General features: G+C 42.4%; 1 protein-coding gene and 1 pseudogene across 4 annotated transcripts; both read right to left on the bottom strand.

Moving 5' to 3' along the window:
* Positions 1-1,200: 1,200 nt before the first annotated feature.
* On the bottom strand, positions 1,201-61,433 carry LOC105495572 (LSM14A mRNA processing body assembly factor). Of its 4 annotated transcripts, XM_011765296.3 has the most exons (11): positions 61,164-61,433; positions 35,409-35,572; positions 33,033-33,162; positions 20,563-20,685; positions 13,763-13,939; positions 13,402-13,467; positions 9,812-9,994; positions 9,504-9,675; positions 7,662-7,893; positions 2,948-3,004; positions 1,201-2,050 (listed from the first exon to the last, which is right to left on the bottom strand). In XM_011765296.3, the coding sequence occupies exons 1-10, from the start codon at positions 61,282-61,284 to the stop codon at positions 2,981-2,983; spliced, it is 1,392 nt and encodes a 463-aa protein (XP_011763598.1). In that variant the 5' UTR covers positions 61,285-61,433; the 3' UTR covers positions 1,201-2,050; positions 2,948-2,980. The 4 variants fall into 4 exon arrangements, with proteins under 4 accessions (XP_011763598.1, XP_070942322.1, XP_011763597.1 ...); XM_071086221.1 differs by lacking the exon at positions 9,812-9,994; XM_011765295.3 differs by lacking the exon at positions 2,948-3,004 and having other exon boundaries at positions 61,164-61,432.
* Positions 61,434-108,500: 47,067 nt separating this feature from the next.
* Positions 108,501-108,945, bottom strand: LOC105495573 (coiled-coil-helix-coiled-coil-helix domain-containing protein 2 pseudogene; annotated as a pseudogene).
* Positions 108,946-121,896: the final 12,951 nt, after the last annotated feature.

The raw sequence follows: 121,896 nt of genomic DNA, 5'->3' as shown, positions 1-121,896 counted from the left end.
AACTCAATCTTAGAAATAAAGTAACTGATTTATAGTTATTACAGGGAATACAAACATCATAATTCCGCTCTTCCATTTACAAGATGCCTTTCGTTATGTTCCTACTGAAACAGAGTGTTACTAAAGAGAAAGAACTTTGACGAGCATTTTTTATTGAACAGTTTTATTCTGTTTTCGAATAAAAACTTTGCTTTAATATTGTAAGGTGTGCTGCAGGTATGCCATGCTGCCAGTTTTTGTTGGGGCACAAAACGCCCCAGTCAGTGATTCAGAGGGCTGGGAAAACGCATGAACTCATACTTTCGGAGCAAGTAGAACTAGTATTTACAGTTTTCTTTCTTGAAATTGGCCTGGGACATCTCAAACAGTCTACACATGTATTGCCATGGTACTTGCTTTGATGCTCTGAATGCCTCAGTAATGTGTTCAATATCATGATTTGTGGGTCCTCTAAAAGGTTTTGTTGTTAACATGCAAACAAACAGCACTAAACAATATTATCTAAACTATGGCTGCCAAGTACTGGATCTTAATAATGAAACCAAATTACAAAACACTGCCTTGTAGAGCTATACAAAAGATATAAAATTAAAATAAAAAATATCAACCAGCCTTAAATATTCCAATTCTCCTACAGTGCAGTTTCTGTATCTTTATCACTACTGAATGTTTTAAGGAGAAAGTTAATAAAACAATCAAAATATTAGATAAAAATATTTAAATCTTTGGATCCTTTTATTCCATGGCCTTCATAAAAACACGAAAGTGGCCAGATTTTTCCCACTAGAGCTTAAAATATCAAAAAGATTCACTAGTAATTTATAATTAGCAACGAACTCTATACTGAGTCATCTGTGGGTCACAGGCCCAAGGACCAGTGTTGCCGTGTGTTACAGGCTGCCAAAGTAATTTCAAGGACTCTGAATCCTCTTGAAATATGATAGAATGAGTCAAGGTATCATGACTAAATTCCAGGCATAATAGTAAAAACAGATTCATTGATGCCTAGTTTTAAAGTCCTAAAAAAGGTGGGGAGGATTACTGATTTGAAAATACAGCTAAGTACATTCTCATCTATGATTATTTACATTTGTATATTGAAAATATCGATTATCTGGACAGATCCTGTGATATGCCATTTGCTACAAAATGAAGTTCTTACAATGAGCATGAATAATCAATCCTTTTTAGATAACGAAAGAATGTATCAAATCTTCATTTATGTTCCAAACATTAAAAAACAAAATCAAAAATGTTAAGCCTGGAAAACTAAGAAAAAAAGACCCACCCATAATGCTGCTGCTCAGCACATCAACTTCTGCAAGGACACAGTATGTTTGCTGACTTTAAAATGTTTATTCTTTAAAAAATTAGTCGCTTTTTATACAGCTATACAAAGTTCTTAATGTTTCTTTGGCAATGGAATATAATGGAATTTTACAACTATATAAAAAAGTTACCTTTGCCTAAGAAACAGTATTTACTGTGTGTACATAGTTGACTGACAAAATTCTCTACCATCCAGCACCCTAATTAATTGACGAAATAAGCTACCTCATATTACAGGATTCCCCAAAAGAAAGGAGGAAAGAGATACACGCGCGCGCACACACACACGCACACACATTACCTTCTGTGGCTCAAAACACAGTATCACGGCCCTATCTGCAGGCAACTTGCAATTGCCAAATACAATTTAGTGATTAAAAAAAAACCTTTCAGTGATGAAAAAATACTTGTAAGTCCCACTGAAGTACTGCTTTAGTTTAACTATACATAAGAAATTACTTAACCTTCTGCTATTCCAAATAGATTTAATGCTCATGTTTTAAGATGAGCCTTCCACCCCCAAAAGTAACTGCATTTTATCTTTGAAATTAAGCGGAGAAACAAACAAAAAACAAAAACCCAGTGCTGGTGACAAATGTACAGCGAATTCACTTCTTCATTCTTCGCAAAGACTGAATCAATTTTCAGGACCATGAAGAGCTAGAAATTCACCTATTTTCAGAGACTTGTTTGTAGACTATGCAGCAACTTTGTTGTCTTTCTAAAAAAGAAAAAAAAATTTAGCTCATGTTCCAAATTATTGGCGTATTTCTTTTTACTTTGCTCAAGTTTATTTGAAATTATCTTTAAATATACCCCCCTTTTACTTTCATAGAAAAATCTCTCACTGATTTCCACGAAAGTCTTTTTATAACTTCCATACTCAGTAGTACCTCATTGTTGACTGCATCTTCCAGTCAGTAGAGGTTAAAGTAACGGTGAACCCCAGCCCAAAATACAGGTGTACTGCCTCATCTTTGGTTGTTCTCCCTAATAATTTTTTAAAAGCCGTGATAGAACTTAAACCCTCAACTCAGTAGTCAAATTCATCAAATACAACTGTCAACATACTTTGAAACAAGTTTCATAAAATCCCCAAGTCTTTGATGTCTTTACTAGGCAATAAAATACCCAGACAGTATAACATTTCTCTCCAAAATTTCATGCCAGGAGGAAGCAATGGTTTAAAAATCAATTTTAAAGGGATAACCTTTAAATCTAAAATAAGTTCTGAAAAGCGGAAAGCTGACTGGGGAATTTTAAAAAAGTAACCAGTGAGAAAGCAATAAAAATCTCAAGATTTCCAGTGAGACTGACCCTAAACTAAAGGCGTGTACAAAGGGTGGGAGCCAAGGGCTTTTATTTTCCTCTAGACCAGTTGCTACTATATACCTGATTTTTACTGCTGATTCTCACTCCAACTGTTAGAAACAGACATTTCCTAGGTGAGACTTAACTTCATCTGTGTATATCACACTAAAACATTTGCACAATGTTATTAAATTGAAATACATACGGTATGGCATAAGTTGACAGCAATGAGCTAAAAGATGAACCTGCTGTCCCCCACAAAGCCAACCTTCACACCTCCCAAGGTATTTGTTTTTTTTTTTTTTACCTTTCAGAAAGCAGTACGATCAGTCCAGACCTTTTAGGGTCCAAAAGCTGTGGTTTTCTGAAAGGTAAAAAAAAAAAAAAAAGAAAGAGACGGGGACAGGAGAGAGAGAAAGGAGAAAATGAAAGGGGGAGAGGAGAGAGAACATTATGCTGAGTCATTCAGACACTTTGTTGTCTCTGGACCCCATCTGAAGAAACATAGATGCAATCTTTATCACCCACCATGGTGGCTTAACCTCCCTGACAGCAGCATATAAAACAGGAGCTAGTTACATTATTAATCCTAGTCCTGATCTCCATTCCCACCTCAAAAAAGAAACTGGGGGGCGGGGGACGGGAAAGGGATGGGACACACCATAAAACCAAACTTACCGTAAGTTTGTCTTTCTTTTTTTTTTTTTTTTTTTGAGACCGGTCTTGCTCTGTCACCCAGGCTGGAGTGCAGTGGTGCAATCATGGCTCGTTGCAGCCTTGACCTCCCAGGTTCAAGTGATCCTCCCGCCTTAGCCTCCTGAGTAGCTGGGACTACAGGCATGTGCCACCACTCCAGCTAATTTTTAAACTTTTTTATAGAGATAGGGACTCCTTATGTTGCCCATGCTGACCTTGAATTCCTGGGCTTAAGCAATCCTCCTGCCCTGGCCTCCCAAAGTGCTGGTATTACACGTGTAAACCATTGCACTGGCCTACATTTCCAACATTACCCTTAAGGAAAATCAGGCCAGAAGTCAAGAGAGTGAGTTTTGGCTTTGTTAGCTTGTACCTCAATCACACAATTAACTTCTTGGGGTCCTTAGTCTCCTAATCATCTAATGTGAGTGTGGTAGTGCAGAGATTCTAGTTTGGCTGATTCTTTTAACGATTCTAAAACTTTATGCTTTTATCTTTACCCATGTTTTCATTAAACAACCAATCTCGTTTATGCTTACCCCCAAACTACAATGACTTATGCTAATATAGCACAAAAAATTAAGCCAACTCATTTCATGAAAGCTGCAGAAAATGTCATCCATGTCCATCTCTGGGAGGAAGTGTTAGATGTTTCAGATATGAGTTTAATCTTCAGTGGTAAATTTCCTTTATGTACAGTGATCACTCACCATTTTCTACCTTTACAGGTGCAAGGTGAAATGATTTCATAATTTAGGAGGTGTAGGGCTGCTGGGGTCGGGGCTCTAGTGGCAGATGAAAGGGTTATGCAACTCTGGAATGAACAATCAAGGGCTAGCCACACTGACAGACCTTTGGCTTCACTGAAGGCTGGAGTGGCAAATTCCTAATCAACATGATAAGCAATTACTTCAAGCCCACTATGGCTCCATTGTTGAGCTGAGTGTTGTGGTGGAAAGAAAAGTAGAATACATATTCACTAAAGCCAAGAGGTTCTCATCTGCTTGAATCAGATAGGTTAAAGGGTAAAGGTTAAAGGGTAATGAGGAATGAGGCCAAATACATCAAGTGGGATCCTCACATGATTAAGAAGAGCAGGGACTGCAATGTCACAACTGAGCCTCCTAAACACTGGGCCATGCCTGAGGGTTCGCTGAGTCCATCACTCCTGGCAACACCTAAGCAGAGGCTGGACTATCTGTCAAGTATTACAGGAGCGTAGACAAAGATGCATGCAGATAACTACGACAATGCATTTCCAATTCTGCAATATATGTGATAGGAGTTTTACAAAAGGCTCAAAATGATAAACAGTGTGACATGATGTCAAAAAACCGTTTGTATTAGTAAGTACATGGAGCACACACAGTTACTACATGGAAGGTTTGTTTTTTCTTTTTTTTGAGATGGAGCCTTGCTCTGCTGCCCAGGCTGGAGTGCGGTGGCGTGACCTCGGCTCACTGCAACCTCTGCCTCCCAGATTCAGCGATTCTCCTGCCTCAGCCTCCTGAGTAGCTGGGACTACAGGCGTGTGCCACCACGCCTGGCTAATTTTTTTTATATTTTTGGTAGAGGCGGGGTTTCACCATGTTAGTCAGGCTGGTCTCGAACTCCTGACCTCAGGTGATCTGCCCACCTTGGCCTCCCAAAGTGCTGGAATTACAGGCGTGAGCCACCATGCCCAGCCGAGATTGTAACAATTAGAACATCCCTGGGGTGGGATGGATGCCCTTGGGAAGAGTAAGCTCCTACCCCCTATAAGAGATACTGCAGAAGAGGTTTATGTTTTAACCAGGTCAGACCTCTCAGATGTTTTCCAACTCTGAAAGTTTAATGATCTTTAAAAGGTGTATTTCAGAATAAATGGTGCAACTCTTTATCCTCAAATGTCGAAACTAAGGGTCTGAAAGGTCATACTAGTAACTATTGCTATTATCTGGATCCAAGTCTAATTTAAACATACTTTTTCTCAAACCAAGCTGGCTCAATGTGGTCTTCAACAAGCAGTTGTCATAGGTTCTTCAAAACACAGCTGATCTGCCTTAAAGTGGGGGTAAAGAGAGATGAAGGTCTGAAGCCCAACTGGTGGGTTATCATGGTAGTTGACAGGGACATCTCAAAGGAATAAATGTGACGACATAGCAATAGGCCATAATCATGGATACCTCTAGTGCCTGGGCAGTATACCATGAGCCAACATGGAACACTGGGAGGAGGCAGAGCTGAGATGACTGGAGAGAAGGAAGATGATGAGGTCAGTCTGAGGAAGGTTAAGCTGACAGCAGGACAGTGAAGATAGAGATGCAGTGCAGAAACATATAGGGTCCAAGACAGGCTTACAAAAGGGAGGATGGAACAAGCACCGTGGCTCACACCTAAAATCCCAGCACTTTGGGAAGCTGAGGTGAGAGGATTGCTTAAGCCCAGGAGTTCAAGACCAGCCTGGACAACACAGAGTGGGACCGTGTCTACAAAAAAATTAAAAATTAGCTGGGCATGGTAGTGCGTGCCTGTAGTCCCAGCTACATGGGAGGCTGAGGTGGAGGGACTGCCTGAGCCTGGGAAGTTGAGGCCGCAGTGACTTATGATCATGCCATTGCACTCCAGTCTGGGTAACAGAGCAAGACCCTGACACCCCACCCTCCACAGCCCTCCCCGCCAAAAAGAATGAAGAGTATTAAAAAATTAGCGGCCGGGCGCGGTGGCTCAAGCCTGTAATCCCAGCACTTTGGGAGGCTGAGATGGGCGGATCACGAGGTCAGGAGATCGAGACCATCCTGGCTAACACGGTGAAACCCCGTCTCTACTAAGAAATACAAAAAATAGCCGGGCGAGGTGGCAGCGCCTGTAGTCCCAGCTACTCGGGAGGCTGAGGCCGGAGAATGGCGTGAACCCGGGAGGCGGAGCTTGCAGTGAGCTGAGATCCGGCCACTGCACTCCAGCCTGGGCTACAGAGCGAGACTCCGTCTCAAAAAAAAATAATAATAAATAAAAAAAAAAATAAATAAAAAATTAGGAAGAGTATAAATTGAAAACCTAGAAGAGTATTTTAAAGACTAGGAAGAAAGACCCCAAAGTGGGTGGTTGGTCAGTGTCAAATATTGCAGAGGAGCTGATGGCAAATAAAATATTTGTGAAAATACTACTGCTGAATTCTGTAAGCAAGGTGTCACTGGCAAACTGAAGGGCAGTAACGGTGATAAGCAAGGGCTATTCTGGAGTTCCTAAGACAGATTCTCCTAGCTGGGAAGGGGATTTTGCAAGTCAGAAGTCCTGCAACTGCATAAGGCCACCACGGTGGATGGCATAAGCTGGTGAGTTGAGTATAATTTTTGGCAGTCTTGGCTGTGATGGCACAATATCAAAGGCATCAAAATTAATAGAGCAGGTCCAAAAGCCATTAATACTGATCTCTTTCCAGAGAGATCTCAACAATGGCCAGTTTTAAGTACTGGGCAATGGAACTCCTGCTAACAGGTCTTTCTGTTTCCAGCTGCCTGTTGCTATTACAAGTGGAGCTCTTTACAAGATTTTGATCCTTTCTGTACAGCCTTTCCTCTCCATTACTTCTAAAATCAATAAACTAAGATAGTTTACTGTTAACTGAGATAGTTACTATGCTGACTTAATGTACAGACATCTGTCAAAAGCTAAATTATACACATAAAGCTACTATACAGAGTTATAGAATTCTCTAGCAGCAGCTCCTGAAGGCCAATATATCGAAACGTTTTCAAGTTCATGGTGAAAGGAGAAAACCAGGGAAAATGTACTGAGTTTTCCACAAAACCAAATTAAGAGTAGTAACTCAGGAAACAACTTGCTGGGCTCAACACCGAGCACCATCACTTACTAGCTATGTGACCTTTCGCAAGTTACTTAATATCTCTATACCTATTTCCTCACTTGTAAAATGGGGATAATAATAGAACCTACCTCACAGAGTTGATGTGCCGTTTAAATAAGTTAATATGTAAAAAATACTTAATACAATGTCTGGTACTTGGTAAATACTATATAAATGTTAACTGCTATTAAATGTTAGAGCTTGCCCTTCCATTCTGGGAGGATGTGCTTTCTAGATAGACTCTTTTGGTGTTAAAAGTGTATTGTTAACATGAAATAAAGGTGATACTATACTGTCCTTTTTTGTATAGTGTTTTTATATACACATCTGACTCATGTATATCCTCTACTGAAAAGTCAAAATGGAAATTATTCTAATGTCCTCAAAACAATTCACCCAAAACAAAAACAAGCAAAAATGTTTTGAGTCTTGTAAAATGTATGTCAACCCCAAAGAATTCATTAACAAGAACACTTACCCTATATTCAAAATCTGCAAACTCCCGGCCCCCACGACCTCCTCTGAATCCACCTCGAAATCCTCGAGGGGCAGTGAAGGTACCACCTCTGCCACCACCACGCCCTCTGCCACCACGGAAACCAAGACCTCCTCTGCCTCTGTATCCCCCACGGCCACGGTTTGGACGAAGTGGGATTCCAAATGTTTCAGCATTTAATCTTCTTTCTTCAGCCCAGGTTGGTCTTCGTTCTCTATTATAAAAGCAAATAATCTTCAGCATATCAGGTTTAAAAGAATATCCCTCAGCCAAAATATGCAGTGCTATTCCCAAATTAAGGCTAAGTGATTACTAAAGCTGATTAGAAATAAGCATCTTGGCCAGGCATGGTGGCTCACACCTGTAATCAAAGCACTTTGGGAGGCTGAGGGGGCAGATCGCCTGAGGTCAGGAGTTCGAGACCAGCCTGGCCAAAATGGTGAAACTCCGTCTCTATCAAAAATACAAAAAACAGCTGGGTGTGGTGGCAGGTGCCTGTAATCCCAGCTACTCGGAAGGCTGATGCAGGAGAATCACTTGAACCTGGGAGGTGGAGGTTGCAGTGAGTTGAGATCGCGCCACTGCACTCCAGCCTGGGTGACAAGAGCAAAACTCCGTTTCAAAAAAAACTCTTATCACAAGTTGTCCAAGGCATATGAGTTCAGTATGTTCCTATAATATTCTGTTAAACTTCATGTGAACACATGACTGACATTAGTTTCTTGCAAATACACCTGCTAAACATAGTAACAGCCCCAATATAATGGAAATTCAGATATAATGAGATTGGTAATTGACTTCGCTTTCCACTCAGCCCCAAGGGAAAAGAAGGTAAAGTCAGACAGGGAGGCCTTGTCTTGGGAAGCTAAGAGATGGAAGGTGGGCCCTTAGGTCCCCATTAGGTTGCTGGCCCAATCTCTGGACCCGATACCAATTAACTCAAGAAGTATCTGAATTGTTGCTGCTGTCATCCAGCCAATCGTGGGACTCAGAACTATGTCCATCTATGTTTATACTGAAGCAAACAACTGCCACCAGAGGGCACCAAACTTCAGCCAGGACAAGGACAAGGACAAGGACAATCTGGATTGGGCAGGAGAACCTCTAGAACTGTTAATCCTCACACTGGGTCCTTTAATTAACCTCTCAATAATTTGCCAATTTTCTGGACCCATATTTACTACAGTCTGGCAGTTTTATGGTATCAGCAAACTTCAAAGTAGATTAGCACTTCGGTTCTGGCTTCATTTGAACTACAATGTAGAGGGGTGAAAAAAAGGCCCTACTTAGATATTACCTAAATGCTTCTGTTTTAATTACTAATATTCAAATATGAATATATCCATAAACAAAAAAAAAGTATATGGTTATTTCTTCTTATGAATGAATAATTTAGAACTTTAGCATGTATTTTCTTTTAGCAAAATAAAACATTAAAAAATCAATTATGGCCAGGTGTGGTGGCTCATGCCTGTAATCCTAGTACTTTTGGAGACTGGTCTTGAGGCCAGGAGTTCACCACCAGCTTGGGCAACATAGCGAGACCCCATCTCTACAAAAACATGAAAAAATTTAGCTGGGTGGGGTAGTGTACAACTGTAGACTCCTCTACTGAGGCTGAGATGGGAGGATTGCTTGAGCCCAGGAGTTTAGGCTACAGTGATCTGTGACTGCACTGCTGCACTCCAGCCTGAGTAACAGAGTGAGACTGTCTCAAAACAAAACAATTATGGTAGTATTCATTAAATCTTGTGAATTTACATGAAACCATTTTACACTTCAATCAACATCATAAAAGCAAAAGAACAGCTTTAAAGACTGTACCTATTGTCATCACAAGAAATATTATCAAAGAAGGATTTAGTTTTGTCATAATAGCAATTAGGTCCAAGTGGATCTTCTTCATCAGCATTTCCTTCACTGTTTTGGGTATCAACTCCTGAGTCTCCTTTATCTTCACCATTTACAGGCTTCTCCTGTTTCTCAAGTTTATCTTCTAAGGACAAACAAAAGCACATATCATAAAAGTCAAGACAGCTAATCTGAATTACATAAAAACACCTAATCTGAGAAACATCCGTAATTCACAGATCAAATAAGATTATTTTCTGAATAGAAAAATCAAAGCTTACCTTTTAATTTAAGTTTATTATGAAACTCTCTGTCAATCTCTTCCTTGTTGAATTGTGCATTTGCACTTTCAAAGTCAAAGTCTTTCTCAAATTTCATTGGCCCATCTCGCCGAATACCAAATCTTCCCCTGCCACCCCGATGACCCCCACGCCCTCTCCTTGGAGCTGAAGGAGCACCTGGAGCTATGATAATAAAGAATATATACAAAGGACATTCAATATGTAATAGCTGGTTTAGCACAGATGTTGCTATTGTGCTCTTTAGATTCAACAGTCAACAACAGAAATGCTTACAGGTCTCTATATATTTTATTGTATTTGTATTTTTTATACAAAATAAAAAATTAAGTTTCACTAATATTTACTATGTAGACTGAGAATAGCTCACACAAAATTTCTAAACATTTGTATTTATGGAGTCCACACTCACGCGTGTTACTGACAGAGTATACAGTCAGGCAAGTGTGGAGACTTCTGCCCTAAATTAATATATGCTCCTTGAGGGCAGGGGCATTGTTTTCTTTACTGCTATATCCCCAACACCGGCACACTGAAGTGCCAGACACATAGTGGGTTCTCAAAATGTAGAAAACCTTTTATGGAAAGAATAACAGGAACCAAGATTTATAGTAAGAAAAATAAACACTAACTGGCACAAATTTCAAGAAAATAGGTGTTATTTCCACATCACAGATAAAAACAAACAAGCACCAATCCTTACTGACTCCGAACACTTCCTACTCCATCTTTACTGTGTCTCTCTAGATGGCTCCACATTATTCAAGCCTTCCTGTATCTATACATTCTCTCTCCTCTATAACACAGTAAAATTTCAGCCAATCATATGAGACATCATAAAGCAATACAAAGCAGCATAATTTATAGTGAAAAATGTGGGAACCCAAATATCCAACACAAGAAAAAATGACTAACAAGAAAAAAAAAAAAAAAAAAAAACCAGAGGGAAGAATATTTGATGTTAATTGAAAAATGCAGAGCAGAAAGCAGTATGAGTTTAATTATCACAATTGTGTGAAATGCTCCACACATACTGACAAGGATGAGAAGTGACTACAGGGTAACAGACGGGTTTATGCTGTTTGCTGAGGTTTGGCAAACTGCCTGGGTTTGAGAAAACAAACCACAAAACCCCACAGCAGCATATCCAGACATAAATCTAGATAAGCAGGATGTTTAAAACATTCACCTCTACTATTAAAAATGCCTCAGCCACAAGACAGAATTACACCATAATCCTTCTGTCTTAAAAAAAAGTGTTTTGGGGCTGGGCGCAGTGGCTCAAGCCTATAACCCCAGCACTTTGGGAGGCCAGGGCAGGCGGATCATGAGGTCAGAAGCTCGAGACCAGCCTGACCAACATGGTGAAACACCATCTCTAGTAAAAATACAGAAACATTAGCCGGGCGTGGTGGCGCAGGCCTGTAATCCCACCTACCCAGGAGGCTGAGACAGGAGAATCGCTTGAACCCAGGAAGCGAAGGTTGCAGTGAACCAAGATTGCGCCACTACGCTCCAGCCTGGGCAACAGAGCGAGACTCTGTCTCCAAAAAAAAAAAAAAAAAAAAAGAAAGAAAAAAGAAAAAAAAGGGTTTTGGATAGTATAGATGTCTGTGTCTGTAAAATCTACAAAAAAAAATCTGGAAGAATATTCACTGTTCTGTTAACGAACCTCTTTGGTGGGGTGAGTTTTGAAGGGCAATGAAAGATAGCATGGCAGTTATTTTATTTTGGGAGGGGAGCTCTTTTTCTGAATAAAAAAGGTAAAATATAATGAGTCAAATTAAACAAAATTCTGTATTCCATGGCATATGTAGTCCCAGCTACTTGGAAGGCTGAGGCAGAAGAATGGCATGAACCCAGGAGGCGGAGGTTGCAATGAGCTGAGATAGCACCACTGCACTCTAGCCTGGGTGACAGAGCGAGACTCCGTCTCAAAAAAAAAAAAAAAAAAAAGGGGGGGGGTGGGAGGATATAAAAATATATATATATAAATGATGTAAGAGTACATATACATCTAAAAATATATCTAGGTTTCTAAAACGAAAGATTATTTTTCAATCATCTTCTAAATAAGGTAGATTATACACTGCCTTTTCAATTTAGAAGAGCTGTAAAATTATAATTCATTTTCCATTAATAAATTTGAAAATATTAATAAAATGAATGATTTTGGAATGTATCACAAAACAGATAAAATACAAAACCATAAAAGAAAATTATAGCTCTTAACTGATTCAAAAACAGGATCTGGGCTTAATTTTTTTTTTTTTTTTTTTTTTTTTGACGGAGTCTCGCTCTGTCACCCAGGCTGGAGTGCAGTGGCACGATCTTGGCTCACTACAACCTCACCTCCTGGGTTCAAGTGATTCTCCTGCCTGAGCCTCCCAAGCAGCTGGGACTACAGGCGTGCGCCATCAAGCCCAGCTAATTTTTCTATTTTTAGTAGAGACGGTTTCACCATATGGCCAGGCTGGTCTCAAACTCCTGACCTTGTGATCTGCCCGCCTCAGCATCTCAAAGTGCTGAGATTACAGGTGTGAGCCACCGTGCCTGCCTCTGGACTTAATTTTAATGAGGAAACGTTTCAAACTTGTAACATAAAGATAATTCCATTCCCAAAGGCATAGAAAACAATGAAAACCGATTTTATAATCCTAACATGAAACTGACACAAAACATAAGAACCACAAAAGTAGAAGTCATAGGAAAATGTAAATATAAACGAACAAATCCTACTAGCAGGAAATACTCAAGAACATATTAAAAGATAACTGCCTGGCTGGGTGTGGTGGCTCCCGTCTGTAATCCCAGCACTTTGGGAGGCTGAGGTGGGTACATCACCTGAGGTCAGGAGTTTGAGACCAGCCTGGCCAACATGGCAAAGCCCTGTCTCTACTAAAAATACAGAAGTTAGCTGGGTGTGGTGGCATGATCCCAGCTACTCGGGAGGCTGAGGCAGGAGAATTACTTGAACCTAGGAGGCAGAGGCTGCAGTGAGCCGAGATCACACCACTGCACTACAGCCTGGGCGACAAGAGTGAAACTCCGTCTCAGACAAAAAAAAAAAAAAAAAAGGCCTATCACTAAGTAGAATTTTTTTTCCAGAAAGGTAAAATTTTAAAAATCTTTATTTTCAAGTAATTATAGAAAAGAAAAATTGAAAAACTAGTTCAGAGTGGCCCTTTGTGCCCATCACCCAACTTCCCAAACTCCAACAGTCACACCTTATATAATTATGGTACATTATCAAAACCAAGAAACTGACACAGGCACAATCTAATTAACTAAACTATAGACCTTGCTCAGATGTCACCAGTTTGTACATGTACTCATTTTCTGATATGTCTTTATGCATAGTTCTATGATGTTCTACCATATATAGATTTGCATAACCACCATCACAATCAAGATAAAGAACTGTTCTGTCACCACAGTGACACTCCCCTGTGCTCCTCCTTTAGAGTCACAACCCCCACCTTTCTTTTTTTTATAGTAATTATGTATCATACGTTTAAAATATTCTCCCTGTTGAGAAGCATAGGATATGACTTTCGGATCCAAGAACTTACCTACTTGTCTCTTGTTATCATTTCTGAGTTGCTCATTTTCTGGCCTTGAAACTTTGTGTACTTCAGCTATAGAAGAAGACGTGGAAAGTGTCAAATCAACTCAGGGCACATCATCAAAAACTTCCGTAGTCAGAATTACATACAAACAAACCAAAAATCCCAAAACAAAGCCTGTACAATGCCCAAAAAACAATACCCACACCACCAACACTTTGAGTCAAATTTGAAAGACCGAACATTCTATCACGTTCAGTTTAATTTTCTGGGATCATTCATATGATGTAAATCCTTCTAATGAAAATAAAGTGAGCGGAAAACATTGATCAGTCAATTAAGGAACAGTAAACAGCTAAAGTTCTACCTCGCCTGTGCTCCTGATTCTCTATTGCTTTTTGGCTGGTAGATGGCAAAGGCCTGGTTGATACAGGACTCCTTCTCCCAACAGGTGCTGGAGCAGGTAAGTGGGCCGAGGCGGTCTGCACTGCTTGTTCCATGGTTGGGCTTTTTCTCAAAGGGTCTAACTGAGGGCTTGAACGACCTAAAACGTAACCAAAAGATAAGAAACTACCCTATTGGGGATTTCAAAAATAACCTAGACCCTAAATAAAATTGTCCAGTTTTATTTCTACCAATTCAAATCCTTAGCATAAATTTGAATTAATCCACTTATCAGACCAGATATTAAGAATGGTTATCCTTAGTGGGCTTGTCATTAGGTTAAAAATAAAAAATAATAATAATTAAAAAAAAAAACTTCAACAGCTTCAAAACCCCCTCCCCCTCACAATTTTATCTGTTATTTCTACTTAGTGGAAGTTTACCTTTAAAAAAAATTGCGGCCTGGTACGAGATTCCCTAGAATTATCAAAGGCTATATTGTAGTCAGGTCAAACACAGGCTTTCCCCAATAACAACCATAAGACTATGGTAACTTGTTTTAATTTTTCTTAGTACTTTCTGTAGATGACTAAAACAATACCTTTACATCTATCTACAGGTACTATCTCCATTAAATTTCTATTATAAGAAAGTAAAGGGCCAGAAGCGGTGGCACATGCCTATAATCCTAGTACTTTGGGAAGCTAAAGCAGGAGGATTGCTTGAGCCCTGGATTTCAAGACCAGTCTAGGTAACATGGTGAAACCCTGTCTCTACTGAAAATACAAAAATCAGCCAGGCATGGTGGCGTGTGCCTGTGTTCCCAGCTACTCAGGAGGCTGAGATGGGATAGCTTGAACCCGGGAGGCAGAGGCTGCAGTGAGCCAAGATCGTGCCATTGCACTCCAGCGTAGGTGACAGAGTGAGGCCCTGTCTGAAAAATAAATAAATAAATAAATAAAAAGTAAAGAACTAGAAAGTTAGACAGGTGAAGTTCTTTAATGCTTTAGGGGCTTGGGTAACTAAACAAAAACTAAAACGCCAGCAAAACAAAAACAAAAACAAAAAAACCCAAAAAACAAAACTCTTCAGATAATTACACAGTAGCCATACTCATTCCTTGCCTTTTAAAAGATCACTTGGCAAGTTTTTGCTTAATATGGGGTTTGGCTGGGCGCGGTTGCTCACACCTATAATCCCAGCAATTTGGGAGGCTGAGGTGGGCAGATCACTTGAGCTCAGAAGTTCGAGACCAGCCTGGACAACACGGCGAAGGCCTGTGTCTACAACAAATACAAAAATTAGCCAGGCGTGTTGGCACATGCCTGTAACCCCAGCTACTCAGGAGGCTGAAGTGGGTGGATCGCTTGAGCCAGGGAGGCACTGGTTGTAGTGAGCCGAGATTGGTCCACTGCATCCAGTCTGGGTGACAAAGCTAGACCCTGTCTCAAAAAATACAAAAATAAAAGAGCCAAAACAAAAAACGGGACTTGTACTTACAAATTATATTTTTCCTTTTATGAGGCCAGAGCCTGGTCACAGCATGAACTGAAGAATGTAACATCGGGTGCTCCCATCATGCTTTCTGTCCTGGTAATGTTTGCTGTAAATCTCTGCTCAGGCACTCACATCTCATACTTATTCCAAAATATAATATTTTGCTTAAAAAAATAATGCCCATTTCATGCAAAAAACCCCCCAAATATGCTGCAAATGTTACTGTCCATCTGTGCCTATTTGCAGGCGTCAAACAACTGGTGAATGCTGACAATGCATTATTATGTACCCAGATGATTCAGGGATATTTTATTAGTAATATTTCCCCAATTTATGATTATCTATAAGTATGCAATTCCAAATGTGCAATAGTATTTTAGCTATTAATGGCAAAGTTAGCCAAAACAATGATCATTTATCAAAACGAAGAAACCAACACAGGCACAATCTAACACTTCAAGATTAAGTTACCACTAATAGAAGCATTGCAATTTTTCCATTGGATTATAATGGGAAATCATGGTTTATATAAGTTTTGGTCTAAGGAAACACATTTTATAATCACTTATAAAACACATTTTGTTTTGTTTTCGTTTTTTAGAGACAGGGTAGTGTCTTGCTCTGTCGCTCCAGCTAGAGTGCAGTGGCGCAATCACAGCTCGCTGCAACTTCTAACTCCTGGGCCCCAGTGATCTTCCTGCCTCAGCCTCTTAGGACTATAAGCATGCACTACCAAACCTTGCTAATTTTTTTATTTCACGGGTCTTCTTGAAAAAGCCTACTGCTACAGTTAATTTTATGGTACTACATTAAATCATCTTATAAGTTTATAAAACTACTTTATCAAGGCTTTTGAGGAGAGATCCTACAGCTCACAAGCACTACAGAAGTATAAGCAATGGGGCAATCACAGCAAGTACAGAAACATTTGTTGTGTACTTAAAAAGCCTTTTTACTATTAAGGCCTAATAATCATCATGATGCCAGTTTTGTTATAAACAGGGAAATACAGGTGATACTGTGATACTGGACACATTATTAGGAATAAATCCAGAAGTGATTTCTGCATAATAAAGGCCCACTCCCTTCAGCTATCTTCACAATCTTATTATACTTAAAAGAAAATTCTAGGAATTTAAATTCTGTGAAATTCAGAAATTTTAGTTGATAACACTTAAATGCAAACCCTAGGACTTCTTTGTCATAGCTACTTGTAAATACACCTCTTTTTATTTTTTTTGAGAGGGAGTCTCGCTCTGTCGCCCAGGCTGGAGTGCAGTGGCCGGATCTAAGCTCACCGCAAGCTCCGCCTTCCAGGTTCACACCATTCTCCTGCCTCAGCCTGGGACTACAGGTGTCCGTCACCTCGCCCGGCTAATTTTTTTGTACTTTTTTAGTAGAGACGGGGTTTCACTGTGTTAGCCAGGATGGTCTCAATCTCCTGACCTCGTGATCCACCCGTCGCGGCCTCTCAAAGTGCTGGGATTACAGGCTTGAGCCACCGCACCCGGCCCCTCTTTCTTTTAATAAACACATACTTCAAAGTTTTTAACATTTTAATCTATTTACTATTTATATATTTTTTGGTGCTCAGTATGAGGGAAAGAATCTAGAGTGACTTTCTCCAAATGATCAGGCAATGTTATTAATTGGAACAGACAGTCTTGTCTCCACTAATTTTAAATAATACCTTTATCATCTATTAAATTATTTTAAGACGAAGTCTTGCTCTGTTGCTTAGGCTAGTGTGCAGTGCTGCAATCACAGCTTGCTGCCACCTTGATCTCCTGGGCTCAAGCAATCCTCTAGCTTTCACCTCTCGATTAGCTGATAGGCGCACCCCATCACACCCAGTTAATTTTTTATTTTTTGAGAGACAGGGTCTTGCTATGTTGCCCAGGCTAGTCTCAAATTCCTAGCTTCTATCTTGACCTCACAAAATGGTGGGGTTTTAGGCATGAACCACTGCACCCAGGATAAATTTGTATTTATACTTGGATCTGTTTCTGACTGCCTATTGCATTCTATTCATCTTATTTTTTTTTTACTGCATTGCTACATTTTATTATCATGTCAGTAAGCCCATTACTTTTATTTTTCAAATATGTCCAGCCACACTTCTATGTTTATTTTAAAGCTAATCTGTTTTACTAAGTTCTCCTACTATTCTATTTGCATTGATTTTTAATGAATTTGCAATAAATTTGATAGCTATGAGAAGTAAAGTCTTCTCAATACTGAATCTTTTTTTTTTTTTTGGGAGACAGTCTCGTTTCTGTCGCCCAGGGTGGAGTGAGGTGGTGCAGTTAGCACTCACTGCAGCCTCGGCCTCCTGGGCTCAAGTGATCCTCCTGCCTCAGCCTCTTGAGTAGCTAGGACCACAGGTGTCCACCATCATACTCTGCTTATTTTTTAAATTTTTTGGTAGAGATGATGTTTCACTACATTGCTCAGGATGGTCTCAAACTCCTGGACTCAGGTGATCATCCTGGCTCTGCCTCCCTAAGTGCTGGTAACATTCTTGTTCTTTTATCTAGGAATAAGATGTTTCTTCCATTATGTGACTTTTTTTATTTTTATTTTTTGAGATGGAGTCTCGTTCTATCACCCAGGCTGGAGTGCAGTGGCATGATCTTGGCTCTCTGCAAGCTCCACCTCCCAGGTTCACGCCATTCTCCTGCCTCAGCCTCCTGAGTAGCTGGGACTACAGGCGCCCGCCACAACGCCCGGTTAATTTTTTGTATTTTTAGTAGAGACGGGGTTTCACCGTGTTAGCCAGGATGGTCTCGATCTCCTGACCTCGTGATCCGCCTGCCTCGGCCTCCCAAAGTGCTGGGATTATAGGCGCAAGCCACCACACCCGGCCTATATGTGACTTTTAAGTCCCTCTCTTACATTATCATAGAAGTTGGTCATATTTCTTAGTATGACCAACTTATTTCTTATATATATTTTGTATACAATTTCTATTTTACATTACTGTAATCTTTTCTCCTTATTACATAATCAATGGATTAGGCTTTAGGACTATTTTTTTTTTTAAGATGGAGTCTTGCTCTGTTGCCCAAGCTGGAGTGCAGTAGCGTGATCTTGGCTCACTGCAATCTCTGCCTCCCGAGTTCACGTGATTCTCCCACCTCAGCCTCCTGAGTAGCTGGGATTACAGGTGCACGCCACCATGCCCTGCTAATTTTTGTATTTTTAGTAGAGATGGGGGTTTCACCATGTTGGTTGGCCAGGCTGGTCTCGAGCCCCTGACCGCAGGTGATCCACCTGCCTTGGCCTCCCGAAGTGCTGGGATTACAAGCATGAGCCACTGTGCCTGGCCAGAACTACTGACTTTTGTATATTTAATTTACATTTTGCCTCTGCCTAATTTAAGTTCCTCAATTAGTTCTCATTCTTCATGAATAACACTAATTTCAATATTTATGCTTCTTCTTTTTCATGTGTTCCTGATTTAACTAAAAATTCCAGAATAGGCTGGGCACTGTGGCTCATGCCTATAATCCCAGCACTTTTGGGAGGCTGAGGTGGGTGGATCACTTGAGCCCAGGAGTTCCAGACCAGCCTTGGCAACATGGCGAAACTCCATCCCTACAAAACTAGCTGGTGGTGCTTGCTTGTGATCTCAGCTAATCGGTAGGATGGTCTGAGCTTAGGAGGATGGCCTGAGCTCAGGAGGGGGAGGTTGCAGTGAGCCATGATCACACCACCACATTCCAGTCTGGGAGACAGAGCAGGACCCTATCCCAAGAACAAACAATCTTTAGAATGCTTAAAAATTAAGCAAGTAGGCTGGGCGTAGTGGCTCACGCCTATAATCTCAGCACTTTGGGAGGCCAAGGGGGGTGGATCACTTGAGGTCAGGAATTTGAGACCAGCCTGACCAACATGGCGAAACCACATCTCTACCAAAAATACAAAAAATGAGCTGGGTGTGGTGGCACGTGCCTGTAATCCCAGCTACTTGGGAGGGTGAGGCAGGAGAATCGCTTGAACCTGGGAGGTGGAGGTTGCAGTGAGCTGAGATTGTGCCACTGCACTCCAGTCTGGGTGACAGAGCAAGACTCCATCTTAAAAGAAAGAAAAAAGAAAAAAATTAAGCTAATCAATATGAGTAACAGTAAGAACTACTTCAAAATATCTTAAGTGAAATACATAAGATTATGTTTAGCATTGAATTTTCAACCTTAATAGCTTTTTAAAACACTGTTGTGATTATAAGTCTTTCTGAAATGACTTAACATTGCTTTACTAAACAAACAAACAAACAAAACAAACAAAAAAACCCATTCACATAAAGCAATGAGCCAAAAATACCCATATTAGAAGTAGATACAAATAGATAAGGAAAAGCCGAGCATGGTGGCACAAGGCTGTAGCTCCAGCTACTGGGGAAGCTAAGGCGGGAGGCTTGTTTGGGGACAGGTGTCCAAGGCTGCAGTGTGCTATGATCACACCTGTGAAGAGCCACTGCATTTCAGTCTGGGCAGCATAGTGAGACCCATCTCCTAAAAAAAAAAAAAAAAGCCAGGCCCAATAGCTTATGCCTGTAATCCCAACACTATGAGGAGGCCAAGGCAAATGGATCGCTTGAGCCCAGGAGTTTGAGACCAGCATGGGCAATATAGGGAGACCTCAACTCTAATAAGTAAATAAAAGAAAGAAAAAGATTAAGAAAAAAGAAAGAAAGAAAACAAAGAATAAAAGGTATGGATAACCATTTAAAATTATGAGACTGGCTGGCTGAAAAGCAGAATTTTAATAAATAAAATAATCCTTTAAGAAGCTTATTAAAATACAAATCCTCAGGCTCCAGGTATTCTGATGTATAAGTCTCAGGATTTAAATTTTTAAGAAGCAACCCAGATGATTCAGTTGTGGGTGGCCTACATTGAGAACTACTACTCTCCATCCTGTGGGGATGTTAGGGAAAATGTAACAGCATAATACACAGTTTTTTTCAGATGATATTTCCAATTCATCTTGGATAGCTCAACTTTAATGGTGAGTCTGAGCCTAATTTGATATATTTCAGTGTTACATACAAGTTATATAATTTCTTTGCAAAAAAAGTCCAACTTAGAGAATGCTCAACTTTTTAGTTTCATGATCTAAGAACTGTAATAAGTCTAAATAGTGAGAGTCATTCAATAATATATTCATTGCAATACACCAATTTGGAGAAAACTTTTACAAGCTGCAAAAGCTCTTACATTCAGAAAAAGAGAAAAACCACTATAGAAGTTTAGAATGGAAATACTTTAGGATGAGATAGCTTACCTTGAGATAACTGTGTTTTTAGAGATCTTGAATCCTGTGTAAAGGCAGAACCAACCGCACTACTTTGGGGTAAGGTACCACTGTTTGATGTTTCTGTTCCAAAGGACGTCAAAGAGTTTCCAGCTTAAAGAGATTTTTTTAAATGATAAAAAAATTTAAAAAAATGTTTTACATTTTTCAATGATATAAAGTAATGTAGCATTTTAATGATGGTAATTGCCTATTTCTCCCCCCAAAATCTGTACAAATTAATAATCTTGGAAATTGAAGTGTACTGAATAGTTTGGGAATTCTATGGCAATATGGGGGGCGGGGTGGGGGAGCCAATATACTGTCCACTATCCTTGGATGCAAGCGATGTTTATAACACATGGAATACTGTCCCAGGCAGATATGCAGATGGGACAGCAAGGACCCATATCAGCTAAAGAAGTAGTAGAAATGGTACATTCAACACCAACATTAAGGTTCAATGATTCTAATACTAAGTATCTGGACAAATAGCCAAATTAGCAGACAGGTTTACAAGGAGCTTTTTCAGCATTTCCAAGGCAACAGACTCTGGTTTCAAGGCTTCCCCTTAAGATGGGACTGTGAGGCTGCATTCTGCCTAAAGCAGCTGCAAAAAGTTCTGGCAATATGAGTAACAAAGTCCCTAGAAAGGGCCCAATTCTCTGCCATACTAGGTTATATCAAATTTCTTTAAGTTTCTACAGTACTTAGGGATCATTCACTTTTGATATACTGTGCTCTCTCCTTAGTATTTCATCTGTGCAGGTTTTCACTATATTTCAACAGCACCTCCCCACTCCACAACCTCTAAATCCAACCTAAAGATGGTAGTCAGAGTGATTTTTTACAAAATATAAATGTAATCACACTACTATCGTGCTTTAGACCTTCTGATGGCTTCCCCTCAAGATAAAAGTTCAAACTATTTACTTCAGTTAATAAAACCTACCTCTTCTCTCATCATTTTCTATACTTTCACCAGTCTAGCCCACAGCAGAAGTTTATCCTTCTGCTCTTAAAACACATGAAGATTACAATCATGCCCCTTGCAATCTGCTCATTTTCAGGCTCCAGTTCCTTCAACCATAACTCACTTCACATGGTCTTTATAACACTCTCCCCTTCCTTTCTTGGACTCCTAATTTAATGAATTCTATTTGTTCTTATCCCTCTTAAAATGTGGCTTCAGGGCCAGGTGCAGTGGCTCACACCCGTAATCCCAGCACTTTGGGAGGCCGAGGTGGGCAGATCACGAGGTCAAGAGTTAAAGACCAGCCTGACCAATATGGTGAAACCTCATCTCTACAAAAATTCAAAAATTAGCCGGGCGTGGTGGTGCACGCCTGTAGTCCCAGCACTCGGGAGGCTGAGGCAGGAGGATTGCTTGAACCTGGGAGGCAGGGGTTGCAGTGAGCCAAGATTGGGCCACTGCGCTCCAGCCTGGGCAACAGAGTGAGACTCTGTCTCAAAAAAAATTAAAAAAGTGGCTTCAGGCCGGGCGCGGTGGCTCAAGCCTGTAATCCCAGCACTTTGGGAGGCCGAGGCGGGCGGATCACAAGGTCAGGAGATCGAGACCACAGTGAAACCCCGTCTCTACTAAAAATACAAAAAATTAGCCGGGTGCGGTGGCGGGCACCTGTAGTCCCAGCTACTCAGGAGGCTGAGGCAGGAGAATGGCGGGAACCCGGGAGGCGGAGCTTGCAGTGAGCCGAGATCGCGCCACTGCACTCCAGCCTGGGCAACAGCGTGAGACTCCGTCTCAAAAAAAAAAAAAAAAAAAAAAAAAAAAAAAAAAAAAAAGTGGCTTCAGAAAACAGCACAGTATCTTAGTATCTTAGACAAGGGGAGCTAGTGGGACTCCCTTGAAGGTGAAATCCAGTCTGGCTAGAGCTCCAGTAAGCTCAGGAGAAGCCTAACACAACTACCCATAATATCCCAGAAATGTAGGGACTGGTGCTTTCAAGAATTCTGTAGGGAGTAGAACCCATCCAGTTATTTCTAGTATTCTTAGGCGATGACCAAGACATCAGCCACTTTGAGATGTATGTTTCCATCTCCATGCTGCTCTGTGTTTCCTCACCTGGCTTGGCCTCCCATTGCTTGTCCTCTGGATTACGCATTCAATGGTTAGAGCAAATCTCTTACGTGAGTTCCTGATCATGACACATACCCCTCCCTCTACTCCAATTCTACTACCAATTTATGTCTATAATCTATTTCAAATTATTTTTAATTTATAGTTTAAGCCAGGTGTCAAGTTTTATTTTTTCCACAGATAACCAGCTGCTGCAACACCCCTTATTATAACAATGTCTTTTCTCTCCATTGAACTGTCTTGTTACTCTGTTGTAAGTATTTGAGTGGGTCTATTTCTGGATTCTCTATTCTTTATTCCTGGTCTGTTAATGTGGTAAGTTACAACGTATTTTCAAATGTTGCAGCTTCCCAGTCCTGAGATAAATCTTTGTCATTATATACAATCCTTCTTCTGAAGTGCTGGTTTCTACTTCTAATGAACATTCTTACATTTATGTTCATGGGAGACAGTGCTCTATAATTGTCTTGTAACAATCTAGTCATAGTTGGTATTTCAGTTATTTGGCTTTGGTTATAGGGTCAGCAAATATTTCCTCTTCTTCTATTCTCTGAACTTTCTTTTTCTCTTTTTGAGATGGAGTCTTGCTCTGTCGCCAGGCTGGAGTGCAGTGGTGTGATCTTGGCTCACTGTAACCTCCGGCTCCTTGGCTCAAGCGATTCTCCTGCCTCAGCCTCCCAAGTAGCTGGGATTACAGGTGCACGCCACCATGTCCAACTCATTTTTTTTTTTTTTTGTATTTTTAGTAGAGACGGGGTTTCTCCATGTTGGCCGGGCGGGTCTCCATCTCCTGACCTCGTGATCCGCCCACCTTGGCCTCCTAAAGTGCTAGGAATACAGGTGTGAGCTACCGTACCCAGCCTTTTTTTCCTTTTTAAGAGACAGGGTTTTTGCTCTGTTGCCTTGGCTGGAGTGCAGTGGCACGATCATGGCTCACTGCAGCCTTGAACTCCTGGGCTCAAGAGATCCTCCCGCCTCAGCCTCCCGAGTTACCAGGACTACAGGCATGTATCATGGTGCATAGCTGTCTGAGTTTGTGTAAGATTAGTAAAAATTATTTCTTCCCTAAATGTTTGGTAGAAAGTAACAGTAAACAGTCTAGAATTTTCTTTCTGGGTGATTTGAAATTACTGTTGCAATTTCATTAAAAGATACAGAGATAACTGAGATTTTATTTCCTCTTGTGTTATTATTTTTCAAGAAATTTGTCCACTTCATTTAAACTATCACATTTGTTGACACAAAGCAATTCATATATTCCCATATTATTCTTTTAAGGTCTACACTGATGTCTAGTCTTTCATTCCTGGTATTGGCAACTTGCTTGGTTCTTCTTTCTTCCCTTAATCAGTTTTGTTAGGGGCTTATCAATCTTATAAAATAAATAAATAAATAAATAAATAAACCCACCCCAAAGAAACTCGTCTTTGCTGATATATAATCTATTTCTATTTCACTGATTTCTGCTCTTATCTTTTTATTTTCTTCCCCCTCTACTACTTTTGGAATAATCTTCTTTCACTTTTTTCCTAGCTGTCCCCTGACGTCCTCACCAACTGTTTTTAGAGACATGATGTCACTCTGTCACCCAGGCTAGAATGCAATGGCATGATCACAGTTCACTGCAGCCTTGAACTGCTGGGCTCAAGGAATCCTCCCACCTCAGTCTCCCAAGTAGTTGGGACTACAGGCATTCACCACCATGCCCAGCTAACCATTTTTCCTTTGTTTTTTTTTTTTTTTTTGTGAGACAGAGTCTTGCTCTGTCATCTAGGCTGGAGTTCAACAGTGCGATCTCGGCTCACTGCAACCTCCACCTCCAGGTTCAAGCGATTCTCCCGCCTCAGCCTCCTGAGTAGCTGGGATTACAGGCACCTGCCATCATACCTGGCTAATTTTTGTATTTTTGTAGAGATGAGGTTTCACAATGTTGGTCAGGCTGGTCTCGAACTCCTGACCTTAGGTAATCTGCCCGCCTTGACTTCCCAAAGTGCTGGGATTACAGGTGGGAGACACCACACCTGGCCATTTCCTAGCTTCTTAAACTGGTAGCTTAGAGCACTGACTTTTAAAATTCTTATTTTCTTTTTCTTTTTATTTGAGACAGTCTTGCTCTGTCACCCAGGCTGGAGTGCAGTGACGCCATCTCGGCCCACTGCAACCTCTTCCTCCCCAGCTCAACCAATTCTCCTGCCTCTGCCTCCCAAGAAGCTGGGACTACAGGTGCATGCCAACGTGCCTGAGTAATTTTTGTATTTTTAGTAGAGACGGGTTTTTACCACATTGGCCAGGCTGGTCTCGAACTCCTGACCTCAAGTGACCCGCCCACCTCAGCCTCCCAAAGTGCTGGGATCATGGGCATGAGCCACTGTGCTATGAAAGTTTTCCTAAACACAGTTTTAGCTACACCTACAAACTTTCTGGTTATTAAATTAAAAATACATTATTTTAAAAGTATATCTTTTTTTTTAAGAGACAAGGTCTAGCTCTGTCGCCTTTTCTGGAGTGCAGTGGCAGAATCACAGCTCACTGCAGCATCACAGCTCACTGCAGTCTTGAATTCCTGGGCTCAAGCAAGTCTCCCACCTCAGTCTCCTGAGTGCTGTGACTACAGGTATGTACAACCATACCCAGCTAATGAAAAATTTTTTTTTTGTAGTGACAAGGTCTCCCTATGTTCCCCAGGCTGGTCTTGAACTCCTGGCCTCAAGTGATTCTCCCACCTTGGCCACCCAAAGTGCTGGGATTACAGGTGTATGCTATCACACCTGGCCTAGATTAAAAATATTCTCTAATCTCCCTTTAAATTCTCCTTTGATCTATTAGTGATTAACAAGTTTACTTGATATCAAATTATCTGAGGATTTTTCAAGTTACCTTTATTAATTTCAAGTTTATTTTGTGATTTAAGAATATACCATGTATGATTTTATTCCTTTTGGAATTTAGTGTGACTTATTTTATGATCCAGTATTTGATCTATACTGTTGAGCAATATAGATCAAAACAATATTCTGCAATTGTTGGGTACACTGTATTATAAAGTTACACATTTAGGACTGTTGTAGCTTCCTGATGAATTGATCCTTACCTTTATGAAGAACCAACCCCCGCCCCTGCTTTATTTCCGGAGGTAATCCTGATCTTTAAGCTCCTTTGTCTGATATTAATGTATGTTTTCTTGTTATTGGTGTTTGCATGGTATACCTTTTCTATTCTTTCACTTTCAGTGCATTTCTTATAAACATAATATAGTTGGGCCTTGTCTCTTTTTTTTAAATTCAGTCTGACACTCTCTGCCTTTTAATTGAAATGTTTAATCCCTTCAACGTTTTACCAAAGTACATCTTTAACAATCTTTTTTTTTCTTTTTTTGAGGCAGGGTCTCACTCTGTTGCTCAAGCTGGAGTGCAGTGGCATGATCTTGACTCACTGCAACCTTTGCTACCTGGGTTCCAGGGATTCTCCGGCCTCAGCCTCCTGAGTAGCTGGGATTACAGGTGCACGCCACCATGCCCAGCTCATTTTTTTGTATTTTCAGTAGAGACAGGCTTTCACCGTGTTGGCCAGGCTGCTCTTGAACTCCTGACCTCAAATGATTCACCCGTCTCAGCCTCCCAACGTGTTGGGATTACAGGCGTGAGCCACTGTGCCTGGTCTGATCTTTAACAATCCTTAGTTTAACATCCCTAATGGTTGAAACACCTCCTGACTTTATGCTAACTGTAAAGTTCATAAGCATCTCTTCAAGCTTCATCACTCGGTGATTAAAAATTAGTCTATACAAACACTGGAGCCCTAAGAGAACCATCCTCCAATATGGTTTGGCTATTTCATCAACTAAAATGTACCTACTGATGGTCTATTCAGCCAATATTCCTCCATCTGGCACATAAGATTATGAGACTTAAACAGCATGCCACGACATGCTAGTCAACAATCTCAATTATTTGAGAACAACCAGCTGACCTTATCAATTGGAGTAAATATAACAGAAAAAATATCTAATTGCTACATGTTTCTTCATTTTAATCCTTGCTATAGAATTACTTTAGATAGTTGGTCAATCTATACCTTTCACTGTTTCTATTAATCCTTTTTCTAACTGCAGCAGCAAGCTCTTGCCACTGTGCAGTGGTAACATAGGGAAATACTGTTTTGATGCTTCATTTATTGTGAGATGTTTAATTTTTCCGAGAGTTCAGAAATTAAGGCCAGTAATGATCTAATCTCTTATACATAAGAATTATTTTTGCATCAGCTTTAAGAAAGGTGCTTTATTTCTACCTGGTATATTATTCTTCTCAATGTATGAGAGTATATATTCTTCATAGACTTGCCAAAAGAGTATGTATATAATGAAGCTTTTGAGTTTTTGTCAAACTGATAGTGAGAAATCGTGTCTTAGTGTAGATTTAATTTGTATGTTTTCCACTATAAACAAGGTGATTTTTTATTTTTTTTTTGAGACACAGTCTGGCTCTATTTCCCAAGCTGGAGTGCAGTGGTGCGCTCTTGGCTCACTGCAACCTCTACCTCTCAGGCTCAAGCAATCCTCCCACCTCAGCCTCTGGAGGAGCAGGGATTACAGGAGCGTGCCACTATGCTTGCCTAATTTTTTTTTTTTTTTTTTTGGTAGAGATAGGGTTTAGCCATGTTGCCCCCAGGCTGGTCTCCAACTCCTGAGCTCAAGCAATCCTCCCGCCATGGCCTCCCAAAGTGCTAAGGTCTTTGTACTCCAGCCCGGGAGACAGAGTCTCAAAAACAAAACAAAACAAAAACCAAACCAACCAACCAAACAAATGAAAAAAAAAAAACCAAACAAAAAAACTTATTAAAAAGCAATAATAAGGGTGGGCATGGTGGTTCCCAACACTTTGGGAGGCGGAGGCAGGCAGACTGAGCCCAGGAGTTCAAGATCAGCCTGGATAACATGCTGAAATGCTGTCTTTACAAAAAATACAAAAATTAGCCAGGTATGATGGCACATGCCTGTAGTCCCAGCTACCAGGGAGGTTGAGGTGGGAGGACTGCTTGAGCCCAGGAGGTCTAGGCTGCAGTGAGCCATGGTTGTGCCACTGAACTCCAGCCTAGGTGACAGAACGAGACCCTGTCTCAAAAAATAAATAAAAATAAAAAGCAATAGTAATAACACGAAAATGTAAACATATAAAATTTTCTCATCAAATAGCAATAGTGTGATCCAGATTCATTTAAATTTCCTTTTAAAATCAGAATACTAGGAACCAAAAATGAAAAGAGGCCGGCCGGGCGCGGTGGCTCAAGCCTGTAATCCCAGCACTTTGGGAGGCCGAGATGGGCGGATCACGAGGTCAGGAGATCGAGACTATCCTGGCTAACACGGTGAAACCCCGTCTCTACTAAAAATACAAAAAGAAATTAGCCGGGCGTGGTGGCGGGCGCCTGTAGTCCCAGCTACTCCGGAGGCTGAGGCAGGAGAATGGCGTGAACCCGGGAGGCGGAGCTTGCAGTGAGCCGAGATCGCGCCACTGCACTCCAGTCTGGGCGACAGAGCGAGACTCCGTCTCAAAAAAAAAAAAAAAAAAAAGAAAAGAGGCCTAGCTTAAAATCTGGTTTACTTTGTGCCAACAAAAGCTAAATTTGGCTGGGCACGGTGGCTCACACCTGTAATCCTGGTACTTTGGGAGGCTGAGGTGGGCGGATCACGAGGTCAGGATTTTGAGACCAGCCTGACCAATGAGGTGAAACCCTGTCTCTACTGAAAATACAAAAATTAGCCAGGTGTGGTGGTGCATGCCTGTAATCCCAGCTACTCAGGAGGCTGAGGCAGGAGAGTCGCTTGAATCTGGGAGGAGGAGGTTGCAGTGAGCCGAGATCACACCACTGCACTCTAGCCTGGGAGACAGAGCAAGACGTCGTCTCAAAAACCAAGCTAAATTTGAGTTAATTCCTTTTCTGAAAAACATCTGTCACCTTGACCAATGCCACAGCTTTCCTCTTCCTGATTTGGTAACTTGTAACACTTAGTTTTCTAATTAGCCACTTCACAAATTATCCTAACCAATATGGAAATCAATTAATCAAAAATAATCTGACCCTGCACAAATTATTCTACTGACATGGAAAACACCAGTAAAATCTTCTACTTTTGTGACATCCAAATAATAAAACAACAACCCACAATAATATTAAAATTAGATCAAAATATTTATAAAAAGCATTTCACAGCCGGGCGCGGTGGCTCAAGCCTGTAATCCCAGCACTTTGGGAGGCTGAGACGGGCGGATCATGAGGTCAGGAGATCGAGACTATCCTGGCTAACCCGGTGAAACCCCGTCTCTACTAAAAAAATACAAAAAACTAGCCGGTTGAGGTGGTGGGTGCCTGTAGTCCCAGCTACTCGGGAGGCTGAGGCAGGAGAATGACATAAACCCAGGAGGCGGAGCTTGCAGTGAGCTGAGATCCGGCCACTGCACTCCAGCCTGGGCGACAGAGCGAGACTCCGTCTCAAAAAAAAAAAAAAAAAAAGCATTTCACAACCACAAAATACTCTGACTAGAGAGTAAACCTTGAAGAATGGCAGAAGCAGTAGTTACTATATAGATACTATGTGCTTGATCCTGCTCAAATTTTTGAACATAATTAGTTACATAAACTTCATGGTAACATAAGAAGTACAATGATGATCTCAAAGTCAGTTAACTATTTAATTTAGTCAAAGAAGCCTCAAAAAGGATAATACAATTTGCAATCATTCCTTATTTGAATCCCCAAGAAAGGATTCTAAGTTATAGTTAACACACAGTATATCTTGATTTAACATGAATAACATTGATCTTACTACTGGATTTGGAAATTTATGGACCAAAGTTACACTATTTCTCCTAAAATAAGTCTAAAAGGAATTAATTTTTAATTCTGAAAAATGTCAAACCTATGTTAAAATTGAAGGAGTACAGAGAATATCAATATATTCCTCACCTAGATTCATCAACTGCTAACATCTAACCAAACCCACTCTGCTTCTCCATCTTTATACCTTAATATGCACATTTTTCTTTTGTTTAGAGAGGCTAAAATCAATGTGGTTCTTTACTTTTAAATACTTCAAAACCACCTCCCCCAAACAAAAACACTCTCCCATATGATTAACCAGAAAATGAACAGTAATAACAACATCCAACAATTAGTCCATACTCAAAAGTTCCTTAGCAGTCCCTAAAATGTTCTTCACACCAACTTTTTCTTTAAGTTTTCTTTTTCTCCCCTGCAGGAAACAAACACGCCAACTTTTTAAAAGCCCAGGATTCGATTCCATATTACATTTGGATGTTATGTCTCTTCAGTCTTTGCCAGCCTAAAACAGTTCTGCTGCCTCTCTCCATTCTTTGTAATATTGAATCTTTTGAAGAGTGTGGAAAACTGTCTTGCAAAACAACCCACCTTCTGGATATATATGCCCATTTCTTCAAAATTAGATTCTGCATATTCAGCAAGAACCCCACAAAAGTGATACTATGTTTTGCCCCCCACCCCAATAATCGCAACAGGAGACACATAATTGTTTATGGCAATGCTAAACTTGAGCACTTGACGAAGTTGGTAACCACCAGATGTCTGTGTTACAAGGGTACATTTTTCCCCCTTTGTAAACTGTGGGATGATACTTTAAGATCTTAATATCCTGTCCTAACACCTTTCACCCAATGACTTCAACATGTAATGATAATCCTTGCTAACTATTATACTGAGATTAGAAAATGGCAATTTTCTTTATCAATTTTATTTACCACTCCTTCTACTTATTAGCAGACATCTTTATGTGAAAAAAGTAGATCTTTTCCTTTGTTTTTCAATGGGCCCTGGTTCCTTTTAGTGGGGAGTGGTATTTAGAAACTGAGTCTACATGTGTTCTTTGCTACTGGGTTTCCATTGTTTCTAGGTCCTTTCTATGAACAGAGCTAGGAACTCACCAGTTTTTAAAAAATGGGTCCATACTCATACCATCTATTTACATTCAGCATCACAGGGTTCTTTCTCACCTTTCCCATTCCATATTTATATCTCCCTTCTCCATGGTAAAAACACTATTTTCCAATATAAGTATTTTATTCATTTGCCCTATTCTATAATACATACAAAACAGTTTAAGAATTAACACCTGGCTGGGTGCAGTGGCTCACACCTGTAATCCCAGCACTTTTGGAGCCCAAGGTGGGCAGATCACTCGATGTCAGAAGTTTGAGACCAGCCTGGACAACAGGGGAAAACCCTGTCTCTACAAAAAATACAAAAAAAAAAAAAAGAAATCTAGCTGGGAGTGGTGGTGCACGCCTATAATCTCAGATACTTGGGAGGTTGAGGTGGGAGGATGGCTTGGGCCTGGGAGGCAGAGGTTGTAGTGAGTTGGGATCGTGCCACTACACTCCAGCCTGGGTGTCAGCCAGACATTATCTCCAAAAAAAAGAAAACAAACAAAAAAAAACCCAAAAACCAAAAACACCAATAATACAAATCAAAGTCAAGTTTTCTAAATAGTTCTATTTGTTGTTAGAATATATTCTACTAAGTGCGTAAAAGTCATCTGAATTATTTTTTCTTCTGTGTGATTATCAATTTAATATGTAATAGCATCTGTGGTTTCTCTGTTCATATTCATTCAGTTTTATCTATTTTTTTTTAGACGGAGTTTCGCTGTTGTGGCCCAGACTGGAGTGCAATGGCACGATCTCAGCTCATTGCAACCTCTGCCTCCTGGGTTTCAAGCGATTCTCCTACCTCAGCCTCCCGAGTAGCTGGGATTACAGGCATGCACCACCATGTCCAGCTAATTCTGTATTTTTAGTAGAGGTGCGGTTTCTCCATGTTGGCCAGGCTGGTCTCGAAATCCCTACTTCAGGTGATCTATCCGCCTTAGTCTCCCAAAGTGCTGGCATTACAGGCGTGAGCCACCGCGCCCAGCTCATTCAGTTTTAGTTTGCTTTTTTTGCCGTTCTTTTTTATTTTGTGAATAAGTAAAACATTTAAATGCTTAAGTCACACCTGTATAAAAAGTATATTCATTGGAAGGAATTTAATAATATTAATAAAACTTGTTAGCATATTAATGAGTGTCAAGATACACCTGAAACTAAATTTGTGGTGCAGTGAAACAGTAAACTGATAATTATTTCAAAGAAATTTTAAAAGATTAGGGGCAAAAGCTTGAGATTTAAAGTTGCTTTTTTTTTTTTTAAAGCTGTTCTTTACCGTGGGAATAAAGGTGTACTTAAACACTAAAATGTACAGCTATAAAAACAAAACAACACTGAGCTAATCTGATTACATCCAGCTTTTGCACTCAATAGCCCTTGACCCTCCAGCCGTAAGTAAGCCTGTCATTTGCTCAGCCCTGCTATACATTCTCATTAGTTTTGTTTCAAACCCAGTGTTACAGAAACAAAACACCAAGCCCTCAATCATGCTATGCGTATCTTTATGTGTGCATGTCTTATGCATGTTTAAAATAAACGTTTTAGGCCAGGCTTGGTGGCACATGCCTGTAATCCCAGCACTTTGGGAGGCTGAAGTGGGTGGATCACTTGAGGTCAGGAGTTCGAGACCAGCTTGGCCAACATGGTGAAACCCCATCTCTACTAAAAATACAAAAAAATTAGCCGGGAGTGGTGGTGCACACCGGTAATCCCAGCTACTCAGGAGGCTGAGGCAGGAGCACTGCTTAAACCTGGGAGATGGAGGTTGCAGTTAGTGGAGATCATGCCACTGTACTCCAGCCTGGGCAACAGAGTGAGACTCTGCCTCAAAAAAAAAAAAAAGAAAAAAAAAAATTGATTAATTAAAATCCAGGCCAGGCACAGGGGCTCACCTGAGGTCAGGAGTTCAAGACCAGCCTGGTCAACATGGTGAAACCCCACCTCTACTGAAAATACAAAAATTAGCTAGGTGTGGTGATACATACTGTAATCCCAGCTATTTGTGAGGCTAAGGCACGAGAATTGCTTAAACCCAGGAGGCGGAGGTTATAGTGAGCCAAGATAGTGCCACTGGACTTCAGCCTGAGTGACAGAGTGAGACTTTGTCTTAAAAAAAAAAAAAAAAAAAAAAATCCAATTACCAATAAGATTTGGTAGATACTGGATATACCCAGGTGTAAAAAAAATGTTACCTCGTGAAAACTGACTTTTAAAAACCCACTAATATCATTAAGAATATTAAATAAAGGCTTTAAGATATCATCAAAATATGTTCTGAATGCCATAAAACAAAGTTACAAAAGGAAACATCAAACAACATTTCTAAAAGTTTGTGTTGAGTTTCTATAAACTCAAAGAAAGGAAGAATACAAAAACAAACAAAAAAATAAAAGAAAAAGAAAACATACCAACACCAACAGCACCAAACTGCTGCCCAACTAAGGAACTTGGACTGAACTGACTGTATGTGGGCATCCTGCCGAAAGGCCCGTAAGAACCCATGGACTGGAATGAAGAAGTCGATGAGCCTAGTGAGGACTGAAGGAAAATCATGAGTTATCTTTCCAAGCTCTAAGCAACATGTATATAATGAAAAAAATTTCCAGATTTTTACACTTTTAAGAAAACTATTAAAACTACTAAATATAAAACGAATTACAACATGCACTTAACATTAAAATAGCCAAACGACCTTCTGATTTCAATATTTGTCTATAATGTGCCAATTATACTCAATGTAACTTACGAATACTTTTTCTACACTAAACTCCCCATTTAAGAGTTTTATAGATTGAGGAAAGAAAGTTACTTAAGTACAGTAACTTTGCTTAAAGAAAAATATGAGAAAAATCACACTTAGTAATGGGTTTTAGTCTGATGCTGATATAAATCTCACATGTGATTTCACTCTTATTTTCAATCATTTGAGGCCTACTATTATATTCACATGAAAGAGATGCAGAAACAAACATATCCCACATAAAACCATTTACATGTTTACTTATAGTTATATTAAGTGGAGGAACATTTTATAAAAACTTTAACTTAAACCTAAAGCATATAAAATATATAACATATACTAATACATGTACTTCATATATTATCTTATTATAAACTGTTTCATAATATAAACATGAAGTGTATTAAAGGCTACCAGGACATACATTCACTGATGGCAGGACCTTTTCTTTGTGTTCACTACTAGTGTTAAGCACATGCCAGACACTCTGTAAATACTACGGAATGAATGAATAAGAAGATCAAGCAGAAGTTTGTGATGACTGGAAGAAGTTACTCAACACCATTTTCATATGCACCCTCTTAGTTTTTCTCCTTCTATAAAACTGATTACTCAAATAACTGGTTTCCTGGAGAATTATCGAAAGCCATATAAAAGAGACAGTAAGGTAACACCAGTGTTTGGTGTAGGGAGCTATCTCTATTAAGAAAGTGTCTCTTCCTTCTCCATTTAAAGAGATTTACATTTTCGGCCAGGCACGGTGGCTCACGCCTGTAATCCCAGCACTTTGGGAGGCTGAGGGGGGTGGATCACGAGGTCAGGAGATCGAGACCATCCTGGCTAACACAGTGAAACCCCATCTCTATTAAAAATATAAAAAATTAGCCGGGCGTGGTGGCGGGCGCCTGTAGTCCCAGCTACTTGGGAGGCTGAAGCAGGAGAATGGCATGAACCCGGGAGGCAGAGCTTGCAGTGAGCCGAGATCGCGCCACTGCACTGCAACCTGGGCAACAGAGCAAAACTCTATCTCAAAAAAAAAGTAAATAAATAAAATAAAGAGATTTACATTTTCTCCGATTCTTTCAGGTTTCCTTTCACCAAAATAAGACTTAACAAGGGTAGGGGTAGATGATTAAAAAGTTTAAATTGGGAGATTTAAGAGTTGACCTAAATATGTTAAAATGCATTTATGTTTGTGTTTTCTTATTATATAACATTGTGGGCCAGGCACAGTGGCTCATGCCTGTAATCCCAGCACTTTGGGAGGCTGAGGTGGGCGGATCACCTGAGGTCAGGAGTTTGAGACCAGGCTGGCCAACATGGTGAAACCTCATCTCTACTAAAAATACAAGAATTAGCCGGGCGTGGTGGTGTGTGCCTGTAGTCCCAGCTACTCAGGAGGCTGAGGCAGAAGAATCGCTTGAACCAGGGAGGCGGAGGTTGCAGTAAGCCGAGTTCGCGCCACTGTACTCCAATGACTGTTTCAAAAAAAAAAAGGAAGAAAAAAACCCCCCCAACACTGCATATCGTAACATAAGCAGAACAATGTGATTTCGCTTTTTGTTCCCCATTAAGCCTAATAATCTTACCTAAGAGTACCTGTTATTGCCCTGGTTTGCAATATAAACCCTATCTCAATAGCATGGTAGCACGGATTCTAGATTCTAAAGCAGGCTGCCTGGATCTGTTCAAATAGTGACTCTACCTGAATTTCCTCACTTGTTAAAAGTGAGAATAATTATGGCACCAACCTCAGAGGGTGTCTTATATGTACACCACTTCCACAGCGTAGCCTTCAAGGTTAGCTACCGCAATTGTTGTTGACATTAGAAAATATTTCATAACAAATTCTTCAGCTGTTTCTTATCTTAGTTCTAATTTATGATTAGAGAAAAACCTAGATGAGAACATTATCCAGTAATTTCAGGTATCCAGGTAACTTGAAAATGATAAGCTACATGAACATTCAACTGGAGAGAAAAAAGCCAAGGCTATCCCTGTGTGGAGTTTACCTGTACTCCAAGACAAATTTACCATCAGTTACCTGAACGATAGCTGGGTCTTGAGGCAAAGAACACTGTGGTTTTGGTGGCTCACAAACAGTAAGGTCTTTAATGTCACTCCCACGGAATATAATGTATTCAAAGACTTCATCTCGAGGTGGTATTGGACGATCTGTCGGTCTGTCTTCTGTACCAAAGGATCGAACTGGCAAGAAAACAAAGGATATGAGATGTGTGACTACTCATTACATTCAGGTAGTACCCCAGATTCTAAGTGTTGTATTTCAAGTACTAAGCAGTAGTTCTGAAATGTCTGAGAAAGTATTCATTAATCTATAGCTAAATAATTTTTTTAAAAGAGGAAAATAGAGTGGGTTTTGCCTGAAGTTAAATATACGCAATATAAAAGACTATCAGTATTACGAGGTTGTGCTCCTCTTATATTTTTATTTATTTGTATCTTTAGTGGTTGTAGTGAGGTGTTAAAATGTCCTTTATTTATTTATTTATTGATGAGCCTGGGTCTCTGTATCCCAGGCTGGAGTGCAGTGGTGTGGTCACGGCTTCCTGCAGCCTCCGTTTCCTGGGCTCAGGCAATCCTTCCATCTCAACATCCCGTGTAGCTAGGACCACAGGTATGTGTCACTAAGCCCAGCTAATTTTTTTTTATTTTTTAGTAGAGATGAGGTTTTGCTATTTTGCACAGGCTGGTCTTGAACTCCTGGCCTCAAGAGATCTTCCTGCTTCAGTCTCTCAAAGTGCTGGGATTACAGGCCTGTGCCATTGTGCCTGGCTCACTGTTAATTTATTTTTAATGTTCTCATTCAGCAAAATAAAAATTAGCAACCTATGTCTTTCTTGGGGAGGGATGGGGAGACAAAGATTTTTCCAGTCTACAAAATCTCAAAGTTTGGGTACTGATCTTTGGGACACAGAGAGCAATGAAGGTATTAATATTTACCTTGCTGAGCAGTAAGTCCTCTAGAAGCCAAGCCGAGTAGCTGCCAGCTATTCAGGCCCATGGGACAGCCTGAAATACCCTAGTTACCTAAAATATCTACCATATAATTAAATCTGATTATTTTAACAATGAAGATAGCATTACTCAAAGTTAAACCAGGGACCACCTGCAACACAGTAAGCTGGCTACAAATAAAGATTTCTACTGAATCTTTTTGCTGGGGACAGGGTCCAAAAATCTGCATTTTAAGCCAATTTCTGGCTAGGCACAGTGGCTCACGCCTATAATCCCAGCACTCTGGGAGGTCAAGGTGGGAGGACTGCTTGAGCCCAGGAGTTCAAGACCAGCCCTAGCAACATAGTGATGTCCTGTCTCTACAAAAAATAAAAAAAAAAATTAAAAAAATTAGCCAGGTGTGGTAGTGTACGCCTGTAGTCCCAGCTATAAGGAGGCTGAGGTATGAGGGGATCTCTTGAGTCTGGGAGATTGAGGCTGCACTGAACCATGGCTGTGCTCCTGCACTCCAGCCTAGGTGACAGAACAAGACCCTATTTCAAAATAAATAAATAAAATAACCAAATCCCAAGTTTCTTATAAATACAAAAGTTTCAGGTTCATTGTCCTGGGAGATTTCTGAAAATGTCTGCATCCATAGAGAAGTTCCAAATAGAGAATATGAAACATCATATACTATTCATTTAAAGAGTATCCTAAAGGAAGTAATAAACCCCTTAACATTTTTTTTTTTTTTTTGAGACAGAGTCTTGCTTTGTCACCCAGGCTGGAGTGCAGTGGCACGACCTCCACTCACTGCAAGCTCCACTTCCCGGGTTCACACCATTCTCCTGCCTCAGCCTCCTGTGTAGCTGGGACTACAGGCGCCCGCCACCACGCCCGGCTCATTTTTTTAAATGTATTTTTAGTAGAGACGGGGTTTCACCGTTTGTTAGCCAGGACGGTCTCGATCTCCTGACCTCGTGATCCGCCCATCTCGGCCTCCCAAAGTGCTGGGATTACAGGCGTGAGCCACCGCGCCCGGTCCTTTTTTATTTTTATTTTTTGAGATGGAGTCTCACTCTATTGCCCAGGCTGGAGTGCAGTGGCGCGATCTCGGCTCACTGTAACCTCTGCCTCTTGGGTTCAAGCAACTCTCCTGCCTTAGCCTCCCGAATAGCTGGGATTATAGGCGTGTGCCACCACACCCAGCTAATTTTTGTATTTTTTTTTTTTAGCGGAGATGGGGTTTCACTATGTTGGTCAGACTGGTCTAGAACCCTTGACCTCAAGTGATCCACCGCACCTGGCCCCCTTAACATTTTTAATGCATATGCTTTTTTTGTTGTTGTTGCAGAACTGATGCAGCGCTAGATTAAGGATGAATGTCAGGCTGGATGCAGTGGCTCATGCCTGTAATTCCAGCACTTTGGGAGGCCGAGGTGGGCAGATCACTTGAGGTCAGGAGTTTGACACCAGCCTCAACAAAATGGTGAAACCCTGTCTCTACCAAAAAATACAAAAAATAATTAGCTGGGCACGTTGGTGTGCACCTGTAGTCCTAGCTGCTCAGGAGGCTGAGGTGAGAGGATTGGCAGAACTCAAGAGGCAGAAGTTGCAGTGAGCTGAGCCGAGATGGTGCCCCTGCACTCCAGCCTGGGTCACAGAGCAACAATCTGACTTAAAATAAATAAATAATTAAAAAAGAATATTATTTCAGTGTAAATAATGTCCTACACTCTTATTCTAAAAGTTCTTTCTAGTACTTATGAGACTTTCAGGAAAGATAGTGGCACAGGTAGTTTGGCAGAAGATCCTTCCCTAAAACTAAAGGAAAAAAACAAAAAGGAAGTTAAAATATCCCTAAAATCACGAAAAGTTCTCAAACTCATACCATGAAATTTTATTAAATAGTACAATTAAGGTACAGAATGAGTTAGTTGAAACTGAAAGACCAAGCCCAGAATCCATATGTAAGTATCCCTTGCCCTCTCCTCCCCTGAGAGAAATTTTGACTAGCATCTTCAACTTGCTAAGATGGGGACAGGGACACAGGTGTGATGAGGAAAAAAATGCGGAACACCCTACCTGAAACTCCCCTTCTCTGGTGGCCAAACAGTACTTTAGCAGGCAGGAGGATTTTATATTTTTACCTTTATCCAAAAGGAAGGGTAAGGAGGAGAAAGGACTAATTACAAATAAATCAATCTCACCCCTAACCTCAGTACCATCACAGCGAATAAAGTCTCACGCTTCCAAAGTAGCAGATGAGATCATCCTGAAGCAGAGGGGGCAAGAGTCAAAGGCCCTTCTTCTACAAAACTAGAGAAGCTCTATTAAGCTTCCTAAGGCCTAATAGAGCTTAGCCAGGTGAACTCAGAGTGAAGTAAAAGAGAATCTGCATTTCACGTTTTCGCAAGCAGCAGATACTGAAAGGACCTACTAAGGAAAAAAAAAGTAGAAACATCAGGGAATCAAGATAAATTTTACAGGAAAGATGGAAAGAAGGGAAGAAAAGAGGGAAAGGAGGGAGGTAATGATAGAAGGAAAGAAAAAGGTATATCAAAATAAATAAAAAAGGCAGGAAAGAAGAGAAGAATCAAAGAGGACACGGTCTTCATTTGCTTATTCTGTTTTTTTCCACTACCAGCGGTTTGCCCTGACAGAGAGGACACAGTCTTCAAAAGGTGGATGAAATACATTCAGTATTAGTATTTATCACAGAAAATAGAAGAAATTTTCTGAAAGGACTGCTTCGATATTCACAAGAAAAACAGATAGCATAGACTCTTATGATCAAAACAACACTGAAAGGGTAGCATGCAGAATTAAGGAAAGAAAATTATACAAGATAAATAAAACAGCATAACTAATAAATGCATCAACAGTCAATGCAGTTAAAACCAAATCACTAGAAGACAATAATTTTGAGAAAATGTAAACGAGATGTCATGAAAAAGTAGTACAGCAATAAAAAGGTTAGAGAAAAGATGATAGTTATGAAGATCCAACAGTTAACTACTGCCCCTAAGACAGACAAAAGAATAAGAGAAAATAAAATTAAAGTTATAACAGAATAGAAATGTCTTGACATGAAGGTCTAAATTTCATTAAAAGTTTTCACTGTATTTCCAGGAAAAAAAAAAAAAACATCAGACCACTACAAGCCACAGAGACTTATGTTATGGTATATCAAAATGAAGAATGCAAAAAAAGTGGCATCCAAAGATAAGAAATGGACAATAAATTAATTTAAACAAAGATGTGTACATGACAATTTACTATGGTTCTAGAATAGAAATAGTTCTGGAAAAGACTAGAAAGTTACAAAGTGTAACAAACTAAGAACAGTATATCACAACATTTTAACAAAAATTGGGAGATTAAAATGAATGGAGAAAAAGGAAAACTGAACAGACAGTAGTAGTATCTAAACTTACACTTTCATCTCTCATCATGTCAAGTAGGAGTCACTTGACACATTTTTTTTTTTTTTTTGGTTAGTTGACACTAAGCGAAGGCTTTAAAATTTTTTATTTGAAAGAATTTGTTAAATTCTACTATGGGTCTTGGAAATAACCCATAGTAGAATTTAAAACCAAGAGCATACTTTCCAAAATATGGTATGAAGAAAAACTCTATCATATGGCAAATGAAGCAAACTGAAAAAGCATGAAAACAGAAATCACAGAATAAGAATGATTTGCACACACCAAGAGTTTGAGAAATATGCTCTAATGATGGAGGCTGGCTTAATAAGATTTGGGGTTTTCAGTGCAATCAAGTTCTTGTAGTATTGTGAAGAACAAATTCCACAAGACAGATTAGAAGGGCACATATGGCTAGAAGATACTGTTACAGAACAAATGAGAAGTCTGGAAGGTTAAAACTTGAACATTAAGAGTAGAGAGGAAGGAGGCATGACAAGCATAGAAAAGGTAAAGAGCTACCGGAACTATTCTACTACAACACATACATTAGCTCATATGCAATCAGTAAATAAGGGAATTATGTCAGTACATTCAGAAATCACATTGGTTCATTTCCAGTTTTTCCTAAAATGTTATTTAGTTTTTGCATTTGCAGGTAACAACAGTTAAATACACCTAGCCATGAGTAGTGCCATCACTTCTGGTTACCTTTACTGTTTTTAAAGGGAAAGTTATAAATTTACCGAATTATTTGTTTAAAAATTTTAACTTATCTTTAAGCACACTAGTAATTTTTATTAGGTTTACATTAGTGCTTAAATTACAAAGATGCACAGATTTCAAATGGTCTGCTCCTAATCCTAGTTTTCCCATAAACCCCATTCCTCTTAGTGCAGGAAGGCATACCTCAGATTACAGCACAAATGCCTTTGCCTGGCTGGCAAAATCTGAATTATGTTCTAATTATTATTATTTTTTTCATTCATAACACATAGTACTTTGAGAAAGAACATTTTTACTCTATTATTCATTTTGGGATTCTACAGCAACTACACATTCCAATGTAAATACCCATAGGTAATGTGACTAGAGCTTTAAGCTGAACATAGGTGCTGTATGTCATTGCATTTCATCCCGTTTCTTTCAAATACTTACTGGGCACCACCTGTCCCAGGTCCTATGCTAGATGCTAGGGAAACCAGTTCCTATTCTCAAGGAGCTCAATCTATTTGCTTACTTGGATGTGATGTCACTGAATTGGATTTGAAGGTCCACTAAACACTCAATACCACTTGCAATGCCTCTAATAAGTACTACTATTGGTGTCTCAACATCCTAATCTCTGAAGCTAACACAGCATTAGGCTTCAGATTAAGCCATAATACTACTATTAAGTCAAAATGTAGCTGAATAGATACTGATCTGATTCTGGGATATCTGGGGGATTATCATGAATTAATGAAAATAATAATTCAGCAGGCTTAGAATATTTAAGTAATATTAGGCAGGCATTATATTTATGTCCTCACCCTCAGGGAACTTATAGTCTGGCAAGTGTGCTAAGCACTACACTGGAAAGAAAGCACACAATATAGTTTGCTAGGGCTGCCAAAACAAAGTACCAGAGATTATATTATGTCCACACAGAAACTTGTATACAAATGTTTATATCAGCATTATTCATAACAGCCAAATGGTAGAAACAACCCAAATACCCATCAACAAATGAAAAGACAAATTACGTTCTCTATATATCTTATATGTATGTTATATATATTTTAAAATACATGTAATGAAATATTATTCAGCCATAAAAAACCCACAATGCTGATACTTGTTACATCAAGAGTGAAGCGTGAAAGCATTATGCTGAGTAAAAGAAGCTAGATACAAAACGTCACACAGTGTATGATTCCTTTTACATAATATACCCTAAATAGGAAAAGCCATGAAGACAGAAAGCAGGTTAGTGGTTAACAGGGTATGGGGGAAATAAGGAGGGATTACTTAATGCCTAGGGATATTTTATTTTAGTAGGATTATGAAAAGTTTTGAAACCAAGGAGAGGTGGTAGTTGCACAACACTGTGACTACACTAAGTGCCACTGAATTGTACACTTTATAATGGTTAATTGCATGTTATGTGAATTTCAACTTCAAACATACATGAGCACGCACACCTACAAATACAGCCTACAAGAGAATACAGAAAATGACAAAAGTAGTTGGGGAGAATGGGGAAACTAGGGGCGGTTGTCCTCTACATTTTAAACTTCATCATGTTGCTACATTGCTTTAATAATGTTTTCTTTCTTTTTTCTTTTATTGAGACAGTCCCTTCTCTGTCATCCAGTCCAGGCTGGAGTGCAGTGGTGCCAACTCGGCTCACTGAAACTTTTACCTCCCAGGCTCAAGTTATCCTCCCACCTCAGTCTCTTGAGTAGCTAGGACTACAGGCACACACACTACACCTGGCTAATTTTTAAATTTTTTGTAGAGATGGGGTTTCGCCATGTTGCCCAGATTGGTCTCCAATTCCTGGGCTCAGGCAATCCATCCACCACACCCTCCCAAAGTGCTTGGATTACAGATGTGGGCCATGATGCCTAGCTAATAATTTTATCAGTCTCAAGAAAAGAATCAATTTTCTATTTCTAGCTCGAAATAACACCAAAGATTTTTTAAAATAGAAATGCATTCCATGCATCGAACAAACAAATAAATGAACAAACAAAAACAGGGTCAAATTATTTGGCAAAATCACTCATCTAATCCAGTCTCCAGATTTAGACAAACTCAACATCATCCTAATGTCAAACTGGTTGTTAGTGTATACAATACTTGTATATACAATCATAGTACAAGGCCAGAGAAATGAGTTGTAGTGACAAACTTCCCAATACCATACCTCCATTATAAAACACCAAAAATGTTCTAACTTTAAGCATGATAAACATTACATACTTAAAATACATACTTAAGTAAAGCTAGTACCCCCCAAATGACACTATTAACATTTTCCAGGCCGGGTATGGTGGCTCGCACCTGTAGTCTCAGCACTTTGGGAGAGTGAAGTTGGCAGATCACCTGAGGCTGAGAGTTCGAGACCAGCCCAGCCAACATGGCTAAATCTGTCTCTAAAAAAAAAACAAAAAACAAAAAACAATTAGCCGGTTGTGGTGGCACACACCTGTAATCCCAGCTACTCGGGAGGCTGAGGCATGAGAATTGCTTGAACCCAGGAAGTGGAGGTTGCAATGAGTTGAGGTCACATCACTGCAGTACAGCCCAAGCAACAGAGTAAGCCTGTCTCAAAAGAAAAAAAAAAAAAATTCCCAAAGACTGAACTTTTATTTTACTTTATTTTATTTGAGACAGAGTCTTGATCTGTTGCCCAGGCTGGAGTGCAGTGGCGCGATCTCGGCTCACTGCAACCTCCGCTTCCTGGGTTCAAGCGATTTTCCTGCCTCAGCCTCCCAAGTAGCTGGGACTACAGGTGTGCATCACCATGCCCGGGCTAATTTTATATTTTTTTTCTTTTTTTTTTAATTAGATACTGGGTTTCACCATGTTGGCCAGGATGGTCTCGATCTCCTGACCTTGTGATCCGCCTGCCTTGGCCTCCCAAAGAGTTGGGATTACAGGTGTGAGCCACTGCACCCGGCCTGAACTTTTTTTTGACATGAACTAAAAATTGTAAATTAGGCTCTAATGTTAACTGAAAATAAAAAGAAACAAGTCTGTTGAATACCAAAATTTGAGAGCAACAAATGAAACACTGAATTATTCAAAAGACGCTTACAAAGTAAGTTAAGAAACTAAGACCAAGTTCAAATGAAAACTTAGAATAAGATTTATGATGTAGTAAAGTTAAAACTCTTCAGTCAAGTATCAGCTGCAAGATCTGGTCCCAACATACTCAAATTTAAAAATTCCAACCAAGCTCATTGTTCTCAGTTCACAGATCAGGTTTTCTGTCCTCTATTTTTCTCTCTCCTCACATCTAGAGTATCCTAAATTTCAACTTGAAGATTCCAGGTATCAGTCAGGGTTTTACAGAGAAACAGAATAAATCAGATGTGCATATATAAACACAGAAAGAGACTTAAGGAATTGGCCCAGGGGATTAAGGAGGCCTGGTAAATCCAAAATCTGCAGAGCAGGCTGGCAGAACTCCTTGCTCAGAGGTCAGTCTTTGTTCTATTAAAGGCCTTCTACTGATTGGATGAGGCCCACCCACAAGTGGAGGCTACTCACAATCTACCAATTTAAATGTTAATCTCATATAAAAAATACTTTCACAGAAACATCAAGAATATTTGATCAAATATCTAGGCACTGTGGCCCAGTTAAGTTGGCACATAAAATTAGCCATCACCCAACTCCACCCAGGCAGAAGTAATCTGTTCTTCCTTTGAAAACCACACAGCATTCTATCATTCTGTCTAGACTACCTTTCTAGAATTTAAAGATCTTCAGGAGAAAGATCTGTATCTAGATCATCTTTGCAACTCCCACAGAATCTAACACAGTGCTCTACATACAGCTGACATTTGAGTATTTCTTGAATAAATCACATAGTAGAAAAAGCTATTAAGTAAGCTACTTCCAAAAATACTTAACAGTGTTTAATATCAAGGGAATTGAATTAAGTTATAAAAGAAACTAACTTAGGATAAAATGAAAGAACGGTTGCTTAGAGTAAATAACAACTGACATTGACAGAATGGGAAAGTGGGAAAAACAAACCCAACTTCAGCATATTTAAAAAACAGTCTACATGCAAAAGTAGCAAACCAGGAAACAAAAAAGTTACAGTTACTATTTTTCTTCTCCTTCTGACATTTATACATAAGTACGGCTCTTGTCCATTTGGTGCCATACACAAACTCTTGCTGAAACTATCTGAGATCTCTTGGAATAAGGTATTATACATGGATTTAATACAACAAGGTTTAATTACTTAAATACTAAAAAGCACCATCTCTTCTATAACACAGTACTCTTTCCCAGGCCCTAAAGGTAAGAATGGTAGAAAGCTGACTCTGGGTTTTTTACTTAAGAGCAGAGCTTTACAAAAATAAGATTCGACAGTCCAGCTCTTGGAACCACATCACAGCCTGCTTCCACAAACTCTCACTTTCCGCACGTCTACACTCCTTCTCTGGCCTTCTTCACCTTTACCCACACTACTTGCTTCCTGTTAGCAAATATTACTGCACCAAATAAAAACATCTGTCCCTCAGCCTCCACCATCTCTTCCTGAACCCACTACGAACTTAACACCCCTAACAGAGGCTTTACTCCTACCCTGGTGTCTGCAATATTCTCAATCACCTTACAGATCACATGCCAAGCACTGGTGACCCAATGACAAAAAATTACCTCCACCTCCAGAGGTCATAATCCAGATGACGTTCCTCTCACCTTCTGCAACATATTCTCAAAATCAACTTCTTCGCACTTAACTCTAGAGGTTACATCATCTTCGACTGAAAAAACCCCAAAGCCATCTTGTTAAGAGCCCATCTTGTCCTTATAAAACCAAAAAGGTAATTTGAATATTTAGATAGGGATGTAATAACAAAACAATACTGGCTCCTTAGAAGGTTTATTACAAAGCAAAACACATTGACAAAGGATCTCTCTGTAACTGTACATAAGAGATAGCCTTAACATCTTCCTAGATAGCCTCTCCATGTGGCTAATTCTAACTCACCTGTCAGGCCCCAGCTGAAATGCTGTGTCCTCAAGAACTTTGTCTCCGTTGTTTTGTTTCTTAGCACAAAGCACAGTGTCTAGCGTATAGTTATGGCAGGAGCTGAGTAGTTCTCTTGAATGAAGAGCTTATTAAATAGTAAGTACAGAAAATTTAAGGGGGCAGAAAGGAAGCTTTTACATGCTTGGTGCTTAGGGTGAATATTACAGAGGAATCCAACAAGTGAGGGGCACTCTAGAAAGAGGTACAACATGTGCCCCCTGCCCCCTGAAAAGCATTAGGACAAGCAGGGCGACAGGGAGGGAAGACCTCTGTTAAATTTAGATTTTATCCAGAAAGAAATGTAGTCATTAAAAATTTTTTAGGAGGGACATCAGCTAGATCTGTGTTTCAGGGAAAAAACTACCACCAGCAGTGGCCATGTAAATACTGTAAGTAGTTTTTACAATTGAGAAATTATTGGAGGAGGCTAGATTCAAAGCAAGAAGCAATGATTTCCTAAATCATGGAGGGTGACAGTAAAGACTGAGAAAGGGGATGGGTATGAGGACAAGTCAGAAACAAGAGCTTGAGGATATATAAAGAAGAAAAAACACGAAGGATATAAGATTTTACACTGACTTAACATTTGGTGAGTACTTACCATACGCTAGACACTATAATATGTATTAATTTAGTTAACTCTCACAAGGATTCTGTATAGTACAAGTGGTTATTATTCTCATAAATAATAAAAAAAGATAAAACAATAGAGGGAAGATCAAAGAAAGCTTCTTTGGCAACATAAATATCTGAACTCAGATTTGGTGATGAATATGGGACAGGAGTAGGGTGAAGCCAGAAGGATGATCTGTATGTGTTCATGGAACAAAAAAGGAAAGGGAAGTAAAGGGCAGAAGGGGACGTGTGCTATGAAATAAAGCTGAATAAGCACCAAAGAGTGGGGTAAGGATTCCAGTTTTTCTAAGAACAGAAAACCACTAAAAGCAGAAAGCCACAGAAAGCAACTGGAGGCCAGGTGCGGTGGCTCGTGCCTGTAATCCCAGCACTTTGGGAGGCGGAGACGGGTGGATCACCTGAGCTCAGGAGTTCAAGACCAGCCTGGCCAACATGGTAAAAACAAAATTAGGCATGGTGGCAGGCGCCTGTAATCCCAGCTACTCAGGAGGCTGAGGCAGGAGAATCACTTGAACCCAGGAGGCGGAGGTTGCAGTGAGCCAAGATTGCATCATGGCACTCCAGCCTGGGCAACAAAAGTGAAACTTCGTCTCAAAAAAAAAAAAAAAAAAAAGGAGAGCAACTTGATTTTGTGTTTTGAAAAGATCACTTGTGCCAGAGGGTGGCCCATGCTATAGAAAGAGGGACAATGGTGGACCATCTAAGAGGTGAAGAAAACCTGGGCTGGGGAAGATGCAGAGAAGTAGCAGATGGAGTCAAAAGTATTTAGGAGGTAAAATCCAAAGAACTGAATGAATATAGAGTATGAGGCAAAGGGACAAATTTCAGGTGTCTGGTCTGGGCATTCACTGTTCACTTCAAGGTGTGATGTGAACTCTCCTTCGAAATCCTATCAAGTTCATAGCTTCAGTGCGCTTTCCCTAACCATGGGCATTCATTTATGTATCTCCTGGGTAGGAAGATGGCAAAGGGTGGCTATGGCTACCAAAAGTCTAGACTCTAAAAGAGTATCCTCTATGGAACTAGCACAGAGTTAATAAATAAATAATTTAAAAGGCATTACACCACACAGAAATTAATAAATAATGGCAATTAGGAGATTAACCTGTGCTCTATTTTGACTAACCAATTAGCCAAAGGAATGAATTCATGATCCCTTAAAACAGGGTATCTCCCCAATGTGCACTTAATAAGTAATCGTTCAGTGAGGACTCCTCACATACTAGTCAGTCTCACTGAGGAACTATGGATCGGGACATATATAGTCGGACAGTGGACAGTGACCTACATTGCTGTTAAAAGAGCATACACCCCAGCCAGGCGCAGTGGCTCATACCTGTAATCCCAGCACCTTGGGAGGCTGAGACATGTGGATCACACGAGGTCAGTAGTTCAAGACCAGCCTGGTCAACATGACGAAACCCCATCTCTACTAAAAATACAAAAATTACCCGGGTGTGGTGGTGGGCACCTGTAGTCCCAGCTACTTGGGAGGCTGAAGCAGGAGAATCACTTGAACCTGGGAGGCGGAGGTTGCAGTGAGCTGAGATCGCGCCATTGCGCTCCAGCCTGGGCAACAAGAACAAAACTCTGTCTCGATAACAAAACTAAACAAACAAACAAAACAAAAAAAGGGCATACGCCAGCTACCAAAAGCAGTCACTCTAGACTTCCGTTTATAAATTTCGGTAAAAACAAAAGGGCCACATGAGGACTAGCCAGACTGAAAGGAGATCAAGACTGACAATCAGAGCACACAGTACCCATGCAAACCAATTCAATACAGGAAAGAGAAAATTGTATTAAAATCTAACAAGAGCAGGCTGTGAAAGAAAAGAGAAGTAAATAGAAAACAAAAAGCCAATTTTGGTATTTTTATACATATCCTTATATATGCACTGCATACCTCTACAATAGTATGGAAAGAAACTGTACTTTTCACTGAGTATATTTTTGAAAATGTTTTTATCACATGCATTGATTCTCTACTTAAACACAAATATTTTAAAGAAACACACATCTCCACCATACCCACAACAACTCAATAGAAGCATCAAACAGAAGGGAAACTAGTGAATGCCAAATCAGTGAATCAGAAGACTGGTTTGAGGAACTCTCTCAGAATCTACAGCAGAAAGGGTTAAAAGCTGGAAAACAAAAATAAACAACAAGGAGCATAAATGTTTAAAATGGACTGTCAATAGGAGTTCCACAATGAGAAGCAATATCAAAGAAAAACAAGTTTTCCTGAGCTAAAGAAAGGCTTGATTCTTGGGATCGACATGCATTCCTTAAAAGACAGGAATGTTGGAAGAAAAAAGCCCTCCAAGAGTTCCAGTGGGAAGTGTGTGGGAAAGCCCACCAATAACTACATTCTTTATATACAAAAGAGAATCGGACTGGTATCTAACATTTCACATGGAGCAGTAAATGCAAGCAGACAATGGACAATGTGGAAGATACCAGGTAATGCAAAATATTAACACAGAGAGAACAAAAGGGATATTAGCAGACATACAGCTCAGAATAACAATCCATAGAAAGTTTCTTTGTTGTAAAAAAAAAAAAAAAACCAGACAAACAAATTTAATAGTGTTGAGTTGTAAAACAAGAACTCAGGGCCAGGACCGGTGACTCATGCCTGTAATCCCAGCACTTTGGGAAATCGAGGCGGGAGGATCACTTGAGGTCAGTTAGAGACCAGCCTGGCCAACTTAGTGAAACCCCATCTCTACTAAAAAAATACAAAAATTAGCTGGGTGTTGTGGCACACGCCTGTAATCCCAGCTATTTGGGAGGCTGAGGCAGGAGAATCACTTGAACCTGGGAGGCGGAGGTTGAAGTGAGCTGAGATCATGCCACTGCACTCCAGCCTGGGTGACAGAGCAAGACTCTGTGTCAAAAAAGAAAAAAAAAAAAAAAAGGAAAAAAACTCAGTTTTATCTAAGTCAACACTGTAAATAAAGCTGCTCTTAAGGGGTAATTTAAACCCCAAATTAGATAAAACCTGGAAAATGGGACAAAGGGAGAAAAGTAAAAAGATACGTTAAAACTTTTATCTTAGGCATAGCGAAGGTAGCTTGTATTGATTTGGGTCTTGGAAAATTAAAAACATCTGTGAACCCTCTTCCCAAATGTTTCCGTATGTAAATAAAAATAGCTTATAACTTCAGGGGATCGAGACTCCCTGAAATCTACCATGAACTCCATGTAATGAATCTATTATAGATAATGGCTAATTACTCCAACTGATAATTGATACAGAGAAATACAGTAGTTTGAAATTTAAGGTTTCTAAAAATGCAAGAAAGTTTTAATATTAGAAAATCAATTTAATAAGTATAATTTACATATTAAAAGCAAAGGAAAGGCTGGCAGCAGTGGCTCATGCCTGTAATTCCAGCACTTTGGGCGGCCAAGGTAGGCGGATCACCTGAGGTCAGGAGTTGGAGATCAGCCTGGTCAACATGATGAAACCCCGTCTCTATTCAAAATACAAAAATTAGCTGGCATGGTGGTGCATGCCTGTCATCCCAGCTACTCAGGAGGCTGAGGCAGGAGAATCACTTGAACCCAGGAGGCAGAGGCTGCAGTCAGCCAAGATTGCGCCATTGCACTCCAGCCTGAGTGACAATTGTAAAACTCCGTCCAGCAAAGGGAAGTCTAGAAAAGAAAGCAGATCAGGCCGGGCGCGGTGGCTCAAGCCTGTAATCCCAGCACTTTGGGAGGCCGAGACGGGCGGATCACGAGTTCAGGAGATCGAGACCATCCTGGCTAACACGGTGAAACCCCGTCTCTACTAAAATACAAAAAAAAATTAGCCGGGCGAGGTGGCGGGCGCCTGTACTCCCAGCTACTCGGGAGGCTGAGGCAGGAGAATGGCGTGAACCCGGGAGGCGGGGCTTGCAGTGAGCTGAGATCCGGCCACTGCACTCCAGCCTGGGCAACAGAGCTAGACTCCGTCTCAAAAAAAAAAAAAAAGAAAAGAAAGCAGATCAGAGGTTGCCTAGGACTAGGGGTCGTAGGCAGCTACTGACTAACGTCCACAAAAAAGCTTCTCGAGTTGATGGAATTGTTAGAAAAGTGGACTGTGGTGATAGATACACAACTTTCATTATACTGCACACTTACAGTGGGTGAATTTTATAGTATGTAACTTATACCCAATAAAGTTAAAAGTTAACAGGTTAAACTTATACCCCAAAACTTATACCCTTCATCCCAATTACTATAATCTTCTAGTTTCCATTGTGCCTGTTGATATCAACTCCTGAGCCTTTTAGGAGTTTAGGGTGAAAGTCAAGTTACATCTTGGCTTTTCCCACTGCCTACTTAGGTTGCCGCTCTCAACTTTGCTAAGTCATTTAAAGTCATGTATTTGCTTTTCAGTCTTCCACACTGTGTTGATGGCTGTCTCCTTTCCAAATCTACTTTGTCCTCTATGGGTTTACGTATTTTTTTAAAAGTCCCTCTCATGTAGTTTTGATAGGATTTATCAACAGGAAGGAAAAGTAAAAGCATGTCAAGTTTGCTATATTTACCCAATGGTTTAAATTTAATGTTGACTTTCTAAGCTGCTTTCAGTTGGGCATTCTTCCTTATGGCTGTTTTTTGTTTTGTTTTTTTTTTTTTTTTGAGACGGAGTCTCGCTCTGTCGCCGGGCTGGAGTGCAGTGGCCGGATCTCAGCTCACTGCAAGCTCCACCTCCCGGGTTTTTACGCCATTCTCCTGGCTCAGCCTCCCGAGTAGCTGGGACTACAGGCGCCCGCCACCTCGCCCGGCTAGTTTTTTGTAATTTTTAGTAGAGATGGGGTTTTGCCGTGTTAGCCAGGATGGTCTCGAACTCCTGACCTCGTGATCCACCCGTCTCAGCCTCCCAAAGTGCTGGGATTACAGGCTTGAGCCACCGCGCCCGGCCTCCTTATGGCTATTTTTATATTTTAATCTCCAAATGATAAAACCAAGAGTCAGATATGAAAATATGACATAAGAGTGAAAAAGCAGGGGGGAGGATAAACGCATCCATGAGGAATTAAAAAACAACAGCAACAAGGCTAGAGGATGGAAGACAAGATAGAAATCAATCTGAGACAGAACTAGAAAGAGGTGGGGGAGAGGGGAGGAAGGGAGTGTCGGAGGTAGAGAGAACGAATGGGTTTCTTAGATTTAAAGAGTTTTTCTTAGATTTAAAGACTCTTCAGATTCACAAGGTCCACAGAGAAACACTCAGAGGAAAAACCAAACCAAACAAAAAACAAACAAACAACAACAACAACAACAAACCAGTGTGGTCACATTTGTGAATTCCAGGAACAGAGAATTCGAAATAAAAGCTTCCAGAGAGAAAAGTGACTGAGAATCAGACTGGCACCACCAACCCCAGTATATCAGAAGAACAAAAAGCAGTAACTTCGAAGTTCTATAGAAAAAAGACTCTTAATTTGGAAATATATAGCCAACCAACCAGTCAAGCAATCAAGAAAACATAGGTTCACTAAGAAGATTTGTCACCTACCTTTTCCATGTATTTTATTTTTTAATTACAAAGATCCACTCAAGTAAAATTGGGAGGAGTGGAAAGAATCAACTGAGAGGTACATACTGGAAACAAGAAACAGGAATCTGAGGATCTCTGAATAGACGAGTGAGAGATAATGGACCATGGTAGTAGGGGTGGTCAGAGGTCAAATTCTGCACCTAGTTTGAAAGCAGAGCTGATAGGTTAGGATCACATGAGGTGAGGGAGAGAGGGAGGAATTAAGGATGGCTCCAAGGTGTTTGGTCTTACCAACTAGAATAGAGCTGTCAATTGATTAGATGGGAAAGGCTGATGGAGGAACAGGTTTAGGGCATGCTGAATTGAGATTCTAAGCAGACATCGCTACAAGTAGAGATGTTAAAGAGGCAATGTGATATACAAGTCAGGAGTTAGAGGAGAAATCCAGGCTAGAGATAGGAGTCAGTGATATACAGGTAGTATTTAAAACCAGGAACTAGATGGATGAGATCATCAAAAGAATGCAGATGACTAAACAAATGCTAACAGACAGAGAGAGAAAAGGGGAGGTAACTGAGCCCTGGAGCTCTCCAACATTTGGCGGCTTCCGAGTTGAATCAACACAACATAGGAAATTGAGAGGTAACCAGTGAGATATGAGGAAAAAAATGGCATACGATCAAGTGAAGAAAATGCTTCACAGAGCACAGAGCAATTGTGCCATGTAATGCTGACTGGTGAAGTAGAATGAGACCAAGAACTGACTACTGGATTTGGCAACATGGAAGCCTTTGGTAACTCTGATAAGAAAACTTCATATGTAGGAATAAAAACCTTAGTAAAGAGGGCTCAGAAATGAATGAACACCAGTGGTGTAGACAACTTCAAGGAGTTTTGTTATAAAGGGAAGGATAGAAATGGGGCAATTGTTAGAAAAGAGGAAATGCAGTTCAAGTACAGTGGAGTTTTTTTGGTTGTTCTTAAGATAGAAGAAATAATCGCCTGTCTGTAAGCAGACAGAAAGATGCGTTAGGGAAGGAAAAACTGAGGAGAGTAGAGAACTACTGGAGCAATGACCTTGACTCACCAAGAGGGGACAAATACTGCACAAGCGGAAGGGTGGTCTTAGACAGAAGTAAGAACAGTTTATCCATATTTATCAGAAAAAAAAAATAGAAGTTTGGGGGACGGATGCAGGTAATTGGGTATATGAGGGGTAAGTTTATCAAAATTATCTTTCGTTTGCTGTTCTTTTCTCAGTTAACTATTAGAGAAAGCACGGTTAAAGGGCTGAAAGTGAAGATGGGGGAGGAAGTGTTGGAGGCTTGAGGAAAATGAATGGAACAGCCATGTAGAAAAGTGAAATGGATTATGGAAGTATAGTGTGACTGCTAGGAAGTGACCATGACTGCTGAGGCTAGCGAACATAAATTTAGAGTGAGGCTGGTCAGCACATCTGTGCTGATATAATCAGGGTTGTGATTTCTTGTATAAGACAGCAAGAGGGGAATAGGGTAGGGGCTGTGGGTATGTGTACTGACTGTCACGGTGGCTCGTGGAGTTGAAGCAGGATAAAGAGGGAAGTAAAGTTATGAGGGGAATGACAGGACAGTGAAAGGCAGTAAGATGATGGTACACTACAGTAGGTGTGAATGACTGACAGAGTTGGGCTACTAGAGAGACTGAGCACCTAGACAGAGAGGGAGATGGTGGTGGGAAATAACACAGGACAGCTATTCTCTATTAAGCACCAACATTAAACTAGTTACTTCTTTTACATCACCTCATTTAATTATCAGAAGGACTCTTGAAAGATGGGCATTATTATCCATTCCTATTGAAAAGATGAAGAAGTCAAAGCTAAGGTTAAATAACTTGTCCAAGACTAAAAAGCTGCTAAGTATTCCAACTGGCATTTTGGGTCACATTTTCTTTCAGAAACAAACAAACAAAAAACCCTACCAAACTAGAATAAGGCCCTTGGGAATAAATTATTTTATAGACCAACTCACACTTTGTCCACTAAAAAATCTGCTGGACACTGTGGCTCAAATCTGTAATCCCAGCACTTTGGGAGGCCGAGGCAGGCAGATCACTTGAGCCCAGGAGTTAGAGACCGACCTGGGCAACATGGCAAAACTCTGTATATACCAAAAATAGAAAATTAGCTGGGTGTGGTGGTGTGTGCCTGTAGTCCCAACTACTTGGGAGGCTGAGGCAGGAGGATTACCTGAGCCCAGGGAGGTCAAGACTACAGTGAGCTGTGATTGTGCCACTGCACGCCAGCCTGGGCGACAGAGTGAGACTCTTGTCTCAAAACAACAACAACAAAATTTACTTCAGTGATATCCAGTTTTTAAAACAGCTAATTAATATACAGCATCATGAGAGAAAGGCAAATTGTTTCTATAGCAAGCATCTTCTAGCATGGAGTAATTAAATTCAAGTTAAACTATCTGTAGTTATTGCTATTATTACTGTGGCACTGAGTTAAATACAAAACTCTTGCTATGTATCATGCACAGATAAGATTTCTTTTTTCTTTCTACCTCCTTCCTTCTACTATTTTTTTCTTCAGTTTTATGCTGTTTTCTCTACTCCCGACTTAGAAAGTCATGGCTTACCTTACTTACCCCTACTAGAAAATGAACAGTTTTTGACACCTGACTTCAGACTCCCAGAATTACCAAGTATTTCTGTGGACAATGTAACAATAATAAACTGTTTCCAAGGTTCCAAGTTCTGGCAACATCACTAAATAGGGCAACAAAAAGAAACCAAGGCTTGAAGTTTCACTAGATCTTTGTCATTTTAGGTAGTAATTTTGTGAATTGCTACATTTAGATCCCCAATAATGCAAGAAATCAAATAAAGCACCCCACAGGTATTTTATCCATCACACAGAGTTCTTCCACTCTCTTCAATAAGGTCACAGTTTATGACTACGTGACTAACATCAAAAAGTAGATAAATTATGCCAGTGAGCCAGACTTAGCAGATGATTAAAGAAATCTGTTAACAATTTACTTGTTCTTATATCCTTCCACTAATCTCTTGATTTTAAGGACAACTTATTTTAAAGGCAAGTGGCTTATATAATCATTCTTCACAAAGTCTCTTTTCACAATGCAGTAGCAACCTGGTTTTCATTTGAATGATTATCCAGGTAAGCTAACTAAATATAAGAATTTATTTTTGATAAGAGTTTCACTCATTTTAGCCTATTTAGGCATCCTATTCACTTACGGACACAGGTGCAAACACAACTGTAACTATTCCATAAAACATTCATACATGTCACCACTGTGTAATTTCCTCCTACATCCTGAATGGAGGCTTCCTTTAAACTTTAAATGAAAATTATAATTGAGCTTGAGTCAGAAAGAGTTTACCTCCCCAATAATGTTAATTATGTCACTAGATTTCATCCTCTTGTATCCCTGCTCACTGAAATTCTTCAAGATTTCTTTAATGTGAGGGAGGATATTTTAATTTTATAGGGAAATGCAATTGTTAACATGGAAAAGCATTATTTGGAGGTATCCCCAAGACACTTCTACAAGAACAATAAGCTAAAATGCTAAATCATTTCCATTTACTCACTCATTAACTAAACATCCTTTCATCCCAGGAGCTCAGAGTCTGGAGGTGAGGGGGAACGTGAAGACAGACAATAAACACATAGGCAAATAAGCAAAGAAGATTAAGTGTAAGTCATGATCAGTGCTGAGAAGAAAATAAATTCAGAGCTGTGACATAGACTACAAACTGCAACAAATGGCAGAAACAAACTGCAACACAGATCATCTATAAACATACTTAGCAGATTGACATCAAAGCCTTTCTAGGTTGCCTTTATGACTTCTTGACATATGCTTAGGTTCCAAGGATCAAAGCCCCTCAAACTTACCTGTTTCACTTGCTAGAACTAAAGCTAGTCTGTGACATCTCTAGCAGAAAATAAAGCACATCACCCATTTCACAGCACCTCTGCAATTAGGCTTTTGATTACATGGTGCGATAACTTATCCACACTGAAACATTTTCAAGAGAGAAACAGATTATTATTATTATTATTGTGTGTGTGTGTGCATGTGTGTGTTTTAAGACACAGTCTCGCTGTGTTGCCTAGGCTAGAGTACAGTGACGCGACCTTGGCTCACTCTAACCTCCTCCGCCTTTCGAGTTCAAGTGATTCTCCTGCCTCAGCCTCTCAAGTAGATGGGATTACAGATGCACCAGCATGCCTGGCTAATTTTTGTATTTTTAGTAGAGACGGGGTTTCGCCATGTTGGCTAGATTGGTCTCGAACTTCTGACTTCAGGGGATTTGCCTGCCTCAGCCTCCGGAAGTGCTGGGATTACAGGCTACTGTTACTTTGTAAGACAAGGTTTTGTTCTATGTCTCAGGCTGGAGTGCAGTGGCATGATCACAGCTCCTCTTGGGCTCAAGCAATCCCCCCTGCCTCAGCCTCCCAAGTGGTCGAGACGACAGGCATGCATGCCACCATGCTTGGCTAATTTACTTTTTATAATTTTTTGTAGAAATGGAGTCTCCCTATATTGCTGAGGCTGGTTTTGAACTCCTAGGCTCAAGCAATACTCCGGCCTCGACCTTTTGGAAATGTTGTTGGGATTACAGGCCTGAGTCACCCTGCCTAGCTGGGATGTTTTTAATAATTATGCCAGAACAGGCACAAACAAGGACTTTCCACCAGGGCATACTAGGCCATATGGTCACCCTAATTATATACGACATCAAATGTAAATAGTCCAAACTTTCAAGAGTAGTTCATAGTTCCAGATACATTTAAATTATAATATCCAAGCCCTACATTATAATATGGACCGTATAAACCAAGTGAATCCCTTACTAAATGTAAAGCTCTGAACATCTCACATTGTACACAAAATCAATTTCAGATGCATTATAAACCTCAATGTGAAAAAGCAAAGCACAAAAAGGTTTAAAGATAATCAAAGTATCTCCATGATGTTTAAAAAAAAAAAAACACTAGCCATAAAAAATTGATGAACATGTTTACATTAAAACGAAGAACTTCTGTTCATTAAAAGAAACTACTAAGTGGGAAAAAAAGTTTGCAATATATACATCCAACAAAGGATATATATTCAGAATACAAAACTCTAGAAAAAGACGTGTTTCAATTTAAAAAAGGCAAAAGATTTCAAAGACACTTCATGAAAAATGAAATCCAAAGACCCAGATATGAAAAGGTGCCTCATTTAGTGATGAGGGAAATGATTAAAACTAAATACAACTATATACCCACCAGGATTGGCTAGAATTGAAATATATGATACTAAGTATGGTTGTTGGTAAGGGATATGAAACAAGAACTCTTACATACTAATAAATGAACTAAAAACCAGTAAACAACTACTTTGGAAAACTACTTGGCATTACCTGATAAAGACAAACATTCCCCATGTTCTTGCAATTCAAGTTCTAAGTATATAACCTCAAGAAAACTACATAAACATGCATCAGTGCACTTAAACAGAAATGTTCATAAAAGCACTGTTTATAATAGCCCCAAACTGCAAACAATCTAAATGCAATACCCAAAACAATGGCAGAAGGAATAAACTTGTGTTATAGTCATGATGGAATACTATGAAACAATAAAAGCTAAAAATAAAATATATACAAGATAATCTTATTTACATAAAGTTAAAAAATGGGCAAAATTAAACTCTATTTAGAGATGTAAACTTACATGGTAAAACTATAAATGTCAGAAAAACATTTATATCTAGCTTAAATTAAGATGGTGATAGTTGTGATGGAAAAATATAGGTGGTGCGAGGCTTCTGGGATGCTGGCAATGTCTGTCTTGCCCTGGGTGATAGTTACAAAGATGTTTGTTTAAAAATATTTCATTTTTATTTTATGTATCTTTTCAGCCTGTGTAGTTAGGTTTCACAATAACACTCTCCGTGATAAATTTAAAAAAAAAAAAAAGTTCAAAAAAGAATTCTAAGAATGTTACTCAAAGAGATTAACTCTTAATCCATAGTTTAAAAAGAGGAACAGGGATCTCTACATCCAAATACACGCTGTATTATAAATTATACGAATAAACTTTTGGCTTTAGGCTGGGTGCAGTGCCTCACGGCTATAATCCCAACACTTTGGGAGCCAAGGTGGGTGGATCATTTCAGGTCAGCAGTTTGAGACCAGCCTGGCCAACATGGTGAAACCCCATCTCTACTAAAAATACAAAAATTAGCCAGCTGTGGTGGGCGCCTATAGTCCCAGCTACTTGGGAGGCTGTGGCAGGAGAATTGCTTGAACCCTGGAGGTGGAGGCTGCAGTGAACCGAGATCGTGCCACTGCATTCCAGCCTGGGCAAGAGCAAGACTCTGCCTCAAAACGACGACGACGACGACAACAACAACAACAACAACAAAAAACACAAACAAAACAAAACAAATGAAAACACCTTTGGCTTTACTATTTTAGACTACCATTCTTCATTCAAATTTTGAAATGGAAGGTGAAATTTTCTGATATCGAATTACTCGACCAGTCATGTAAATTTTAAATTTTTAAGACTGAACTCCTCGCTTCTAATCTTGAAATCTGTAATAAGTGTCCAGTATTGACTAGACAGTTATAATGTAGTTTTTGACTAGATAATATGTAGAATAATATATAAAGGTTGGATAATGTCAGTTTTTGCAAGCATAATCAAATTCCCCAAACCTGTTACATGTTTAACTCATGTTGCTTAAGAAAAAGCAGCTGGGTACAGTGGCTCATGCCTGTAATCCCAGCATTTTGGGAGGCCGAGGCAGGGGGATCACTTGAGGTCAAAAATTCAAGACCAGCCTCGCCAATATGGTGAAAGCCTGTCTCAACTAAAAAATACAAAAATTAGCCAGGCGTGATGGCACGCACCAGTAATCCCAGCTACTCAGGAGGCTGAGGCAGGAGAATTGCTTGAACTTGGGAGGTAGAGGTTACAGGGAGCCAGGATTGCACCACTGCACTGTGGCCTGGGCAACAGAGTGAGACTCCATCTCAAAAAAAAAAAAAAAAAAAAAAAAAAGCATATAATGATGTGGAATGAAATATCAAAGGCATGAATACAAACGTAAATTCAATGATTAAAAATTTTTTTTCACTGCTATATTCAAATATGTATCAAGTCATGACACGAAGAACAAATTTGTATTTTATGTCATATGAATTTAACTATTACAGATTAATGAAATACTGACTCCAAAAGCTGCTGAAAAGTTTTTAAAATGTGGGTTGTTAAAATGTAGACTTTTGGGGTTCCTGCATAAAAGGATATGTTCATAGTTTTTAAAAAATAACAAAAATACTCTAAAAATTTTCAAATGTATGTTTTTTTTCTTTGTGAGGAATAAAGGTAACACAGCCAACTTATTGAGTCACTAAGCTGGCAAGACACCTTTCAATTCAGATTAGGTAAAGCAATACTTTAAAAAATGTATTAAACCACTTTAATGAGAAATTATTTTCAACCCATATCTGGCTCTCACCCAGCACTTTTCATAATTTCATAAAGACAGGCTTTTTTTTTTTATAATTGCATAAAGCCAGAAAAACACTATACAGCTAAATAACTATTATATAAAAAATATAAAAATAAATTCAAAATAAGGCCAAGCAAAAACTAAGTTACTTAAGAAACATCACTGGGAAAGTCTTAAACACCAAGTACCATCATGCATCCTATAGTGGATTTCTAAAAAGACACTGAAGCGCTAAGTCTACAGGTGTTTTTATGAGGTAATGTGTCATAATACAATGTTTCACAAGGTAAAGAGGGAAATGTGGGGGTACTCCCTGGTTTTTCATACTACTTTTAAAATTAGACTTGGTGATTTTAAAAAGTGTATAATTCAATGATCTTCAGCAAATTTGCAGAGCTGTGAAACTATCACCATCTTGTACTACTCCTTTATGGTGTACAGTTCTAAAACATCAAAAGGTTCCCTACTCAGGTATAAGATTTGTCCCAACGCCAGGGCTAGTAAAAAGATTTACCTGAGGCTGGGTACGGTGGCTCACGCCTGTAATCCCAGCACTTTGGGAGGCTGAGGCGGGTGGATCACCGGAGGTCAGGAGTTCGAGACCAGCCTGGCCAACATGATGAAACCCTGTCTCTACTAAAAATACCAAATTAGCCGGGCGTGGTGGCGGGCCCCTATAATCCCAGGTACTTGGGATGCTGAGGCAGGAGAATCACTTGAACCCGGGAGGCGGAGATTGCAGTGAGCTGAGATTATGCCATTGCATGATCTAAAGAGCTAAACTCCATCTCAGAAAAATAAATAAATAAAGGATTTACCAGAGCATCCAACAAGTATTATTAAATACTTGATCCCGTGAAACCACTTCCCTATCAGTTAACGATTTTTAAAAGTTTAGAGATTTCAAAAATCTTCTTTATCCTTGGACCAAACCTACCCAGAGAGTCCCTAACCATGCTATGCAGCTCCCACCTCTACCAGAAGTGCTGGGAAAATCACCTAGGTTATCTAGCTTCCCCCAAAGTATTTTACACTGTTGTGAGATTTCCTTTAAGATTCAGGAGCTAGTTTATTTACTTTCTGGTTTCCTGGCAGAGCAAAGGCCCTGCACGTGTGAACGGAAACAAAACCCACACAGACTCTAGCGATGCCAAATATTAATACTATGGGTAGGGGCACCTTCTTTCTCGGCCGAATTCCTTTTCCCAGAGAGCCTCCAGAGGGATCAGTCAACGCCCACTGAGCCTGGATCAAAGGTCAAGCTTGCCTGGTCAAGAAGGATCCTGGATCAAGCTTGAACCCGTTTCCAGAAACAGGGCAGTCGGGGCAGCAGAAAGCATTTTTACCACGCGCCCTAATGAGATGGTTGCACAACAGGCTTTGAGGATTCCGGTTTAACAGGTAAATACCAACAGAGAATGAGCCGAGGGAGATGGGATCTGCTCCACGGCATCGATGGCATTTCGAGAATGTCTGCGTCGCAGAGCAAACCCAAAGTTTTAGCACATTACTCAGAGTTCACCAGAGGAAGATTGCCACGAATTGAAATGAACAAAGTGAGAAAATGGGTGCTGTGTAGTCAATGCATCCGCGATGAACTCAAGCTGGGCGGAAAAATTCTTTGAATACTCCGGCTTTGTTTTGTGCTAAGACGACAGAAGCCCCGAATTTCGGAGTTGGAAGACGCGTTTCTCCGTGTTCTCCAGCCCGTTCTCGGACTTCAGGGCCGCCCGCCCGCCGCGCACTCAGTCCCGTAGTTCCCTGGGCTTCAGGCGCGGACCTTCCAGGGGGGCGGAAGCCAGGGAGCCGCGGGGAGGCCGCGGTCCGGCCCGCGACGCCGGGGCCCGGAGAAGGGAGGGGAGAGGGGAAAGGCCTGCCGGAGCTCGACGGAGGGAGGGAAGGGAACGAGGAGGCCACGGGCCGGAGCGGGGAGCAGCCCCGAGCGGCGCCCGGCCCGGCCCCCACCCCGAGGCCCGGTCCCGCGTACCTTTGGCAAGGGCTACGGTGGAGTTTTCGGTGTCGATGGTGTAGAGGATGCCCTCGTAGCGGATCTCCGCCTTGGAGATGAGGCTGATCTTGCTGCCGATGTAAGGGGTGCCCCCGCTCATGGCGCCGCCGCCGCCGCTCCCGGCTGCTCGCAGAGAGGCAGATCCCACGCCGCTGTCGCCCGCTCCGCACGCCCGCTAGCTCCGTCGACACCTACAGCAGCCGCTTCAGACCCAACATGGCGGCGGCGCCGGGTCCGCTACCCTCCCCCAGCCTCCCGCCCTCAAGCCGCGGCGCGGCGGCGGCGGCAGCGGCAGCGGCGGCGGCGCGGGGCATGCTGGGAGGGCTAGGCCGCGCTGTCGCGAGACTTGGCCGACGGCTGGCGGCTCTCGGTTCCTGGCTCCCGGCTCCTTCGCGGCCTCGGGAGTCCCGGCAGCGCCTATTGGCTTGGGCTACGGCGGTGGTCCTGGGGCCGCGTGAGAGGAACTTCGGGGACCGGCTGAGTGCCTCGTGGCACCGCTTGCTGCGGGCTGGAGAGGAGGCGCGCGGCCCTCCTTTTGACTCAGGCCTTGGCCGCCTTGTCGTGGGTCCTGTGTCTTTGCCGACGCGGGGCCCTCCGCCTGGAGCGCTGCCCACCCGCCTCCGAGTTGTGGCGAGCCGCTGCTCATCCTTTTAAGACACTGAACCTGCACCTCGTGGAGCTCCTACGGCTCTATTACCGCAGCCATCGTCCAGGGAGCTTCCCCCGAGGCTGCCCCTGGAGCTGGGGCTCTCCCGACGGCTCAGTGTTTTAGTCCCTTCCTGTCCCTCTCATTCAGCCGGTCTGAACTAGCTTCATGGCTTGCAACGCCATTGTAACTCACAAATCCCAATTATCAGTCTGTAGCTTGGATCAATTCCGTGAACTCGGGTTTCGCGCCTAGCCTCTGTCCAATCTCCAACGTTAAGGGTCCAAAGCCATGCTCCCTATTTCCCCTCTAACCTGCTCCTTCACCACCGTTCCCTGTTGATGTAACCGGTACCATTTTTACTCAGCTGCTCAGACTAAAAGCCTTGAGTCAGTCTTGACCTCTGTCTTGCTTCCACATCTGTTCTGACTACACCTCTCCGTTATATCTACACAATGTATCCTAAATCTGACCTCTTCTCCTCATCTCCATCCCTACACCTCTCCCACAAACCACGATTACTCGGGCTGAATTATTGCAGTAGCCTTCTAAAAGTTGCCTCTGTGTCAACCCTTGCCCCCAGTACTTTATTCTCAACACAGCAGCTAGAGAGATCTTGTTAAAATCTAACTCAGGGCTGGGCGCGGTGGCTCACGCCTGTAATCCCAGTACTTTGGAAGCCCGAGGCGGGCGGATCACAGGTCAGGAGTTGGAGACCAGCCTGGCCAACATGGTGAAACCCCGTCTCTACTAAAAATACAAAAAAATTAGCCGGCCATGGTGGCGCGCACCTATAGTCCCAGCTACTTGGGAGGCTGAGGCAGGAGAATTGCTTGAACCCAGGAGGCGGAGGTTGTGGTGAGCCGAGATTGTGCCACTGCACTCCAGTCTGGGCTACAGAACGAGACTCTGTCTCCAAAAAAAAAAAAAAAAAAAAAAAGAAAAAATATATAACTCTGATCATGTTCTTCCTCTACTCACTCTACTGATCCCATGTTACACAGAGAGAAAACCAGACTTTGGCTTCTAAGGATATACATGAATTAGCTTCTCGTTCTATTCCAGTCACGTCTAATTCAACCGGTACTTGAGCACTTTATTCCAGTATCTGCTCAAGTATCACCTCCAGATATGACGTCTCTGACAACCTTGTTTAAAATAATACCACTCACATCACTCTACATCTCCTTAACTCAGCTTGCATTTTCTTTATAGCATGTATCTCTCTCAAGTATGTCTGTTTAATTATTTGTGTCTGTCTTCTTCACTAGAATGTAAACATTTTGAGAGAGAGATGTTGTTTTGGTCGCTGCTGTATCATCAGGGCCTAGTACAGCACCTGGCTCCGGGCAGCTGCTCAGTTAATATTTGCTGCATGAATGAACAGCAGGATGAAGGCAGAGCACAGGCAGGATGGTAGTGAGCTGAGTGAGCAAATGGCGAGAAGTCTGGCATCATAAGAGAGGGACACAGGAGAGAGACAGAGCTCTGATGGTGCTGGTGCACAGTGGCTACAAAGAAAGGTTTGGAAATCCCTGTTTCAGTACAAGGTCCGTGCGAGGAAGTTGAATTGTTTGTTTTTGTTTTTTTGAGACAGTCTCACTCTTTCACCTGGGATGGAGTGCAGTGGTGCCATCTGGTTGCTCACTGCAACCTCCACCTCCTGGGTTCATGCCATTCTCCTGCCTCAGCCTCCCGAGTAGCTGGGATTACAGGTGCACACCACTACGCCTGACTAATTTTTTGTATTTTTAGTAGAGATGGGGCTTCACCATGTTGGCCAGGCTGGTCTCAAACTCTTGGCCTCGAGTTATCCACCTGCCTTGGCCTTCCAAAGTGCTGGGTTTACAGGCGTGAACCACCGTGCTTGGCAATTCTTTCATGGTTAAATAATATCCCTTTGTATGGACATACCATATTTTGTTTATCCATTAATCAGTTGATGAACATTTGGGTTGTTTTCACTTCTGCTATTATAAATATCCATGAATACCTCTATGAACTAGTTGTTGTGGGAACATGTGTTTTCAATCCTCCTAGGAATGAAGTGATTGAGCCATATAGTAACTTAGAGTTTAACTTCTTGAGGAACTGTCAAACTATTTTCCAAAGCAGCTACACTGTTTTACTTTTCCACTGGCAATTGTATGAGGGCTCCAGTTTTCTCCACATCCTCACCAACACCTGTTATTGTTTATCTTTTTTTGTTTGTTTGAGATGGTGTTTTGCTCTTGTTGCTTAGGCTGGAGTGCAATGGTGCGATCTTGGCTCACCGCAACCTCCACCTCCCGGGTTCAAGAGATTCTCCTAGGCCGGGCGCGGTGGCGCAAGCCCGTAATCCCAGCACTTTGGGAGGCTGAGACGGGCGGATCACGAGGTCAGAAGATCGAGACCATCCTGGCTAACACGGTGAAACCCCGTCTCTACTAAAAAATACAAAAAACTAGCCAGGCGAGGTGGCGGGTGCCTGTAGTCCCAGCTACTCGGGAGGCTGAGGCAGGAGAATGGCGTAAACCCAGGAGGCGGAGCTTGCAGTGAGCTGAGGTCCGGCCACTGCACTCCAGCCTGGGCGACAGAGCGAGACTCCGTCTCAAAAAAAAAGAGATTCTCCTGCCTCAGCCTCCCTAGTAGCTGGGATTACAGGCATGCATCACCACATCTGGCTAATTTTGTATTTTTGGTAGAGTCGGAGTTTCTCCATGTTGGTCAGGCTGGTCTCAAACTCCTGACCTCAGGTCATCTGCCCGCCTTGGCCTCCCAAAGTGCTGGGATTACAGGCATGAGCCACCGCACCCGGCCATTTGTCTGTCTTTTTGAGACAGGGTGTCACTCTGTCAACCAGGCCGGAGTGCAGTGGCCCTATCATGGCTCACTGGAGTCTTCCTGGGCTCAAGCAATCCTTCACCTCAGCCTCCCAGGTAGCTGGGAGCACAGGTACGCCCAGATAATTTTTGTATTTTTTTGTAGAGACAGGGCCTTGCCATGTTGCCCAGGTTGGTCTTAAATGCCTGAACTCAAGTGAGCCTCTCGCCTTGGCTTCCCGGAGTGCTGGAATTACAGGTGTGAGCCCCACACCCAGCCAACCACTTTTAAATTGGGCAATTTTCCTTTTCATTGTTGAGTGGAAAGAGTTCTTTTATATATTCTAGATACAAATCTCTAATCAGATCTACAATCTGCAAATAGTCTCTTCTCATTCAGTGGGTTGGTTGTCTTTTCACTTTCTTGATAGTGTCCTTTGAAGCACAAAAGTTTTTAATTTTTATAAAGTCCAGTTTATTCATTTTTGTTGTTGTTGTTTGCACTTTTGGTGCAACAACTTTTGGTGCAATAAAGCATTGCCTAATCCAGGATACAAATATTTACCCACAATGTTTGCTTCTAAGTTTTATGTGTTAACTCTTACATTTAGGTCTTTGATTTATCCTGAGCCAATTTTTGTCTATGGTATGAGGGGGACTTCGAATCTTGCCTGAAATGGAGATGGGATTAAGAAGCTTTCAGATCAAACAGGAGATGGAGTGATTACAGGAGGAAGAGTGAGATATATGTTCTGGAAAGTAAGCAATTCAATATGGCCAGAGCCTAAAGTATGCAGAATATATTAGGAGTTATAGTGGATAGCAGTGGCCACACCAAAGGTGGTGAGGGTTGAGGGCCTTGTTTCTCCCGTGTTGTTCAACAGCCATCCCCTAGCCTCATAAAATAGAGACAAATACAAGGAAAAAACAGTGTACTAGCTGGGAATTGCTTTGGACAAGCCTCGCAAAGCCTCCAGATCTTCTTTCTTACCCCATAGCTCCTCAAGTGTAGAAATTCTAGAGCTTCTACTGCTGAAAACATTAATGGGGAAGAATTTATTTTTTTCTACAGGCTGCCAGGAGCTTTTAAGCAGGGAAGCAACAATGGATTTTGGATTTTTAGGAATCCTGCGATGTGTCACAGTTCTCAACCTTGTTTCTAGTACACGAAACGGAGATTAATGTGCATATTACACTATGGGCTACCAACTGATCAGTTGCATTATACATAGTTCCTGCTGCCCTAGGGTGCAGGAAGCCATGAGTTGCAAAACATAAAGTAGAAGCTACAAGATTGGTGACTGATTGGTTGTAGCCAGTTAAGGACTCCCAGTTCCAGGACTGAACACCTTGGTGAGTCCTAGGGCCAGTGATGGGCATAAGGAGAATGGATAAAAGGCAGTTTATTTGTGGGGGGGATGGAAATATTAATAGATGTAGATAATTTTGCACTTGTTGAGCTGGAAGTGCCTGTTGGGACACCAAGCAATTCCATCTACTTCATAGTTGGTATGACCCTAAAAGTCGGGAGATCTGAAATGGAGATGTAAATTTGGAAATTGTTATAGATGGAAAAAGGATAAGCTCACTCTCAGTGGCTCATACCTGTAATTCCAGCTACTCAAGAGGCACTCCAGCCTGGGCAACAGAGAGAGACTCCGTCTCAAAAAAACAAAAAGAAAAGGAAAGAAAAGAAATGCCAAGAACACGCAAATCCATAGAGGCAGAAAATATTAGTGGATTACTGGCTGCAAGGGCTGGGACATGGGGGTGAGGAGTGGGTATGGGAAGTCACTACCAAGGGGTGCAGGGTTTCTTTCTGGGGTGATAAAAATGTCTGGAAGTAGGACAGGTGCAATGGCTCATGCCTGTAATCCCAGCACTTTGGGAGACTGAGGCGGTTGGATCACCTGAGGTCAGGAGTTCAAGACCAGCCTGGCCAACATGGTGAAACCCCGCCTCTACTAAAAATACAAAAAAAATTAGCTAGGCGTGGTGGCACATGCCTGTAATCCTAGCTACTTGGGAGGCTGAGGCAGGAGAATCACTTGAATCCAGGAGGTGGAGGCTGTAGTGAGCCAAGATAGCGCCATTGCACTCCAGTCTGGACAACAAGAGTGAAACTCCATCTCAAAAAGAAAAAGAAAAAAAATGTCTGGTAGTATATAATGATAATGGTTGCATGACTTTGTAGATATACTAAAACCCACTAAATTGTATACTTTAAAAAGTGAATTTTGGGCCAGGTGGGGTGGCTCCAGCCTGTAATCCCAGCACTTTGGGAGGCTGAGGTGGGCGGATCACGAGGTCAGGAGTTTGAGACCAACCTGACCAACATGGTACTAAAAATACAAAAAAAATTAGCTAGGCATGGTGGTGCATGTCTGTAATCCCAGCTACTCAGGAGGCTGAGGCAGGAGAATTGCTTGGACTCGGGAGGCGGAGGTTGCAGTGAGCCAAGATTGCGCCACTGCACTCCAGCCTGGATGACAGAGCAAGATTCCATCACAAAAAAAAAAAAAAAAGAAAGAAAAGAAAGTGAATTTTATGATACGTGAATTCTATCTCAAAAAGGCAAACTTTCCATGTAAAATGGCCCTATTAAAACTGAGGTCATGTAGCAAAAACAAGCACTTGCTTTTGAAATAATATTTAAGTAAAAAAACTGAATACAGAATTGTGTGAGTATAAAGACTTTCTTAAAAGGAAAAAAAACGAACAACATATAAAAATAAAGCAGGAAAGTAGTAATTTCCAAATGCTGTGGTACCATGGTATTAGATATACAATTTTAAAGTAAGGTTTTCTCTCTGTATTAGTTAGGAGATGTGTTCTGTTTACAGGAACCACCCACAAATTCAGTGACTTAAAACAATTATCACTTTATTATACCTCTCAATTTCATGGATCATGCTTGACTAAGCAATTCAGTTCCATGTAGCCTCAACTGGAATCACTGGGGGCAGCTTGCCTGGTCTAGAGGGTCCAAGATGGCTTCACTCACTTATCTGACTATTTCACAGGATCAGCTAGAAGTCCAGGACTTTTGGGACACTGTGAAGCCACCTTACCATTTGGACTGTCAGCTGTCCTATTTGTGGCAGTGTTATTTTGAGGCTCTCCTGAGCAGCAAACACAAACCTTAAGTGACGCAAAAGGCAAAGATTCCTAACATCTACTGGAAGTCTACTTTGTGCCTGGTTGTTGGGTCAGTCATCTTACACATATTGGAGGAGACACATCTTGACACAGGTTGAGTTTTTTTTCTTTTTGGGACAGGGTCTCACTCTGTGGCCCAGGCTGGAGTGCAGTGGCATGATCTTGGCTCATTGCAACCTACACCTCCTTGGTTCAAGTGATTCTTGTGCCTCAGCCTCCCAAGTAGCTGGGATTACAGGTATGCACCACCACGCCCACCTAATTTTTGTATTTTTAGTGGAGATGTGGTTTCACCATGTTGGCCAGGCTAGTCTGGAACTCCTGACCTCAAGTGATCCGCCAGCCTCGGCCTCCCAAAGTGCCTGTAATCCCAGCGCTTTGGGAGGCCAGTCCACAGGTTGAGTTCTAAAGCCATGTGTGTCTATTGGTTCTTCTCAGAAATAGATGCTGAGCCAGAGTTAAGAGGTTTATTGGAGGTAATGCCTGGGAAAGGTAAAAGGGAGAAGAAGCAGGATTGAGCTGGGAGAGCCCCAGACTGTACTGCAGATCTGACAACGTCTTGGCCAACCCAACAGGAAGCCCTGGAGCAAAGATGGCTCTTTGGAACAGAAATAGTTAGGCCCTAATACCCCTGCTGTGTTCTGTCGTTGGCTGGGGTTGCCTGGGAGGAGCATGGACTTGGATTGAAAGCGGAAGTAGATCCTGTTGGCTAACTTCACTTCTTGGAACAGCATGATGAGTTATTTCTGGAAGCCAGTAAAAATTAGAGGTAGTGCCTGGGCGTGGTGGCCCATGCCTGCAATCCCAGGACTTTGGGAGGCCGAGGCACGCAGATCACTTGAGATCAGGGGTTTGAGACCAGCCTGGCCAACACAATGAGACCCTGTCTCTACTAAAAACACAAAAAATTAGCAGGGTGTGGTGACACACACCTGTAATCCCAGCTTCTCAGGAGGCTGAGGCACAAGAATCACTTGAACCTGGGAAGCAGGGGGCTGCAGTGAGCTGAGATGGCGCCACTACACTCTAGCCTGGGTGACAGAGCAAGACTCCGTTTCCAAAATATATGTGTGTGTGTGTGTATATGTGTATATTTTATATATATATGGTGTATATATATGTATATATGGTAAACAATACTCTAAAGTCTTATCCTGAGATTGCATCTCACCTTAGTATTAGTACACTTGATCCCCAGATTAATGAGTTTCTCTCTTTTTTAAATTTTTTAAAAATTTTTTGAGACAGGCTTTTGCTCTGTCACCCAGGGTGGAGTACAGGGTGCAAGCTCAGCTCACTGCAGCCTCAACCTCCTGGGCTCAGGGGATCCTGCTACCTCAGCCCCCCAAGTAGCTGGGACCACGGGTGCACACCACCACGTCTACCTATCTTTTTAAAGAGAGTGTATTTTTCTGTTGAAAATCTGCATCTTGTTGGCCCGGCACAGTGGCTCACACCTGTAATCCCAGCATTTTGGGAGGCCAAGACAGGTGGATCACCTGAAGTCAGGAGTTCGAGACCAGCCTGGCCAACATGGTGAAACCCCATCTCTACTAAAAATAGCAAAATTAACCAGGCGTGGTGGCAGGAACGTGTAATCCTAACTACTGGGGAGACTGAGGCAGGAGAATCGCTTGAACCTGGGAGTTGGAGGTTGCAGTGAGCCAAGATCATGCCATTGCACTCCAGCCTGAGTGACAAGAGTGAAACTCTGTCTCAAAAAAAAAAAAAAAGGGAAAAGAAAATCTTCATCTTCTTATCATTTTGTCTATTTTACGCTCTAATTTCATTAACATACTTATAGTAGTTATCATAAAGTCCTTATCTGCAAATTCCAGTATCTCAGTCATGTAAGAATCTGCATATATCGATTGTTTTTTCTCTTGATTACGAATCACATTTTCCTGCTTTGCATCTCATAATTTTTAATTTTATGCCAGATATTGTGTCTAGCTAGATACTGTACACTAGACATTGTAAAGAACCAAAGTGACTGAAGTAAATATTTTTTCCCTGGAGAGGGCAAGCCCTTTCCTCTTGCCAGTCAATTAGGATGAGGAGCTGATCAGTCAGATCCAGTCAAGACTGGAGCTGAATTGGGGTTGGATTAGTTGCAGGTTTAGTTAGCTTTTGTCCACCTGGATTTTAAATGTCTTAAGGGCAAGATGTGCTCTGTGTCTTATGGGCCCCTTCTTCTAGTGGAATTTTGGACCCAAGCATGAAGAGTTAGTGGAGTTTTCTCTCTGTCTTTTAGTGAGGAAGACGGAAGACCCAGCCTCCTGCACTGCAACCCACTTAGCAAAAGTGGAAGACTAGCACTGTGTTTTGAGTTCTTAGATATTTCCATCTGTTGCTTCAGCCCATAGAGATGTTTAAAGAATCAGTGGTTTCTTCTTAGCCAAGCAGAGCCCCATCCTCTGTGGCAGGGCCCATCTTCTGCCTGCCCATGCCCAGACTTGGCAAATGCCCCCACTGATCCCTAATTTTTCCTACCTATGAAGCCTTGTCCCCTTTCTCTAGAATTTAGTTCCTTTAGACTATTTTATGATATCTGAAAAATCAATATGATATTTTACTTTATCTGTTTTCCCCCATGTTTACAACAAAACTGGTGGTTTATTTAGATCTTTACAGCCTAATTGGAAGAGGAATTTGAAAGATTTTTTTGGCTGTATTTATTTTTTATTCTTATTTTATTTGTTTATTTTTTGAGATGCAGTCTCACTCTTTTGCCCAGGCTGGAGTGCAGTGGCACGATCTTAGCTCACTGCAACCTCTGCCTCCCGGGTTCAAGCGATTCTTCTGCCTCAGCTTCCCGAGTAGCTGGTATTACAGGCATGTGCCACCATCCCTGGCTAATTTTTGTATTTTTAGTAGAGACAGGGTTTTGCCATGTTGGCCAGGCCGGTCTTGAACTTCTGACCTCTGGTGATCCACCCGCCTCGGCCTCCCAAAATGCTGGGATTACAGGTGTGAGCCACCACACCCGGCCTTTGGCCGTATTTAAATTCATTAGGAGCATATCTGTTATATCCTTAGGGAGTCCCTCCTAGCTGGGTTTTTTTTTTTCTCTAAAGTTGAGATAGACTGCTGGTCTTTTGTTTAAGCAATATGTGATGCTGTTGGCTTGCATTTGGGGGCCATGTGTTTTGGAAAATATGTCCCTTCAAACCACAGACCCACTCTCACTGGGTGAACTTCTCATGCTGTGAGAGACACACTGAAACCGAAACTAGACCACAGTGAAACCCCGTCTCTACTAAAAATACAAAAAATTAGCCGGGCGCGGTGGCGGGCGCCTGTAGTCCCAGCTACTCAGGAGGCTGAGGCAGGAGAATGGCGTGAACCCAGGAGGCGGAGCTTGCAGTGAGCCGAGATTGCGCCACTGCACTCCAGCCTGGGCAACAGCGTGAGACTCCGTCTCAAAAAAAAAAAAAAAAAAAAAAAAAAAAAAAAAAAAAAGAAACTGAAACTAATAACCATTGCTAGGGAAAGTGTCTCTCATCCCATACGTGCTCTGGGGTGCATGCACATTGAGTGGAATTGTTACTGATTCCTATCTTTCTCTTACTCTCTCTTTCCAAAACAGGATCATTGAATTGGTATAAAGACATAGATGGTACAATTTCATAGTTTGCTGCTTCTTAATTTAGTTACAGCAGCCTTCTGTTACATGTCTTTATGTCTATTTTTAAAATGAGAAAACTGACTGGGCATGGTGGCTCATGACTGTAATCCCAGCACTTTGGGAGGCTGAAGCAAGAGGATTGCCTGCGTCCAGGAGTTCGAGACCAGCCTGGGCAACATAGCGAGTCCCTGGCTCTATAAAAATAAAACAAAATTAGTTGTATGTGATAGCACATTCCTGTAGTCCCAGCTACTCAGGAGACTGAGCTGGGAAGATCACTTGAGCCCAAGAGGTCAAGGCTGCAGTGAGCTGTGATCATGCTACTGTACTCCAGCCTTGGCAACAGGGTGAGAGAATGTCTCAAAAAAACTCCCCAAAACAAAAAATAAAAACCAGCCAGGCACGGTGGCTCATGCCTGTAATCCCAGCACTTTGGGAGGCCAAGGCGGGTGGATCACTTGAAGTCAGGAGTTCAAAACCAGCCTGGCCAACATGGTTAAACCTGTCTCTTCTAAAATACAAAAATTAGCTGGGCATGGCAACACCTGGGAGGTGGAGGTTGCAGTGAGCTGAGCTTGTGCCATTGCACTTTAGCCTGGGCAACAGAGCGAGACCCTGTCTAAAATATAATGAAACAAAAACCACACACACGCACACAACACACACACACGCACACACACACCACTCAAAAGTGGAAGTCAAGTAACTTAGATCTAGTATTAAGGTGGAAGTCATGGATTTCAATCAAGTGGTTGTAATTCCACAATGTAGGTGCTTTACACCATTTTAGGATGGCGCAAATATAATTTTTTATCAAGTGACAACTTAAGCAGATGATACTTCTTGCCTGGAGATTTGTGTTGAGAAGGATTGTGACACTGTGTCTGAGACATCAGGAGCTATTACCAGTGCCTTCAGTGGACATAGGGCAGAAGAATGGTGGCACCAGGTGCAAATCTGTCTATACCATCTGCCTCTTAAGTAAATGCAGTAAAAGCATGACTAAGTGGTTTGTGAATTTAATAGCATTCTACAATTAGTTTTATTATCCTTACCATTTCTCAAATATTTGTCCAACTACCCTAACAACGAACAATAGAAATTGATAAGACATGTATGATTGGAAAGTAATCAAAATAATGGAAACTAAGCTATATTAATTTTTCTGAATAAAAAAATTCTTTTTTTTGAGACAGAGTCTCTCTCTGTTGCTTAGGCTGGAGTGCAGTGTTGCGATCTCAGCTCACTGCAACTTCTGCCTTCTGGGTTCAAGCAATTCTCTTGCCTCAGCCTCCAGAGTAGCTGGGACTAAAGGTGTGTGCCACCACACCTGGCTAATTTGTGTATTTTTTAGTAGAGACGGGGCTTCGCCATGTTGGCCAGGCTGGTCTTGAACTCCTGACCTCAAGTGATCCGCTGGCCTTGGCCTCCTAAAGTACTAGGATTACAGGCATCAGCCACTACACCCAGCCTGAAAATAATATTTCTAAAGCAAATTTGATGATGCCAGACCTGTCCCTCAAGACTCCCTGCCCACCCCCTGTCCTAGTCCGGTTGAGCTGCTTGCTGTAACAAAATATCACACACCGGTGGCTTATCCGCAAAAGAAATTTATTTCTCATAGTTCTGGAGGCTGGGAAGTCCAAGATTAAGGCTGATAGATTCAGTCTCTGGTGAGGGACTGCCTCCTGGTTCATAGATGGCTGTCTTTTTGCTAAAACCTCACATGGAGAAAGGGGCAAGAGATCTCTCTGGGTCTCTCTCTCATTTTTTTTGAGACAGAGTCTCGCTCTGTCACCCAGGCTGGAGTGCAGTGGCTCCATCTCAGCTCACTGCAACCTCCACCTTTTGGGTTCAAGCAATTCTCCTGTCTCAGCCTCCCGAGTAGCTGGGACTATAGACGTGCACTACCATGCCTGGCTAATTTTTATATTTTTAGTAGAGACAGGGTTTCACCATGTTGGCCAGGCTGGTCTTGAATTCCTGACCTCAAGTGATCCTCCCACCTTGGCCTCCCACAATGCTGGGATTACAAATGTGAGCCACCGTGCCCGGCTGTCTCTGTCTTTTGAGATAGAGTCTCGCTGTGTCACCCAGGCTGAAGTACAGTGGTGTAATCATGGCTCATGACAGCCTCAAATTTCTGGGCTCAAGCAATCCTCTTGCCCTAGCCTCCTGCATAGTGATTGGGACTACAGGCATTTACCACAGCACCCCACTATTCAAAAAAAGTGTAATAGAGACAGTGTTTGACCATATTGCCCAAGTTGGTCTCAGACTCCTTGGCTCAAGTGATTCTCCCATCTTGGCCTCTCAAAGTGCTGGAATTACATTTGTGAGCCACCATGCTTGGCCAGAATCTCTTTTATAAAGGTTCTCTCTCTCTCTCTCTCTCTCTCTCTCTCTCTCTATATATATATATATATATATATATATATATATATAAAATTATTATTGTAATTTTTTTTGAGACAGTTTCACTCTTGTTGCCCAGACTGGAGTGCAATGGTATGATCTTGGCCAAAGTGCTGGGATTACAGGCATGAGCCACCATACCCAACCCTAAAGGCACTAATTTTATCCATGAGGGCTTGACCCTCACGACCTAATCTAAAGGCCCTACTTCCAAATACCATCCCCTTGAGGGTTAAGGTTTTAACTTATGAATTTTAGGGGAACATAAACATTCAGTCTATTGTACTTCCCCCCATCCCCAGAGACATCAATGGCTTTAATAGCTTCTCCTTGCTCTGTTCTCTTAGAATATCCTTGGTTATGTTGTTTATAAAAGCCAGTGTGAGTTGGCACTTGCTTAAATCTCTGGTCTCACCTTTTGTCTCTCGCCTTTACCTTCCCCCATTGTGTCTCTCTACTCCCACCAAGCCTTAACTTAATTTTATTTATTTATTTAGAGACGGAGTCTTGCTCTGTCACCCAGGCTGGAGTGCAGTGGTGCAATCTCAGCTCGCTGCAACCTCTGCCTCCCAGGTTCAAGCGATTCTCCTGCCCCAGCCTCCCAAGTAGCTGGGATTACAGATGTGTGCCACCACACCCGACTAATTTTTGTATTTTTAGTAGACACAGGGTTTCACCTTGTTGGCCAGGCTGGTCTTGAACTCCCGACCTCAGGTGATTGGCTTGCCTCAGCCTCTCAAAGTGCTGGGATTACCGGCTTGAGCCACCACACCTGGCCTACTAATATTTTTTATATTATCGGTATTAGTCCGTTCTCACAAAGCTACAAATAAATGCCTGAGACTTGATAATTGATAAGGAAAAGAGTTTTAATTGGCTCATGGTTCTGCAGGCTATACAGGAAGCATGGCTGGGGAGGCCTCAGGGAACTTAACAGCTGTGGTGGGAGGGGAAGGGGAAGCAGGCACGTCTTATGTGGATGGAGCAGAAATAGTGGTGGGGAGAGATGTCACACAAGTTTTGTTTTGTTTTGAGATGGAGTTTCGCTCTGTGGCCCAGGCTGGAGTGCAGTGGTGCGATCTCGGTTCACTGCAACCTCTGCCTCCTAGGCTCAAGCGATTCTACTGCCTCAGTCTGCCGAGTAGCTGGGATTACAGGCGCCCACCACCACGTCCAGCTAATTTTGGTATTTTTAGTAGAGATGGGGTTTCACCTTGTTACCCAGGCTGGTCTCAAACTCCTGACCCCAAGTGATCCACCCGCCTCAGCCTCCCAAAGTGCTGGGATGACAGGCAGGAGCCACCTCTCACACACTTTTCAACAGCCATGGAGAGCTCGTGAGAACTCTATCATGAGAGCAGCACTGGGGGATGATGCTAAACCATTAGAAAGCACCCCCATGATCTGATCACCTCCCACCAGGCCCCACTTCCAACATTGGGGATTTCAACTCGGCATGAGATTTGGATGGGAACACAGATTCAAACCATATAATTATCATATAATATGATTAAGTATAAAGAGAGAGGTGGGTCTCGCTATGTTGGCCAGGTTGGTCTTGAACTTCTGGCCTCAGGCAATCCACCTCCCTCCGCTTTCCCAAGTGCTAGGATTACAGGAGTGAGCCACTGTGCCTCGTCCCTCCAAGCCTTTGTCCTGCATTCCAGAAACCACATGAAACTTCTCCCAGATTCTTCCCATCAAGCCTTCTCACTGCAGCTCAGCCTAGATATTTTTCAGTTCAGGAGATTTCTCACTGCTGCCCTGAGATCTGCTGTCTGAGATAGTTGTTACTCAACCTGTACCAACTCTGTTGTCGCACAACTGTACTCCTTTACCAAACTCTGTCATTGCACATTGTGGTGACATTGTCTCTTTTCTTGTGTATATTCTATACTGGCCTTTAAGTCGCCCTGAGAGCAGGGATTGTATGTGTCTTTCCACCATTGCATTCCTTCCTTCCTTCCCTCCTTCCCTCCTTCCCTCCTTCCCTCCTTCCCTCCTTCCCTCCTTCCCTCCTTCCCTCCTTCCCTCCTTCCCTCCTTCCCTCCTTCCCTCCTTCCCTCCTTCCTTCCTTCCTTCCTTCCTTCCTTCCTTCCTTCCTTCCTTCCTTCCTTTCTCTCTCTCTCTCTCTCTCTCTTTCTTTGTTTCTCTCTGACAGAATTTTGCTCTTGTTTCCCAGACTGGAGTGCAGTGGTGCAGTCTCCACTCACTGCAACCTCTGCCTCCTGGGTTCAAGCGATTCTCCTGTCTCAGCCTCCCAAGTAGCTGGGATTACAGGTGCCTGCCACCACGCCCAGCGAATTTTTGTATTTTTAGTAGAGATGGGATTTCACCATGTTGGCCAGGCTGGTCTTGAACTCCTGATGTCAGGTGATCCACCCACTCAGCCTCCCAAAGTGCTGGGATTACAGATGTGAGCTGCCGTGCCCGGTCTCACTATTGCATTCTTACTTCCAGCTTGGCCTGGCTGAGAGTAGGAATCAATATATCTTGGTTAGATGAATTAATAGGTTAAAAAAATTTTTTTGGTATTATGCTCACAGTAGGAGGTGAATTTTTTAAAAAATGGAACCTGTAGAAGAGATCACTTCTAGCTTTAAAGATTCTGTTTTAGGCCAGGCCTGGTGGCTCATGCCTGTAATTCCAGCACTTTGGGAGGCTAAGGCGGACAGATCGCTTGAGCCCAGGAGTTGGAGATCAGCCTGGGCAACACGGCAAAACCCCGTCTCTACAAAATTAGTTGGCGATCAGCCTGGGCAATATGCAAAACCCTGTCTCTACAAAAACCCCATCTCTACAACATGGCAAAATCCCGTCTCTACAGCGTGGTGGTGCATTTATGTAGTCCCAGCTACTAGGGGGGCTGAAGCAGGAGGATCATTTGAGCTTGGGATATAGAGGCTGCGGTGAGCTATGACTGCACCACTGCACTCCAACCTGGGGGACAGAGTGAGACCTGTCCCCTCCCCACAGCCAAGAGTCGATTTTAACACAAGGGCTTAAAATAAGTTATGTAGGACATTAATTACTGCACTCATGTTCTGTACTTAGTTTTTAAAGTGAAATGGTTTGCCCTAAATCTAGTATTTTTATTCCTTTTTCCTTGTGTACAAAGTTAACATGCAGATTTCAACTACCAGCTGAGTAGGTTTGTGTGATGTTTTCTTGTTAGTCTGTGGCAGACACCCATGGCTTTCTCATTCACCCCATCTGGGCCTCCAGTGTGGTCTAATTATCCCAAAAAGCCAAGATGTGTTAGAGCAGAGCTTGATTACTCTAATGACACAATGTTTTTACAAACCTCCTGATTCCTGAATAATTATCATTATCATATTTATGTGTTTAGCCAAAAGCTTAATTGGAAGATTCCAGAATGAAACAATGCTATAGGAGAAAAAACCTTCTAGTCATTTTCTTTGGAACTTTTTTTTTTAAAAAATCAAAGTATCACTAATACATGCATAAGGTTAAACAATCAAATTATGCAGGAGGGTTTATGATGCATGGAAATCATTCCAGCCTCTCTCTCCCCAGCCGTGGTCCTATGGAGGTAACCATATTTAGTTCCTTCAGCTGTTTCTCCTGGTGGTTATTGTTGCATGGAAATAATATGGTTAGGTCACAAGTTATTTTATTTTATTTTTTTGAGATGGAGTCTCGCTCTGTCACCCACCTAGGCTCACTGCAACCTCTACCTCCTGGGTTCAAGGAATTCTTGTGTCTCAGCCTCCTGAGTAGCTGGGATTACAGGTATGCACCACCTTGCCTGGCTAATTTTTGTATTTTTAGTAGAGATAGGGTTTCACCATGTTGCTCAGGCTGGTCTTGAACTCCTGACCTTAAGTGATCCACCCACCTCTGTCTCCTAAAGTGCTGGGATTACAGGCCTGAGCCACTGCACCTGGTCCTATTTTAAATTTGTGTTAATTTTAGGAGTACAAGTGCAATGTTGTTACATGGATCTATTGAGTAATGGTGAAGTCAGGGCTTTTAGCGCATCCATCATCTGAATAAAGTACATTGCACCTGTTATTTTTTATTATTATTATTATTTTTTGAGACAGGCTGTTACTCTGTGGCCCAGGCAAGAGTGCAGCGGCACGATCTCTGCTCACTGTAGCCTGGCATTCCTGGACTCAAGCGATCCTCCCACCTCAGCCTCCTAAGTAGCTGGGACTACAGGCATGCACCACCTTACTCAGCTAATTTTTGTATTTTTTGTGGAAACAGGGTTTTGTCCTATTGCCCAGGCTGGTCTTGAACTCCTGGGCTCAAGAGAGCCACCCAACTAGGCCTCTCAAAGTGCTGGGATTACAGGCATGAGCCACTGCGCCCAACCTGTACCTGTTCATTTCTCATCATCTACACTCCTCCCAGCCTCCCACCTTTCCTAGTCTCCAGTGTCTATCAGTCCACACTTAATGTCCTTGTGTATACATTATTTGGCTCCCACTTATAAGTGAGAACATGGAGTATTTTTCTTTCTGTTTCTGAGTTGTTTCATTTAGAATAATGGCCTCCAGTTCCATACATGTTGCTGCAAAGGACTTGATGTCTTTTTCTTTTTTTAGAGACAGTGGTCTCCCTCTGTTGTCTAGGCTGGTCTCAAACTCCTGGCCTCAAGCGATCCTCCCGTCTTGGCCTCCCAAAGTGCTGGGGATACAGGTGAAAAGATGCAATTTCTTTTTTTTTTTTTTTTTTTTTGAGATGGAGTCTCGCTGTGTCTCCCAGGCTGGAGTGCAGTGGCATGATCTCGGCTCACTGCAAGCTCCGCCTCCCGGGTTCACACCATTCTCCCGCCTCAGCCTCCCAAGTAGCTGAGACTACAGGCGCCCGCCACCACGCCCGGCTAGTTTTTTGTATTTTTAGTAGAGACGGGGTTTCACCATGTTAGCCAGGATAGTCTCGATCTCCTGACCTCGTGATCCACCCGCCTTGGCCTCCCAAAGTGCTGGGATTACAGGCTTGAGCCACCGCGCCCGGCCTGCAATTTCTTTTTTTTTAATGGCTGAATAGTATCCCATTATCACCAGTTCTTGATTCATCCATTTTGGACGTTGTCTATTGATTTCCAGCTATGATAAATGCAGATTTAGCTCACGGGCCAAGTACATAGAGAAATTTTAAAGTTATTTTCTATTCCTGAGTTACCTCTGTTTGCTCCACGCAGGCCTGCTGTCCAGGCTGTGTGCATGATAGGGTGGGCCCATTATGCACATGTGCTACTGGTTCTGACTAAGCATGGGCTTGGCTGTGCTGACAGTTCCATAGCATGGAGATGTCCCTGCCTCCTGGTCCTGCTTTTTGCTCGCTTATCTTAGAGTGAGTCTTGCATGTTGGAGACTTTCATCAAAGTCACCATATTGGAATGTATATGAGAACGATGTCATAAATCATTTGTTGAGGGCCTTTGTATTTTTAGTGGACTTACTCACTGGAGGCCTTCACTTAGGGTGATCAGGAAGGAAGCCATTCTCTAGACATTGGTGAACCTCTAAATGACAGATTGTGGGTGTTTTAAGACATTCGATTTTTTTTTTTTAAGATAGAGTATTGCTTTGTTGCCCAGGCTGGAGTGTAGTGGCGAGATTTAGGCTCACTGCAACCTCCACCTTCCTAGTTCAAGCAGTTCTCTTGCCTCAGCCTCCCGAGTAGCTGGGATTACAGGTGTGCACCATCACGCCTGGCTAATTTTTGTATTTTTTTTTTTTTTTTTTTTAAGACGGAGTCTCGCTCTGTCGCCCGGGCTGGAGTGCAGTGGCCGGACCTCAGCTCACTGCAAGCTCCACCTCCCGGGTTCCCGCCATTCTCCTGCCTCAGCCTCCCGAGTAGCTGGGACCACAGGCACCCGCCACCTCGCCCGGCTAGTTTTTTGTATTTTTAGTAGAGACGGGGTTTCACCGTATTAGCCAGGATGGTCTCGATCTCCTGACCTCGTGATCCGCCCGTCTCGGCCTCCCAAAGTGCTGGGATTACAGGCTTGAGCCACCGCGCCCGGCCAATTTTTGTTATTTTTAATAGAGACAGGGTTTCACCATGTTGGCCAGGCTGGCCTCAAACTCCTGACCTCAAGTGATCCACCTGCCTCGGCCTCCCAAAATGCGCTGTGTCATATGCGTGAGGGTCAGGGTGTAGGAAGATTCCACTCCATGTCTTACTTCTATCCTTTGCTCTACCGGGAATTTATGGGGCTTGAGCCTGCTTGGCTGCTATTCTCCTCTCCACCTCCCCTCCGTGGCCATTCCAGTCCCTGTCAGCCTCTGCTTCGCTTCGTCCGTTACTGCTACCCTTTATTTTTGTGAGCGTGTGATGAAATACACATAACATAAACATCACCATTTTAACTACTTTTCTGTGTACAGTTCGATGGCATTAAATACATTCACGTTATTGTACAACCATGACTACCCTCTGTCTCCAGAACTTTTCTATCTCCCCAAACTAAAATTCTATCCCCAGCCAGGCGCAGCCAGCACTTTGGGAGGCTGAGGCAGGTGAATCACTTGAGCTCAGGAGTTCGAGATCAGCCTGGGCAACATGGTGAAACCCTGTCTCTACTAAAAATACAAAAATTAGCCCGGCACGGTGGTGCACGCCTGTAATCCCAGCTACCCGGGCAGCTGAGGCACAAGAATCACTTGAATCTGGGAGGCAGAGGTTGCGGTGAGCCAAGATGATGCCACCGCACTCCAGCCTGGGTGACAGAGAAAGACTCTGTCTGAAAACAAAACAAAAACAAAGCAAAAACAAAAAACAAAGCCACAAACACACAAATAAAATTATGTACCCATTTAAACAGGAACTCTTTTTTTTTTTTTTTTTTTTTTTTTTGAGACAGAGTCTCGCTCTGCCGCCCAGGCTGGAGTGCAGTGGCCAGATCTCGGCTCACTGCAAGCTCCACATCCCGGGTTCACGCCATTCTCCTGCCTCAGCCTCCCGAGTATCTGGGACTACAGGCGCCCGCCACCTCGCCCGGCTAGTTTTTTTTTTTTTTGTATTTTTTAGTAGAGACGGGGTTTCACCGTGTCAGCCAGGATGGATGGTCTCGATCTCCTGACCTCATGATCCGCCCGTCTCGGCCTCCCAAAGTGCTGGGATTACAGGCTTGAGCCACCGCGCCCGGCCTAAACAGGAACTCTTTTTTCCCCTTTCTCCCAGCCCCTGGCAACCACCATTTTGCCTACTGTGGTTGTGAATCTGACCCCTCTGGGAACCTCATATAAGTGGTATTGGTCCGATAGTTTTGTCCTTTGGGTCCACCCTCTACTTTACATCTTTTTTTTCTTTTCTTTTTTTTAAAGTTTAATGACAGGGTCTTGTTCTTTGTCACCTGAGCTGGAGTGCAGTGGTGCAATCATAGCTCACTATAGCCTCAAGTTCTGATCTCAAGTGAGCCTCCCGCCTCAGCCTCCAGAGTAGCCGGGGCTACAGGCACACACCAACATGATGAGCCTGGCTAATCTTTTTTTTGGTAGAGATGGGATCTTTTTGTGTTGGTCCTGAGCTCCTGACCTCAAATAATCCTGCTCTCTCAGCCTTCCAAAGTGCTGGTGTTACAGGCATGAACCACTGCACCTGGCTACTTAACATCTTTAGTAATTTTGTTGAAATTTCTTATCTCTTGGTGGCTTCCCATGCGTTGTAGATTTCCAACTTGTTACCTCCTTTACTATTATTTTAGTGGGGTATTGGGAGGGAGTGGTGATAAACTATAGGGTTAAACCACCATCTTTAACCAGGAGTTTATTCATTTTGAAAAGAGGATATTCTAACAAAACCAAAAATACTGTATGATTTCGCTGATATGCAGTACCTAGAGTAGTCAAACTCACAGAGACAGAAAGTAGAATGGTGGGGCCAGTCATGGTGGTTCATGCCTGTAATCCTAGCACTTTGGGAGGCTAAGGTGGGTGGATCACCTGAGGCCAGGAGTTCAAGACCAGCCTGATCAACATGGTGAAATCCCGTCTCTACTAAAAATACAAAACTTAGCCAGATGTGGTGGCACATGCCTGTAATCCCAGCTACTTGGGAGGCTGAGGCAGGAGAATTGCTTGAACTCAGGAGGCGGAGGTTGCAGTGAGCTGAGATCGCGCCACTGCACTCCAGCCCAACCTGGGCAACAAGAGTGAAACTCCATCTCACACACACAAAAAAGTAAAATGGTGGTTGCCAGGGGCTGAGGGCAGGGGGATTGGAGCACTATTTCTTAATGGATACAGAGTTTCAGTTTGGGAAGATGAAAAAGTTCTTGAGATGGATGATAATGATGGGACATGAAGATAAAATCCAGTGACTTCTAGGTCCACTGTCAGCCCAATGCAGAGGAATGGAGAGGGCCAACTCCTCTATGAAGGAACTTCAGGAACCGGAGCTCTTTAGACCAAGACATGATTACAGTGGCTTATTCCTGCATCTGCTGGCTTTTTGTGCATCTTTCTCCAAAGTACTAGGGCTGGCACTAGGGTGAGGCAAAGTAGGCACCTAGGGCACACGATTTAAGGAGGCACTTACTCTCAAGGTGCAATTCCAACAAAGAGAGAGGACAGCTCCAGCACACCGCTGCCTGTGCAGAAAAGTCCAGATAACATCATCTGTGTATTAGGGTTCTCCAGAGAAACAGAGCCAATAGGATGTATCAATCAATCAATCAATCAATCAATCTATCTATCATCTATCTATCTCCTATTGAGGCCAGGAGTTTGAGACCAGCCTGGCCAACATGGCGAAACCTCATCTCAACTAAAAATACAACAATTAACCGGGTGTGGTGGCAGGCACCTGTAAACTCAGCTTCTCAGATGGCTGAGCACGAGAATCGCTGTCTGTCTGTCTCTCTCTCTCCTTCTATAAATATAAATAGAAGGAGAGAGAGAGAGAGATAAGAAGAGCTTTACTGTAGGAACTGGCTCATGTGATTATGGAGGCTGAGAGGTCCCACCATCTGCCGTCTAGGAGCTGGAGATCCAGGAAAGCAAGTGGTGTAATTCAGTCTGAAGTCAAAGGCCAAAGAATGGAAAAGTGTAGGCGTAGGGGTAGGGTGCATGCCTGAGAACCAGGAGCTTCGATGTCGGAGGGCAGGAAAATGTGAACTTACTGGCTCAAGGAGAGAAACAGAAAGAGAGAGAATTCCCTCTTCTTTTTTTTTTTTTTTTTGAGACAGGTCTTGCTCTGTTGCCCAGGCTGGAGTGCAGCGGTACAATCACAGCTCACGGCAGTCTCAACCTTCTGGGTTCAAGTGATCCTCCCACCTTAGCCCCCTGAGTAGCTGGACCAGAGGTATGCACCACTGATACAGAACAGCTGGGCTCCTGGCTAACCCCCCTTCCCCCCCATCTTAAGCCTGGAACTACGCCCCTAAGTGAAAACAGCTGACTCTGTTTTTCCGCCCAAATGTTGCCTTTTTGGCCTGCCACATCCCTATCCTGTGCCCATAAAAGGATTTCAACTGGCAGAACAACACAAACGACTGAGCATCAGAGACGACTGATGGACACGGCTAACTTCAGATGGTGTGGCTTCAGGGGAAGAACACCTTCTTCCCACACCATCCCCTTTCCAATTCCCATCCCGCTGACAGCCACTTCCATCACCCAGTAAAATCCTCCACATATGCTACCCTTCAATCTGACCATACAACCTCATTCTTCCTGGGTGCCAGACAAGAACTTGGGTGCGAAGAGGGCGGGGGCTTGGATGCTGCTGTGAGGACCATACAGAGCCTGCTCCCTCCAGAACCTGGTTCTAGCGTTCATTCCCTCGGGTTCCGACACTCGCTTGCTCGCACACTCCCTCTTGCAAGGAGTGGCCAGCGGCAGGCTGAGCAAAATGAGCCACTCCAGTTCCTGCTCATGAAGGGGGTCAAGGTCAAGGGAACAAATCCCATGTCACCACCAGGCCACACTAATTTTTAATTTTTTTGTAGAGACAAGATCTCACTCTTGCCCAGGCTGGTCTTGAACACCTGGTCTCAAGCAATCCTCCTGCCTTGGCCTCCCAAAATGCTGGGATTACAGGCGTGAACCACTATACCTGGCCTCTTGTCTTTTTGTTCTATTCAGGGTCTCGTAAATTGGATGATGCCTGCCTACATGGTTGAGAGTAATGTTTACTCAGTTACCTGTTTCAAATGCTAATCTATTCCAGAAGCATCTGCACAGACATACCCAGAAATAATGTTGTACCAGTGATCTGGGCATCCCTTAGCCTAGCCAAGTTGTCATGAGAAATTAACCATCACAATCTGTCAAAGGAAAGCAATGCCATGACAGCACTGGGAATCATGATCCAATGAGAAGACTTTGCACATCATGAGATAACAACTAGCACATTAATATCACCGGTATTAATGCTTTCTTGTAAGTTCCTCTCTTGATAATGGCACTAAGGGCCGGGGAAGGTGATAGTCTTGACTTGAGGTGGTTGACAGCTGGGTCAAGATTTGTACCACAAGTTTTAAAGTCCAAGCCTCAGCTCTTTTATTACAGCACCCAGTTACAAAAGAAATTAACGTACTCAATAACTGATATGGCTCTACCTCTTAGTGTGCAAAATTCCTGCTTTGCCCAACCTCTTATCTTAAGTAATTATGTGTTCTGATGGTGACCTGGGTCATTGAAGAGATAAATAAGTAATTATGCTAAGGAATGGGTATAACTATTGCCAAATAAAATGATAGAATAACTAATCAATATGTTATTGCAAAATACTTTCATAAAATTGCTTTTTCTCTAGAGAAAAAGTATTAAAAGAAACAACTTTTTGAGTTTATGAAAGCAATTTTAGGATAAAAGTAAAAACACTGAGCAAAATAATGAAAATAACAGTGCATTATGTAACTGTTACTATATTATAGTAATTATGTAAATTACATAGCAGTAGCTCTTAAAATTATAGGATACCTTGCCACAAGTATTATATTATTGAAAGTGATATTTAGAGCAATACCTGTCACTTGCCTTTTGAGATTGTGAAAAGGTAGAGATATTTCATGGGATCACATTTTAAAGAACTGGTCATCTTTCTGGATACACTTGAGTGCTTATGTGACCTGGGTACCATATTGGTGTTATTTTGTTAGCTGGAATTCCAAAGCATCTTGGATATGAGCATGCGGTAGTGTTGGTAGGATGGTAACTCCTACAACATCCTGTTGCTTCGTAATGTTCTGAGTACAGGGAATGTGCCTTCAGGCCCTGTGCTGATCAGATGGCAGAGATGGGATAGTCATGGTAGTACGGTGGTGGTGGTGGTGGGTGTGTTCAATGAATGAGAGAGGGAGAACAAGAAACCTCCAAAGGTCTTAATGCTGCCACAAGGGATGAATTTGTTGTTCACATATCAGGAGGTTAAAGGCAATTAGATAAACTATAAAGAAAAGACATTCCACGAAAAACAACAGATGTTGGCAAAGATGCGGAGAAAAGTGAATGCTTGTACGCTGTTGATGGGAATGTAAATTAGTACAACCTTTATGGAAAACAGTATAGAGATTTCTCAAAGAACTAAAAACAGAACTACCATTCCATCCAGCAAAACCACTGTGGGTAAATACCCAAAGGGAAATAAATCATATCAAAATGACGCCTGCACCCATATGCTCCTTACAGCACTGTTCACAATAGCAAAGTCATGGATCAATCTAAGTGTCCATTAATTGAGGATTGGATAAAGAAAATGTGGTACATGTACACCATGGAATACTACTCAGCCCTAGAAAAGGATGAAATAATGTATTTTGTAGCCACGTGGGATGGAGCTGGAGGCCATTGTTATTTTTTGTTTTTTTAGGTTTTTTTTTTTTTTTTTTTTAGATGGAATCTCACTCTGTCACCCAGGCTGAAGTGCGGTGGCATGATCTTGGCTCATTGCAACCTCCGTTTCCCAGATTCACGTGATTCTCCTGCCTCAGTCTCCCAAGTAGCTGGGATTACAGGCACCTGCCACCAAGCCCGGCTAATTTTTGTATTTTTAGTAGAGATAGGGTTTCACCATGTTGGCCAGGCTGGTCTTAAACTCCTGACTTCAGGTGATCGATCCACCTACCTCGGCCTCCCAAAGTACAGGATTTCAGGCATGAGCCACCATGCCTGTCCTGGAGGCCATTGTTCTAGCAGAAATAACTCAGAAACAGAAAGTGAAATACTGCATGATCTTTTTTTTTTTTTTTTCTTTTGAGATGGAGTCTCACTCTCTTGCCCAGGCTGGAGTGCAGTGACGCGATCTCAGCTCACTGCAACCTCTGCCTCCTGGGTTCACACCATTCTCCAGCCTCCTGAGTAGCTGGGACTACAGGTGCCCGCCACCATGACCAGCTAATTTTTTTTTTTTTTGAATTTTTAGTAGAGACGGGGTTTCAACATGTTAGGCAGTCTGGTCTCTATCTCCTGACCTCATGATCTGCCTGCCTCGGCCTTCCAAAGTGCTAGGATTACAGACTTGAGCCACTGTGCCTGGCCTTGCATGTTCTTATAAGAGGGAGCTAAACAATGGGTGCATATGGACATACAGAGTGGAAAAACAGACATTGGAGACTCTAGAAGGTGAGAGAGTGGGAAGGGGGATGAGGGCTGAAGAATTACCTGTTGGGTACATTGTTCTTTATTCAGGTGATGGATATGCTACACGCCCAGACTTCACTATGACGAAATATATGCATGTAAGGAATCTGTACTTGTACCCCCTAAATGTATACAAAAGAAAAAAAAGAAGAAGAAAAAAGAAAAGAGATTCCAGAAGTAGAGGGTGGGAAGACTGAGAAACTGGTCAGTTTGGGGTCTTCTCTGCTCTGTTGTTGAGAAGCTGAGCACCAAGGCTGGGGCCCGGTGCTGAGCTGAGTGGCTGCAGGCAAGGGGAGGCTGGGAGGCATGGCCGGGGAATCGCTCCGGACGCTCCCAGGGGAGATGTGGAGGTAGAAGCCAGTCTGCCGACTCCCTTCCCAGGTGAACATCTGTGGGAACCAGGCCAGCCTGGCTAAGACTGTTCTGAGAAACGTTTGTGCTTTCACACAGGCTGCCCCTTGCATTGTGGGGCAGGTGCAAAGTGCAAATGGAGATGATATATCATACGTCTAAATGTCTAAAAATTAGAATTCTAGGCCAGGCGTGGTGGTTCATTCCTGTAATCCCAGCACTTTGGGAGGGCAAGGTGGGCAGATCACCTGAGGTTAGGAGTTTGAGACCAGCCTGGACAACATGGTGAAACACTGTCTCTAGTAAAAATACAAAAATTAGTCGGGCCTGGTGGCGTGCACCAGTAGTCCCAGCAACTTGGGAAACTGAAGTGGGAGAGTCGTTTGAACCCGGGAGGCGGAGGTTGCAGTGAGCCAGGATCGCACCATTGCACTCTAGCTGGGGCAACAGAGTGAGACTTCATCTCAAAAAAAAAAAAAGAAAGAAAAATTAGAATTGTAGCTGGGCTGGTGGCTCACGCGTATAATCCCAGCACTTTGGGAGGCTGAGGTGGGAGGACCACTTGAGCCCAAGAGTTCCAGACCAGCCTGGGCAGCATGGCCAGACCCTGCCTCTACAAAAACTTATTTATTTATTTATTTTTTGTCAAACAGGGTATTGCTCTGTCGCCCAGAGTGGACTGCAGTGATGCAGTCACGGCTCACTGCAGCGTTGAGCTCCTAGACTCAAGCAATCCTCTCACCTCAGCCTCCCGAGTAGCTGGGACTGAAAGTGTGCACCACCACGTCGGCTAATTTTTTTTTTAATTTTTTTTTTATTTTTTCAAGATGGAGTCTCGCTCTGTCACCCAGGCTGTAGTCCAGTGGTGCAATCTTGTCTCACTGCAACCTCTGCCTCCTAGGCTCAAGCAACTCTCCTGCCTTAGCCTCCCAAGTAGCTGGGATTATAGGCGTGTGCTACCATGCCCAGTTAATTTTTGTATTTTTAGAAGAGGCAGTGTTTCACTATGTTGGCCAGGCTGGTCTTGAACTCCTGACCTCAAGTGATCTGCCCACTTTGGTCTCCCAGAGTGCTGGGATAATGGCTGTGAGCCACCACACCTGGCCCGTGCCAGCTAGGTAAAGCAAATTTTTTTTAGGGACAAAATTTTACCTTGTTGCCCAGGATGGTCTTGGACTCCTGGGCTCAAGCAATCTGCCTGCCTTAGTCTCCCAAAGTGATGGGATTATAGGTGTGAGCCACTGTGCCTGGCCCAAACAATTATTTTTATTTTATTTATTTATTTATTTTGAGATGGAGTTTCATTCTGTTGCCCAGGTTGGAGTGCAGTGGCGTGATCTCGGCTCACTACAACCTCCACCTCCTGGGTTCAAGTGATTTTCCTGCCTCAGCCTCCTGAGTATCTAGGACTACAGGTGCACACCACCACGCTAGGCTATTTTTTAAAATTATTTTTTATTAGAGATGGGGTTTCACCATGTTGGCCAGGTTGGTCTTCAGCTCCTGATTTCAAGTGATCCACCAGCCTTGGCCTTCCAAAGAGCTGGGATTACAGGCGCGAGGCACCCCAACTGGCCTAAAAATTTTTTTAAAAATTAGCCAGGCATGGTGATACATGCCTTTGGTCTTGGCTACTTGGGAGGCTGAGGTGGGAGGATACTTTGATCCTGGCAATGTGCCAAGTCTTCACCTGCACTCTTGCAGACACCTCAGCTTGTGTATCCACACCTGCCCTCAAAACAGCCACCTTGGCCGAGCGTAGTGGCTGACAAAGCCATGAGAATCACTTGAACCTGGGAGGCAGCGGTTGCAGTGAGCTGAAATCGTGCCACCGCACTCCAGCCTGAGCGACAGCGCCAGACTCAATCTCAAACAAAGCAAAACAAAACCCAGTCACCTCTTAGTCTAGGGAAAACATACACCCACATGGCAATATAATGCCCCTCAGGATACAGCATGCAGGAAAGAGAGGCCTACCCTGGAAACAAACTGGAGGCTGTTTGGGCATGGAATTCTGGAGGTTTTGGGGACTGGGACATGGATTAGAGTCAGGGGCCAAATCTGGCCCTTCACTTGATTTTTGTAAATAAAACTTTATTGGAATATAGCCATGCTAATTCATTTATGTATTATCTTTAGCTGCTTTCAGGCTACAATGGCAAAGTCAAATTGTGACACAGACCATGTGGCCTGCAAATCCTAAAATATTCACTCTCTGGTCCTTTAGAGAAAAAATTTGCCAACCTGTCCTCCAGAACGTGGCAGTGGGCAGGCTCCAATGGGCTTGACCCCTTGGCTGTGAACTTGAGAGCAAGGCTGGGGGAGGGTATCAGAGTGGACTTCCCTAAAGTGGGGGAAGCCCCAGCCCAGAATCTGACCATGAGGAAACATCAGACAAAGCGAAATTGAAGACATTCTACTAAAACAATAGGCTTGTTCTCTTCAAAATGTCCATGTCATGAAAGGAAAAACAAAAAAAAGTTAAAGAAGCATTCCAAATTAAAGAAGACAAAAGAGGCCCTGGCGCAGTGGCTCACGCCTGTAATCCCAATACTTTGGGAGGCTGAGGCCAGCAGATCACTTGAGGTCAGGAGTTCGGGACCAGCCTGGCCAACATTGCAAAACCGTGTCTCTACCAAAAATACAAAAATTAGCTGGGTGTGGTGACAGGTACCTGTAATTCCAGCTACTTGGGAGGCTGAGGCACGAGAATAACTTCAACCTAGGAGGCAGAGGCTGCAGTGAGCAGAGATCAGGCCACTGCACTCCAGCCTGGGAGACAGAGTGAGACTCCATCTCAAAAGAAAAGAAAAGAAAAAGCATTTTGGCTGATATAACTGATGCAATCCCCACTAGTGGTCTTCTTAGGCTTATTCAAACTCACGAGATGACCACGAGTCACATTCAGAGTATTTAGAAGGATGAAGCGCGGGGGCCCCAGCTGTCACGAAGGCAGCTTCCTTCAGATAGTCATTCCTCAAATCTAGTGTCCTTGGTGCAGTTCACTCAGTAGATACAACGAGACAGGCGAGATCTACATTGGGCCTTTAGGAGAGCTGCCCTAAATGCTGGATTCATTGATGATTTTGAGACAGGGTCTCACTCTGTCACCCAGGCCGGAGTGCAGTGACACAATAGTGGCTCATCGCAGCTTCTAACTCCTGGACTCAAGCGCTTCTCCTGCCTCAGCCTCCAAAGTAGCTGGAACCTCAAGTGCATGCCTCCATACCTGGCTAATTAATTTTTTTTTTTTTTGTAGAGATGGAGTCTCACTATGTTCCCATGTTGGCCTTGAACTCCTGGGCTCAAACAAGTCTCCTACCTCAACCTCCCAAAGTGCTGGGATTATAGCCACGAACCACTGCTTTCAGCATTCCTGATTTAAAAGCCCTGTGCCCCAAAGGAGACAACCCCATAACCATTCCATAAACATAGCTTCCAGGGTCTCTGCAAGGGACATGCCCAGTTACAAGAATTCCACACTTAGAAAGCAAAAACTGGTATAAACACCACATATAACTACCCGGTGATTCCAGGTACCAGGTACCAATGATCATTTTGACTCTAAGCAATAGTTGCCTAGCAATGTAGTCGACACATACTTTCAGGGAAATAACCCTAAGGTTAGATTCTCATGCAGAAGCATTTTGTTAAACTTTTGCCAATGGTGTACCTCCAAGACTTTGGTTAACACCTTTGACAAAAAAGGACAAGTTCAGGCTGGGTGCGGTAGCTCACACCTGTAATCCCAGCACTTTGGGAGGCTGAGGCAGGAGGATTGCCTGAGCCCAAGAGTTCAAAACCAGCCTGGGCAACATGATGAGACCCTGTCTCTACAAAAAAATTAGCCAGGCGTGGTGGTGTGCGCCTGTAGTCCCAGATACTGGAGAGGCTGAGGCAGGAGAACTGCTTGAGCCCAGGAGTTTGAGGCTGCAGTGAGCTATGATCACACCACCGCGCTTCAGCCTGGGTTCCACAATGAGACTGTCTCAGAAAAACAACAACAACAACAACAACAACAAAAAACAAGTTAGTACTTTCGGTGATCACCAGGATTTGTATTTTATTTCTATTTCTATTCCCCAGTGGGATGTCATCCCATATGCTAGGCAACTGAAACAGTTTTAGACAACCGAATTAGTCTTTATTATGCATGCGATACTCCTTTTATTCCGTGAATTCTAAACATTTTCCTTCCTTCCTCCCTTCCTTCCTCCCTCCCTCCCTCCCTCCCTCCCTCCCTCCCTTCCTTCCTTCCTTCCTTCCTTCCTTCCTTCCTTCCTTCCTTCCTTCCTTCCTCTCTCCCTTCCCCTCCCCTCCCCTCCACTTCCTTTCCCTTCCCTTCCCTTTCTGATGGAGTCTTGTTCTGTCACCCAGGCTGCAGTGCAGTGGTGCGACCTCCGCTCACTGCAATCTCCTTCTCACTTCAAGTGATTCTCATGTCTCAGTCTCCTGAGTAGGTGGGATAACAGGCATGTGCCACCACATCCAGCTTTTTATTTATTTATTTATTTATTTATTTATTTATTTATTTATTTATTAAAGTAGAGACAGGGTTTCTTTATATTGGCCAGGCTGGTCTCAAACTCCTGGTCTCAAGTGATCCACCTGCCTTGGCCTCCCAAAGTGCTGGGATTACAGGTGTGAGCCACTGTGCCCGGCATATGTGTGTGTGTATATATATATATATATTTTCTGGCCTAGATATTTTACATAAACGATATCCCATGATAGTTTTTAACAAAACCAACTTACTACAGTGAAAGTTGTTTAAGCATTTTATAAAAAGTATATTTTCCCCCTGTCTGCCATATGTAAATGAAGGGTTTTATCCAGTCTTAAAGTATGACTTAGACCTTTAAAATAAACAATTATTTATGACTGCTTAAAAAAATCTCCTGTCACTTTAGAAAATGTCCACATTCCTATGAATTTTCACTAGATGGCGGCAGAGGACACTGGTCCGACTCCAATGCAGGGTTCAGTTGACTGGTGCACCCTCAGCCCATAGCTTTTCAGACTCACGGATGCTGTTTAGGTTACCCCTTCCACACTCGGAGAGCTTTCTTTAACGTTTTAATGGGATTTCACCAAATCCTACTAATCTGTTGCCATTGTAGCCCTGCCTGTCTGCTTTAGCTCTATACGGTCTTGGGGGTTCCCAAACGTTTCTCCCTCATAAATTGGAGTTTGGAGGGGTTGGAGTGAATCTGGCAGTTCCCCTGCTTTGTCAAGTGGCAGTCCCATCCCAAGAACGGGGTCTGCAGGATCATTCCATTGTCTTCACCTTCCATCTCCAACACCCATCCCAGCCAGACATGAATCCGTCCCCACAGCCCGGCCACAGGTAGGTTTCTACCTGGATCCTCTTCATGAACACTGAGCAGTTTCTCCTCTTAATATGAATTTGGTTTCATTTCAACCCACATCTGCTCCCCATCATGGGCTGGAGAGCTTTCCATGCCAGGAGCTGGGTAGATGGACGCTGTTACCTAGGCATTCAAAGCCTCGTCTACATTTCCTTCCTTATCCCTGTCATCTCATAGTTCCTTGGCCAAATGAAATGTAGGGACTGAAAGTCTAGTTTACTGTTGCCACCACTCTGCAATGCCCACCGGTGTCTTCTTATATTCAACTAAACACTGATTCACGGGCCGGGTGCAGCGGCTCACACCTGTAATTCCAGAACTGTGGGAGGCCGAGGTGGGCGGATCACTTGAGGTCGGGAGTTTGAAACCAGCCTGGCCAACATGGTGAAACCTCATCTCTACTAACAAACAAACAAACAAACAAACAAACAAACAAAAATTAGCCAGGTGTGATGTCGTGCACTTGTAGTCCCAGCTACTTGGGAGGGTGAGGCAGGAGAATAGCTTGAACTCAGGAGGTGGAAGTTGCAGTTAGCCAAGATCTTGCCACTGCACTCCAGCCTGGGTGACGCAGCGAGACTCCATCTCAAAAGCAAAAACAGACAAAAAACATTGATTCAACTGGCCTGTTCAGAAGGACTCACGGCAGGAATCACACACACCAGCAAGGCAGAATCAGGCATTCCAGCAGCAGGAAGCTTTGTAGCAGTTAACTCAGCAGAGGGCTCAGGTACAAGAAGACAAGATCTGCATTGAGCAGGTGCATGAGCTGCGCCGACTTAAAAGCTTCATGCCCTCTAGCAAACGGTATCTTCAGTAACAATGCAATTGGAATTGCATTAAACCTGTATATCATTTTCAGGCTGATTGTCATCTCTACTGTGTTGAGTCTTATAGTCCATGAACATGGCATGTCTTTTCATTTATTCAAGTCTTGGATTTCTTTCACAAACATTTTGTATTTGTATGTACTATATCATCCTTTTTTTTTTAGATGGAATTTTGCTCTTGTTGCCCAGGCTGGAGTGCAGTGGCACGCTCTTGGCTCACTGCAACCTCCACCTCCCCGGTTCAAGCGGTTCTCCTGCCTCAGCCTCCGAAGTAGCTGGGATTACAGGTGCCTGCCACCACGCCCAGCTAAAGTTTTGTATTTTCAGTAAAAACGGGGTTTCACCACGTAGGCCAGGCTAGTCTCGAACTCCTGACCTCAGGTGAGCTGCCCAACCTCGGCCTCCCAAAGTGCTGGGATTACAGGTGTGAACCACTGTGCCTGGCTCATACTTTCAATTGTTGTTTTCAAATGTACTCCTTCTACTTATATAAAAAAGGTTAACTGGAAAGCAGCCTGAGGCAGGTCCTTTAGGAAGTATCCAGAAGGCATTATTATGATCACAGGAGGTGACAGCTCCATGCATGTTATTGTCCCTGAAGACCTTCTAGTGGGCTGAGATGTTAGGGTGGAAGACAATGATATTGATGATCTTGACCCTGTGTAGACCCGGGCTTATGTGTGTGTTTATGTTTTAGTTTTTAACAAAAAAGTTTAAAAAGTAAAAAAAAGGCCGGGCGCAGTGGCTCAAGCCTGTAATCCCAGCACTTTGGGAGGCCGAGACGGGCGGATCACTAGGTCAGGAGATCGAGACCATCCTGGCTAACACGGTGAAACCCCGTCTCTACTAAAAAATACAAAAAAAACTAGCCGGGCGAGGTGGCGGGCGCCTGTAGTCCCAGCTACTCAGGAGGCTGAGACAGGAGAATGGCCCGAACCCGGGAGGCGGAGCTTGCAGTGAGCTGAGATCTGGCCACTGCACTCCAGCCTGGGCGACAGAGCGAGACTCCGTCTCAAAAAAAAAAAAAAAAAAAAAAGAAAACTTTTTTTGCAGCTGTACAATATGTTAAGCTGTGTTACTACAAGAGTACAAAAGTCAAACATTAAAAAAGCTTATAAAGTTACAGAAAGCTAAAATTAATTTATTATGGAACAAATAAAAACATTAAAAAATAAATTCGGTGTTGCCTAAGTGTACAGTGCTTATAAAGTTGAGAGTAGTGTACAGTAATGTCTTAGGCCTTCACGTTCACTCACCACTCATTCACTCACTCATCTGGAGTAACTTTCAGTCCTACAAGCTCCATCACGGTAAGTGTCCTGCACAGATGTACCTTTTGAAAAATATTTTGTATTATATTTTTACTATACTTTTTCTATGTTTAGATACACAAACACTTAATTTTTTTTTTTTTTTAGATGGAGTGTCTCTCTGTTGCCCAGGCTGGAGTGCAGTGGCATAGATCTCGGCTCACTGCAATCTCTGCCTCCTGGCTTCAGGAGATTTTCCTGCCTCAGCCTCCTGAGTAGCTGGGATTACAGGCGCCCGCCATCACGCCCAGCTAATTTTTGTATTTTTAGTAGAGACAGGGTTTCACCATGTTGGTCAGGCTGGTCTTCAACGCCTGACCTCAAGCAATCCACCTGCCTTGTCCTCCCAAAGTGGGATTACAGGCATGAGCCACTGCACCTGGCCAATACCTACTACGGTGTAACAGTTGACCACAGTGTAACATGCTGTACAATTAATTTAGGGGCGTAGGAGTAATAGATGATACCATATAGTATAGGTGGGTAAAGGCCAGGCCATTTAGGTTTGTGTAAGTGCACTATGAGGTTTGCATAATAATGAAATCACCTAATGACACCTTCCTCAGAAAGTATACCCATCGTTAAGTGGCACAGGACTGTGTTCCATTGTGTGGATACAATCTATTTACTCATTCTATTGTTGATGGATGTTTGAGTTGTTTCCAGCTTTTAGCTATTATGAATAAAACTTCTATGAACATTATCATACATGTGTTTTGGTGGACACAGCACTCATGTTGGATCTATACTGAGAATGGAGTTGCTAGATCACAGAGTATGTTCAGCTTTGGTAGATGCCGTGTGTTTTCCATCATAGTGGCGTTGAGCATGTTGGTTTGTAGTGGTGTTGTGACAGGGAGCAGGACTCGACCCCGCAGGTGGAACTTGGACACTGGACCAAATTGAGGACTAGCTAAAACAGGGACTGAGTAGAAGCAGCTTTCCATAAGACACCCCTAGTGGTGTGCTCTGTCACTTTACCATTGCCATGGCACCACTCAGAAGTCATCAGCTCATTGCCATCGCTTTCCATGGCAATGACCTGATGGCCCAGAAGTTATCACGCTTTTTCTAATAATCTCTGAATAATCTGTCCCTTAATTTGCATATAATTAAAAGTGTGTATACGCGTGACTGCAGCACTGCCTCTGAGCTGCTCCTCTGGGCACACTGCCTGTGGGTGGCCCTGCTCTGCAAGGAGCGGCCCCTCTGCTGCTGTTATTCACGGCTGCTTCAAGAAAAGTTGCTAACACCATCAGCTTGCCCTTGAATTCTCTTCTGGGCAAAGCCAAGAACCTTCTTGGATTAAGCCCCAATTTTGGGGTCCACATGACCTGCAACAGCATCTCTGTCCTGGTTTTAATTTGCAAATGGACTAATGATGCTAAACACCTTTTCTTCTGCTTATTGGCCTGTGGCTATCCTCTTTGGTGAAGGTCAGGGCAAGCCTGTGCGCCTCCCCTCCTCTAAAAAAACTGGGCCTGGCTAATGCCTGTAATCCCAGCACTTTGGGAGGCTGAGGCGGGCAGACCACGAGGTCAGGAGATTGAGACCATCCTGGCTAACACGGTAAAACCTGTTTCTACTAAAAATACAAAAAATTAGCCGGGCGTCGTGGCACGAGCCTGTAGTCCCAGCTACTTGGGAGGCTGAGGCAGGAGAATCGCTTGAACCCAGGAGACAGAGGTTGCAGTGAGCCAAGATTGTGCCACTGCACTCCAGCCTGGGTGACAGAGTGAGACTCTTGTCTCAAAAAAAAAGAAAAGAAAAGAAAAAAAGAAAAATTGGTTGTCAGTCTTTTTCTTATCAATTTCTAGGGCTCTTTGATACATGTTTTACAATATGTTCTCCTGGCCTGTCACTTACGTTTTCACCTTCTTAATGGTGTTTTTTGAGGCACACACATTTTACTAATTAATGTACAACTGAAAGTTATTCTATAAATTATTGATCTTTCATGGTTACTGGCATCTGCATCCTGTTTAAGGAACCTTTGCCTATGCTTACACATTAACATGATCTGTTATATTTTCTTTAATAGTGTTCTTGGTTTGCCTTTCACATTGAGGTCGATGATGCTTCTCAAATTAAATTTTGTGTTTGGTGTTAGGTAGGGGTAAAGGTTGTGAAAGAAAAATAGAAACTCGAGACCCCAATTCACTATGCCATTCCATTCTGTGAGAGTACACAGAAAAAAAAATTCACTATGCAAAAAGGAGAAAAAATTAAGCTGAAAGCTGAATCAGGCAAGAACCTAACTTTCCTTTCGTTCCTAAGCAGAGAGCTGTGGATAAAAGGTTGAAGATCTCCACAGGTAGTTATGCTATGTTCACCTTATCTTATGTAAAGTGCTGATTTACTGAGCAGGAGACTAATAACATGATTGACTGTTCACTCCCCTATGCGCTCTTTTTCTTCTGCAACATGTGGATTTAGTAATGTAACCATTCCCTCCCGCCTGCTTTTTCCCTTTAAATACTGAAGCCTTTAAAGTCATCTTTGGAGAAATGCACAGACCTCTCTCAGGTCCTTGGAAAAATAAACTTCTAAATTGATGGAGACCTGTCTCAGATACTATTTGGTTTATAAGATTCACTTTTTTATATGAATATCTAATTGACCCACACTCATTTAGTGAAAAGACCACCCATCCCTCCATTGAATTGTATTGCAGGTTCAAACCAGTGCAATAGGCAAGAAAAAGAAATAAAAGGCATCCAGACCGGAAAGGAAGAAGAGAATGGTCTTTATTCACAGCTGACATGATTGTCTACATGGAACATCCTATGGAATGTATAAAAAGCTACTCTAATAAGTGAGTTTAGCAAATGTTCAGGATACAAGATCAACAGACAAAAATCAATTACGTTTCTATATATTGGCAAAAAACTAAAAATTTAAAATATATTTTAATTAAATTAAAAAATTTAAATAAGTTTTAAATTAAAAAATTAAAAATAGTCTGGACACAGTGGCTTATGCCTGTAATCCCATCACTCTGGGAGGCTGAGGCAGGAGGATTGCTTGTGGCCGGGAGTTTGAGGTGTCAGTGAGCTATGATCATGCCACTGCACTCCAGCCAGGTGACAGATGAGACTCTGTTTCTAAAACACACACACAAAAAAACAATTTAAAAGAGCACAAAAGTATGATACACTTAGGAATGAATCTGACCAAAGATGTACAAGGCCTGCTCATGAAAAGTACAAAACATTTCTGAGAGAAATTACAGGATATCTAAGTAAATGGAAATATATACCACATCCATAGAGTTTGAAAGACCATATTTTTAAGGTGTTAATTTTCCTATATTGATCTTCAGATTCACTGGAATTTTGGTCAAATCCCAGTAGGCTCTTTTTGTTGAACTAGATAAGCTGATTCTAAGATTCATTTAGAAATGCAAAGGACATGGAGTAGCCAAAACAACTTTGAGAAAAAAATAGTTGGAAGATTAAAACTATCTGATCTCGGCTGGGTGCAGTGGCTCACGCCTGTAATCTCAGCACTTTGGGAGGCCTAGGCGGGCAGATCACCTGAACTCAGGAGTTCAAGACCAGCCTGGCCAACATGGTGAAACCCCGTCTCTACTAAAAATACAAAAAATTAGCTGGGCGTGGTGGTGTGTGCCTGTAATCCCAGTTACTTGGGAGGCTGAGGCAGGAGAATCGCTTGAACCTGGGAGGCAGAGGTAGCAGTGAGCCAAGATTGCGCCATTGCACTCCAGCCTGGGCAACAAGAGCGAAACTCCATCTCAAAAACAAACAAACAAACAAAACCTATCTGATTTCAAGACTTACTATAAAGCTATGATAATCAAGACCATGTGCCATCAGTGTCAAGACACATAAATAGGTTAATGAGCAGAATGGAGATTTCATAATAAACTCACATTTATGTGATCAATTAATTTTCAACAAAGTGGCAAAGGTAATTCAGAAAAAAAATAATCTTTTCAACAAATGGCTGAAATAATTGGATATCTATATGCAAAAAGTTAACTTTGACCCATATCTCACACTATATATAAAAATTAACATAGTAGATCATGGATGTAATTCTAAAATTTAGAACTATAAAAGTTCAAGAGAAAAATATAATACAGGAGAAAATCTTTGGGTTAGGCAAATATTTGTTAGATAGGACACTAAAGGCACAAGCTACAAATTAAAATATTGACAAATCACTTTGGGAAGCCGTGGTGGATGCATTGCCTGAGGTCCGGAGTTCGAGACTAGCCTGGCCAACATGTTGAAACCCTGTCTCTAAAAAAATTACAAAAATTAACTAGGCGCGGCAGTGCGTGCCTGTAATCCCTGCTACTTGAGAGGCTGAGGCAGGAGAATCACTGGAACCCGGGTGGTGAAGGCTGCAGTGAGCCCAGATCACACCACTGCACTCCAGCCTGGGAGAAAGAGCGAGATTCCGTCTCAAAAAAATTTGACAAATTAAACTTTATCAAAATTAAGAATGCTTTTGAAATATGCTTTTAAGAGAATAAAAGGATATTATTTATGAAGGCCATATTTATAAGGGCCAGGTGCAGTGGTTCACACCTGTAATCCCAGCATTTTGGGAGGCTGAGGCAGGCAGATTGCTTGAACCCAGGAGTTTGAGACCAGCTTGGGTAACGTGGCGAAACCCTGTCTCTACAAAAAGTACAAAAATTAGCTGGGTGTGGTGGCTTGCACCTGTATTCTCAGTTACTCAGGAGGTTGAGGTGGGAGGATCGATTGAGCCTGGGAGGTTGAGACTGCAGTGGGCCGTGATTGCACCACTGCACTCCAGCCTGGGTGATAGAGCGAAACCCTGTCTCAAAAAAAAAAAAAAAAAAAAAAAAAAAAAAAAAGAAACACATATCTGAAAAGACATACTCAGATTTTTATGAATAGTAATAAAGAACCTCATTTTAAAAATGGGCAAAATATTTGAATTCACATTTCACCAAAAAATATATATGAATGGCAAATAAGCTCATGAAAGGATGTTTAATGTCTTTTAAAAATTTTATATGTATATATTTTTTGAGACACAGTCTCACTGTGTCACCCAGACTGGAGTGCAGTCGTGCGATCTTGGCTTACTGCAACCTCCACCTCCTGGGCTCAAGTAATCCTCCCATTTCAGTCTCCCCAGTAGCTGGGACTATGGGCTCAGACCACCACATCCAGCTAATTTTTGTATTACTTTTGTAGAGATGGGGTTTTGACATGTTGCCCAGGTTGGTCTTGAACTCCTGGGCTCAAACCATCTGCCCACTTTGGCATCCCAAAGTGCTTGGTATAAATTTTTTTGTATTAAAAATAAAAAATAAAAAATAGAGAAGTGGCTTCGCCATGTTGCCCAGGCTGGTCTCGAACTTCTGAGCTCGAGCAATCCTCTCGCCTCTGCCTCCCAAAGTACTGGGATTACAAGTGTGTGCCACCATACCGAGTCAAGGATGCTTAATGTCATTAGATAAGTAAAAAACCTACAGCAAGATACCACTACATACTTTTAGAATGTCTAACAAGTGTTGGACATATGGATCTAGAACTCTCATTCACTTCTGGTGGGAATGTGAAATGGAACAACCACTTTGTGTTTTTCTTTTTTTTTTTTGAGATGAGTCTCACTCTGTCGCCCAGGCTGGAGTGCAGTGGCATAATCTCAGCTCACCGCAACCTCCTCCTCCTGGTTCAAGCGATTCTCCTGCCTCAGCCTCCCGAGTAGCTGGGATTACAGGCGCCTGACATCATGCCCAGCTAATTTTTGTACTTTTAGTAGAGATGGGGTTTTGCCCTGTTGGCCAGGCTGGTCTTCAACTCCTGACCTCAGGTGATCTACCCACCTTGGCCCTCCAAGGTGCTGAGATTACAGGCATGGGCCACCACGCCCAGTCTGGAACAACCATTTTGAAAAATAGTTTGGGTCTACGGCCATATCACCCTAAACACACCTGATCTCATCTGAAAAACAGTTTGGCAGTTTCTTAAAAAGTTGAACATACACCTACTGTTTGACACAACCATTTCACTGCTAGCTATTAATCCAAATAAAGGCGTGCATTCATACAAAGACTGGCACACCCATGTTGATAGAAGCTTTGTTTGTTACAGCCAGAAACTGAAAAGTGAACAACGGAGGAATGGATTTCAAAAATTGCAGTATATCAATACAATGGAATTCTACTCAGCAATGACAAAAAATGAACTACTGATCTACTCTGCAACATGGATGAATTTCAAAATAGTTAATTAAGCTTGACTGTGTAACTTCCAGACCAGTTTTATCTGGCCATACTTTCTTGATAACAGGATGTCTAATTATTTTGCAAGCAAAGAACTCAGAAGTCAAACCATGCCCCAAAGGGTTAAAGAAACGGGTGACTAACAGGTTTTTGAGACAGAATTTTGCTCCGTCCCCTAGGCTGGAGTGCAGTGGTGTGATCTCAGTTCACTGCAACCTTCTCCCGGGTTCAAGAAATTCTCCTGCCTCAGCCTCCGGAGCAGGTGGGATTATAGGCGCTTGCCACTATGCCCAGCTAATCTTTGTATTGTTAGTAGAGACAATGGATTTCACCATGTTGGTCAGCTGGTCTCAAACTCCTGATCGAGGCAGGTGATCCACCTGCCTCAGTCTCCCAAAGTGCTGGGATTACAGGCTTGAGCCATTGCACCTGGCCAGGAATTCTTGGAGCTTACATGATGGCAGATACGAAAAGAAACATGTTGCGGGAACTCCCTTTAATTATAAGGGAATGAAACTGGCTGAAATCAGTTGGAACCAATATGGCCAACTGGAGTCTGCAGAAAGAGGCTGCTAACATCACAGGCTGAACTTCCACAGCATGTTCCTTACTAACTCTCGCATCCTGGATTTGCACATGCAACCCATCCAGAGGCAACTGTGCATGCCCAAGGACTTCCCAGACCTCCCCTTTCTTTCCACCTGTGAATTCCTAACTCATCCCCTAAACCTTCTTACTAAATGTTCTGCCTTAAGGCTAGCATGGCGAGATAGACTTGATCTGGCCTCCTGTCTCCTTGCTGGTCAACAGGCAATAAAGCTTTCCTTTTCTCAAAACCTCATACCATAGTATTGGCCTCTATGCTCATCACGAAGGGACCTCTTGGCCTCGGTAACTGTCCTCTACCCTGAGAAAAAGCAGATAGTATATGATTCCTTAACATACAATTCTATAGGATGCAAACTAATCCACAGTGACCAAAAGCAGATTCACGGTTATCTGAGGAACCGATATGGCAAGCTGTGACTGGGAGGAAGGGTTATAAACGGGTAGAAGGAAATTTTTGGGGGTGATGGATATGTTCATTCTCTTGATTGTGGTAGTGGTTTCAGGGATGTATACACACATATGTAAAAGGCAAACTGTATGCTTTAAATATGTACAGGCTTTACACCAGCACTTCAATAAGGCTGTTTAAAATTTTCAAAGGTGTGGGAAAGAACACAGAGGCCACACACGTGGTGGTGGAAATGGTCCAGGCTTTGCTATTGAAGTTGCGCTGGTGTCCTTTGTCAAGTCACTTAGAATTCTCAGCTGCAAAGATAATACCGCCCTGGCAGGGATTAAGAAATAGTGAATAGGCCGGGTGCAGTGGCTCACACCTGTAATCCCAGCACTTAGGGAGGCCGAGGAGGGTGAATCACTTGAGGTCAGGAGTTCAAGCCCACTCTGGCCATTATGGCAAAACTCTTGTTTCTACTAAAAGTACAAAAATTAGACAGGCGTGGTGGCAGGCACCTGTAATCCCACCTGAGGAGAATCACTTGAACCCGGGAGGCAGAGGTTGCAGTGTGCCGAGACTGCACCACTGCATTCCAGCCTGGGCAACAGTGCGAGACTCTGCCTCCAAGAAAAGACAGACAGACAGACAGACAGAAAGAAGAAATAGTGAACAGGCCGACTACGGTGGCTCACGCCGGTAATCTCAGCACTTTTACAGGCCGAGGTGAGAGATCTTTTGAGCCCAGGAGTTGGAGACCAGCCTGTGCAACATAGTGAGACCGCCCCCTCGACAAAAAATGTCATAATTAGCCGGGTGTGGTGGCCTGCGCCTGTAGTCTCAGCTATTTGGGAGTCTGAGGCGGGAGGATGACTTGAGCCCCAGGAGTTCAAAGCTCCAGTGAGCTAGCTCTGATCACGCCACTCTACTCCAGCCTGGGCTACTAAGACCTTGCATTAAGGGGGAAAAAAAAAAGAAAGAAATAAAATAAAAAGAAATAGTGAACATTCAGGAGAATTTAGGCGAAGCACAGGGCATTCGGCCAGGTGTGACACGCAAGGTGGAATGGTGGCAGGCAGCCCGACTCAATTCCAGCCCCTAGCTCTTCTTGGATCTGTGACCTGAAGCACGTTCCCGAGGACCTGACGGCGCCAGTGAGACCCCGGGCCGGTTGCTGGGGTAGCACACAGGCAGCTGGAGGGGCGCGCAGGAGGGTCCGGGGCAGGGGCAGGGGCCGGGAAGGCTGGGTGGATGAGAGGGCCGGAACAGGCGAGGCGGCCAAGGAGGCATCCAGGAGCCGCGACAAACTTGCGAGCAGCCCAACAGGTGACCCACCGAGCCGCCAACCACCACCGTAACAGGACTTCCCAGCCTGCCCCGCGCCCTCGGGCGCAGGCGCAGTGAGGTGGGCGGGGGACCCCGGCCCTAGGTTCGGTGGGCGCGGCCCGGCACCTAGCCCTGCCCCAGCCGCGGTCACACCCCCTCGCCCCGCCTCCGAGGGGAGGCTCGGCTGCTGGGTTCAGTTTGCAGCCGGAGAAGGTGGGGGCATTGCCAGTGTCGAGTGGGTTGATCCTCCCTGGGTCCTTTTGCAAATTTAGGACCGTGCCCAGAGTCCCGTCAGGAGCGGGACGCCTACCCTGCACCGTCGTGCGCGCTTCAGGGGCATTATTGCAAAATAGATGCAGCACTAGGGCAGTTTGCTTCTTCCTGGGTGAGTAGTTTTTGGTTAAAAAACAGTTGTTCCTCCCCGAGTTTGTGAAAGATAACCTATGTAAAAAATAAAACAAAGAAATTCCCAAGTCCCATCTGGAAATGAAAGATAGTTTTAAAGGACACCTGCATTAGATTGCTACAATAAAGGTATATTTTCGTATTTTTTTCTTGATGCAAAACAAATAAAATATATATATATATATATTAGACAGAGTTACACTCTTGTTGCCTAGGCTGGAGTGCAGTGGCGCGATCTTGGCTCAACCTCCGCCTCCCGGATTTAAGGGATTCTCCTGCCTCAGCCTCCCGAGTAGCTGGGATTACAGGCGCCCACCACACCCAGATAATTTTGTATTTTTTAGCAGAGACAGGGTTTCACCGTGTTGGCCAGGCTGGGTTGAACTCCTGACCTCAGGTTATCTGCCTGCTTCAGCCTCCCAAAGTGCTGAGATTATGGGCTTGAGCCACCGTGCCTGGCCAATAAAATAGATTTTTATCAAATAATTGTACTAGTACTCAGTTTAATTTGTGTGAACCCCATAAAATGTAATGTGTGAGTGCATGAGCAAATCCCAAAGATTTCACACAATCTTTTTACATTAAAAAAATTTTTTTTGAGACAGGGTCTTACTCTGCTGCCCAGGCTAGAGTGCAGTGGTGTGATCATAGCTCAAAATGTAGCCTCCAGCTCCTGGGCTCAAGTGATCCTCCCACTTCAGCCTCCCAAAGTGCTAGAATTACAGGCATGCACCACTAGGCCCCAGCAGAAGTAAAATTTCTGGGTCATAAGGTATGTATATGTTTAATTTTAGCAGTTACTGCTAGTTGGTTTTCCACAGTATTGCTTTTGTCGAAATAATCAAATTAGATTGGAGGCCAGTGCCATGCCTATAATCCTAGCACTCTGGGAGGCTGAGGTGGGAGGATTGCTTGAGCCTAGGAGTCTGAGACCACTCTGGGCAGTATCTCTACAAAAAATTTAAAAAATAGCCTGATTGGTGGCTCATACCTGTCATTCCAGCTGCTTGGGAGGCTGAGCTGGGAGGATGACTTGGGCTGGGGAGGTTGGGAGGTTGAGGCTACAGTGAGCTATGATGGCATCATTACATTCCAGCCTGGGTGAGAGAGTAACACCCTGTCTCAAATAAAAACCAACCAACAAACAAAAATACCCATCTAAAAGGGTTGTTTTGAAGATTAAATAAGCAATATATGGAAACTGCTTAGAAGAAGGTCTGATACACAAGATACCCCTTACAAATATTAGTTTCTTTCCTTCCAAAGGATTTTATTTGGGATATTAAGAGATCTTGATAATATTTGATCTGGAAGATATATCATGCCCTGTTACATCTTTCAGAGTGTTTAACCAAACGAAGAGAATTCTGAGACTGAGTGTTAGTCTCCTGGTTTTCTGCTGCTGGGTATATTTTATGCCAAGCACAGAATGAGAGCCTGTGTGAATTAAGCTTCTTTCCCAAGATGATGATGTGTAGAACACTTTGGTGGAGAATAGAAGAGTCTGCACAGCCTCACTCCTGTGTTTACAGTGTTTTGAGGGGTAAAAATAAGCATTTCAGCAGTCTTTCTGTGGCATCTGCCCCAGGACACAAAGCCCTAAAAGGTAACGAGTACAGGCCAAGATGCCAATAACTGGTGATATAGTTTGGCCCTGTGTCGCCACCCAAATCTCACACTGAATTGCAAACGTCCCACCCACATGTCAAAGGTGGGACTAGGTGGAGGTAATTGGATCATGGGGATGGTTTCCCCCATACTGTTCTTGGGATAATGAGTGAATCTCACGGGATCTGATTTTTTTTTTTTTTTTTTTTTTTGAGATGGAGTCTCGCTCTGTTGCCAGGCTGGAGTGCAGTGGTGCAATCTCGGCTCACTGCAACCTCCGCTTTCTAGGTCCAAGCAATTCTCCTGCCTCACCCTCCCGAGTAGGTGGGACTACAGGTGTGCACCACCATGCCCAGCTAATTTTTGTACTTTTAGTAGAGATGGGGTTTCACCATGTTGGCCAGGATAGTCTTGATCTCTTGACCTTGTGATCTGCCCGCCTTGGCCTCCCAAAGTGCTGGGATTACAGGCATGAGGCACCGTACCCGGCCGATCTGATGGTTTTATAAGCAACTGGCGTTTTCCCTGCTTGCTCTCATTCTCTCTCCTGCAGCGCTATGAAAAGGCACCTTCCTCCATGATTGTAAGTTTCTTGAGGCTTCCTCAGCCATGCAGAACTGTGAGTCAATTAAACTGTGCGTCGTTTCTTTATAAATGACCTCGTCTCGGGTATTTCTTCAAAGCAGCATGAGAACGGACTACTATAATTGATTGTGTCCAATCTGCAGAGATGACCATAGATACCACAGGCAAAGAGAGGCAAAGCAAAAGGGTAGGAAGCCCCAAAGTCCTAGGACCTAATAGCATGAACACCGATGGCAGGTACATGGAGAGGATAAGGACGAGCATTGGGATATTTACATTATGCTCACAGAGCTCATAAAAAATTTAACAAATTAGGCAGGGTGTGGTGGCTCGTGCCTGTGATCCCAGCACGCTGGGATTACAGAGACTAAGGTGGGAGGATTGCTTAAACCCAGGAGTTCAAAGCCAGCTTCGGCAACATCTCTACAAGAAAATTAAAAACTTAGCAGGGCATGGTGGTACACTACTAGGGAGGCAGCTACTCAGGAGGATGAGGCTGGAGGATTGCTTGCACCCAGGAGGTAGAGGCTGGCAGTGAGCTAAGATCTCGCCACTGCACTCCAGTCTAGGCAACAGAGTCAGACCTTGTCTCTCTCTTTCTTAAAAAAAAAAAAAAAAAAAAAAAAAAAAAAAAAAAAAAGGCCGGTCGCAGTGGCTCATGCCTATAATCCCAGCACTTTGGGAGGCCAAGGCGGGTGGATCACGAGGTCAGGAGATCGAGGCCATCCTGGCTAACACAGTGAAACCCCGTCTCTACTAAAAATACAAAAAATTAGCCGGGCGTGGTGGTGGGCGCCTGTAGTCCCAGCTACTCGGGAGGTTGAGGAAGGAGAATGTCGTGAACTCAGGAGGCGGAGGTTGCAGTGAGCTGAGATCGCGCCACCGCACTCCAGTCTAGGTGACAGAGTGAGACTCCATCTCAACAACAACAACAACAACAAAAATGGACTTGACTAGAACAAAATGAGGTGGACTAGAGATGCTGGCAGTTTGTCTGGATGTAGGAAACAGGGAGCAGAGTGGAAAGTTCCTCCTGCTTGTCCTGTGGTTACCCTGAGTAAGCCCTGTCTTGTTTAGTTTCATCACATAGCAGGGCTTGAATGTGTCACCCTATGATTTGGTCATCTGTGGTCTCTTCCGATTAAACAAGGAATGTGCAGCAGTGAATGTCATGGAGATGTTCATCCAGCAGCTGTTGTTGGAGGATAACTCTGTTCCCAAAGTTTATGTTATTATTTTTTAGTTTTTTATTTTTAGAAAAGGCATCCTAGCCGGGCGCGGTGGCTCAAGCCTGTAATCCCAGCACTTTGGGAGGCCGAGACGGGTGGATCACGAGGTCAGGAGATCGAGACCATCCTGGCTAACACGATGAAACCCCGTCTCTACTAAAAAATACAAAAAACCAGCCGGGCGAGGTGGCGGGCGCCTGTAGTCCCAGCTACTCGGGAGGCTGAGGCAGGAGAATGGTGTGAACCTGGGAGGCGGAGCTTGCAGTGAGCTGAGATCTGGCCACTGCACTCCAGCCTGGGCGACAGAGCGAGACTCCGTCTCAAAAAAAAAAAAAAAAAAAAAAAAAAAAGAAAAGGCATCTTAGAGGGAGACTGAGGGGTTTAGTGACAGCCTGCCCACATCTGGGCTCATACTATGCCAGTGTGGTCTTCCTAAAATACCGCATTAATCATGTGAAAGACCTGCATTAAATCTTTTCAAGTGGCTCTCATGGCCCATAAAATAAATCTCAGACTTCTCATCCTGGCATTAATGGTCCTCCTTGAGTTGACCTCATTCTGTGTTGAGGCTTCCTTCTAATTATTCACTAAACCGTAGTTTCTTCAGCAAAACTAGTCTACTTGAGCTTTTGCGACCTTTCTCATTCTTTGTGCTTTTATGAATCCTATTCATTTTTCACGGCCGTATTCAGCTTCATCTTCTGTCTTCCCTGAAGTCTTTCCTCTGTAGCCCAACTTCAAGTGTTTTCTTTCTTGTGATGAAAAAAATTTTTTTTGGCTAGGCATGGTGGCTCACGCCTGTAAATCCCAGCACTTTGGGAGGGTGAGGCAGGAGGATAGCGAGGTCAGGAGTTTGGGACCAGCCTGGCCAACATGGTGAAACCCTGTCTTTACTAAAAATACAAAAATTAGCAGGGCTTGGTGGCACATGCCTGTAATCCTAGCTGCTTGGGAGGCTGAGACAGGAAAATCACTTGAACTCAGGAGGCAGAGGTTGCAGTGAGCCGAGATCCCACCACTGCACTCTAGTCTGGTGACAGAGCGAGACTCCATCTCAAAAAAAAAAAAAAAAGAAAAAAGAAAACAACAATCATCCACATTCCTATCACTGAGAACCAATCACTGCTAACTTTCTTTCTTTTTTTTTTTTTTTTTTCTGAGACGGTTGTCTCGCTCTGTCACCCAGGTTGGTGTGCAATGGCATGATCTCTGCTCACTGCAACCTCCGCCTCCCGGGATTAAGCAATTCTCCTGTCTCAACTTCTCAAGAAGCTGGGATTACAGGCACCCACCACCACTCCTGGCTAATTTTTTGTATTTTTAGTAGAGACAGGCTTTTGCTGTTTTGGGCCAGGCTGGTCTTGAACTCCTGACCTCAGGTGATCCACCCTCTTCGGCCTCCCAAAGTGCTGGGATTACAGGCATGAGCCACCTCACCCAGCCAGCCGCTAACATTTTTGCATATTTACTTTAAATCTTTTTTTTTTTTTTTTAAAGAAAAATCACTGTTGGTTTGATGACAATGATATTACATTTTTCATTTAGTTCATTTCATTTTCATTTTTATTTTTGGAAGAAAATGACTTTATTCTAATTAACTCACAAAGAATAAAATCATAACAGCTAGTTTAAGGAGGCTACACAAACATTTGCCTGGCCCCAAATTCTACATGACCTTAATGAAATTCTACCCAGTAAGAACACCCTCTTCCATTTCAATTCTAAAGCGAGGAAGCTATGAATGACAAGGAGAGGTTTAACTGATGGTTACATTTTATACCTTCACTACCAATTATATTTTTATGCTAAATTAACTTGGTTGTGAGAGCTGATTTTTCATTACTCCAATTTGACCTTCTTGATCAGGCCAATCTGTTTGCAAGTCTGCAGTGTTTCAGCACCTCACTGGAACCCTCACAGAGCTTTCTGTCACCCTGGTTCTGAGCATCCTCCAAAAACTGGTCTCACAGAGCAAGGCCGCTGTGCCGACTGGGTTCCCTGAGGCTACCGGTAAGTGATGTCAGGCCTTACAGGCTCAGCATTACTTCCTCCACTGAAGCCCCTGGTGATGGCATGGCCCAGTGTGTGTCCCACAGCAGAGCCCACAGCCAAGTCAGCTGCAGTGGTTGCCATCTGGGCCCTCAGACCTGCCTGCTGTGGCACAGCAGCAGGAGAGCCAACTGCAGAGGTGGGTGCCACTATTGGCAGCTAAGCTGCTGGTGCTGGCCTGGGTGCAGCTCTCATCTGAGGTGCCTGGCTGGCCAGAGGGGCCATGTGGGAGGTGCGGCTTCGGCTTCCATGGGGCATCCTAGGTGCGTGGCGGCTCAGCATTTGGATGTGTGAAAACAAGCCGTTTTGTTCATTTTAAAGAACTCGAACAATGCAGAAAACTGCAGTGATAAAATTTAGAAAATATATAATCCTTCCCAAATCCCACCACCTAGAAAAAAACCACCATTAGCTCTGTTTTTATTTTTATTGCCCAGGCTGGAGTGCAGTGGCTCGATCTCAGATCACTGCAACCTCTGCCTCCCAGATTCAAGTGATATTCTGCCTCAGCCTCCCAAGTAGCTGGGATTACAGGTGTGCACCACTACGCCCAGCTAATTTTTTTGAATTTTTAGTAGAGATGGGGTTTCGCCATGTTGGTCAGGCTGGTCTTGAACTCCTGACCTCAGATGATCTGCCCGCCTTGGCTCCCAAAGTGCTGAGATTACAGGCACGAGCCACTGCGCCCGGCCACCATTAGCTTTAAATGAGCATTATATCAGAAACATTCCACCATTAGCTTTAAATGAGCATTATATCAGAAACATATGCACATATGTGCACACATTCTTTCCTTCTGCACATGGAGGACATTTTGGTGTTGTCTTCTGGCTTTGGATGCTGCTGGGGAGAAGTCTGAGGGCCATTTTTCTACCTGGGACCTGAAGAAGTCTTTATGATTGAAGTACAGTGACTTCGGTAGGACATAGAACTTTTTATATCAAATTTCCTGATATCCCCTTTTAACATGCAGACTTTTCTTCCCCTAATTCAGGGATGTTACTTCATGTTTTGTCTTTGATTTATTTTTATTTTTATTTTTGAGACAGAGTCTTGCTCTGTCACCCAGGTTGGAGTGCAGTGGCACAATCTCGGCTCACTGCAACCCCCAATTCCTGGCTTCAAGCAATTCTCCTGCCTCAGCCTTCCACGTAGCTGAGACTACAGGTGTGCACCACCATGTCTGGATAATTTTTGTGTTTTTAATAGAGATGGGGTTTCATCATGTTGGCCAGGCTGTTTTGAACTCCCAGCCTCAAGTGATCTACCTGCCTCAACCTCCCAAAGTTCTGGAATTACAGGCATGAGCCACTGCACTTGGCCAGGTAATATAGTTTCAGTCCACAAACCTAAGGCCCTCTTCTTTTACTCCCCACTTCTCTGGGCTAACTCATCATCAGAATCTCAGCTTAAGTTTCACATAGTCATCTCAAAGGAAATAAAAACATACATAGAACTGAATCGAAATGAAATTGTAACATATCAAGGTATGTGAAATATAGCTAGAGCAGGGCTGGGAGGGAAATTTGTAGTGCTAAATGCTAACGTTACACTGGAAAACACGAAAGGTTTCAAATCAACAATCTAAGTTCCTACCTCAAGGAAGCAGAAAAAGAGCAAAATAAATCCAAAGCAAGTAGAATGAAGGAAACAGTAAAGAGCAGAAGTCTATAAAATTTGAAAACAGGAAACAATGGGAGAAATCAGTGAAACAAAAGGCAGCTTCTTAAAGTTAGCAAAATTCATAGACTTCTAACAAGACTGACAAGAAAGATACAAATTGCCAATATCAAGAATGAAACAGAAGGTATTAGTACAGATTATGCAGCCAATAAAAGGATAATAAAGAAATACTACAAGCAACTTTACACTGATAAATTCAGCAACTTAGAAGAAATGAACCAATTCCTCATAAAACACAAGTTACTAAAACTCAACCAAGATGAAATAGACACCCTGATTAGTCCTATAGCCATTAAATAAATTGAATTTGTAAAAACTTCACAAAAAAGAAATCTTTGGGTCCAGTTGGTTTCACTGGAGAATTCTACCAAACATGTAAAGAATATATGTTTTACACAATGTATTCCAGAAAATCAAAGAGGAAGAAACATCCAAATTGTGTTATGAGGCCAGTATTACCCTGGTGCCAAAACCGAAGATATTACAAAAGCAAAGCAAAACAAAAGGCCATAAACCATTATTTCTCATTAACTCAAATACAGAAAGCCTCAACAAAATACTAGCAAATTGAGTTCAGCAATGTTATAAAAAGAATTATACAGCATGACCAAGAAGGAATGATTTCAGATATAGAAACCTCGTTCAATATTCAAAAATTAATCAATGTAATCTACCGTATCAATAAGCTAAAGAAAGACCAGGCGTGGTGGCTAATGCCTGTAATCCCAGTACTTGGGAGGCTGAGATGGGCAGATCACTTGAGCTCGGGAGTTTGAGACCAGTCTGGGCAACATGGAGAAACCCTGTCTCTACTAAAATATAAAAAGTAGTCAGGTGGGGTGGTGTGCATCTATAGTCCCAGCTACTCAGAAGGCTGAGGCAGGAGGATTGCTTGAGCTTGGGAGGTTGAGGCTGCAGCATGCAACTTAGAAAGGAAGAAATAAAACTATTCTTATTTATTCTTATTTGCAGACAACATGGTTGTCTATAGAGGCAATCCCAAGAAGTCTACAAAAAAACCTTACAGAATTAAAAGTAAGTTCAAGGCCGGGCGCGGTGGCTCAAGCCTGTAATCCCAGCACTTTGGGAGGCCGAGACGGGCAGATCACGAGGTCAGGAGATTGAGACCATCCTGGCTAACATGGTGAAACCCCGTCTCTACTAAAAAAAATACAAAAAACTAGCCGGGCGAGGTGGCGGGTGCCTGTAGTCCCAGCTACTGGGGAGGCTGAGGCAGGAGAATGGTGTAAACCCGGGAGGCGGAGCTTGCAGTGAGCTGAGATCCGGCCACTGCACTGCAGCCTGGGCGACAGAGCGAGACTCCATCTCAAAAAAAAAAAATAAATAAATAAAATAAAATAAATAAAAGTAAGTTCAGCAAGATTGCAGGATACAAGATCAATACACAAAGATCAATTGCATTTCTATATACTAACAATGTGGGAAGCAAAATTAAAAACACAATGCCATTTATAGTCACTCCAAAGAAAATGAAATGCTTGATATTAACTTAACAAAACATGTACAGTATCTGTACACTGAACATTACAAAATGTTGATGAAATAAATCAAAAACGACCTAAATAAATGGAGAAACACACTGTATCTACTGATTGAAACCTAGTAGATGTGTCCTTTCTCTCCAGATTGATCTATGTAATGCAACTCTTACAATAATCCAAGCAAAGTGTTTTGTAGACATAGACAAACTATTATGTGGAAAGGCACAGGCTCTAGAATAGCTAAAACAATTTTTTAAAAAGAAAAGTAATGGAGGAATTACTCTAACCTGATATTAAGGCCTACTGAATCGCTACAGTTATCAGTATAGTGTGGTGTTGGAGGAGGGATGGAAACATATAACCATGGAACAGAATAGATAACTCAGAAATAGATCCATACAAATACGCCCAGCTTATTTTTAGCAATGGTGCAAAAGCATTTTCAATGATGAAATTTTAAACAGTGTTGGAGTAATCGGACATCAATAGGCAAACAAACAAACAAAACCCACAACCTACAACTCAGAATAGGTCACAGAATTTAACATAAAATATAAAACTATAAAACTTTTAGAAAAAAACTGTCAGAGAAAATCTTCAGGATCTAGAAGTAAGCAAACATTCCTACAATTAATACCAAAATGAACTATCCATAGAAGGAAAAATTGATAAATTGAATCTCATCAAAATTAGAAAACGTTTGCTGTGCTCAAGCTCATGTGGGCTGGGTGTGGTGGCTTACACTTGTAAGCTTATGCTTGTAATCCCAGTGCTTTAGGAGGCCAAGGAAGGAGGATTGTTTGAGGCCAGGAGTTTGAGAACAACCTGGGAAAAATAGTGAGACCCTATCTCTACAAATAATCAAAAAATTAGCTGGGTCTGGTGGCATGCTTGTGATCCTAGCTACTCAGGAGGCTGAGGTGGGAGGATGGCTTGAGCCCAGGAGGTGGAGTTTGCAGTGAGCTATAATACACCACTGCACTCCAGCATGGGTGACAGAGCAAGACTCTGACTCTAAAAAAAAAAAAAAAAAAAGTAAATAAAGCCCATGTGAAGATGATAAAAAGACAAATTATAGACAGGGAATAAATGTTTGGGAACCACATATCCAATAAAGCACTAGAATTTACAATATGTAAAGAACCCCAAAAACCGAACAGTAAAAAAAACCCCAAACAATCCAATTAGAAAATGGGCAAAAGACACGAACAGACATTTTACTGGAGAGGATATACAGATGGCAAATAAACACATGAAAGATGTTCAATACCATTAACCATTAGGGAAATGCAAGTTAAAACCACAATGAGCTATTACTACATACCTGTTAGAATGGCTAAAATAAACTAGAGGCAATGAATTCTCACAAAGATGCAGAGAAATTGCATCAGTCATACATTGCTGGTGGGAATGTAAAATGGTAGAAAACACTCTGGAAAATGGTTTAGCAGTTTCTTAGAAAGCTAAACGTGCAACTGCCATAAGATCCAACAACTGCACTCTTGGACATTTATCCCAGAGAAATGAAAACTTACATTCACACAAAAACCTGTACATGAATGCTCATAACAGCCTTAAAAACAATAGCTATTAATAACAATTGGTAATAACCCAAATGTCTTTTGGCAGGTGAGTGATTAAACAAACTGTGGTATGTTCAGACCATGGAATTGTACTCAGCAATATGCAGAAACAAACTATCAATACACACAAAAACTGGGAGGCATCTTTAGGGAATTATGCTAAGTGAAAAAAGCCAATCCAAAGTGTCATATAGTAATGTATATGATTCTTGTATTTTCCGTTCTTGAAATGACAAGAAGAAATGAAGGCTAGATTAGTGCTCGCCAGGGGTCAGAGCGGGATAAGGAGAGGGAGGAAGAGATGGCCTGACTGTATAAGGCAACATGAGGTATCTTGTGGTGCTAAAACTGTTCTGTATATCGACTTTACTAATATCAATTTTTTAAAGACACAGTTTCATTCTGTCACCCAGGCTTGAATAGAGTGGCGTGATCTCAGTTCACTACAACCTCCACCTCCTGGGTTCAAGCGATTCTCATGCCTCAGCCTACAGAGTAGCTGGGATTACAGACTTGCACCACCATGCCCAGCTAATTTTTTTTTTTTTTGTATTTTTAGTAGAGATGGGGTTTTGCCATCTTGGCCAGGCTGGTCTTGAACTCCTGACCTCAAGTGATCTGCCCGCCTCAGCCTCCCAAAGTGTTGGGATTACAGGCGTGAGCCACCGTGCCTGGCCTATCAATATTTGTTGAATGAATATCTTGCAGAATTTTTTAAGGCTTTGAAATTGCTTTGTATTTGGCAAATACTTTAAATGCCTCTCCCACTTGCTTTTTTGAAAAAATGAGTATACCTTATCCTCTTCCCAGGATAGCCCTCAGACTTTCCTGGGTGGGCCCTGCATCTCAGCAGCCTCCCTGGAAAACATCCTCTGCTTCTCTGGACTCTCCAAGTGGGACAGCTGCAGAGAATATCTGCCCTCTTGACCCTCCCAGGGTTGGTTTTATTAGCATACCCAGTAATTGGTTTTATTATTCTGTGTTGGAATTTTAGAAAGATAATGTGATGTTGTTATTATTCTATGAATAACAACTTCTAAATTGATCCAATGCTCAATGAAAATGACATTTCTTTTTCTTTTTTTGAGATGGAGTTTTGCTCTTGTTGCACAGACTGGAGTGCAATGGCGCAATCTTGGCTCACCGCAACTTCTGCCTCCTGGGTTCAAGTGATTTTCGTGCCTCAGCCTCCTGAGTAGCTGGGATTACAGGACCACACTGCCATACCTGGCTAATTTTTGTATTTTTAGTAAAGACAGTGTTTCGCCATATTGGCCAGGCGGTCTCGAACTCCTGACCTCAGGTGATCCACATGCCTTAGCCTCCCAAAGTGCTGGGATTACAGGTTTGAGCCACTGTGCCTGGCCATTTTTCTTTCTTTCTTTCTTTCTTTTGTTTTTTGAGACAGGGTCTTGCTCTGTTGCCCAGGTTGGAGAAAACCTCTGAGAAACATCATATATATGGAAGCTGTTCATACAGAGTATATGAGTGGGCTGTAGAGATAGGGGTGCTGTGGAGGAAATGGAACTTCCATTTAGTTGCTGAAAACTGCATTATTAGCTCCTGAATTTCCAGCCTGTTATATAATTGTTTATGTGAACATGATGCATTTTAAGGTGTAATATTTAAAATTTACTTGGCATTAAATCATTAGTTCTGCTCTTAACATACTTTATAGATAATTTGGGACATGGTTTATTCATACAGATTATTAGGTTCGTTTGTTTAAAAGAGACTAGCTCCTTTAAATAGTGGATTTGATGTGTAGAGGGGTAATTTAGTAACTACTAAACTACTAAACTATGCATTTGAGAGCAGAGGCAGTGGGGAATATAGTGTAATTACTTGAGATAAGGTATGTTCATCATTTGTGTTTTCTCATGGTGAAGATTAAATATATAGCTTAAATATAATATATATGCTCATAGGAACCCTTTTCATTAGATGTGTATGTACTAAGAGTAGAAGGTTCTTAAAATCGCTGTTTCTCTGGATTGATTGTTGAGGGAAGAAAGTGTAATTGCTCCAGACCAATCTGGCTCAACTTTCATGTAACAAAGTTGTGAGTTGTTTTTCAGTTGCCATGGACCCCCAGGTCAAAGGTCATGTAACCTGAGCTTGCACAGATGAACAGTCTGGGTAGGGGGAACCTAAGTGCTTGGACTGAGGAGAGGGGACTGAACTAAGAAGCAGACACCACATGGGGGCATCCAGGATCCAATCAGATCAAGCTCTGGTGTCACCTCATGGCAGGATCCAGTCAGATCATGCCTCCTGGCAATCACCTCATTGCAGATCCAATCAGATCATACCTCATTATCCTATGCTTATAAAACCTGATCCAAATCCCAGCTCAGGGAGACAGATTTGAGTGCTTCCTCCTGTCTCCTTGCCAGTCAATTCACGATAAAGTATTTCTCTTTTCAAAAGCCAGTGCCATGCTATTTGCCTCTATGTGCATTGGGCAGCCAGCCCATTGATTACTTAGTAACAAAAGCGACAGATTATTTTAGATGACTCCTTAACAACTTCTTTTTCCTGAAACTTCACATATCTTCTCTCTTACTCTCACTTTCAACAACAAAAGAGAACTTGCGTATGTTCCATTACATCTGCACGCTTCTCTACGTGTCTAACCATATATACTTTGCCTTCTCTTCTGTTATTCTGGGTATACCTCTGTTCTAAGGCCAACCCTTTGTTTTGTGCATTACATTCTATCTTCTTTTGCCTTCTTAAGAACCTTCTCCAGCAGATTTTCTCTTTTCTGTCTCATCACATTTTCCCCATCCACTGGAACATTCCCATCGGATGTACGTCTGCTATGTTGCCCATCTTAAGATTCAAAAAACTGGCCGGGCGCGGTGGCTCACGCCTGTAATCCCAGCACTTTGGGAGGCCGAGGCGGGCGGATCACAAGGTCAGGAGATCGAGACCACGGTGAAACCCCGTTTCTACTAAAAATACAAAAAAAATTAGCCGGGCGCGGTGGCGGGCGCCTGTAGTCCCAGCTACTCAGGAGGCTGAGGCAGGAGAATGGCGTGAACCCGGGAGGCGGAGCTTGCAGTGAGCCGAGATTGCGCCACTGCACTCCAGCCTGGGCGACAGAGCGAGACTCTGTATCAAAAAAAAAAAAAAAAAAAAAAAAAGATTCAAAAAACTTCATTATTCTATAACCTTCTCTAGGGATGACTTTATTTCTCTCTTCTACTTTATAGCAAAACTCCTTGAAAAAGTTGTCATATTCTTTCCTGAATGCATGTGGTCAGGTTTTCAACCCTGCCTGTCCTCTAGTGATGTAGCTTATGTCAAGGTCACCAATGACCTGTGTTGTTAAATTCAATGGTCATTTCTCAGACCTTTTCTTTCTCTCTCTCTCTTTCTCTGTTTTTTTTTTGTTTGTTTGTTTGTTTTTGTTTCTTTTTTGAGATGGAGTTTCACTCCTGTTGCCCAGGCTGGAGTGCAATGGCACAATCTTGGCTCACTGCAACCTCTACCTCCTGGGTTCAAGCGATTCTCCTGCCTCAGCCTCCCGAGTAGCTGGGATTCAGGCATGCCCCATCACACCCGGCTAATTTTGTATTTTTAGTAGAGAGAGGGTTTCTGCATGTTGGTCAGGCTGGTCTCCAACTCCTGACCTCAGGTGATCCACCTGCCTCAGCCTCCCAAAGTGCTGAGATTACAAGCGTGAGCCACCTTCCTTCCTTCCTTCCTTCCTTCCTTCCTTCCTTCCTTCCTTCCTTCCTTCCTTCCTTCCTTCCTTCCTTCCTTCCTTCTTTCCTTCCTTCCTTCCTCTCTCTCTTTCTTGTTTTCCTTCCTCCCTCCCTCCCTCCTTCCCTCCCTTCCTTCCTTCCCTTCCTGCCTCCCTCCCTCCCTCTCTCTCTCTCTTCCTTTCTTTCTTTTCTTTCTCCTTTGACACAGGGTCTCACTGTGTTTGTGCAGGCTAAAGTGCAGTGGTGTGATCTTGGCTCACTGCAGCCTCAGCCTCCCAGGCTCAAGTGATACTCCCACCATAGCCCCCCGGAGTAGCTGGGACTACAGGTGAGTGCCACCACACTTGCCTAATTTTTAAATTTTTTGTAGAGACATGATTTCATCATGTTATCCAGGCTGGTCTGGAACTCCTGGGCTTAAGCCATCCGCCCGCCTTGGCCTCCCAAAGTGCTGGGATTACAGACATGGGCCACCATGCTTAGCCTAAACCTTCTCTTTCTTGACCAGTCTACAGCATTTGACATGGTCACTCCTTTCTTCAAACTCTTTGCAAACCCTTGACTTTGGGATAACACACTGTCGTGGCTCACCACCTTCATCACTGCTCGTGCTTTCTTAGTCTCCTTTGCTGGTTATTCTTCATCTTCCCGGCCTCTACGTGCTAGCTAACCCGGGTCTCTGTGTTTGAGCCTTTTCTCTATATTCCCATTCCTTATGTTAATACTTTCTAAACTTTTTCATATCATGGCCCAGGCAGAAAATGACCACTTGTTTTGGCACACTGGGCTCAGTAAGGCCACCCAGGGCTTGAGGTGACCAATCTAGAGGCTCTTGCAGTCTTCAGCTGTCACATCTTGACTCACTCATAACCCATTTATATGCTGAGAAATGTCAAGCGGAAAACTCTACCAGATGATCACATCTCTCTCTTCCAGACTTTACTTATTTATTTTTTTGAGACGGGGTCTCACTCTGTCACCTAGGCTGGAGTGCAGTGGCACGATCTCGACTCACTGCAACCTGTATATCCCGGGTTCAAGTGATTCTCCTGCCTCGGCCTCCTGAGTAGCTGGGACTACAGACATGTACCACCATGCCCAGCTAACTTTTATATTTTTAGTAGAGATGGTGTTTCACCATGTTGCCCAGGCTGGTCTTGAATTCCTGACCTCAGGTGATCTGCCCTCCTTGGCCTCCCAAAGTGCTGGGATTACAGGCGTGAGCCACCGCACCTGGCCTGTCAGTGCTTTTTACTTTAGCCATTCGAAGGGAGGAGTAGTGGTATTTCATAGTGGTTTTCTGTTGCGTTTCCTTAAAGTTGAGCAACTTTTCATGTGCTTGTTGGGTATCCATACAGCATCTTAAAGTCTCTTTTGCTCATTTTTTTTTTCAGTTGGATTGTTTATTATTATTGATTTGTAAGAGTTCTTTTATTTTCACTTCCCGATATAAGTTCTTTGTTCTAAATACAAGACATATGTGTTGAATATTTCCTTCTGGTCTATGACTTGCTTTTTCTTTCTTTTAATGGTATCTTTTTAAGAGCACAAGTTATTAATTTTAATGATACCCAGTTTATCAATAAGTTTTTAAAATTTAGTGTTTTCAATTTCCTTTAAAATAATCTTTGCCTATCCCAAGTTTTCCAAGACATTTTATGTTTCTTCTAGAAACTTGATAGTTATAGCTTTTCCTTTTGTTTTATCGTCAACCTATTTTATTTGAAAATGCCCTTATTTTGATTTCATTTTTTAAGGATATTTACTCTGTATACTGAACGCTTGGTTGGTCATTTCTTTTTTTCTTTTTTTTTTTTTTTAGCACTTCAAAGATGTTATCTCCCTGTCTTCTGACCTTCATACTTTCTGATGAGAAGCGACTGGTAATTTTAATTATTGCTCTACTTTTTCTCTATTTTCAAGATTTTCTCATTATTCTTGGTTTCACTAGTGCCATGATATACATAGGGGTATTTTTCTTTGTGTTTATTCTGTTGTGCTTCACTGAGTTTCTTGAATCTGTGAGTTTATCTCTGCAAGGATCGCTTGAGGCCAGAAGTTCGAGACCAGCCTGAGCAATATATATAGACAATTTTTTGTCTCTACAAAAAATTTTAAAAATTAGCCAAATTGGAAAAGTTTTAGCCATTATTTCTTCTAATACTTATTTTGACTCCTTCTCTTTCTTCTTCCCTCTGGTACCCCAGGCACACAGATCCTAGTCATTTCTTTTATTGTTCCGCAGGCTCCACACATGTGTCCGGAGAGGGTCTCTCAACAGTTCTCCTATTCTGTCTCCAGTTTTTTTCACATGCATTCGGTAAAGATCCATGGAGTAGAGTTGGCTATGAGTACAGAGTCTGTGTGTATGGCGCTGTTAGGGATTCTAAACCATCACTCAAACCTTCGTTTCATCTCTAGAAATTCATTAAAAGTTCAGTCTTCTCTTCTTACCCATCTGCAGCGAGATCCTCTGCCCCCTGCTGTTCAACCAAGGGAAGGCACCCATGCTTGTCAGTTTTTGGGTTTTTTCATTAGGTTTTGTGCATTCTCAGCTCTCTGATGCACTTAGAAAGACTGTGATTAGCGGTTAACCATCTTTTTCTTGTTGTTAGGGTGGGGAAACACTGTCTTGCAACCTCCTACATTCTAAATGGGAGTAGAATTATCCTACTAGTTTTGATATATTATGTTTAATTGTTTTCCTTTTTAAGCACTTTTTAATTTCCCTGATATTTTTTTTCTCTGACCTCGGTGTATGTCTGAAATGTTTTAAAATTTCCAAACATACAGGTTTGAAAAAAATATATTTTTATGATTGAATCCTAACTTAATTACATGTTGATAGAGATTAAGGCCTGTATGCTTTGGAATGTTTAACATTTGTTTTTAACTTTTTAAAAAACATTTGCCTTAACCCTTTGAATGGCCAGTTTTTGTAAATGCTCCAAGTGACTGAAAAAAGTATGTAGTCTGTTTTTTAGCTATTGGTTCATTAAATCAAGTTTATTGTTCAAAGTTTCTTTCTTTCTTTCTTTCTTTCTTTCTTTCTTTCTTTCTTTCTTTCTTTCTTTCTCTTTCTTTTCTTTCTTTCTTTCTTTCTTTCTTTCTTTCTTTCTTTCTTTCTTTCTTTCTTTCTTTCTTTCTTTCTTTCTTTCTTTCTTTCTTTCTTTCTTTCTTTCTTTCTTTCTTTCTTTCTTTCTTTCTTTCTTTCTTTCTTCTTGTTTCAGCATGTTGGCCAGGCTCATTAAATCAAGTTTATTGTTCAAAGTTTCTTTCTTTCTTTCTTTCTTTCTTTCTTTCTTTCTTTCTTTCTTTCTTTCTTTCTTTCCTTCCTTCCTTCCTTCCTTCCTTCCTTCCTTCCTTCCTTCCTTCCTTCCTTCCTTCCTTCCTTCCTTCCTTCCTTCTTTCTTTCTTTCTTTCTTTCTCTTTCTTTCTTTCTTTCTTTCTTTCTTTCTTTCTTTCTTTCTTTCTTTTTCTTTCTTCTTGTTTCAGCATGTTGGCCAGGCTGGTCTCGAACTCCTGGCCTCAAGTGATCCGCTCACCTAGGCCTCCCAAAGTGCTGGGATTACAAACGTGAGCCACTGTACCCAGCCTTGTTTTGTTTTATGAGAGAGGCTCTCGCTCCAGGTTGGAGCGCAGTGGCACAATCATAGCTCACTCCAGTCTTGACCTCGTGGGCTCAAGCAATCCTCCCGCCTCAGCCTCCTGAGTAGCTGGGACTATAGGTGCATACCACCAAGCCTGGCTAATTTTTAAATGTTTTGTAGAGGCAGGCTCTTATTATTTTTTAAATAATTTATTTTTATTGGTACATGATATATATATATACATATTTTTGGGGTACATGTGATTATTTATTTATCTATCTATCTTTGAGACAAGGTCTTGCTCTGTCACTCAGGCTGGAGTGCAGTGGTGCAATCATAGCTCAGATCAAATCAGTGCAGTTGAGCAATCTACCACCTTAAATATTTGTCTTTTCTTTATGCTAGAAACATTGAAATTATTCTCTTCTAGCTATTTTGAAATAAATATGCAATAGATTGCTGTAAACCATAATCATTCTTCTGATCTATCAACACTATGTTATGACTTTTTTATATAAGAAAAGTCTTGCCTGTCTGAGAACAGTTAAGTCTTTAGTCTTATTTCCTAGCTATTCCGATATTGGGGACTTGTTTTCAATTTGATTGTCATCAGCCAAGTATAGGAATTTTTTCCCATTTGAAATAGTAGGATCTATTAGTGACTCTGACTCTACAAGCTTCCGGAGCAAGTCTTGGATAGTCATCTCGTTTCCCTGTCGTCAGTATCTTTGGCGAGTGTTATGGGAGATTCACTAAGATCACAAACACACTAAGATCATAGTGCCACAGTTTATCAGAGCTGGAAGGAACCCAAGGAATCTCCAACCCTCTTCCTTTACAATGACATCACTGAGCTCTAGAAAGGGAAAGGGACCTGCTTAAAGTCTCACGTACACTGATGGCAGAGCAGGGACAAAGACCCTAATCTCTTGACCCTCCCAACCCAGGGCCTTCTTCCTCTGCACTTGCCTCAAAGGCAGAACACTAAATCATGCCTGAAATTTTAATATTGTTTTGTCAGAGTTGATTTAGAATTGACAGTGACAGGAGTGTCAGGAAATAAAAGTATAGGAAGTGCTGTGGTCCCTTGATGTGTAATTGTAGACAGGAGTAAAAGACTTGAGCAGGGGTGGGAGGA

The sequence above is a fragment of the Macaca nemestrina genome, chromosome 20 (genome assembly GCF_043159975.1).
Source record: "Macaca nemestrina isolate mMacNem1 chromosome 20, mMacNem.hap1, whole genome shotgun sequence".
In the NCBI taxonomy this organism is placed as follows: Eukaryota; Metazoa; Chordata; class Mammalia; order Primates; family Cercopithecidae; genus Macaca; species Macaca nemestrina.
Note: the sequence above shows the minus strand (reverse complement) of the source record. Positions and strands in the feature narration are given on the sequence as shown.

Coding starts and splice junctions, on each gene's coding strand:
- LOC105495572 (XM_011765296.3), bottom strand. CDS start 61,284: ATGAGCGGGGGCACCCCTTACATCGGCAGCAAGATCAGCCTCATCTCC. Junction 9,995..13,401: donor TGATAACAAGAGACAAGTAG/GTAAGTTCTTGG, acceptor TTATTATCATAG/CTCCAGGTGCTCCTTCAGCT. Junction 7,894..9,503: donor ATTTCTTGTGATGACAATAG/GTACAGTCTTTA, acceptor CTTTTATAATAG/AGAACGAAGACCAACCTGGG.